Raw genomic sequence first — 129578 nt, 5'->3', positions numbered from 1 at the left:
CAATTTCAATTTTGGAACTGCTCTTTATATCTCTGGTGACCATTTGAACTGTGGCGAATGCACGGTTGACATACAGCGGGAGTGACTGCACTGTGCACATGCCCAGAGTAAATAACGTCACATTTTTTCTTTTCCTTTACACTGTCAGAAAGCTCTCTTTGTTTCTGGGAGAACATTTAGCCACATCTTTTCAAACCACGCTGTCCGGACAAATGCATCTTGTGATTGGAGCAGGCCCAGTGCTAAAGGGTGCGATTAGTTTGGGTTGGACGCTGGGCGAAGGTTAGGGTTAAAACAAGGTTAAGTCTGAGTAATGACAGGGGGAAACCGTTTGGGAGCGGGTAAAAAATTAGGATTACAAGTCCTATCCATTGAAGAAAAGTTTGACATGTGTACAGTGCAGCAGCTACATGGGGAAAAAAGATGGTGAAGTGAGAGATTTATTGTGTGGATTTATTATCAATAGCAATTAGCAGCAATTTGTGGGTTTGCGCATTGTACCAAATTGTTAAAATTGTCTGTTTACATGACTCAATTGGAGTAATGGGTTCCTAAATATAAACCTAAAGGGCAAGTTGGTTCCAAATGTAAATATTATGATTGCGAGGGCTTATAATGTAATAAAATAGTGCAGTGAATTCAAATGGCGTTCTGTCATCAAGTGTTTCCACAAAGTAGTATTATTTATAATGTCTTCTAAACTTGATTTCTAAACTAATGCTGACTTCACCTTCAATGATCACGGGTTTGTGAGTTGGTCCAGTCTATGATTTGAACCCACAGTTTTCCAGGAGGGTTTAGAGCTCGGGATTGTGCCTTCAAATGTGCTTTCAGGGATTTCTGGTATATTCCATAATACCAAACAACATACTTTAAAATGTAAAATACTGAAGTTCTTGTTCACATAAGAGTGTAAGTGTAAATGTCATCGTGACCTGGTAACTATGGAGTTGCTCTACGGCATTTTAATGACTTTTTCCTATTTTATTTTGTGAATTTAGGACTTAGTTAGCTGAACCAAAATGGCGGATTTCTATCTCTAATTTGAACCCTATAATCAGCGATTCCCATAAGAGTGGCTCCACGATTGATTAGTTTAGTTTCACTTTTAATTTGGTGACTTGGACATAGTAAATGCTAGTCACACACTTGGAAATACTGAATTATCCTGAATTATATAATGAATAAGTCATTCTAGCTTTCTGGGTAAGGATGCGGCGCACATATATGCTATAGCGTTCTCAACATACAGTAGCGTGTGTTTCCACTGGCAGGCCCTAGACCCAGCACAGTGCCTGGTCTACCCTGTTAGACCGGCGTCCCCATTGCCCAGGCCAGAGCCAATCCGGGCTGACCAGGCATGAGTTTTGGGACCGACCTCGGGCCGTGGCCAAAGCTGCTGAACTGATACTAACGTGACGTCACACATTGATCAGAGGAGAGAGGACGGCCCTTACTAAAACAGGCAGGTCATCCGAGATATAAGATTTCAAAACATCATATCACTGTTGAAACAGTCCTGTTTACTGATGATAGTCTTTAGCCACTGGCACAACTTTAACTGCTGTTAGCATAACATTAGCACGTATGCTTACCTTCATAGTTCGTCTTTAGCTACATTGTACTGATCGCGGCTCACAAAGGTTTTCTGTTATTCCTTCAGTAACGTGTATTCCAGCGTGCGCGTCTGGGGAAAACCGCCCACAACGACTGCGGTCCTTTTGCTATGGAAATCCTACATGTTGAAAACCGTATTGTGTCGAGTACAGTGGGCAGACAGTGTAAAGCGTACTTCTGAGGAGACTGGGCTTTGATGGAAACTTCTCCATTTTGCAAGAAAACAATGCAACACCGTGTTTCAACAATAAATTCTATAACATCACTCTGTCATTATCACAATGTCTCTTTTTTGTCCCTCTGCCTGTCTGTTTCTCTCTGCCTCTCTTTCAGGTGAAGGATGGATCAGTGGAGGTGCTGCTGAGGTCCTCAGCTTTTGGGGTATTAACTGGATCTGGTGCTGTCCATGCCTTATGCTAACCTACGTCCCGAGCTAAACTAACACACACTCTGCCGCTCTGCCCAGGGACAATGGGCCTGGGCTGCTGTTGGTTTAACTGGTCTGGGTGTCTGTTCAGGGGCATTGGGGAGGCCTGCTCTGAAGTCCAAGAGGCGCAGGGAGGGGCAAAGGTTGGGGTCACACCGGGACGTTTACATATTCGATAGCATTTGGGACAAAGGAATGTTTTGAAGTTATTACTGTACAACAACAATTTGGTCATATTATTCCAACCTCTCATGTTTTTGGTGGACCGATTGCCAACTTTTAAAAATCTATTTGTAATAATCACTTTAACTGGCTGTATACCTGTCTGCAAAGTGTGTTTGAACCAGTCGAGAGTGCCTCTCTGAACCTGGCCCCTAATGCTCTCCCATAGTTAGTCTATGTGACTGACAGAGGGCAGGAAAAAGGTGGAGTCTGTTTTCATTCCTCAGTGAAACAGAGAGGAAGAGGAAATGTTTTGGTTGCTTTGATAAAACCAGTAACACCTACGCTCGCAGAATCAAGTGAAAGGAAAATGTTTGAACGTTCAACATCATCACCATAAGGTTAACATGGAGGCAAGGCACACCACTCCGGGTCTAGCTCTCCCGCGAAACATGAGCAGCTTTCCAGAGCCTCAAAAGTCAAGATGAAATTGACTTTTTCAAAGAACCAGTCTGGTGTAGTCCCAAAACCAAGCACTCAAGTATGGTCCGCTCACAGTCTCATAATAAATAAAGTACAGGTTCTGGGAAGTTGAAAAGTGTATTTGACAGACAGATGACCCAGCCTTGCTTATATGCTATTTTAGGCTTTTTCACATGAAGTCCTAATAATTTAGTACATGGAATGCACTGTGTGGTGTGGGTTTTCCATTTTTAAATTCTTATCTAGGCTTGGGAAGCTGTAGCACTCTACAGGGATGCACAGACTTCCATCGCTCCACTTCCTTCATGGTAATCTCTAAGTGGCAAGTCAACGGAGAAACATTGCCCACCACGTCCATGTGGACTTTCTATGGCACTTATTGGAGACATCTGATGGTCTCAGTTGCTCCTCACCATGTGAAGGAACTGCGGTTCTATTCCGAGCTCCCTCGTAACTCATCTTTCTAAACATTCTACTAAGGAGGAATTTCTACTGCTACTCGTTCCAGGATGAAGTAATAATGCTGTATTTTGCAGCATTATTGGTAAGCACCTCCAACCACCATTCATTTACTCACACTAACACAGGTGGGTGAAGACATAGCGACAGTCTGAATGACCCAGAGTTCTTTCTGTCCAATGGAGCTCCTGGACATAGGTGGAAGTATTTACAGTGGTTCTCAACTTAATGTTCGGGACCCCTAAGGAGGTCGCGAGATTACAAGGGACACATGTTCTGCGTATTTTTAACGGAAAACATGACCTTTGGAGGTTTGGACAGCGATTGTGACTAAAAAGGTTGAGATCTGCTTTAGATTGAGAAATCTGCCTTTTTCCAACATAAGACTTAATCATATTTGGAATAAACTACTGCCAACACAGCTCTAATCTGCCTGTCAATCTAATTATCCATTCTTTCCTCACTTCCTATCAGTTTGGGAATTCAGAGCCAAGTTTCACTAGATTTAGGCCATAAACACAATCAAAATCAGTTGTGTCTTTGCTGCCCTGTCTTATCCATAACTTAATCATTCAGCCTTTGCAAACAATCCTTTCTTTGTAGTAGTCTCTCCCTTTTATGAGTATTTAGTCCATGATATAACACCAAAGCTTGCTCTTATCACTTCTAATGCAAAGTGAAAGCGCAATAATGTCCTTCTTACACTGCCATTCTCACTCACAGCAACCTCAGATCACGCAAATCTCTGCTACAAGAGGAACAATATGGAAAACGCCGCACGGATCAATACTGGACTTACATAAAGTGCCTTATAAAACACACAGGGAGCATCGGGCCTTATTACCGCTGATATACTGCATCAAGACTCTTTTCGTGTGCGGGACATTTGTATCGAGTTACCGCGGCTTTAACCGAGTTTTTAAGAACACAGATTTCCCATCAGCCGTTTCCCCGAGTCAGGCTGTTTTTAACCATGTGACTGGGGCCGGCCAAATAAACTCCAGATTGCACCTTTAAACTTCATTCGGTGAAAATGAGCGCTTGGCCCGCACCGCTCTGTCAGCCTTCATAAATTTAGCCTGGGAGAATGTTTCGTTGCATGCAGCCTAATACATTTAAGCCCTTGGAACATGTGCAAGCGAGTGCCTACTTGTACCCCCCAGGCCCCGCTCCACGCAGCCCCCACTTTGGGCTTATTAAGACAGGCAGATTTACGGCCGATGTTGGGCCATAATTGGTGGTTAGAGCAGGAGTGATAATGTATAGTGTCAAGCCAACGCTCTGTAATTAAACTGCAGTGATTGGGAGGTGGGGGCATGTGTGTGTGAAGAATGGCAAGCTGCTCATGGGATTTTGTTTTCCTAAACTTACTGCCTGTATTTTATTTAAGGTAGACTTTCTAATCTGGAGGAAGTAGTCCACAATTTACAAATCTCACACTGACTCACCACAGTGTTGTCCAGTCATACTCATGACAGATATGCGAGTAATTGTTTATTGTAATTTTACTCTCTCCGTGGAGGTATTGGACGAACAGCAATACTGGAGGCGTTGCCTAATGGGCATGTTTTGTTTTGATGGGATGAAACCATAGAAGGCCCACACAAACCAGGACCTATAGTTGCACCTTTATAATCTGTCCCCTTAGAATTCTAGACTATTCGCCTCTCTATCTATCTATCTATCTATCTATCTATCTATCTATCTATCTATCTATCTATCTATCTATCTATCTATCTATCTATCTATCTATCTATCTATCTATAATTGTATCTGTGTTCTGAGATTCAAAGTTTTGACCACTCTTAGAACAAAATGGAAATGGTTATGAAGACCACAAAAATTCACCAAAATCTCCAAAACAATTTTAACGAAAATGTCAGATTGAACTTTATAATTATAAGGGCACAAGCTATTAAAACATTCCGAAGAAACGTTTGTCCTTAAGCATAATGTCAGTTTGAAGGAGGACAGAGCAGTCACTCTTACGTTCAATTTGTTTTGTCAATGAAGAATGTCACTGACAGCACCGAGCAAACCACCATCTGATTGGTTCATGGTTTGCACTCATCACTTCCCAAAACAGAACCAGTTGCACATTTTTATTCGGAATAGTTTTATGTAGGAAAAAAACAATGAGTGAACAGTGTTTTGTTTTTGTTGTGCCGTGTGTTATCTGCCACCACATAGTCTTTTTACAACAAAGTGTGCTTGACTCAGGAGATCAATGCCTTGTGTAGTTTAGTGAAATGTGAGCTATGTCTCAGGAACAGACTCTAAGACTATATCAACATGAAGACATAACGCCAATAATTTCAGAAACTTTCTCTGTAAACACGGAGCCAGCTCCGTAAATGTGTGCGTCCACATGAATTGACTCCAGTCCATGAAAATGCTGCGATTCAACTGCCAGGCCTGTATGAGGCGCTGTGGCGGTACCAAGGAAAAGAGAACAAGCTTCTCAATGGATTTACAATCTACGGAAGAGACGAGGAGGTGAATTTACGGGACTGAAGCAGAAAAACCTTTGTTGTCTGTCCAAAAACACAGACTGAATGGAGGAACTGTGGAGTTTTATTTCTCCTCGTCACCTGTGGCTTGCCGTGGGCCAGAGGAGTGGAGGATTGTGCTGTAAAAGTTACTATAATGGTGCCTTCCAGGCAACTGGTAACTGGTGTCTTTCCCACTTGAAAATTATGACTTATGACCTCAGAGCGTTCCAGGAGATTAAACTTGTGTAAACAAAATGGCTAATGCTACAACAGTTAGCTCATATGATGCTAACAATATGTAAACATCTTTCCAAATTAGATATGATTAAAAACATGCGACATAAAGTTCATGTCACTGGTACAGTTTTATCATCAGCTGCTCTCCTCCACTGGGGGCTGCCATTACTGTCTTCATCTTGTATCTGAACTCGTAGCAGTCTTGAGGTCTCCGAGTTTACAACTTCTAATTGCCACTTTGAGCGGCGTTCTTCCCCAAGTGGGAGATGGGAAATTTACCAGTTGCTTGGAACGCACCTTTAGATATGTAGATCATGGATAACATACGCTATGCTTGTGCTGTGATTTTTTTATAGTCTTACGAAAAGTCGCATAAACGCTGTAACAACGGAGCCACGTAAACGGCGTTTTGAGATCTTTCCACTCTGGAACCTGGTTTGGACAATGTTCATTTACAGACCCCCAAAACGCCTGGTTCGTATGGATGATACGCTGGATTGATAAAATATTTTTTCATTATGTCCATTGAAGAATTGAAGAAAGATTGTAATTTGTTTTTCCTGTAATGACACTGGAATACCTTTATTCACACAGGAGAAAGGAGCAACACCAATGAAAGCCATTTAATTTTACAGCCTGACCTTCTGCATGTGAATATAGTTAGAAATTAGTCTCTTTTTTTAGTCCCAAAACCAAGAACCTCTCTAACCAACACAACCAGCCACAATAACAACCCCCCTGGTCCCTGGAAGGAGTGATGTCAGCCCTTACGCTCCCCCATTACCTCCCGGTGCCCCCCTGGACTGCTCACTTCAGACACTGGACCGGCCCGCACCAGACACACCCCTCTCTCGCTCACGGTTTCCTGCTCTCCACTCCTCTCAATAGCTACATTCATAGCCGCTCCGTCTGCGGCGAAAACATGAAACAGCCTTAATAAAACCGCATAGGCCTCGCTGAGTGACACCTGCCCGGCCCGGCCAACGTACACTGTGCACAAGTGTTATCGTAGTATGCCCTCTGGAAGGTGTCATAAAAACTTACATTGGGTTAAAAATAAATGGGGGAAAAATATAGTGGCTGGAGGGTGATTTGTGTGCGGCTAAGGGCTACGAGGCCGGTGCAGGTGTGAAGACTGTAAACACCATGAATTGAACATCGGGGGGGTGATAGCCAGGTTTTATATAGGCCACAGAAGTATGGTGTTATATGAAGAGCCAATGGAATAAGGCTGGCGGCGTTAGCGTGGTGTGGCCAATGAAAATAAAGCAGTGCCATTGTAGCGCCAGATAGAGCAGAGGGCATATAACCATATAACAAAAGCACATGTTTATGCAGCAAACTTTTCTAAATGACCAAAAGGCACAATAGAAGCTCCTGTGTGTAGCAGCAATATGGTGTTTTCCAATCTATGCCAGAAGGTTCTATTGAAGCAGAATTCCTTCATTCACACAATTTTAAGTACTCCTGTTCACTTTTGACACGTTTCTTTCATAGAGGGAACATAAAACTATCTTGCACACATGCAACCTCTTAACCCTCCCCTTTACCGAGCACAATTTCTCCACTTCGACTAAAACCCATATCTAAAACCTTGTGTTTTCGTCATATTTTTGTCACTTTTTCATTGCTTTTTTTTGTAATTTTTTGCTTTTTTCCCACTTTTTAGTTGTGTTTTTTCATCACATTTTTGTTTGTTTGTGTTATTGGTGTTTTTCTCACTATTTTGATGCTTTTTTTCAGGAAGCTTTTAAGTTTTTGGTTAAGCCAAAGAAAATGCACTGGGTTCAGATGGGTGCTAGAGGTTAAAGTAAAACAGGAATAAAGGAACAAGAATAAAACATTAATAATTGTGTTCATCATGATCATAGATATAATTTTATGAAGATGATCGGGTCTCATTCAGCCGCATTCATTGTAGAGGTTCCTGAGTCCTGTGTGAACCTTAATGGCCGCTCTGTCTCCTCCTACGCAGCCTGTTCCTGAAAAGGGCAAAAAGGCGGGAAGCCCTGCACTTTAGGAGCGGGCGGGGCCTCCACAGAGTTCCAGAGCTTGATTGACAGGCTCTGGAGCCAGTCAATGCACTGAAAATGCTTCCAAATTTCGGGCCGATAAACAAAAACTGTGGTGACATGGGTCATAGCGATTTTTAGAAAAAGAAAAACTCTTTGGAGCCAGACTTTTAAGCTGTTCTTGGGACGTTTGAAGTCCCATTAGAATAAATGCTCCCAAGTGTCTCTTGGAGTCGCTCCTGGCCCGCTAGGAGGTGGTATTACAGCAATGTCAGCTCCCCGCCATATGGGCCATAGAGAAATGCTTTCCTCGCCCATTGATCACGATGCCATTGACTTGCTTGCATACCGATAGGTCAAATTAAGTGAAAGTTGGACTTCATTGTTGTATCATCTGTCATTCCAACTACTGCCTTCAGAGGGCGCCTAGATCAATTTGAAATCCTGACTAGCCTAGCTCTCACTGTATACTGTCTTAAGCATAATAACTCATTTTAAAACTCACACTGTTTGGTGATAGGATGTTTTGTAAGCTCAGGCCATTATTGTATATAGTAAACAACAAAAGAAAGGAAATTGGAAAAACAGCTGGGTTTGATTATACAGTCCTACCCATTTAGACAGCAACCCATTTGTTCAGTTGGATAGAGACTTTGTTATCAGATGGCAAACATAACAATATCTTGATCTTATTTAATTTGAGGCGTGTTGTTTCTCCAGTACAGTGACATGTTTACGTTGCCTCTTGGACCATTCACACTCAGAGGGACAGACATGCTGCAGGACAAGTCTAAACATGGTCGATTGTTTGAGGTGCAGCGTGACGCAGGTCTCTCTGGATGTATTTATTAAACCATAAACAGGTCCTGATGAGGCTCTGACATCGACATAAAAGGTAGAAATGTCAGCCTCGTTTTGTGCTTTCTTGTCCTGCCAATCCTCACTGCTAGAAAACACTGGCGAAGAGTTCTTGTGACTTCAAGTTTTTTGTTTTTCTTTCATCTGTGCCTTTCCTTGCAAGGAGACACATGTGGGGCATCGTGTAACTGATCGTATTAGTATTCCTGAACCTTAACATATGTTGGTCAATGAGAGTTCAGAAAATATGATTAAATCACTTCACCTGATTTTGTGGAGGATCCAACCAAATATTGCTTTTGTGTCCATGGGCAAGACACTTCACTTGCCTTGGCTTTGAGTACATGGTGCAGTGGCACTAGCACTCTTGCCTCACAGCGTGAAAATCCCAGGTTTGAGCTGAGGCCGGGTCAGATTTTTTGTGCTGTGTGGAGCTTACTTCTTGATATTTTACTTATTCAATAATATTAGTCATCCTTAGTTCATTTACATGGATTTCACTTTGACAGTAACATTTCCCTGGCTGTATTCATTAGGGCTGGGACCATACACTTTTGTTACGATTCGATACATATCACGATGCTCACGGGCTGATCCAATATGTGTCGCGATACAGTAAGTTATTACGATATGTAATGTTTACCCCCTCAGGCCCGGCTAGAATCCTCCTCCACCTGCAGGAGGAGCCATGGGGGCAGGTGCAATGTGATTTGGGCAAGTGAAAGAAAATGGATGGATGAATGTGTTTACCTTTAATGTAAAAAGAAAACGTGTCCAAAGTTTATAAACCAAAATGACCGTCATTGAAGTGTTAAGTTTGAAAAGTGCAGCCAGGGCCGGCCCTAGCCAATCTGGCACCTTAGGCAAGAATGAACTTTGGCGCCCCCCCAAAGTGCTGTGTAACTGTTACTTGAAAACAAAGGAGTGCAGGATAAAAACGCCTCCAAACACAAGTTTTGCAAATATTGTGATAAAGTATTGCTACTTGGTATTGCAGCAAAAAGTATTGCAATCCGATAGTTTGTCCCAGCTTTAGTACGTATTATCATATATCAACAGCTAAAAACAGTAAGCAAAGGTGTGTACAGGCTAATGTAAAATGTTGATTATACACACACTTTCTCCCCTAATCTGTAAAACCTTCATGAAACATCCCACTGCGTTTTATTTTACCCAACTCCCTAAAATACAGTCCGCCCAGATGACCAGATTAACATTTTTTACAGAGACGTATGATGTTTCCACATTCTACAGCTCTTTGTCCATCAACATAAATCTCTCATTGCGTGGGCCGTTTTCTTTGCCAGACCTGAGGCAGCACCTGTAAGTCCACTTGCCTCTCGGTCTGTAACCACAAGCAATGAGCAGAGGCAGGGGTGGGGGGGGGGGCGGCCGTGGAGTTTTTCCCATGCTTCTGGCCCGTTGGAGAATAAAGGCCGCACTGTTTTTGGACCTATGGCATCTCCAGCTCCATCTCTTTGAACTGATGTCAGCGGCCCCCAGCCCCCACAGCGCCTTCATGTGTCCGGGGGGAGCGATAGCCGGGCGCCGACAGATCGCTCCAACAACCAGGACTAATGCGCTCACACACACGCACAGAAACATACAGTATAAGGATAGGCTTTTTAGGCTATTAGAGACTATTGGAGGCATATGCGCTATACTGGCCTAAGGCTGGAGTGCTGCGTTTATTTACCTACTTGGAAATTCAAATCAGGCCTGGTGCTCATTAGACAACAATATGCGGGTCAGTTTCAAAAGGGGTCATTATTTATAAAATGAAAAAAAAAAAAAACTCGATAACTTCCTCTGCATGAACTCTGGACCGTATTATAAAACAATTTTATCAGATAATAAGGGTCTGAACAAAAGGGATGTGCAGAGGATTTTGCAAGAGCTAGAAAAACATGGGTCCATGACCAACTGTTTAAATTCAACCTCCTCTCTGCACTGGCTACAGGAAAAAAAATGGCAGACTGCTTCAGAGTTTCAAAGGGGTGTAAAGAGAGATTGTTTTAAAGTAACTGCACCATTTTGCGCCGCTGTAGGTCCGGGCCTGTCTTTTCTGTTGCTGTTTGGGAATGGGTGATTCCTTTATTTTTGATGCATTTTCCTTCACAAAGATTTTCTGAAAGGATGTAGAAAAGTCAAATACACAATAAAAGTAGTGGTGGTTGCTTGACTTTAGCCATGAGCCAAAAATGCTGCTGATGCATGCTCCACCTGCTGTTCCCAAACCTGGATGAAAAAGAAAAGCCATTTGATTTCATGTGATACACACTTGCAGGTGATTTGCTGTTTGAATCCATGCTCTTGATCCACCTCCTACTTCACACTATGGTCTATGAAATTGCTGCACCGTCACCTTTACATGAGAAAGTGACTGATGGACAGAGAGATTGCAACTGTTTTACAGCGTGTGAAATACAAACTCAGCTTTCTTTATCTTTCTTGGCCTATAATACAATGTTTAAACATTACCGACAGGCTGAATGGGAAACTTCAACACAAACACAAAGACCACGTTCATTGAATTAATGTACTGTATTCTTTAGCAGCACATTTATTTAATCAAGCCCAATCTGGCTCTAGGTAAAAGATGAAATGTTACAATGTTGACAAATTCACACACACTATAAACTTTACAAATACTAAACTAGAGGACCGTTTTGCATTCTTATACTAGACACCATAAAATGAGGGAAACATACAACACAAATGCGTTGGACAACCCCACTCCAGGAACATTCATTCAAAAATGTATTGCAGCACCTTCTATACTTTATTTCATGGCTCTGGAAGAACATTATAGTGAAAATGAAAACACTATACAAAAACATAATAGAACATAAACAATAACTCCTGCTTTTATCCCTATTCAAAAACAATGTATTCACTAAACTGTGATGCCTTTATCATACAAATGATTGTTTATTTCCCTCTCTGAAGTATGAAAGGTCATAGAAAATATAGCAGCTAAAGTGAATTCCCTTCACAAGCAGAACAAACTTCCCAATACAAAGGCACATTCATATAGCATTCATTCATGAACTGCAATACCCCCTCCTTATGCAAATCCTATGCCATTTCTTTACATAGTTATAAAAGCAACATAACATTGAATTGGCTGAAATGTTTAAACTCATCAGGCCATTTCCTTTCCTTCCTGGGCTCTGTTGACTGTACAGGTAGAGCGCACAATCGCTCTGGCATGGCTTCAGTCGCGGCTTCCTCTCCCAAAGGTCATCGCTGTTATTTTTACCACACCAATGAGTCACTGTGTAATTGTCAAAGAGCAAAACAGGCACAATGGATGGCATTATAAATCATACGGCCACAACAAGAGCTGGGTTTAAGATTAATGAAATGCACCTGCCTCGTGCCAAAATGAAGATTACAAGGCCTGTCGTAGCAACAAAACAGACAAACAGAAGAGATGTGAGACTAGAGGGGGGCAAAGTGTTTATACACTGAAGTCGGCACCTGGATTTAACTAACTTATGATCTGGGGTTGCAGTTAGTCAGGTCTAGGTTCAGCAACTCTATGTGCCCAAAGAATTAGATCAGCTGACAGCCTGTACATCCATCAATGGATTTCTTCTTCCCTGATGGCACAGGCATAGTCCAAGATGGCAACGCCAGGATTCATCAGACTCACATTGTGAATGTGTGCTTTATACTTGTCGTAATCTAAGAAAACTTGACTCCTTCCTTTATTGCACAAAATTAAACAATCCAGTACACTTCACAAGCTCTATAATGTAATACTGTGCCCACTCCTCAGTGTCAGGACTGCCATCACATGACTTCTTCTTTATTTACTCTAAGAACAGTCTCACCAAGTAAAATAGACTTTGCTCTGCACTGGAGACTCTGCACTGGAGCAAGAGACTTATTAGGTCTGTTTTGTTTAGCGGAGGGTGGACAAGTAGTGCCCAAGCCCTACCACAGTTCAGGGTAAGTTTGAGCTTTTTCTCTAGGCCTCACTGTCATCAAAAGTGTGGTTAGCGGCTTTATGAAGGAGTCGCTGCTGACTTTGACCCACCGCTGCTCTCTCCGCATCTTCTTTAAGTGAAGATGAGAGGACAAAGAATTGGGTGAAGAATGTTCCCATATTTTGCTTCTGAAATTCTGCCTCGTTATTTGATATTACATTTTTATTCCAATCATCGTTCGACCTCCACAACCTAAAACAATTTACAACCTCATACTCATTGCTACCCCAGCGTTCCCCGTCTTTCAAACTCAATCCACTTCTGCACATCGCCCACATAAACATACTGCATAACCTTTTGTACAATCAGCCAATGAGGAGCAGCCAAGACGACCACTGTCAGATGCTTATAAAAACATTAGCTCTAACAGTATATAAAAGCCTGATTTCTCTCCGATGACTTTAGCCAAACATGGCCAACAATCCGACTTGGCCGGGGACGTTTCAGGAAGGACTCTTTTGGCTCATCTTCCTTCTCAACGCTTGCATAAATCAAAATGTCTCGCAAATCTCCAGCCATTATTTGTGACAAGTATCTGGATGGCTATTGTAGAGGATGTGGTCTAGGTACCGGCCAAGATCCCGGGCCAAATGTGGAGGGGTGGAGAAGGTTTTAGGATATGAACACAATCACTGGATCATTGAAGAATACTCCCTTTGCTGTAAACTTCATGAATGCTGAGGACATTAAGGCTGGACGAAAGAGGAACAGAGTTGGGTGGACTTGCCAAAAGATGATTTACATTTTTGTGATTTCAAAGACCACACAAAAGAAAAACAAAATGGATTTAACTAACTGTTATGATCTGGGGGTGCTGCAGTCGGTCAGCTATAGGTTCAGCAACACTATGTGGTCAAAGAATGAGATCTGCTGCCCACATGAACATCCTGAAGGACCAGGTTATTCTATCGATGGGTTGCTTCTTACCTGATTGCACGGGAATATTCCAAATTGTCAACGCCAGGATTCCCCGGGGGGCTCATATTGTGAAAGAGTGGGTCAGGGAGCATGAGCAGTTCAGATGGGATTGGCCGCCACAGAGTGAATGGTGTCAGTAGGACCCAACATGTAGTAGGACCCAACATCTCAATAGGACCCAACATCTCACTATGACCCAACATGTCAGTAGGACGAAACATCTCACTATGACCCAGCATCTCAGTAGGACCCAACATGTCAGTAGGACGAAACATCTCACTATGACCCAACATGTCAATGGGACAAAACACATCTCATACGACCCAACATCTCACTATGACCCAACATGTCAGTAGGCCGAAACATCTCACTATGACCCAACATCTCAGTAGGACCCAACTTGATGTCAGTAGGACGAAACATCTCACTATGACCCAACATCTCAATAGGACCCAACATCTCACTATGACCCAACATCTCAGTAGGACCAAACATGTCAGTAGGACGAAACATCTCACTATGACCCAACATGTCAATGGGACAAAACACATCTCATATGACCCAACATCTCACTATGACCCAACATGTCAGTAGGACGAAACATCTCACTATGACCCAGCATCTCAATAGGACGAAACATCTCACAATGACCCAACATCTCAATAGGACGAAACATCTCACTATGACCCAACATCTCAATAGGACGAAACATCTCACTATGACCCAACATCTCAATAGGACGAAACATCTCACTATGACCCAACATCTCAATAGGACGAAACATCTCACAATGACCCAACATCTCAATAGCACGAAACATCTCACTATGACCCAACATCTCAATAGGACGAAACATCTCACAATTACCCAACATCTCAATAGGACCCAGTATCTCACTAGGACCAAACATCTCAATAGGACGAAACATCTCACTATGACCCAACATCTCAATAGGACAAAACATCTCACTATGACCCAACATCTCACTATGACGAAACATCTCACAATGACCCAACATCTCACTATGACCCAACATCTCACTAGGACCAAACATCTCACTATGACCCAACATCTCACTAGGACCAAACATCTGACTATGACCCAGCATCTCAATAGAATCCAACATCTCAATAGAACCCAACATCTCAATAGGACAAAACTATGACCCAATTCCATATCTTAACCTCATTGAGAAACACTGAGATGTGCTGGATAAGGCTTTGCATAGTTATCTCTCTCACCCATCATCAATACAAGATCTTGGTGAAAAGTTAATGTCAGAATGGATGGAAACAAAATACTACACAAGACCTTTTTTTGTGGATTTTTCTTTTTTTTTTGTGTACACAGAAAGAGATTTCTGATTGGTCTTCATTTTAGTCAACACAGCTTTAGAAATGAATACATGGGGAGAGTTAAAAAAAAAAAAAAAAAAAAAAGTAAAACAATTTTTCCTTTAAAACAATACAGTTTGAGAAGAGAAAACATTCAAATTGAGGAAATTGCAAGCCCAATTCATTGAGTTATTATTATTTTTTACAAGCTATTGAAGTAGCTTATTGCTACCGCATTAGAGGAAGATGCACGGGATTCGTAATAGGCTTTAGAGCTTTCCTGGCTGGAACCTGGGACGTGGATGTTGCAGAGGTTTGTTGTAACATTTAAGAGTCAGTTTCCTGGATGTGACAGAAGGAAACGAGAGCGTCCAACGAGCCTCACTCACAAAGGCCCTCAGTGTGTGCTTTAGGTCACACCGCCACATGAGAAGATCCCGGCTTTAGAATCAATTAAGGTGGATCTCCAATTTTCATTCATACGCATTAAGACTGAAATCGTATATTTATAGTTTTAGCATTGGTTTGTTAAGGTTACCAGGTTCAAGGCGTTCACCCTGCTGGCTCTTTGTGAGACCACTGCTGCCCATGGGAAAAAAAATTGTAAAGTGCTTCATTTTTCATTATACTACACAACAGAATCAGTTAGTGAGTGGTGGTCTGAGGGGCCAATGGCACAGACTGGTTGCCTCATTTTCGCCAGTCTACCCCACGGCAGCTGTGGCGTGAATGAATAATGACTACAGTGTAGCGCTTTGAGAAACTTGATAATACAGGCTTGTAAAACGCAATTGAAGTGTAAGCCATTATTACGCAGACACGGGGAGAACATCCCAGAGAAAGGTCTTGCATTTCCTGGGATTTGGACCAAGAAGATGCAACCACTCATGCCACTGTGCTACAAAGATGTGCCATACCACTACAACAGCTTCAACATACAACTGGTTAACTATAAATGTGCTTACATCAACATAAGTATTCCCCTCACTGAGAAGGAAGCATCTCACCCAAACATACTGAAGACATTGGGAACTGAACCGCAAACCTCTCAGCTTGTTAGCTGCCTATGGTGAGCTGCACTAAACTTTAAAGATCTGGTGCATTTACAGACTGTACAAATTCCATAATAGGGCAGAAAGCAATAATTAGCCTCAAAATGTACAAACGTTAGCTATACTCAGAGCGAAGGAGGGTATAGGGAGAGAGGAAAACAAAATGTCAAAGTAGCAATGTTGCAAAATCAGAGGATAGGTTTTTTGGAACAGCTTAAATGAGCTTGAATGTTCAAATAAAACATTTTTGGGAAAGATTTAAAAACATGATTTTTTTGACATTACAAAAAATAATAAAAATGAGTTGGTTTAGCTGGAAATTATATGTTTATTATATGTTTAATGTACGAAGATAAAAGTACTTTAAGAAAGTGGATAAAACCAAGGGAATGCATTTGTATTAGGACTTTGAAAGACGGGACGGGAATTATTAAGTGTTAAACTTCATTCCACTCCTTTTTGAGCAGCGGTGATTTGTCTGTGTTTGACTATCACTGTTCTTTGGATTATTGTTTTATTTTGTACATGTTGTACATACTTTCATTGTCTACTTGAAATAAATAAAACTAAACACAGTTTTACAGTTAAATGTGGTCACATTAGACACAATTCTATACAATATTACAATGTATTTATTTTTCTTTGTAAGTAAAAAGGCCCTTTTTCCCCCTCCCCAAGTTGAACAGTGGCAGCAACTGTACAGCGATGTGTAAAAGTAACAGGCCGGCAGTAACGGCTTTACTGGGAGCAGGGCATGCCCAGCTCGTCTCCATGGAGATACTGCATCTTAATTTACTTCTGGTAATCAAACATCAGGTTTACTACACTAAGTGCCCTTCCAAAGTCTTTATTTTCAAAATCCATTACAAAAATAGACCTGTCTGTGTCTGGCAACATACTGTAAAGCCTGAAATGCTTCTGCAGTGCGGATCTAACATCACCAAGTTTGTGAGTGGACTTTGCTGAATGGTTTCTGTTGGATGTAAACTTTAATTCAGTTTTTAAAAGGTGCAGGGAGGACATCCAGCTCCTCACATACACCTTTTAAAAGCACTTTTGTTAAGTGCATCTGGCGGCTGGGCATGTTATACAATGTTCATAAAAGCTGGAGACCTGTGGAAGTTTCCAGCTGCCACCTGCTTCACCACTCGCTTTTCATTGCCCCAAAACACGAGCCAAATTTACTGCCATGTCCATTTAGTCCATTTATTTTTACTGTCCTGAAAACCTGACAAAGCAAATATGGAAATATGGAAAATGGCTAACACTTGACCCTCTTGCTCGGTGTAAAGTTATTTCAAAGTTGGTTTAAGCTACGGTTGCCTACGGACAGTAATGCCGTGTCATCATGTGAAGTAAGGAAAATTCAATGCAGTTTGGCTTTGGCACATCACACAGTCAATCCATCAAATTCATCAACCATTGCGTTATATAAAATGCTAGCCAAGCCCTCCTACTTTGCAACCTATAGATCTTCAGCACACCTTCTCATGCTGTTAGAAAGTTGGAGAATATGGGACAGGTGTTAATGCAATCCAGTCGGTGCCGTTTATTTGTAACGCATCCCTCTAATGCAGCAGACTCTCACAAATATCTTATATCATTTTAACTTTTCTCATCTTTGATCAGCGTTTAGAGCTTTGCCTTTGAGTCTGCACAGGTCTGCACTATTTCTCACTCCTCTGTGTAGTTAATCTACTTGTCAGTCATTGGAATTCAAGAAGGCAAGAGATGGTTGTTCTTGGCTGGGCAGGTTACAGTAAAAGATACTGGCAACAATATGAACCTTGGTGTCAACAGCTTTAGCTAGTTTGCAACACAGTATTACCAATAAGATGGGCAGATTGCATTAGACTGAATGCATTGAATGTGTTATGAAATGCTTTGTGCTGTAAGTAATAGATCTGTCTAAACAATAAAGCCAATGTGAGTCCAGAGTAGTCGTTTTAAGACAATTGCAAAACCTCTTTGCTAATTTGGTGTCGAGAGCTTTAATGTTTCTGCTCATTGAACATGAAGACCAGGCTCTGACATGTGTGAGTAAACACATGAGGTCATTTCACATAAAGACTCTGAATACATCAACCAATTCAGAGGACGCTCAGAGGCTCAGGCGGAGCATGACTTGGCTCGTCCGCTGTTTCAACAAAAGTGAAAAGGAGGAATGTTTTTACTCAAACACTGCTCAAACATCGTCGAGCATTTCTATGGTTCGGAAAAATCTTGACTTCAGTTTGGGACCCTGCAGTGCACATTAACACTATAACAGTATCTTTTATGCTGCTCTTCTTCCAGATTCATGATCACTTAAAGGAACAGGCCACCGAGATATGTTCTTAACTGAGCTTAGACGAGTTGATACGTACCTGTCTGGTCTTTGTGCGTGCCCATGGAAAATCTTGGTCGCTTCTAACTTCACCCAATTTGGAGCTATAGGAATACATTGGCCGTTTTGCGTGACTGAGGGCACACAGTTTTTCCATACTGTGATATGTTCTTACCTGAGCTTAGACGAGTTGATACGTTGATACTGGTCTTTGTGTGCTCCCTGTTTGGAGCTATAGGAATACATTGGGAGAGGCTAAATGCTAAAAACATCTTTGGTCGTTTTGCGTGATTTAGTGCTTGCACAAAGACCAGACAGGTACGCATCAACTCGTCTAAGCTCAGGTAAGAACATATCTCAGTATGGAAACGGTGGCCTGTTCCTTTAAAGTAAATTATTATGCTTTCCTCACTTTGCACCCATGAATTCATCTTAAATAGACAGAAATAGTCTCTTAAAGATGTCAATTTGTCTTGGAAGGAACGCATATAGTACATGTTCTATGAAGTAACATGAAAGAAATATGTTGTATAGAAACTCCCATACTACAGAACAAGCCAGTCTTTAAGTCTTACAAAGGGAGTACAGTCTTGGAACGTTTGACAAAGCTTCACCTTGGACGTTTTTTGGCTTTGGCGCTGCGGTGCTCTGCCCCTGGCTCTGTTTGAACCTCGGTGCGCTCCGGCTCCACTCTCCCACACTCCGCTGATGATGATTAAGTGTGAGAGACATCCAAAAAGCCTTATACCTTGAAAAGAAAAGGGTTCCCAAATATGTAAATGGCACATCTGGGAATTCTCTAAATCGGACGTCCCCCCCCCCCTTAAAATATACACATTTGCTTCCCAGGAAGAACCGGAGCATAATGAGCTTGCCTGGAACAAAACATTATCTCCCCTTTCCTCCAATGCTGACAGCCTCGACTTTTGACCTACACTTTGCTGTACATCCAGGCACGATGATATCACTTCCTGGCACAGATGCGGCAGCTACTCGATCACTAAAAGGCTTCAGGCTTGTGAAAAAAATAACAATGATGATAATAATTATGGTTTCACACTTATTGAGTGGGACCCACAGGTCACAGAACATGGCAGTCAGGCCGGGAAACTGTCACTGAGGAATATAAGAATAAGAAACAAAATTGTATGTGCGATTAGAGATTTAAAATTGTGTTTTAAGATTAGGACTGGGTATCGTTAAACAAAACCATTATGGTATATTAAAAGAAAGTTTAGGTACTACTGCTATAGAATTATTATTTTTTTAATCTATCTTCAGAGACCAGGTTCAGTTGCCTGTTTGTCCAGGGACAGCATTATAGGAATGAAACAAATTGAAAAAGATGGAATAAATCTATATTATTGTTATGTTTTATTGTTCTAGATGACAAATATTTTAGTATAGGTATCGAAAACCAAGTATCGTTAAAGTACAAGAAAGAAAATAAAATAAAAGTAAAGGCACTCAGCCTTATATGATGAATGTGCTGTGCAGCAAACAGTAATTTATGTGAGAATCGACTTTTTTACCCTGCTACGCTAATTGGTGAGTATTTTTCTACGACTGGCACTCTGCAATTGGCAATAACTTTTCATAAAGCCTACGATTATCTCCCTTTGACAGCGAATGTTTTCTCAGACATCACAGAGAGACAAAACTTCCACAGTGCTACAGGGCAAACCAAATAGTGCATCAAGAGTCTAGTAGGGCCACAGGAGCAGGATCCCAATCACTGACAGTTCAGGGGAGTGAGAGGGCGGAGAGTGTCAGAACTGCAGCTTGCCTTATCCAACAGCGACCCCTAGAGATAGATTAGCAGAATAGTACTGATTATGGCTACAAACATTGTATATAGATATTATTCTGTGCAAGTGGAATTTTGTGATTCTGGTCAAGTGCAATAAATGTCAATTATACCCATTGTCTTGCCTTAACTTAGTTTCATGTTTATATAAGGAACAGATGTACAAAGACAAGTGATGTGCTGCACCAGATTTGAGCTAATTTGCTAATTTCCATCCACGATCCCTGGTCACAGAAAGTAAATTACTGGTAGACTGATGGAAGAGTGGCCTATTAGTTTACTGGGTAAAACTGGCTTGTGAGGAGACAATCATACAGGTTTAGCTCAGAAAGAGGAGCCTGAAGTTAGGGCAACTTTGTCACTGAAAAAAGTATCTTTCCTGCTCAGCTAGATGCAAAGATGAAAAATAGAGAAAACCACAACTACATGTGAATGTTCTGCACCAGCACACACAGTGTAATCGACACAACAAAAAAGGGCATTCAGCAGATGAAACTTACCTTTTTTGCAGGTCCATTGTTTGCTGTCAAACCTGATCGTGCTGCTTATATTATCTTTTAGCCCCCTCTAGTGTTTTAGATGTGCATTACTACTGCGAATGCCTTGTTGCCTATCTAACCATATTATTTTAGATCCATGCTTGTAGCTTGTATGTCCTATAGCAGGGGTCTTTGTATGTCCTACAGCAGGGGTCTTTGTATGTCCTACAGCAGAGGTCTCCAAGTAAATTTCCCTGGGGGCCAAACTATCTCGGGAGTATATTGCCGGGGTCCATAAACAAAAGCTCCAGTAAAATGCGTTTTGATTGGGAAAATACTATTGAGGAAACTTTTTTCAATAAATAGATAATAATGAGCCTGACAGCACTGTAACGTCGGCTTACACTTGTATAACACAAGACAAGCCTGTGTCACAAGTTTCTGCTACACTGTAGTCATTATTCATTCACTCAGCACTTGGTGGTGGTAATAAGCTACCACAGCTGCCCAGGATAATGTGTTGTTTATATCCTGATCTCTTATTACTAGCTGAGACCCGGCCTTCGGCCGGGCCTCGCTAGTCTCCACATTTGATATTCTGAGATTGTGAGTGATTACAAAGAAATGTCCAACCCGTCACACAGTTCAGCTGTAGACCAGTGGTTCCCAACCCATTCCAAAAACTATGGCCACTACAAATGTGTAAAAGAATGAAGGCAAACATTTTTTTCAAACAAACTGCAATTGGAGTGTTTGATGCACCCGTGCTCCTTTGTTATAAACTACAACGACAATATTTTCGCTAAACTCGGGGAACAGGATTCAAGAGACAGTGGGATAATTATGGATAAATATTAGGGGTTCAGCTCTAACGGTTTGGTTCACAGTGCAGGACCCGTGGTTTGGTGCATCACGGTAGTGTACAATCAAAAAAGTAATAAGTTGGTTTTGAACTGAAATAGGCTAATGATCGTTGTTAGACAGTATTTATAACCTTACAATAAAATTGGCAATGCTTTCAAAGCTGCTTTAGAATAAAATGTACCTCTGGGCTCACAATACGTGAAAGCAAAATAGAAAACAAATGGTACAGCAGCAAAGTAAAAAAAAAAGAAAAAAAACTACGCAGTGCAGGCCATGCACTCGTTAACTGGTAGTTTCATTTTCGCTTTTACGCACACGGAGGATAAATCAGTCGGAGCAGCGCGTTTGATTAGAGGCTCGTGTTTGAGCAGGTTTTGGGCACGCACGCACACGCACACACACACACGCACACATCGCCCTGTTTGGATGCGCGCGCACACATACACACGTACGCACACACACGCACACATCGCCCTGTTTGGATGCGCGCGCACACATACATACACACACGCACGAACACACACACACACTCGCGCGCACACACACACACACATCGCCCTGTTTGGATGCGCGCACACGCACGGCAGTCAGATCTCGTGCACTCGCGTTTTTGTGACAGCGGGTTGTCCTCGGACAGGCTTCCTGGTCTTCCCAAACGGTCTCCCATCCCAGTCCTAACCAGGCCCTTCCCTGCGTAGCTTCCGAGGAACGGTCTCCCATCCCAGTTCTAACCAGGCACTTCCCATGGTGCACTTCCCTGCTTAGCTTCAAAGTCGGTATGGGAAATAAACATGGTGGCGCCCAGGCGGCGGCCATTGAGATTGCGTTTTCTATAATAGATAATAGATGTCAATGCCCTCTGCTGGACACGTGTGTAATTCTTTCCTCTCTTTCTTTAAACTGCCCCCTAGTGGCTGGGGTGAGCATTCTGCTTATATCTAGGCTAGGGACTCTTTTTTGATATAGTCAGGAATGTGTGCTTTACAAGTCAGGGGCCGGATTGAATCATCCCGCGGGCCGCCTGTTGGAGACTCCTGTCCTATAACACTGTATGCAAATTCAGAGTGCATAATAGCCTACACGCAAATGTAATCATTGGCAATGGTGTAAATCAATGCAGCAAGATTTGAACGATTATTTGTATACTTTGATTTGAGTTGTCATGAGGTTTGACTGACTTCCAGTATACAGTCATGGATCTATAATAACATCGGATACAGAGTGTCAGACCTACTCTGACCAGGAACTGTTTTTTTTTTTTTTAACACTCAAAATTGTAACCCCTCGAGGACATTTTCTCCTGTTTGGCTTTACCCAAATCTTAAAAATCAACAACAACAAAAAATCTGACAAAAATGCAACAACAAAAAGGCGACAAAAGAGCAACAAAAAAGTGACAAATGAGGCGTTACTCTGTTGCTCTCCAGTCGAGAAGCTTTTAGATTTGGGTGAAGCCGAATTGTAAAAAAAAAAAAAAATGCGCTCGGTTCAGGTGGGGGTCACGAGGTCAACACTAAAAGTCTGCGCGCTGTGAACCGCTGCACAGATTTAAGGTAGCGACAAAACGTGCTAATGCAACTGTTTACGAAGCTCCTCATCTGACCACCGGTGCCACCTTAAATCTCCATGGACCCGCTCACTTCTGAGATTTAACCTGCCAGAACAACTTCACTCACAATTTAGAAAACTTGGCAACGCCACCAAACACTGACTGGACATTAGTGCGTGCGTGCCGTTACATGCGCAAAGAAAAAAAATGAAGAAAAGAAACGTGAGGAGAGACGAACCGCCTCAGAAACCAGCTAAAGCACAGCTGCAAAAGAAGGAAAAGACGTGAGTGATTAGGCGTGGGCATTGTATTCAGTTTTGGAAGGTTTTCTCCACAGCAAAGTGATTGTGGTTTAAAATGATTTTCAAACTATGAAGCTTATTCATAATTTGAATGAATTGGAAGGTAACATGCATCATTTTTAAAGATTGCACAAACATGTCTGCAGATTCTACTCAAATTGACCAGCATTGACCTATAACACAATAGCCAACAAGTTAATCTGTGTGGTGTGATTGCAACCTCAGGGTTTAAGTCAGAAATGAGAAGCTTTGAGTTTCCAGAGTCGTTTTAATTGCATAAACTGGTAGTATAGTATAGGAATTATCCAGGGTAAACTTTAAAGTGGGGTCAAATGTGATCCTCTTACCAATTTCTGTTTGCACTCAGGGTTAATGCAGAAATGGCTCATATTTTCATTCTGGTTACCACCATACTCCACATAAAACTCTCCATAAATTCTCAGTGGGTTATTCACTATAATATTCAGTGTGGTCTCCAATGGGAAAGGTTGGAAACACCTGACCCGCAGTTTACACATTGAAAAAAAGGGCCAAAACTATGCTAGATTGTACAAGGGTTAGACCGTATATATTTCTATGGGTTAGACAAGTTAGCAAGTATGAGTTCTGGAGGTTTTCCAGACACACCCCACTGCCCAAGTTAGACAGTAAAGTTACAGAAGTACCTCTTATAATATATAAACTTACCCTCCAATGATTCTTAAGATTCTATAATGGGCCTATATACCTGGGTTGTTACTTACACATTTATAATTTGCCTAACAAAGGGAAACCTCATGTTCATTTGTGATACTTTTATCTGTCGACAGGTCAAAATCATGGAAGAAAATCATCCTCTTGTCGCTTGCTGCAGCAGCCATGTTGGGTTTCTCTGTGAAAATACTCCCTGAATTAATCCAACAGTTTGCTCTCATGAACAGAAGTAAGGTATTGTTCATGTAGTTTGAATAATAATGAATTATAATTAAAGTATGAATGTTATTTTTGTAGTCAGGTTGCCGTTCTTTCTCGACTTGAGCCAACCTGCCGCCGACTTCTCCCTCAATCCCACGGTCAACATGTACATGACATCAGAGGAGGGCATCTCTCTGGGAGTTTGGTGAGTTAAACTTTTAACATTTTAAGCTTGTTGTAGCTGTAGAAAATGTTCACAAATTCTTCTTTCTAATTTTGTAATGACTTATTATATAAAGCAATAACGTGTGGTAACAATGTATGATGACTGCACACTATTAATGCATCTTTAAATACTTATTTTTTCCATTTCTAAAACATTTACAAAGCTTTTCCTGCAGCTAAATAGTGATTATCTTTATTGTTCAGTCAATGAGTAAGTCTAGACTCTGTCATAAACATGTCCAAACCATTTTACTAAACTTAACCATTTCTGACCCAGACCTGCCCCTGACCTTAACCAGACTGACGGATGGTTATGCTATCTGCTTAGATACTCATTAACAATGGTTAGTAAACGGAGTAACCTTATCTAACCTTACCTTAGTTGCTAACACTGCATTATAGCTGGGCGATTTGTTCCATTTAACACAAAATAACTTCTTACTACAGTATATTGTTTTTAGTTAAAGTGCATCAATAAACTAAAAAAAGGCAATCACTGTAAAAAAAAAAAAAAAAAGAAAAAAAACTGAAATCACAGCTCAGTGTGCAGTTTGTCACAAAGATTTTTAAACATACGGAAAAAAAATAGGAATAAATTTGACTTACCAACTCCATTTTTAATTCAAATGGATTTTCTGCCCAGGCCTACACTGCACCACTAATGGGAAGAGATAACGTGGGGTCACTGTGCATATAGCCCATGGTGTAAATCAATGCAGCAAGATTTGAACGATTATTTGTATACTTTGATTTGAGTTGTCATGAGTTTGACTGACTTCCAGTATACAGTCATGGATTATAACATCGGATACAGAGTGTCAGACCTACTACTACGACCAGGAACTGTTTTTTTGTGTGTGTGTTTTTTTTACACTGAAAATTTTAACCCCTCGAGGACATTTTCTCCTGTTTGGCTTTACCCAAATCTTAAAAATCAACAACAACAAAAAACCTGACAAAAATGCAACAAAAAGGCGACAAAAGAGCAACAAAAAAGTGACAGAAAATGTAATGAAACATCAGGATCAGATTTATAGTTCTTAGCTTTCAAATGAGGCGTTACTCTGTTGCTCTCCAGTCGAGAAGCTTTTAGATTTGGGTGAAGCCGAAGTGTAAAAAAAAAAAAATGCGCTCGGTTCAAGCGGGGGTCACGAGGTTAACACTAAAAGTCTGCGCGCTGTGAAGGCTGTGAACCGCTGCACAGATTTAAGGTAGCGACAAAAAGTGCTAATGCAACTGTTTACAAAGCTCCTCGTCTGACCGGTGCCACCTTAAATCTCCAGGAACCCGCCCACTTCTGAGATTTAACCTGGACTTTGCTCAAACTTTTGAAACAACTTCACTCACAATTTAGAAAACTTTGTCAACGCCACCAAACACTGACTGGACATAATTGTCGTGCGTGCCGTTACATGCGCAAAGAAAAAAAATGAAGAAAAGAAACGTGAGGAGAGATGAATCGCCTCAGAAACCAGCTAAAGCACAGCTGCAAAAGAAGGAAAAGACGTGAGTGAATCGAAACACGTCCACAATGATTAGGCGTGGGCATTGTATTCAGTTTAGGAAGGCTTTCTCCACAGCAAAGTGATTGTGGTTTAAAATGAATTTCAAACTATGAAGCTTATTCATAATTTGATTGAATTGGAAGTTAACATGCATAATTTTTAAAGATTGCACAAACATGTCTGCAGATTATAATCAAATTGACCAGCATTGACCTATAACACAATAGAGTTCGGGAATGTGAGGTCATATCGCTAAGCATCATGGGATTAGCAGCAATTGTAAACTAATGTAGATTTTAAAAGTTAAAATACTGGAGTTATTGTTCACATTAAAACACTTGGACATCACAGTGTGTTAGATGAATTTACCAGCAGTAACTCTGCAGCTTTTTTCTCCACTTTTTATACTGTTTTTAGCTAATGTTAGTCTATGGAAATGTATGCTAACAGCTGCAAAGATGGCGGATCTCCATGGTAACTGCGGACTTTCCTTTCCCGAACTCTATAGCGCACAAGTTAATCTGTGTGGTGTGATTGCAACCTCAGGGTTTAAGTCAGAAATGAAAGGTAAGCTTTGAGTTTCCAGAGTCGTTTTAATTGCATAAACTGGTAGTATGGTATAGAAATTATCCAGGGTAAACTTTAAAGTGGGGTCAAATGTGATCCTCTTACCAATTTCTGTTTGCACTCAGGGTTAGTGCAGAAATGGCTCATATTTTCATTCTTGTTACCACCATACTCCACATAAAACCTGCTAAATACTCTCCATAAGTTCTCAATGAGTTATACACTATAATATTCAGTATGGTCTCCAATGGGAAAGGTTGGACACACCTGACCTGCAGTTTACACATTGGAAAAAAAGGGCCAAAACTATGCTAGAGTGTACAAGGGTTAGACAAGTTAGCAAGTATGAGTTCTGGAGGTTTTCCAGACACACCCCACAGCCCAAGTTAGACAGTAAAGTTACAGAAGTACCTCTTATAATATATAAACTTACCCTCCAATAATTCTTAAGATTCTATAATGGGCCTGTATACCTGGGTTGTTACTTACACATTTATAATTTGCCTAACAAAGGGAAACCTCATGTTCATTTGTGATACTTGTATCTGTCGACAGGTCAAAATCATGGAAGAAAATCATCCTCTTGTCGCTTGCTGCAGCAGCCATGTTGGGTTTCTCTGTGAAAATACTCCCTGAATTAATCCAACAGTTTGCTCTCATGAACAGAAGTAAGGTATTGTTCATGTAGTTTGAATAATAATGAATTATAATTAAAGTATGAATGTTATTTTTGTAGTCAGGTTGCCGTTCTTTCTCGACTTGAGCCAACCTGCCGCCGACTTCTCCCTCAATCACACGGTCAACATGTACATGACATCAGAGGAGGGCATCTCTCTGGGAGTTTGGTGAGTAAAACGTTAACATTTTAAGCTTGTTGTAGCTGTAGAAAATGTTCACAAATTCTTCTTTCTAATTCTGTAATGACTTATTATATAAAGCAATAACTTGTGGTAACAATGTATGATGACTGCACACTATTAATGCATCTTTAAATACTTATTTTTTCCATTTCTAAAACATTTACAAAGCTTTTCCAGCAGCTAAATAGTGATTATCTTTATTGTTCAGTCAATGAGTAAGTCTAGACTCTGTCATAAACATGTCCAAACCGTTTTACTAAACTTAACCATTTCTGACCTGTCCCTGACCTTAACCAGACTGACGGATGGTTCACATTGTCTATATGCTATCTGCTTAGATACTCATTAACAATGGTTAGTAAACGGAGTAACCTTATCTAACCTTACCTTAGTTGCTAACACTGCATTATAGCTGGGCGATTTGTTCCATTTAACACAAAATAACTTCTTACTACAGTATATTGTTTTTAGTTAAAGTGCATCAATAAACTAAAAAATAGCAAAGGCAATCACTGTAAAAAAATAAAAAAATAAAAAAACTGAAATCACTGCTCAGTGCATTTTTAAACATACGGAAAAAAAATATGAATCAATTTGACTTACCAACTCGATTTTTAATTCAAATGGATTTTCTGCCCAGGCCTACACTGCATCACTAACTGCTTGACGGTGTGATAGTTTTATTACACAATGAAGTAAAAGATTGTATTACGTTTTTATTACATAATGAGGTGTTATTATATAATGTGGTTTAACAAGCTCCAAGCACCAAAAGGTGAAAATACCCTGTGGAGTCTCACATCTTCAAGAGCATAAATTGGATCTGAGGTTTGAACAAATGATGGTCCACATTGAGGACAGCATTTTAATATGTCTTAAAACACTTTATTTTCAAATAAATGTGGAGATCATGTTATGTTATGGCCAATACCTTCTTCACCTTTCAGTGGTCGGCCCTACACCAGACATTTGTGATTTAAGAATCCTTTGTGTAAAGCTCCTCAAATCAGGTATGGGGTGGGGCATTTAATTACATGCCCCACCAGGCCTCTTCAGTTTTGGAAAAAATATATAATGTCGAATATTTTTAATTCTTGTCGAAATGAAATCTTATTCATAATTTTCATTTGTAAAACAATCCAAAACATTATACTTGAAGCAATTTTGACTTCCTTGGACCCACTTCCCTTTCGTTGCTTCTGTCAATGGTGGTTATTGTACAACCCTCCATTAGGGAACATACGTGCAAGTGTTAATTTAAGCCTTAACCTTTCACCAATCCCTCCTCTACCAGGCAAACTGTTCCCGAAAGTCGGTGGAAAGAGGCACAAGGAAAAGGCTTGGACTGGTACCAGAAAGCTCTGAGTGATGGAAGCCCAGTTTTCATTTACTTTCATGGAAACACAAACAGCAGGTACGAACTCGGGTGAATCACTTTCAACCAACAAACAAAACAGTCAGGCTATAAATCTAATGTTGATTCGCTCAAACAGGGCAGCCCCGCATCGTATCGGAGTTTCAAAAGTGAGCTATGGTTATGATGATCAAGTTTTAATGGTGCATTATTTTGTTTTAACACTTGAATTCTCTGTCACAGTTACTGAGTGAACTTGGATATCATGTGTTAGTGCCCGACTACAGAGGTTAGTGAATGCATTACTCCTGTTAATGCCACACCTAGATCAAGAGATAATGTAGTTTGCATGAAAAACACCACAGCCTTACAGGAAGAAATAATGAATACATCTGACAGTACAATGCAGGTTAAGAATGCAGGGTTTGTGCTTGTTCAGGGTTTGGAGACTCCACTGGAGAGCCGACAGAGGAAGGTCTCACCACTGACGCCCTCTACATCTACGACTGGGTCAAAGCACGAAGTGGCAAAAGCCTGGTGGTTCTGTGGGGCCACTCCCTCGGCACTGGGTATGTACAACAAGTGTATGCCGTAAGAATTTACTTAAAAACTACTACATTGTTGTATGAGATTTAAAGCCAACATTTCTACATTTCACCTTGTGGGAACCAGGCATAGATAGTTTTCATGCGTATTGCTTGCTTAGAAGGCTAACAGTTTCCTTCACTGTCTGAAGCACCGTTTTCCTCAAGTTAAGCAAAAGTCTGTACCCCGAAATATGACAAGTGAGCGGATGTACTGATTTGTATAAACCCCCCTGAAATAGCACTTTTATGTTGAAAAAATAAAGCAAGATCAGAGCCAAACATGAATATCAGCTCCTGCCCAAAAATGTATTGTTTGTTCCATAATCTGTTTTTCTGTTGTTAGTGTCTATTTATCAGATAGTTATTAAGTGGCTATTATATTTACAGTGTATCGCCATGGTTACTGCCCTCCAAGTGATATAAATGAAACCTATCTATAGACCGTAAACACATGATTATCTTGTTGACAAATTCTACAGAGGTGAGACTGTGAAATATATAATCCAATCACATACAGTACATGCTTAATCTTATTACGGCGTTAGGATGGTGTGTTGCAAGTCACACGACATTCTTAAAATGAAATAAAGTTTTGCTTTGTTCGTATGTTTTTGTGCTTATTTCTGTTAAGGGTTTCGACAAATCTCGCTGTGAAGCTTCTGGAAAAAGGTACGTATAAACTTGTACACATAGATGTTTTATTTTACAAAGCTCTTTTCTAAATGAAAAAGATCTTTCCAGGTGTGGTTCTGGATGGTGTTATCCTCGAAGGTACATTTAACAGCGCCGGACAGAAATTTTCCATGAATCCTTTTCTTTGGGTAACCACAAGCTATACATTCTTAGTATAAAAACCCACATTGACTGTTCTTTCATTCATAATGTTGTTTTCTCTTTTTCTTCAGTTTTACTTCAGTCTTCCTGGACTTAGATATGTATTCTCAGGAGTAGAGAACCCAGTTTTTCCAACTGAAGAAAAGTATGTTCAAATGAGCAATACTGGTTATTTGATTTAAGCTGAGGCTGATGTCGCATTTCTTTAGCCTCCAGGATGAAAAAGCATTTGATGATTTTGATCGTATATATACTGTAAACAATATTTTGCATTTGCAGTGTGAAGAAAATGAAAAGCCCAATACTATTTCTCCACTCAGAGGACGACCACTTAGTTCCTATTAAGATCGTTGAGAGGGTATGATATTAAGTAGTGGTGTGCAGGCTAAAAAGTGAAAACGTTGGTGTTTTACCTTTTTGTTCCTCTCTCCTTCAGCTCCATGAAGTGGCAGCGAGTGCCCAAAACAAAGATCGAGTCAAGTTTGAAAAGTTTGACGGGAGCAAAGGCTATCTCCACAACGGGTTATACAGAGACGCCAAACTGCCTGGTGTATTAAAGTAATTAAAGACTATTTATTTCTGTGATATTTTCCACCTGTTTTACCTTCATTTTAATTGGTGACTTTTTTGTCTCTTTTTGCATAGGCATTTTGTGGAGTCTTTATAGTATGTGAAGAAAGAATCTATCATATGAGAAGGACGGTCTAAAATGAAATGGTGATTGAGGTGAATACGTTTGTTGATCGAAGCCACATAAAGCCAAATTTGGGAAGGTTTTTACTTCTTTTTCCCTTCCTGGCAGCTATAGCATTTTAATGCACACAAAATACTTGTCTGGGTGCCTCAGCTGACCACTGTGTTTTGTTATCTAATTAAAAATGCACTGAATAACCTGTAATTGAAATGTTTTAGCAGCACAAGACATGCAGTTGAATGTTGATGATGTAATATGATTTCTTTAGACAATATGTGTTGAGATTAAGATTATGCTTCAATAAATCATGCTTCTGCAATCATTTTTGCACAATATCTCCCTCATGAGAATGTTCAGCGTGGAATGCTTCTTTGCCACAAGATGGCACCAAAAACATGCCAACTTTTATGCGTAATGAGACAGAAGCTTGATCATCTTTACATTAAGATGAAGTTTGTAATACTTGTGTTTTCTCTAAAGGAATTAGGCTAGTCATCTATTTATAGAATGGAATGGGTTTTATTGCTATTATCAGTGAAGGTACATTCACACACAGCACCCCCACCCTCGTGCATTGTGCAACATGAAACACAAAGTTATAAAATATAAATATAACTCGGACATGGAAGATAAAAGTTATGTATTTTTCCAAAGACAATTTTTCACATTAAGTTATGTTTAGTGACTCAGTGAGTATTTGTATTTTCACTACTAGTTTACTAGATGAATAATGCTTTAAATTCATTCCAAAGCAAGAACTCTAGTTACATATAGTAATTGTAATTTACCCTTTCTTTAATAAATATTTTTGGCTTCTTTACCCATATTTGGTAGTTTACATTGTTGAGATGGGTAAATGTCTGTGTGCTTGCTCCAGAAAGATTCAAGATGTGCAGGAGAAAAGGGGACATGGTGAGATGGTGCTTCATACTCAAAAGGTGAAGTCTTTTGGAAGTCTTTGGAAGTCGGATGACGTGGCTGAAGGTTGCGGGTGATCCGGCTCCGGGACTGAAAGCGTCGCTACACTCACCGCTCGGGCCTGCGATTGGTCAGACGCGGCCACGTGCCTCGATCCGTCCAATCCCGAGCGAGTGCGACGAGCGGCCATATGCGCACGAGAGAGCATCCCAAAACCTGCCTCTGTCACACAACCAGGAAGAAGGTGGGATAGCCTTCCGAAGCTAACCTCCCCGATCTTCTCTGCACACTTTCTCCGACAAAACGATGGGCCCGTCCAGGTTGAAGTCGGCCCTGGTGGCGTTTCTGGTCGCAGTGGGATGTTTGTTACCGGCGGGCGCGGACGAGCACGAGCACACGGTGAGGCGGCGTTGACAACACTGAGGCCGATTGAAAAAGAAGGGAAGGCAGCCGTGAAAATAATGGACGTTTGTGCTATGTGCTGTCTGCTAACTGTGGCTCTGTACGTGCAGTCGGGGACATGACACATCGCATGGCTTAGAGCGTTACTTATCCGTGCCAGTTTGTTCATATTTTACGTAGAAATCGCCACAAATGGGGACGAAACATGCCCGCACGTATCGGCCTTTATAATAGGTGCTGCTTGCTTGTTGCTAGCGGCAGTTGCTACGTAGCCTGTTAGCATGTCTCCCATACAGAATAGCAACTGACACATAAACGGAAATTCAAGTTGGGTATCCAAAAGTACAAATAACTACTAATTCCTCTTCCATAATAAATGTGCATTACCCTGCTGTCGTATCAAAACAAATCAATACCAGAAGCGAGCAACCTGGAAGTCCAAATTAGCCTAAAGCTGAAACACCGGTCCATAAGCAAGGCCTGTCTTTATCATAGTCTTTATTATCCCATCTCCTGCCCCTACCTGTTGTTAATACGTTTATAACACTGTGCTATGCTCTTAGTAGACTCTTGGCACGTCTGTTGTTTTTGCAATGGCTGACATGGTTTGAGTGGCCAAGTGATGAGTTGTGCCTTGAACTATTGCACACAAGCCCTGATAGCTTTACGAGAGGAAATGACATGATGAAATGGTTGTAATCAAATTAGTAGTTTTGATTCAGTGCTTGAACAGACGGTCAGTTGCTTCTATCAATTGAAAGATCCTGTTCTTTTGTGATAGACGAAGAGTTTTGCATTAAATATCATTGCATTCGTGGATGTTCTCAGTCTAACAATGGCTGGTAGTTTTATTTAGTCAGTAACGTGCTGTTGTTTGTGTGTGGCACTTCTCATCCAGTGACTATTATGACTTTCATCTCTGTATGTTTACTATACAAGCTACATTTCATTACCAAACGGAGAAAGTGTAAAATAAAATGAAACAGAATTTGATTAAATCAAGCACCCTGAACCCTGTTACACAGGAAGTGCGTGTAACCTACATGGCAGGCATAGTGACTGCATTGCTCTTTCTTCTTATTTTTCCCATCCAACCATCTTTACATAACTTTGAATATCACTAGGCGCTTCTATCATTAGCACCAGAAAGACAATAGCTTGCCTTATTTCAAATGTTATAATCAAAAAGGTATCAAATGCAGAGAATATGCAACTTGCCAGACTCGTCAAACTCGAGACGCATTCCTTCACTTCACAATAAAAGCCTCTCTTCTTGCTTCTTTTCAGTACGTAGATAAGGAAGAAGTGGTTCTATGGATGAACACAGTGGGGCCTTACCACAACCGACAGGAGACGTACAAGTATTTCTCTTTGCCGTTCTGCGTCGGCAACAAGAAGACCATCAGCCACTACCATGAAACCCTGGGAGAGGCTCTGCAGGGAGTGGAGCTGGAGTTCAGCGGCTTGGACATAAAGTTCAAAGGTATTTGTTTGATTTAAACATCAGCTTTCACAAGGGGTGGGCCATATCATTATATCGCATATTGTTATTAGCGATATAGTTTTTTGATATTGTTTTAATTTTGATATCATGGACACAATATCATTTTTGTTGTGCTCAGCTCCATCAGAGCAGGGGCAAGTGCTTAAAAAGTAAAATGAAATGAAGGATGTAAACTGATTGAGTTGATCATATTTGTGAGGAAATGAGTATGCCGTTAAAAAAAAGAAAGAATGAAATATCACTGAATTAATCTTCCTAATAGGCGTATGGCTGGGATTTTTAAGAAATGTGTCAATTATATCGTCAACTATATCGTTATCATGGTATTTCTTTTTTATATCGTGATATAGATTTTATAGAAATACAATGGGGAAAAAAATAGAAATTCTATAGGGAACTGACCACATGCTTTTTTTTCCCCACTATGGATGCTCTAGCTTTTTTAAGGAATGCTGTCTGTCTTGTTAGATCAGTTCTATACACTAGAGTCCTATATGTACAACCCTATGTCAATGCAATGATCAGGGCTGCACAATATGAGAAGAGCAAAATTCAATAACTGTCTTATATAAGTGATCATGTGTATGAAAAGTAGTCCATTACAATTTTATGACATTCTTACTCATGGTTCCTTGACATTTGCTCTGTGGTGCTTGCTTTTTTGTTTTGCAACACAGTTTGTGTGATAATAATTTAGCAGCTTTAATCTGACCTCAGATATTTATGTGGAAGTGGCTCAGTTTCTTGCTAAAAATGTTGTAGATCATTGCAATGACGTGATGACTTTTTGATCGAGAGTATTCCATTGACTTGTCAGTTTGTCTGCAACTTGTATTTTTCTCATATCAATCCTATCATCATCTGATGCTTTCAGATGAGGTGATGCAGACGACATATTGTGAAATCGACCTGGACAAGGCCAAGAGGGACGCCTTTGTGTATGCCATAAAGAACCACTACTGGTACCAAATGTACATCGACGACCTTCCTATCTGGGGTGAGTGATTGGACCGAACAGTTTTAGAAGTAAAGTAACTGCAGTTTTTCTGGCAAGATTTGTGATTTCTTGTGATTCTTGTGAGTATTTTTTAAGTCAAGCTGTAGTTTGATTTAAAGCTGTAGTTTGTGATGCACATTTTGACCATGTCCAGGAGCATTTACTGAATTAGACTGAAATATGAACTGCTAGACTAATACGTGTCTAACGCGTGTCTAAATGACAGGAATAGCCGGGTGCATGTAATGGGACTCGATGAAGACTGAATGTTTGTGTTTCGAGGGTTTTGTATTGATTATATAATTGCTTTTTTCTGATTTGTTACATATGACAGTGACAAAAGACTGTAGCCTATTAGATAACATAGTGTTGCATCTATCACAAAAAAGGTGTGAAATGAGTTTGCCTTTCTATGATCAATATCATTTTCTTGCAGTGTTGTCTGCAACGCTTGCATATTATGTTTATCTTGTAACACAGATTTGGAGTGAAACCAGTTCTCTCCTTATGTTTTGACCTAGAGAGAAACAAAACACAGATATCCTATGACCTGCTGAATGGGATGTGTGGCTAAATGCACAGCGGATGATGCGTTGTTGTAGGTGGATACTTAGGTTGTGGGATCATTGGGATTCAAGTGAAAGAAGAGGCCAATGTTAACAATAGCTGTCTAGGTTTTTTGATGATTTGTTACATTTGAGAGAAGCCTGAAATATGAAAAAAAAGAGGTCTTGTAGAGGTGTGGACATCATAATAACCCATGGAGACAGGACATTGTGACATTTGCAAAAGATATTGCACCGCCTAAATAACTGCAGGGTTTGCAGTTTTCTAATTGCCATCTTTGAATCTGTGTGAATCATCCTGCATCCCCAGTACGCGTGTGTTCATTTAAAGACAATTAGTGCATGATGAGCGTGCGGCGTGGAAAAATCAACCAATCAATCAAAATATATGCCAGACGCCAGAGCTATTAAATAATTTGCCATTGCATTAAGTTATTTTCTGCACACTGATCACTCTTGAGGGCACTGTTTCAACTTCTCTTAAATCAACAAACAAATGCTTGTACTGTGTCACTTTTGCATGTGGCTAACCATAAAGAATAGACGTAGACTTTGGCCTCAAATCCGGTTAAGAGTGAAATCTCTCTACCGTCTGCAGAACTAAAGCTGATTCATGTTTGCTGATGACTATTCACTCAAACAACACTCTGAATTATTTAACAATGGCGTGTTACTGAGTCCACGCCTGTTTGTGGAACCTATTTATGCATATTGCTTTGTTAGTATAAGCAATATGCATCGCTTGATTGACAATGTGTCTCAATGTACAGTGGGATTTTGACTGTTTCATAATTAATACTACATGGAGTATTTACCATAGAAATCAGAGCTGCAAAGCCTATTCCTGTCATCAAATGGCCACATTAAATCAGCAAGAACATAAAGTTAATGATTGTAAAGGTATCTTATTAAGCCATTCGTTGTTGCTTGTTCAGGGATTGTTGGCGAGGCTGATGAGAACGGAGAGGACCACTATCTGTGGACGTACAAGAAGCTGGAGATCGGTTTCAACGGCAACAGGATTGTGGATGTGAACCTGACCAGCGAAGGCAAAGTCCGACTTATACCAAACACAAAAATCGCAATGTCCTACTCTGTAAGTACTGACTGACAACCACACCCCATGTTGCATATCATTTATTGGCTGCTTATGAAAGCTACTGGTTTCCGTTCTCAGGTGAAATGGAAGAAGTCTGATGTGAAGTTTGAAGACAGATTTGACAAGTATCTGGACCCGTCCTTCTTCCAGCACCGAGTGAGTACATACATGCTGTCATTGTTGTTATTAGTGTTGTCCAACTGAAATCTTTAGGAACTTTGAACTTTTATTCCAGACTGGGGGGAAAAGCTCATGTTTATTACTGCCCCAGATGTTTTACGATCAATATTTGTGCAACAATTTTCAGGAAATAATACACATTTGATTAGTCCGGACCAGAGCCAGTCACATATTTGATCATTGTATCTCTTAATAAAACTAAACTGATCGGAACTTGCACTGTACCAAGGATAATTTCCAAATGGCATTGATCATATCTTTGCCACAGTTCCGCATGCGGCTTCAGAGAGTCCAGTTTATCTGCTCTTTGTCATGTGTCAGACTTAATCCTGACCTTCACAGGGACATGGTCATGAAACACAGACGATGGCACATATCAGCCAGACGATACACACTGCAACCCCGTCATTCTGCTTTCTATTTGTGAGTTAAAGTGCAAACCAGCTGTCAGACCACATTAACTTGTTAGATGTTAGTTTTGTTGCAGTATAAGAGACGTAGAGTATATTAAAGCAGTGATGATGATGACTAGTGTTGCTTTGCTTATTTGATTCAAAATTAATTGGTGTATTTTAATTGATATTTACATCAGTAATTATTAAGGCTGCTCTCTGAGTTGCTGTTTCGCTCGATTGTGTCTCTGTTCGACTGTTCTGTTCATCAAATGTTCAACAAATTCTGATCAATCATCGGATATCAGTTTTTCAGCAGGGGCTTTTATATTGACTTGTCAACATTTGGATGTGAAGTCATAGTGCAAGGGGACCTGAAAACCTTACTTTTAAAGGTCTATCTTGTCTACTACTATGTCAGTGGGTCATATTAGTAAAGGCTATACTATATACTATATAGTGTTCTTTTCTTGCCATAAATCCCCATATTGCAGAACGATATCCAAAGATAAATCTACAGTTTGTGAACGTTATTGTTGTTTACTGCACAACCTGTCAAAAGTTAGACCAAATATATTTCAGCTTCTTCCTGTTTTAGAAAAAGATTTGATTGTTGTCCAAATATCATCTTCCTAATTTCAGTAGAAGTCTTGTATGGACTTGGTGATCGGATTTCGTTCGTCAGTTTTCAATAGTTATCAAGTGAGGGATTTTAATCATTTTGAAATTATTGCGGCCCAGACCTGTCTTTATGATTTACTGTTGTAGCATATTTCAGTTGTTCTGCACGGGCTTGAACCTGCTACATTTGGGTCACATCTGAATCCCGAAATATTTTCAGAGTATCAGTATTCAATTGCTGCCTGAACATAACCAGAGTGTTACAGTTTATTATAACTACGCTGTGGCAGTGAGTTGGCCCTTAAATAATAACCCTGACTGTAATACTGAAGGATAAGCCTCATGGGACATGGAACATGTGCTCTGCCCTGTCTTTGCTCGTCTTATATTTGATTACTCGTATGCTTACGACTTTTTTTTTGTTCCTATGTAGATTCACTGGTTCTCTATCTTCAACTCCTTCATGATGGTCATCTTCCTGGTTGGTCTGGTGTCCATGATTTTGATGAGAACGCTGAGAAAGGATTACGCCCGATACAGCAAAGAGGAGGAAATGGACGACATGGTAAAATTCATCCTGACCTTTCTACGGAACCTGGGGAAATAGGGGTACATTTTGTGACAGTTCCAGGCATAAATAAATGGAATGTTTTTAGGTTTTTGGAAATTCATTTCATTAGGTTTTACTTGGTGCAAATTTAGTCTTTCAGGACAAAGGAGGACTGAGTGGTATATCAAAGTTGCTTGCAAATGTCATTGTGATAATATCATCTAAAATATTGTGGCTCAAGTATGATAAAGCAACTGCCTGTCCTTCATGAAAAGCACACTACTTATGGTTTCTTATTATTGTAAAAACATAGTTTAACTTTTACCCAAATCCCCACACTATCTTTAACACTTACATTTCCGTTTGGTTCTTCCAAGTATTGATTCTATGATTATTGGTCAACAGGACAGAGACCTGGGGGATGAGTACGGCTGGAAGCAGGTCCACGGAGACGTGTTTCGACCCTCCAGTCACCCGCTGATCTTCTCCTCACTCATCGGCTCGGGTTGCCAGATCTTCTCCGTGTCCCTCATTGTCATCATCGTGGCCATGGTCGAGGATCTGTACACAGAGTGAGTGCTGACTTCCTTGTCCCTCAGTGAGAAAGATTTGCATTGTGTTGTAAATTGTGCAAACAGAGAAGTGCAGAGAAGCTGTCACTGTTTAGACAGAAATATTTAAAATGTTGATCAACTCGTATTGCGCATTTACATAGTACGTGATGGAGGCGGGAAAGTCGCATAAAACGCCATGTGTTTACCGCTTGAATATTTGGGGGTCACACGCTTCTATCGTGCGGATTACTCGCCCCTGTCACCAGAGTAAATTCACCTCCATTGCTTTCCCTGTGCAGTTCAGTGACCAGTTATTTTTTTCCCCCACACTCGAGGCCAGGTTGTGAACAGACAGCTCTCGCTTATTATTTTGTTCTGATTATTATTTAAAGCTCGTTGATCTAGCAGTAGAAAAGTTGTGTAGCTGATATATATGATGCAGACTTTAACTGTTCATCCAGCCATGTTAATAAATAAGTCCAATAGTGCTTTAATCCCAGTCTTTAAGTTTTATCTGGTTTACATACATTTAACAAAGCATGGCTAAAGCAGTGGTGTCCCAGTCACCAATTGCGTTTTCCCTCTATCAGAATCTGGGTATTTTGAGGAAACATTTGTGTGTTTATAAAGTAGGAACGGTCGAGTGTCAGAGGGCTGTAGCGTAGTTCATACAGATAGAAGAGTGGAGCCCATAGATGATATCCCCGTCTCGGGTCTTTTCTCCTCAACCTCCTGCTCCCTGGCCGCTCTGTGACTGGCATGTTGTGCTCACGTCACAAAAGAGCTCCGTCTTCTCAGTGGTCAACACGCAGCAAATTGACCAAAAAGTTCAGATTTTTCAACTTTAGTGAGGAGGGCGGTGGAGGCGGTGGAGGCGGAATCGCTGAATCGCTTTACCTTTTCGCTCCAGACACTGCCACCACATTCGTTCGCACTGCCGGGCTTTCGTTCCCTCCTGAGTGCACCCTGGCGCCTTCATCGCGTTAGGTCTTGCTTTTTATTTTTATTATTTAGATACCCCTCTGAACTGCTAGAAGTGAATTTGGTAGCACTTTATTTTACGCTACCCTTGATCACATTGTACCTAGCTAAATTTAGTGCGGTGTAATGAGCTTTGTAACAATGTGTAATAAGTTGTACCTTTGGGTTAGATACACAATGGAATAATATGTGTTTGTAGTTTGTATGTACATAATGTAATAAGACATAATTCTACCTTTTAACTCTAAGTTATTCCATTGAATACGTAGAACATAGGTACAAGTTACTGCAGATTGTAACAGAGCGCATTACATTGTACTAAATTTAGTTGGGTACAATGTATCAAGGTAGTGTAGAACAAATTGATACTGTGAAGTCAATGTACAGTACTGTATCATCACCGTAACATTGAACTTGGTGAGTGTAAATATAATGTATACATTTGTTAGAAAATACTGCTTCTACCACAGGTTTCCCTGCAATGTGAACATCAGCATGTGCTTGTCCTAATTGCTAATGTGCCAGTTTGGTATTTACAGCAAGCTTAGTGGTATTTTCAATGTTACAAAATGGGAGTATAGTCACCTCCTACAGCTGCAATAGCTGGCTTGTTCTTTGTGCTTACGAAACTATACCTCGTGTCTGCAGGAGAGGATCCATGCTGAGCACTGCTATCTTTGTGTACGCCGCCACTTCACCCGTCAACGGCTACTTTGGTGGAAGCTTGTACGCCAAACAAGGAGGTATTTTAACTGCTGGATCAATGTGGTCTCAGGAGCGATCTGTGACTCGACGTGTCCCTGTGCCAATGCTGTTTGTCGTCTTTGCATCACAGGGAGGAGATGGATAAAACAAATGTTCATTGGGGCGTTCATGATCCCGGCCATGGTGTGTGGGACTGCCTTCTTTATCAACTTTATTGCGATTTACTACCACGCCTCCAGAGCCATCCCCTTTGGGACTATGGTAGGTCCAACACCACAGCGCCTCCCTGGAAACCACCGAATATGAGAAGCATGCTGTGACCCAATAGATAATCTGAGTATGTGGGCTGAGCAATTCTAGATAATAATCAAGATGAAAGCATGGTTTATTTCGGAGTGCAGTAATCTTTTGACACAGTTGGTCCCAAACCTGTTCCCCTTTTTCTTTACTAGTGCATAGATGTTTAATTCTTGGGAGAATATTTGAAACGTGTAAAACAATACTTGCCTCTCCCTGTGAAGGTGGCTGTGTGCTGTATCTGCTTCTTTGTGATCCTGCCTCTGAACCTCGTCGGAACAATTTTGGGGAGAAATCTTTCGGGGCAGCCCAACTTCCCCTGCAGAGTAAACGCTGTGCCACGACCAATTCCTGAGAAGAAATGGTATGGATACATTCTGCATTTGGCCATGTTGTTTCAGATTGATTTGCATGGTAGGAGTTTAGATTTGCTTGTCTCTTGAGGACAATAACCATTTTCTTTTAGTCTTTGTATCAGAGCAGTGGTTCTGAGCCTTTTTTTCATTTTTAACTAGTATTGAAAATGAAACACAAAGGGTTATTACACTGTGACCATTCATTCACTCCACACTGTGGTGATAAGCAAGGCAAGGCAAGTTTATTTGTAGAGCACAATTTAAAGTGCTCAAAGTTGCATAAAATTACAAGAAAGCAGATCAAATCAATCCATAAAACATCAGCATACAGATTAATTACGGTGAAGAGCAAGAGTGCAGATAAAATACTTTCAGTTGTCATATGCACAGGTAGAAGAACTGTTTTCAGCCTGGATTTGAACATCAGAGTTAGAAGAATATCAGAGTTGAGGCCTGTCTCACATCCTCATGAAGACTGTTCATGAAGCCAGGATTTTAGAAACAATGTGTTATATTTGGAGCTTACTCTCCCACATCACATCGTCTGAAATGTAGCTCCAAAAAAGAATAAGTTACATTAAGCTTGAGCTGCACAATGATAAGCCTGGGTGTGATAATGTTCTCACATTTCTGCTAAATTCCAGAGGCCTATTGCCAAAAACCAAATGTTTGCTGTTTACAAGCCCACAACAATCTTCTTACTTCAAACTAATCCTAACTGTACATTACCATTTAGACTTAAAAAAGGGTGATAATTGTAATAATTTATATAGATAACATCCCAGTCTTGTGATATTCAATTGATGTCGGGGCAATTTTTAAAACTATCCTACGCTGACTTTGTAGAGTGGCTGAATGAATACAGGAAAGATTTTTTGTTACTCGTAGAATTGAATTTTCCTTTCAGAAGTTTCTCATTCATTCCTAATTCAACATTTTATTTCATTTTGTTTTAGGTTCATGGAGCCAGCTGTCATCGTATGTCTGGGAGGAATCCTTCCATTTGGATCTATTTTCATTGAAATGTACGTTGATAAAATGACATAAATGTACTTCTCTGTTGTTGATATTAATACCTGCCCTTTTTGTGCAGGTACTTTATCTTCACGTCGTTCTGGGCTTATAAAATCTACTACGTGTACGGCTTCATGATGCTGGTGCTGGTGATCCTGTGTATCGTCACAGTCTGCGTCACTATTGTGTGCACGTACTTCCTGCTAAACGCCGAGGACTACAGATGGTGAGCACATATAGCACTGATGTTATTATGCAAGATCATTTTTTGTCTTCTTCTGTTCATGCTTGCTTAGAGACATTTAACATGTTATGACCTGTTAATTTTAAAACCTTTTTTTTTTCCCCTCCAGGCAATGGACCAGCTTCCTGTCTGCAGCGTCCACAGCAGTCTATGTTTACATGTACTCCTTTTACTACTATTTCTTCAAAACCAAGTGAGTACACACTGGTCACACACAGCAATCTGAGTGAATGAGGCCTGGTCTGACTGGTTTTCTCTCTCCCTCTTCAGGATGTACGGGCTCTTCCAGACGTCCTTCTACTTCGGCTACATGGCAGTTTTCAGCACTGCTCTGGGAATCATGTGTGGTGAGTGTCGCTCAGAAAGTAAATGGATTCTTGTAAAAAGTATAAATACTTAGAAAAACATACAATCCTAAGTAATCATAGTTTTACACCAGTGACGTGCCAATTTTACATATGTTAACCTCTTATACAATTGTTTATGTTTAGTTGAAACGGCCATTGAGAAATGACTTGGGAGGATATACATTTACATTTTTGTCTCTTGGTGGAGTAATTAGGTGTCTGTCTATGCCACAAAATAATTACAATTTGGCGTCACATTCCTTGTGAAGCTATTAAAATAATAAAATATACAGATGAATTCTGTCTGTCAATGAGACAAAACTGAGATCTTTAAAACATGTTAAAGATTTTGACGTAGACCATGAAAAACAGGTATTTTATGCAAATGAAGCAAGACAATTGTGGTTTGTGATCAATGGGAGAACATCCCTTGGTGGTGTTTTACATTGAGACTAAATCCTATACAAGTGGATCGATATGGCTTGTAATTGTGACCCTGGATTGATTTTCTCCTTATGTTATAACAATGTAATGTCTCCTGCCTGTTCTGCAGGTGCTGTGGGGTACATGGGGACAAGTGCCTTTGTGAGGAAGATCTACACAAATGTGAAAATCGACTAAAGAAGTGAAACCACAAAGACAGGGATATGAACGGATTTGCCTCCAAAGTATCTGGAAAGACGGCGGCACAAGTCATTCTTTATTACTTTTCTTTCTTGCAAAGAGATTGTGAGAATCTCACTTTATACTATGTAGTTTTTTCCATTTCTTTCTGAATGAATTTCTGCGCCGCTAAACTAAAAGAGCAAATCTGTGAGAGCGCAAGAGAAGAGAAGGTTTGGTTTTAATCTAAAGCTTTCAAACACAACAAAGTCGGGGCAAGCGTTGAAGGTTGCAATGGCTCCTTATTGGTTTCCTCCGACCCAGTCCCACCTGAGACCAGTGAACATAAGTGTATTGATGGAAATAGTGTAGCTCTCTTCAGTGAAGAGGCCTAAGTGTATTGAACGCCTTTGTTTATTGTGTCAGAAAATGTTGGAGAGTTGGGTCTGTGCCCGTTTTTCTGACGTCGTTTCTATTTTGTATTCTTGAAGTCACATAGAGTTATTACCACCGTGCAGTACTTTGTTCGAATTTACTTTACACTGCAACAAACCTATAAAAATACTTTCATCACGAACCATTCTCCGATTTGCCATTTTACACCTCTTTGATTCCCTGTTACAGTAGCAGTCCATGCCGTCTATTCATTTTATTGTTGCGGTTTCTTTGTACAGTGGGACAGCCAAGGTACTGTCACTCAAAACTGATTTTTTTTATTTTATAAAGACGACGTCTGGTTTGTATGGTCCCGTTTTCCCCCATTTGATCTCATTTTCTTAATGTTTGGGTTTGAATGAAGTCTACTTGTAAAGATAATATATGAATGAGGGGGGGAGTGTATATAACCCTATAATGTACCTTTAGATGTAGATCCCAGATGTATTTTTGTTGTACAGGTTTACTGCAGGGTGTTTTTCTTTTCTTTTTTTATTAATCAGTCAGTTCAAAACAAAAGATTTTTAAATTTTATTTCTGTTTTGGTTTGTTTGTCTGTTCGGTGCTTGCGGTGGGGCTGGTGGCGCTGTTACATCTTGCCTGAATTTGCATGACGTTTTCACCAAATCATTATCTGATTCATAGTGCATTCTGGCGTGGGTTTTTTGAAGTAGACCTGTTTATTTTAATGTAACGACGCCAAGTGAAAACATCTACCCCCGCCTGGCCTGCAGCTCCCCTACTTGGCTCCGTCCAGCAAAGTAAAAAGTCGGTACAAGCACTATTTACATTTCATATTCATTACTTAGAGCTTTGCACATTTGATTGGTTCGCTTTGAGGCAGCTTTTATGTTCGAGTCCGGCCAGATCAAATTAATTTAATTCTTTCAATAAGTGACGCACAACATATTTAGCTGTAGGCTACAATAATGCTTACTGACTTGATATTTCTGTTTTCACTCTAGTTGCAAAAGGTAAGAGGGACGTACAATATGCAAGGTTTCATTCACTGTGTTAGTGTTGAGAGATGAGTAGGTTTACAGAGTATGCGGGATAGGATTTGATGAAGCAAGTAGATCTGCGCTTTCGGCTCTGGTGGAAATTGAGAAAGAAATCTGCAATGTAATAAGAAGCAGATTGATTTCAAGTCATGCGAGTGCAGCGGTTTAGTACAGCCCTTTCCAAGCGGCTCCTCGAAGGCATTTTACACAAGCACGATGAGTCCAATTTTATTACAGTTGTGTCTTCGTGCACCAAATTATTGAGTTATATGAACATGTTGATCACAATCTGCAAACATTTAATTAAATAAGGTATGATATGAAAAGAAAACTGAATTCATTTTTTTTTTTGTTAAATATCTTGGCTGCGCACTGTCCAGGGTCTACTGCATTTTAATCCCATAAGAACCCTCAAAGCATAAGAAGCTTTCTGATGTTTTTACTCCCCCAAAAGAAGGATGGAGACCACTTTTCCTCGTGAATATGTAAAACACGACAGCTTTGCCTATGCTCGTGAATTGACCTTTCCACACACTTCTCATCTAGTGTACGCCTAGAGTACACGGCCCTACTTCAAAAAACCCGCGCTGAAATCGGCACCTGGATCCCATTGTAACGACGCATTCACTGACCTCTCATATTCCTGGTTTGATCCATTATTGAAAGCTTTAAGGCTCTACATCTGCGGGTAAGCCATGATCTCCCTCTTGTTTTGTTTTTTTGTTTGTTTGTTTCCAAACCCCTGAAACATCTCGTGAATGTCAGAGAGGAATGAGGCAGTGCGCTTTATTTCTACAAACATACTGTACAAAGTTTATGGACACTTCGATGTTTTCATAGCCACACAACATGCAGTGCTGCGGAGAGTTTCAGATGATGCTTTGTTCCCACTTTGTGTAAATACCGTATGTACCCTAAATGTATGGGAAGTGGCGATGCCTTTTTTTTCCCCCCTTCCCCAATAATTTTACAGTTCTCCCCCCACTGAAGTTGATTTTGGCACCTCATGTTGTGTACCGATGTCTGATCATTATTGGACATTTTGAACCTGCATATTAACTTGCTGTAAAAAGAGAAAATAAACATGTTTATGTACAGGGGTTACACAGCGCGGTCTATACTTGCACTTTTAAAATGAGTGTTTAATGTCAAGTCAAGTGCAATGATGCAAAAGGGTAGTTGTAAATGAGGTGTAACAACATTAAAAGGTAAACATCTGGGTTGATATTTCACCTTATTGATGATACATGTGTACACTTTGAAGGTGATGGCGATATGCAGTCAGATGTTGATACAGCATAGCAGTGTCCCCACACTCGGTCCAGAACGTTGAGGGTTCTATTTTGTATGAGACTTACGTAAGGGCATACCCTTTATTCCAATGTTTTAGCTTCTAATATCAAAATTCCGATATAAGTGTCCTAAAAACATTCACATTTGCGAGAAGACTGAGAAAAACTAAGTCCTGTGCATTTCAGAGCATGTTTGCAGAAGTTTTAACAGCGTTAGCAGAGTTTAAAGGTGCATTATGCAACTTTTTATGGGGGGAAAAAAAGTTGTGTGTGTATTTGGCCTTGTAGTGACCCAGCAGCTGTATGTATGGTCACCATGGCACCTTTACTTTCAATCAGTGGCCTCAACAACGCTCCATGATCAATTGTTTTGTTGGTTTTCTGGTGAGAGGCTCCAACAGCAATGAAAACCTTCCAAGCAACTGATCCTGGAGTGTTGTAGAGGCCACTGTGATGGAAGGTAAAGGTGCTTTGCTGCCGACTCATACAGCCACTGGGTCACAAGGTCAAATGTGCACAAATAAACCCTTTTTTTCTACATAAAGTTACATAATGCAACTTTAAACAATATCCTATGGAGACAGTCAGATATTGTTAGCAAAGGATGTAGTGCCCAAATAAATGCATTTGCAGCCATTCAAATTTACCAAAATGAATTGCGCAACCTTGGTTATATGCGACGGCACATTGGCTAAAGCTACCAGTTCTTGTAGAGCAATAACTCTTTATTTCCTGTTCCCAAAGCCTACCCAGCTTTTCACTGACCAACAGTTCTGTCTTTCAACGTTATCAAAGTACATTTTCAATAATTGTGGAACACTTAAATAAAAAAGGTCAACAAAATCATAATAAAGAATATATTTATTCCACTCTGCAATGGACAAACACAGCTGTAAACTAAATGATAAATTATTGATTATTATTGTATTTGTATCGCTGTTCACTGTAGAAGTTGTAAAATGACTGCATAATTTCTTAGTCATTGACTTTCTCAAAGTACTCCTTCGATCCTTCTGGAGTTGGTTTAATCTGAGAAGAAAAAGTGACATTAGGATACAATTTTCAGTTTAGATAAAATGTTATATCTTGTAAAACAGGTAATAAGTCAAGTTGAAAAATATCAAGTCTAAAGAAAAAAAACTAGTATTTCTTAAAAGATTTCTGATTGTGATATTCATAATATGACTACAATCTAGATTTTGCTTTGATTTAAAAGAGCAAAATACATTCAATTTCAGCTTCTTTTCCACTCTGTCAAGATGCCATTGCACACACACAGGTTTAGAAAGTCTCACCGTGGGGGAGTCGGGGGTCCAGGAGGCGGGGCACACTTCTCCGTGAGTTTCCACAAACTGAAAAGCTTTGACCAAACGCAGCGTCTCCTCCACACAGCGTCCCACTGGCAGATCATTCACGCTCATGTGCTTCACCACGCCGTTCGGGTCAATGAGGAACAGGCCCCTGATGAAAGAATGCACAAGTACAAAGTTACAATGATATATTCAGTTAGAAACGCTCTGAATGAGCTGACAGTACAGAAGAAGCCCGTACGGTGTTGTAACTAATCAATCTACTTTAAATAAGATGTGATTAAACATTCATAAATAAAGCAATAGTGTAATTACAGACAGCAAAAAAGCTGCCATGAACAGATAAGCGCCAACTTGCTACGATGCTCATGAAGTGATTCCACAGTAGTTTTTTGTCAAACTTCAAGTGCAACTGATAAGCACTCATTTGTTACACCCATTTTGCAACAGAAAAGTTCAAATACATAATACGGTTACATGTTATGTCAAAAAGAAAAGCGTTTTTGCCTCTGGAATAAATTTTAAAAACACTATAATGCACATTTTTGTATAGCCAAGTGCAACATCATTACTTATAAGGGGCTAGATCAGGGGTGCCCAAACTTTTTGTCTCCGAGGGCCAAAATGAAAAAGTGCCTGTGAGTCGCGGGCCAAACACGGCGATCTCAAGTGTGAAACACACAACTGCAAATAATAAAAGTTACTTTATTTTCTTTTTTGGTATACCTTTGCATTTAATTCAATCTATGCAATTAACCTCTTAACTCCCACCTGAACCGAGAGGATCTTTTTCCTCACGTCATCAGATTTTTTTTCCATCATTTTTTTGTTGGATATTTAACTCATTTTTGTAACTTTTTTGTCATTTTTTGGTCAATTTGTCATCAAATTTTTGTCATTTTTTGTCAATTTTTTATCATATTTTTGTTATTTTTTGTCACATTTTTGTCATTTTTTTGTCCATTTCTTGTGACATTTTAGTGACATTTTGGGCACTTTTTCATCAATTTTTTGTCACTTTTTTGTCACATTTCCATCATTGTTTTCGTCTCAGTTTTGTTGCTATTTTCACAGCTTTTTTCCAGAAGCTTTTGGATTGGGGTAAAGCCAAACTGGAGAAAATGTGCTCGGTTCAGGTGGGAGTTAAGGGGTTAACATGCAACAAAAGCCTAGTTTTAGTAGAACAAAATCAATTATTGTAGCAATATAGAGCAAAATGGAAACAACAGCACCACCTGAACCTGCAGTACCTACAGTGACTTTAGCTCATTCATTTCTTTAAGTCAAAGAAAATGCCATATTACATCATTTTGAAAGTGTCAGTTCAGCATAAATTCTTTTATAAGTCATAGATGTCAACGATTTTTGTTTCCTTAACTTTGTGAAAGGAGTGAAACAGCGCCCCCAATTTGACGCTGGTGGACAAAAAAGTGAACTGCATCTATATTTGCCATTGAGAATGAGCGGGAGAGAGAGTTATTGACCAGATGCGGCGCAAAAGTAGGTCACCCTCTGGCGGGCCAACCTAATTGTTCCGGCGGGCCAAATTTGGCCCGCGGGCCCCACTTTGGGCACCCCTGGGCTAGATGCAAGACATTTTATACTCACTACTGCCACCTCCGGTCATACGTGTAACTGCATCTTCTATATTAAACACTTCGACTGAAGTAACAACTTTTTGAGTGACAGTGCAGGATTTTAGAGGCAGTGGTGAACAGGTCTGGGCTCATTCTACACCTTAGGACATATTAGGACACATTCCTTCCCCTACATGTAGGAGAAGGAATATACATAATTTTTACATTTTTAGACTCTGTATAGTCCCTTTAAAGTTGCCAACACTTGCAAAATGTGGCATCTTCAATTAACTTAACATTTCAGCTATCTGTTCTTTGCGAGTGTGGCCAAAATAACGGTCTTTTAATCTTCATCTAATCATCATTTCAGTTGTGGTACCGGAGTGCGATGCCAGGCCCCTCCAGCAGCACCCCATAGTCGCGGGAGATCTGTTTGTTCAGGTCTGCGAGCAGGGGAATGTGGATGTGTCCGAGACCTCCAGCCTGAATAGATCATAAAAATCACATGTTAAGAACTGGAGAAACAGCTAAATATCTATAATAGTAAATGTTTGTTTTCCATGATTCAATAGTGTTAAAAGGTTTGCCTTGCGTGGCGTGTTGATCCAGGCGAGGTGGGTGAAATGGGAGTCCACGGACACACCGACCACCTCACAGTTCACATCATGAAACTCACTGGCCTTATCACTGAACGAGATGATCTCCGTCGGACACACGAACGTGCTGAGAAAAGGCAAGGCGAGGAAAAACTATTAGAAATAACACTCTGTGGATACTTATAAGTGTAGCCGCCCCGTGTTAGTAGAGTTTAGCGCACAATCTATAGGTGTACTTACAAATCTAGTGGGTAGAAGAACAGGACCAGATATTTTCCCTTAAAATCGTCGAGGCTCATCTCCTTGAACTCTCCATTTTGGACCGCAGTGGCTTTGAATGAAGGAGCGGGCTGAGTGACGGCCACTCCCCATCTGGATAAACCTGGCAGGATACTCATTTTTTTAAATATATAATCTTGTTTATATAAGTTCTTAATAAATATAAAACATACTGGTGGAGAAGCAGGCTTTGTGAAGAGCTGGGGAAGTGAGGACTTTAGCAGCATGTTGACAAGAGACTGCTGTTCTGAGTCCCCCAGCAGCAAATCTCACCTAAAACAGACACATTCTAATTTAAACCCTGCATGTCCAATGTCCATTCAATTCATGGAGGGGGGGGACATACAGCTTACTGAAATATGTAAACATTTTAAACACACATTTTTTCAATTTAGATCAATGTGTGAGAATACTGTTTGTTCTAATTCATATCTCACGGATCAAAACGACAGTCCTATAAGTGAGAGTTGTTTAATATAATCACGCTTGCACCCCAAGGTTATTCCAGGTGATTAATTTTGCAGTTGTAGGCAAAGAAGAACAGGACAGATAGCTTTTTACCTTGGCCTTTCACCTTCATTCATGCTTCATTAAAAATAATGACTAGTGAAATGTTGTAAATGTTCTCTTCTCTGTATGTGCACCACTTTGGTAACCTTATCTAACTTACAGGTTCAACGCACTACCATCGCACATGACACAGACGGTCCATAAACAGGAATAAACACGTGGTGCAATACAAACTGTTAAACATGAAAGTGATTCGGGATTAACCTGTGCCCCATATTGAGTTCAAAATAAAGCCCAAAAGCAGAGATAAAAGGCATGTTTGGGACTTGCACTTACACTTGTCCCGAGCAGTCTTCCAATGGTGGCCGCCATCTTGGTTGTGTTGTGACAGAAGAAGGGGGGGATCTGACTTCGAACGGCTTTACATTTATTGGTTTTATTTGTTTTTATTGTTTTGTACTAGTATAATAATAATAGTATAATATAGTAATAGCATAATATAATTTGTATTAGGAAACAAAAAAAAGATTTTAAAAATATAGATATTAGCAATAAATAGTAAAGCTTTTTTACGCATTGGCAACTTTTTTTTTAATCGCACAAACCGAGTAGACAACCTCATAATATTACACGTTTGGTTTGGTCTACTGCTTCAGTGCTACTTACCCTGAACTTATGATCTATTTTTCCTCACGCTCAGTGAACTCAACACGCTGGCTAACGCTGACCACGTGACTGAAGGCGGAACTAGAGGCACACACAAGCATGATTTGACCTCATGAGGATAATAATGCCTTTTTACAACCTAAAATTGCTTCTACTGTAGTTCAATTTAATTTATATGAAGTATATCTTTTCGTGCTTGTGATGGATCCTAATCTTATATTCTGGAAAAGTCATGGGCAGGTAAATCTGCATGAAATACAAGATGTCATTCATACTGTGGTTACAATTAACTTGAATGACTGAACTATGTTTTTTTCTTAGTCTTTCTTCAGTCGAGTTAAGATCTGGTTTGACCTCCTCGATCCATCTGTACTTTTTTATACTCATGTAAGTTTAATATGGCCAATAAAGCCTACTACAGATTTCAATTTTATGTGGAGTCGAATAAATAAAACAAAACTTGCACTGCAATTTAAAGATATCTTGAAGTATCATGCAACCACTCTTAATGTTTGTACTGAACATGCAGCTCAGTTTTACCTCACCAGAGAAATAATAACCATGTGTTATTTTGTACAGTCTGATATCCAAAACGCCCACAGTCTCCTGGGAAGTGACAAGAATCAAAGTGCTAAGGTGAGATTTTGATTTAAAGCATTTACTTACTTCACTGGTTATAGCATAGGGCTGTACAATATGATAATAATACAAAAACTGTCTTCAATATTGCAGTACAGTTGTAAAAGGGTCGCATCATTAAACTTTTTATAAGCTCCATAAATTCAGCGGAAATAGGCTCTTTAACACAAATCAAACTTAATCATCAAACTTAGCATTGATACTGCATAAAATAATCCAATGATTTAAGGTTAATTGAATATGTATGTGCTATCAAATGCATACAAAGCCCTGGGGAGATTGAAATAAGCACAATCCCATTATACCGCGGGCCACATGCAGCCCAAGATGATTTAATGTGGCCCTTTGTAGAGCATGAATTTCTGAATGTGTAAAAAAAAAAAGTAAGTCTATAGCTTATTCCTGTGCAGAGTTATATTTTTAAAGAAATAGCCAGAATGCTCACTCCAGCCAGCTTATATTTGAAAAGGAAAGTATTCCACACGTGTCCAGCAGAGGGCGCTGACAGAGATCAGGATATAAACAACATATTAAAGCCATGTGGTAAATGGTCAGTCTGCCCCAGGGCATCGAGTGTGGAGTGAATGAATAATGACTATATGTAGCATGTGTGACACAGGCTGATAAGGTGCAATAAGTGCAAGCCGTTGTTATTTATTCGGCCGCAGTCCTTTATAATATATGCAGCCCGTTAAAATACCAGTTCGGCACCCCTGCTTTATACTGTGAATGAGGCTGTATTTCTAATGGACACAGAAGGACAGTGGTGACGTTGAGCCAACGATAACGTTAACTTGACATTGAAAACCTGTTGAGCAGCCTTAATCTCTTAACTCCCACCTGAACCAAGCACATTTTCTCCAGTTCGACTTTACCTAAATCTAAAAGCTTCTTGAAGAAAGCATCAAAATAGTGACAAAAAAGAGACTAAACAATGATGAAAATGCAAAAAAAAAATACAAAAACTTGACCAAAATAGTGACAGAAAAACCACAAAAGAACAATAGAAAGAAAAGTAAAAAAAAGTGACAACACGAGGAAAAAGATCAGTTTAGATTAGTTTTATAAGTCTTGGCCTTCGAATGAGACGTTACACTGGCCTATAGGCTGTAAACTTAGAAAAAAAAATGCACTTGGTGAGGGCTGGGGGTTAAGAGGTTATTAAAACTGCATGCAATAACTAATTTAATGTGCAATCACTTCTTTTTTTTCTTTTTATCCACAGTATGGACACGAAGCTGCCATAGCTGCTCTGGTGAGTCATGGAGTAAATTAAGATATTGATACAGTATAACAATTCGCCAACATAGAGATGGAAACTTGTACATTTAACATATTTTTAAATAATTATTTAGTTAATTCCTGCATCATGTTTTATGATGCTGTGTTTGCAGTCATCGGTCCAGGCAGACACTGGGGAAGTTCTTCCAATCATTTTCCGTCCTCCAGGTTTGTCTTTTACCGCTAGTCTCCCGTAAAACCTGCCATTAAGTATAATTTAAACAAATACTGTATATATTTATTATTTTCTTGCAGCCCTGTTGCCGTTGTCGTCTCCTATAGTAGGTCTTCAAACCTCTGTTATGCGCACATTTATTACAAGTTTATTTGCTGTGAGTGTAGTAAAATATAACTTGTTGTTTCCAGGTTTATGCCGCGTTTATGCCTCACTCCACTGTCCCATCTGCTCTACTCTGCCATGTAACACGCTGACAATCTGATGCAGGTTTCATATTAAAACATTATCACTAAATACTAAAATGGCCTCTTTTCCCCCCACAGTTTATGTTGCAGAGCTACTATTCAGGGTTCAACTTTGTAAACAGAAATGCGTCATTGAAGCAGGTAAATAGAAGATGTCCTAGTTTATAAGAATATCAGGTCACACTTAACTTTTCATATTTTGAAGCCTTTTTTCTATATTATTACCAAAAAGATACTAACCATGTGTATTTATACTGTCAGTTTGGGGGTAAGGGGTTTGATCAATAAATTTGGTATGTGCACTGTTTGGTAATGACAATGAATAGCATGTTATTATGTTTTTAAGTACCATGCTAAATTCATTCTATTACCGGTGCCATTACTGTCCCATAAAGTGCTACTGAGAAATACATTTTAACATAGACTTCTAGAATTACTCACATTTCAGTGCTATGTACTTATTCCTTATTTACCTCTGTGCCCAGGAAAAGGAAGCGTCTTTAAAGCAGATAGTTATAAACCTTGGGGCAGTTTCTTATGCAACGGTTGCTGGGGTTGGTATAGACACACATGTTGCATTACTTCATTCAGTAAAATTACAGCTTACAGAATCTTCTTTCTCTTTTCAAAGGCTCTTCCTCAAATAATTATCAGACAATTTGGATTGAGAACCCCTTCTGTGCTGAATTTTTTTCGGACAGTCTTACCAGTCCCCCTTGCTGGTAAGATTTCACGCTTAAATACCCTTTCACACACTTGCATTGCTAAATGAAGATTTATTTATCCCTTTCTGTCTTAAAGCCCTCTTGGCTTACTTCAATGTGACCGCTGTCCGAAGTGAAGAGGCTGAAAATGGAATCCAAGTGTTTGACTCTGAGGGGAATGCAGTGGGACTGTCCAAATCAGCAGGAGAGAAGGTCAGACATCTTTCTTTATTAGTTCATTTGACAGGGACAGTACACATTACTGAATATTTCTGTACATGTGTCAGTATTAGCTGCAGAGCTAGTTTTTAACTGTTATTCCTGGGCAAGGTGTATAATGCCAACAACGATTATGTCTCTCCAGCTGCATGTTCATGATTGTACATGTGAAAAATACCTTATTTCCTTCAGGCCGTGAGAGAAACTGCATTGTCCAGAGCCGCACTTCTCGGTACAACAGCTGCTGTCCCAAATCTTATGCTTGCACTTCTACAACGGTAAGTTCCAATGACACAGTAACTGCCACTGGATAGCACCCACGCCTCATTGCAAGAAGATCCCGGGTTTGATTACCAGGCCTTTCTGTGTGTGAGGTTTGCATGTGCTCCCCATATCTGGGTGTTGCCCCCATCAAACCAAAACTACGCAAAGAATCAGCATCTGTGCACCCGAAGTCTAACCCCGGCTCAGGATTAGGAGATTGTCAACTGCTCCCGACATACTGGACAAATTTCCCCTCATGAAAAGTCTATAAATTCAAAATGTAAATTCAAGTAATGAGTATTTATTGTATGCATTTCACAAAGTGCATTATTCATTAGGCTTTTAAATCATGTGCAGTATCAGCTTTGGTGTTGCACATACTGTAGATACATTTTAAATAAAACAAGTCAAATCACTTCCCTTATAAAATATACACAGCACAAACAGAGACTGGCAGGTCAAGTCTGTATGTTTTTATTACCAACATGTATTTCAACAAAACACTAACCGATATGTTTTTGTAGAACTAGACTTTTCCAGAGGCGATCGGTGCTGCTGGGTCCGCTCCGTCCCTTCAGCACGGTGTTGATCCTCGGACTCATGGTCCCAGTGTCCTTCAGTCTATTTCCACAGCTTGGAACGGTAACACACCATGACCTTCCACCTCTGACCTGTTCATTATGTTCACTCGAAATGACCTCCATCTTGGTTTACAGATAAAGAAGGAAAGGCTGGAAGAGGAGCTACAGACTGCAGCGGTGGATGGCCATTTGTATTACAACAGAGGACTGTAGAGATTCTTTAAAGATGGATTGGATTGGATAACAGACATTTCTTCAAACAAAATGTTGGAAATAGCACTGGTCACTATGCTCATATAGTAAAATATGTTGGTACGAGTCTATTTGTTTTAACTTAATCATGTTATAAAGCTAATTGTACTACGATGACAATATTAGCAAGTATTTTGTATACTATCTATATGACAAGCTTTACCACAAAAAGCTCAAACCATAGCACTCTGTAAGTTATAAGCTTGATAGGGCCAGAGTTACTGGATATGACTAATTCTACCAAAAGATATCTTGTGTAAATGTACATATTGTGTAGATCAAGAGTAAAACTGTTAAAAACGGGTGGCATAAAGTGTCGCCTAAACCCCGGAGCAACCGGATGTGGAGGATTTTTATACAGTGGTTTTATGAAATATTTTTTTATTAATAGAAATATCAAATGAATTTATTAAAATGCATTTAGCTGCTTCAGTATTTCAATGCATCCCCAAAAATGTAATACTGAGCTAACATTCATTCAACATTGTGACATTATAAATGGTAAAAACAAAGGCACACACAAATAAACATGATCATTCACTGCGCAACATTTCACCCGATTAATAGAATCAAATCAAAGCATTTCATTTTATTACTGACATTTGTAACTTTACTGGGAGCAGGACGTCATCAGCTCGTTTCCATGGAGATGTCGACTAGTGGCTAAAGGCTGCCAGATTTTAATATGTTAGGTCCTCATCCAAATCTATTCTTTTGATTCCCCACAAAAGCTTTAATAGCGTCAAGCTGGTCATTCTGAGCATGTTTTGTATTGGCAACAGTAGTTACGCAGCGTGTCTTTAAATTTTGATTAAATTATCCAATAGTCTGATTTTTATAGAAAGGTTTTACATGGAATGACACAGTTATCGATGTACCATACTTGATAGGTAAAAAGTGGAATTAAATGGCATTACTAGTAAAATACAAAATTTGTTATAAAAATAATGCTCGGGCAACGTGATGACTTAATAAATGCCTGTCACATCCTCTTCTCTCTTTGAAAATGTACCCTTTCCTCAGAGTGTGAAATGCCACCATTGTATGGCACTGAAAATGTTTGGAGTTTTAATTAATTTACACATTACTGAGGTATTTCTAGCAGTGGGAAATAAATCCATCCTATGTCTGTGGATGGAACAAAGTCTGTTTGATAGAAGAAGAAGAAAGTATAAAGATTTGAGTTTGACGATCGGCTACTGTGTGATAGTTGAATGACTCCAATCAGGTTCCTGCAGGTCACACTATTTTAAAATCTGCAATAATGAACTAAAACTGGAACCCACTTCTGCTTTTTCACATTTAGTAACTGTTAAACCTGTACCTACTTGTATTAGAAAACATTAACTTATTAGTACAAAGTCTAGCTGCAAATATATGAGAAGATTTTGTCATATGGTTTCCTGTTCAAAAACAAAAAGGCAGAATGGCAATAGTTTGAAGTTTCTGTGTTCTCATTGTTAAACAAGAGCATATAAAGTAAGGTTCATATCCGTAAAAGTTGTTCGGCCGCTGCCAGATGAAAGAGGAAGTTTTCTGTGGCTGGAGGGAAATGGTGCTCTTTTAAACTCTCCAAAGTGAGTTTGGAGTCTTCACACTGTTCGGCCAACGCTACCAGGTTTGTGAGGATCTCTTTTGTCTTCACAGAAATGTCCTGCAATGAAAGTATAACAATTAGGCCCTCCAGGATTTTTCAAACTTTTAATGAGAATAACAAAAGGGACAACATATTTAAAGGAGGAAAGCAAACATAAAATACAACACTAAACAACAAAATCTATACTCTTCTTCGGGCCACACTTAACAGCACAGTAATAATATTGCAATACGTTGGAAATGGAATGGAAACTAGGGACCGCAATGGTTAATGAATGTCCAAAATAACTTTACGACATGAAAACTTACCTTTATAACTTGGCTATCTGACTTCTCTGCATCTTCAGCCGACTGGAGTATAAGACGGCCAACCTCTTTGTGCAACTTCCCCATTGACATAGACTCTACCGGGATATAATCACGTTTTTATTTCATTATGGCAAAGAAATAAAGCAAAAGCTGGCCACATGACTTATTGTAGTTGTTACGAAATTAATCATCATTACGTATCATCGATAAATGACTGGTCTGGCCCTTTTACCTTTTGCGCTTGGGGATACTGTGATGACGCTCTCTGGTAGATTCACGTACACATCGAAAAGGTCTGCTCTATTGCTCACCTCTGGGTCCACAAAGCCTGCCACGTATCCTGCAGAAGATACATTATATACCAATAAATTCCAGAGCAGAAGTGACGTGAAAAAAAAGCTTAAAGGAACAGGCCACCGTTTTTCCATACTGAGATATGTTCTTACCTGAGCTTAGACAAATTGATGCGTACTAGTCTGGTCAGTCACGCACAATGACCAAAGATGTTGTTAGCATTTGGCCTCTCCCAGTATATTCCTATAGCTCCAAAACAGGGGTGAAGTTGGAAGCTACCACGCTCTTTCACGGGCACAAAGACCAGACAGGTACGTATCAACTCGTCTAAGCTCAGGTAAGAACTTATCTCAGTATGTAAAAATTGTGTGCCCTCAGTTACGCAAAAAGATCAAAAATGTTGTTAGCATTTGGCCTCTCCCAGTATATTCCTATAGCTCCAAAGTGGGGGAAGTTTGAAGCTACCACGCTCTTCCAAGGGCACGCACAAAGACCAGACAGGTACGGATCAACTCGTCTAAGCTCAGGTAAGAACATATCTCAGTATGTAAAAACAGCGACCTGTTCGTTTAAACAGAGGGCCATCAGTGAACCCACAAACTAACCAGAGCATTTCTTTAAATCCTCCAGTTCGCTGTCTGTCAGATGCACATACGGATGTAAAATGGACCAGTCTTTTCTGTGCCAGGCCAAAGCTGGTAAAACTCTACAACACAAGGAAACTTTGTTAACGATAAAGCCGTACTATACCTGAAATTCTAAACATAAATCAACAATAAATCAATACGAATCATCAAATTTCATTAACCTGAGAGTAATGTGTCTGTTTTGAGCTGTTCTTACCTAGTAAACTCTAACAGTGCTTCAATTCGAGGATGATGGACGACTATTCTCTTTTTCAGCATTAGAGCTGTATATAAGATGATAGTTTCCATACCAAACTGTGCAACAATATCTGAAACAAAGTAGAAAGCTCATTACAGGCCACTTTTAAACACATTATCTGTGCGACATTATAGTCTTTGAAAGCCTCACCTTTAATCGAACCAGCTAAATACGCCTTCCTCACGTCATAGTCTTTGATTAGAAATGATCCGTTCTCGTCGCTTTGACATACTCCTTTGGTGAAGACGGTGATGTACGCCTCCAGCATTTTCACTGGAGTGCCGTATTTAACATATGTCCTGAGAAAAAGAAATACAATTAATGAATGGCTACTTTAATAAAGAATAGATCACAATAGAGCTTTTATGTCTCCTATTCAAATGGAGGTGTCTTTGGCAGGTCATTCACATACACACAGCAGTAAGCTGTTATTATGTTAAATGCAGTAAGTGGAACGGAGAATTGTATTATCATTAGCTCCACCCTGCTAGTACCCCAAACCTAATTTTGTTTTGTTAAATATCCTCTTGCCCTGACATGGGAAACATCTCAGGGTCTGTCTATGTATAGAGTTTGACTGAAATTTAACAGTACAAAGTCACTATCAGTTTATATCGTTATTACATTTTAATAACGCATATATACATTCAGTAAACCGCTCTATATTTGACTTGCATAATAATACCCATTAAATTCTATACTTATTTAATATAGTTGTATTAATATAGTATTGAATGCTCAGGGGGAAGGTGTGACTGTCCTGTGGGTATTTTACAGGATTTCACTGGTGATGGAAATCTCACATTTACATGTCCAATGTTCTTCAATATATTGTCCCATTATGAATAATACAAATACACACAAAACGTTTACCTGCAGAGTATCCTACTGAGAGCAGCATACTTCTCTGGATTAAAATCTTTTGCTGTAACTACGATGGAAAAATGGGTGACCTAGAAATCATAGGGAAACAATTAGTGAAAACATTAAGTTCTCATAATTCTGATATCAAATGGTTAATACCTTTACCTTTTTGAGTGCAGTGGGCTCCTGTACCTCCGCAGTGCTGATGTAGTACCAGGTGCGGTTGAACTGTCCGAATAAAAACGTGTGGAAGTCCTTTTTGTCGCGGGACAGGCAGCATTTAGAGAGCAGCACCTGCCTCAGCTCAGGGTCCACCGAGGGGTAACACCAAACCCACAATGTGTCTCCATTCACATCTTTCTCTGAGGGGGCAGACAGTGACAACAATTTAGTAAGTTTGTTTACTTCTAACATTTGTAGAATGTAGTATGTTATGTGCTATATGTTTATGTTTGTATATATGTGCTTCTGTCTTCAGGTGGTGAGAGGAATTGAGGCACATGCAGATTTAACCTGTTTATTTGTTATGACAACATACATCCATCATGTAATAAAAAAAATGCACATAAAAACATTCTAATTAACGTCTTACTTTATGCTGTGTCTCATTATAAAAATAAAATTATGGACATTTTTACTTTTACTACTTCATGGAGGAAAATATGTTATATGAGGACATATGATCAAATTAATTTACAATTAAATTACTGAACACAATTGGCTAGCAAGCAATAATTATCAGTAGTGTGTCATTGTCATATGTTATTCCATCTTGCTATCCACGTTTCCTGCTATTGCTAGTTCATGTCCATAATTTGACATATTTTGAATCCCTGCCCACGGGATCACACTGGTGTCATGTGATGCCTCTTCTCCCACAGCAAGATCTCAGGCATCTCGGCTGAATAACAAAATCACGACTTATTAATGGTTGACAAAGTAAACCTACACTTACCAATGAGTCCGATGCTGATCATGAGCTGGTGTTCAGAAGCTGCCATGTTCCATACCTGTAGAGCTCCCAAGATAGAGGTAAAAAATGGGTAATAAACGCCCTGTGTTGGACGGAGCAGCCGGTGAAAGGTGGTCTAAGGTCGGCCAGTTCTTTGCACCTTGATCCGTCGCGTTTATGGAGCGGTGAAATGAGTGAAAATGTTAATATGGGAACTGAAAGGACTGCTGTCAAAGATTTACCCCAAAAAGAGACAATTTTCTTCCTTCTTCCGGGAAAGGCGGGGAAACCTGGAAGCTAACCAATCACCGCAGGCGCATCTCTTAATGCCTTAGCGGTAAAGTTACAAAAATAAATAAATAATAAATGCTACGTCTATTGTTTATTTGTCTCACTAGGTTCAATTTCGTCGTTTCGTGTTGACGAAAAAGAAGGTGGATAAAAAGGGGATAAAAAGATAAGGAACACTAGTTGGTTGCCAGATTGGGGACGAATACCCGCAATAATCTAATTTGTTCGGGAACTGCTTTCCTTCTCGATTACTAACATGCATGAAAAGCAGAAAAATATGCTGTTTTAAGCTGTAAACAGTATTCAAGTAAATAGAGCGGGATAAAAAACGAACCACTACTCTCCAATTTGGCAAATAATGGGACATGCCTATATGAAATAGAAAGTAGACGATGTGAAATGAAAATGTACAGAGAGTGGGCTGTTGATTTATTAAATGACCTGATACAACACTCTTATCGACTTGAAATAAAGAGGTAAGCGACGGTGTTGCTTATCTACAAAAAGTATGGGTTGAAATCTCGCGATATTTACACTATCTGGCAACCCTTGCTGTGCTGCTCACGAGGTCCCTTTTCAGTAGCGCCGCTGCGGTTCGCGAGTGCGTGGCTTTGATGGACTGGTGAAAATCGCAAGATTTACTTCAACTCTGCCAGTCGAGTTTCTTTAAAAAGCCGCCGAGATGCCGGCCTATTTTCAGCGGCCTGAGAATGCTCTCAAACGAGCTAACGGTGAGTGGAAATGTAGTTGTGGTGTGACGTTACTGACCTGATGCTAACAGGCTAACCGGCTAGCTCAGGCAGATGGGGGGGCTGCTAGCTGAGGCTAATGGCGGGGAAGCCATGTCGCTTTGCTCTTTACAACGCAAACACAAGGTCTGTTAACAAATCCGTTATTATACAATATTCAGTATTCTTTGATCGTTTTGTAAATGGCCAAAGTTGTTGCAACACTTGTCTGATAGTGTTGTAATAGCTTTATAACAGCTGTCAGATCCGCGTCTTTTCAGCTGGTGATGACGCTAAAGTCATACTCGCCCAGCCCTGCACGAGGCCTAGACACGCCAGGAACACTGTGCCCACATATGTGTTCCCTTTTGTTCTGAGATTCCACCACTCTTTTGTGCATATGGATTCTGTTAAATTAAAAAGCGTTACGCCTTTATTATGTGCTGTTTCCAATTGTTCATTCATTATCCGTTTTTTTTACAATACGTGAGAACTTTGATGTATCTGAATGGTGTCAAGACAAGAAAAACAAAATTCAACATGTGTGTACATACATACATACATACATACATACATACATACATACATACATACATACATACATACATACATACATCTGTTGCGTATGAGAAAGTCTGAGAGTAATATTTGTGTTGACATGCATTGAACTATTCCTGTCTTTGATGTATAGAGTTTCTGGAGGTTGGCAAGAAGCAGCCTGCCTTGGATGTCCTGTACGATGTCATCAAGAGCAAGAAGCACCGAACATGGCAGAAGATCCACGAGCCCATCATGCTCAAATACCTGGAGCTTTGCGTGGACCTGCGCAAAAGCCACCTGGCCAAGGAGGGTCTCTACCAGTACAAAAACATCTGTCAGCAGGTGCGAAATGACAGGGCTGCACTGTGCACTCTCATTATGCTCAAGGCAAAAATGTTTGGATTGAAGAATAGTTCTTATTGTAAAACCAATTAGAGACATGAAACAGAAATGTATTCCGTTCCATGCCTTTTTTCTAAACGTTAATGATAGATTTCTGAGAAGAACATTATTTCCGAATTAGAAAGTGCTACATGCCCACAATTATTTAATTTAGTCTTACTGAGATAGTTGTGTCATGTTATGCCAAACTGTTAATAATGGTGTTGCAAAGAGCATTACAATGTTTTTGCACATCGCATTCAAAAGCATCAGAAAAATTCGCACAGACCTAATATAATGATGACTGCGAAATTGTTCAGTAAAAATACTCTGAGTCCTGGGGTATGACGGTCTTTCTTTGTTTTTAGGTGAACATCAAGTCCCTGGAGGATGTTGTGAGGGCCTATCTGAAGCTGGCGGAGGATAAAACTGAAACGGCCAAAGGGGAGTCTCAACAGATGGTACTGGACATCGAGGATCTGGACAACATCCAGACTCCTGAGAGGTGCTTAAAATTATATGGCAACTACTATTGGTGCATTACTACTTCTATTGGAATTAGTCGTTGGAGCAGTTGTTTAAAAACACACACTCACTGGTGGTAAGCTTCTATTGTGCCACAGATGCCCTCGGGTATGCTGCTACTATGCACCTCTCTGACAAACACCAACCGCTCACTCACACCACATTCATACATATGCATGAAGGATAAAGTGTCTTGCCCAAGGATACAAACAACATTTTAATGTGTTCAAGCAAGCTAAAACATGCAGGAGTGCTGCTTGGATATCCTTGTTTTTTTCAAAAATCTATCTTTGGACTTTTGAACACCTTAAAAGCGTTTGGTATAGATCACATCCCTGAGCCATTAAGAGGAGGCGATTGACTTAAAAGTCTCCTACAGAGGGAGTCCTTCTGGATCTACACTCTTAAAGCAACAGAGTATCCAGGTCTCAATGGGGAACTGGACTTTACCCCTTTTCTTTAATGCTTCTTCTATAGAAGATGTTTGTATATATGACGGTAAATAATTTGTAGATATTTGTATATCATCCTGATATGTATTTTTGTGTTCCTTGTATTCTGAAATCCTGCTCATAGGATGTACTGCATCAGATGACTGAGTTCCAGTCCCTATGGGTCATGTGACCACTTCATACAGTTTAAAAGCTGCATGCTCACACATCACTCGAGTACTGCCCTGACGAAGGCCTACACGGCTGAAACGCGTAGGCAATGTTTTAATCTAATGGCCATGCTGCAATAAAGGCCTTTTACCAACACTTTTTCTTTGAGTGCCTCAGTTTTGTATCTTTTCAACATTTTAATTTGTGACTTGTGTTTTTGGCAGTGTGTTGCTGAGTGCTGTGAGCGGGGAGGACACTCAGGACCGCACAGACCGACTGCTGTTGACTCCATGGGTCAAGTTTCTGTGGGAGTCGTACCGTCAGTGTTTGGATCTGCTTCGTAACAACTCCAAAGTTGAGCGTCTGTACCATGACATCGCTCAGCAAGGTGGGAAAGCCTTCACGACGAAATCAATGCATGTGCAGGGTTTACAGCTCTTTGAACTAGGAGCTCCCAAACTTTTCAGGTTGTGAGCTCCAAAATATTGATACAAGCAATTGGGGGAAGTCTTGTGAATTTAAACTCTGGAACCAGAGCTTGTTACAAGGATGGTGGAACTGTTGAAATCATGACTTAATAACTGTACTGATTATTTACTGTTTTGTAAGTTTAGGCGTCCAGGTCCTCGAGATAGTCATATACTAAGAATGTCTCTTTTTGTGCACAGCTTTCAAGTTCTGCCTGCAGTACACCCGTAAGGCAGAGTTCCGTAAGCTCTGTGATAACCTGAGGATGCATTTGGGGCAGATCCAGCGTCACCACAACCAGAGCACAGCCATCAATCTGAACAACCCTGAGTCTCAGTCTATGCACCTGGAGACCCGCCTGGTGCAGCTCGACAGCGCCATCAGCATGGAGCTGTGGCAGGTCTGTGTATTTACAACTCACTACATGAAACGGCAATGTAACAGATCATGTTATTTCAACTTTCTTTTGTCTTGGTCAGTGCAACTGCAGTAGAATTGAACAAATAAATACTTAATTGTAACTATGTAAGTAATTTGTTTTGTGTGTTTTTTTGTTTGCAGGAAGCGTTCAAAGCCGTTGAGGACATCCATGGCCTGTTTGCTCTCTCCAAGAAGCCCCCGAAGCCTCAGTTGATGGCCAACTACTACAACAAGGTCTCCACTGTGTTCTGGAAGTCTGGGAACGCGCTCTTCCACGCCTGCACCCTGCACCGCCTTTACCATCTGTCCCGGGAGATGCGCAAGAACCTCACCCAAGAGGAGATGCAGAGGTGGGTTTTAAGTTGCACCTCAATACATCATGATTTTAAATGGTGGGATTCAAACCATAGTAATTACCAAAACACACAGACAAAAAACACAGATTTGGCTTATTTTGTGAATGCAGCTGTTTATGGGGAGCAAAAAGACAAAAGACAATGGAATTTAAATTAAATTGCCGTGTGTTTTGTATTAGGGCTGCACAATATATCGCAAAAAATATCGTATCGCGATATTAGCTGATGCAATATCCGTATCGCGAGAAGCCACAATATATCGCAACAAGATCCACCCATTTTTTTTTTGCAAACTCAAACTCATGCATTGAAGTCATGTGTAAAAGTTCAGTTTTAGTTTAACATTTACTAGCTTTGTTAACCCCTTAAATCCTACCTGAACCGAGCACATTTTCTCCAGTTTGGCTTCACCCCAGTCCAAAAGCTTTTGGAAAAAAGCTGTGAAAAAGCAACAAAACTGAGACGAAAACAATGATGGAAATGTGACAAAATGTGACAAAAAAAATACAAAAATGTGATTAAAATTTGACCAAAAAAATGACAAAAATTTGACAAAAAAATGACTAAAAAAAAAAAAAATGGACAAAAAAGTTACAAAAATGAGTTGAATACCCAACAAAAAAATGATGGGAAAAAATCTGATTACGTGAGGAAAAAGATCCTCTCGGTTCAGGCGGGAGTTAAGAGGTTAAATTCTACCCTTGTTTTGGTCCTGATAGGGTGTTTTTTAAGTCTTCTTTTGACACAATTTGCTGAAAAAAATGGAACATATCGTGTTTGGTGAAATATCGTAATAATATCGTTATCGCGATATGCACAGCCCTATCGCATATCGCAAGTCACTTCAATATCGTTCAGCCCTATTTTGTATAACCGTCTGCCCTGCTTCACTTCTCAGTCTCTCTATAAAATCAGCCAAATGGTAACAGCGTAATGTCATTTGTGTCCAGGATGTCGACTCGCGTGCTCCTGGCCACTCTGTCCATCCCAATCACCCCTGAGCGCACGGACATCGCTCGCCTGCTGGACATGGACGGGATCATTGTGGAGAAGCACCGCAGACTGGCCACTCTCCTGGGCCTGCAGTCGCCCCCCACCCGCCAGAGTCTCATCAACGACATGGTAAATGGGTTTAATGATAAGAAATGTATAAAGAATGAGGAAATTCAATTATGTGCATTTCTCTCGCCATTTATCACAGTTAAAGTTGGCAACTAGCCTTTGGTGTTGTCCTCGTTGTCTTGTTCTATTCCTAAAGGCAATACTGTTAGTGATGATATGGTGATAATTACTGATGCATGTTTGTTTTGTAGGTGAGGTTTAACCTGCTCCAGTACGTTGTTCTTGACGTGAAGGAGCTGTACAACTGGCTCGAGGTCGACTTTCACCCCCTGAAGCTCAGCGGCAGAGTCACAAAGGTATTGTAGTTACTGCACAGAAAAAGTACTCTTTTCACTACAAGTATTTGACACAATACCCATCTCCCCAAATCACCAAGGCCTTCAATCCGACTGAGATCTACATGTTTTTAGCAACACAGGTCTAAAACAAAGAAACATGTTGACTTACAATATGTGCTAAAGTCCATTTTCAGTCATGACTTTCCTCATTTGGTTCCATTTTTTGTTATTGTGCAGCCTAGGGCTGTGCAATTAATTCGATTACGATTTCGATATTACACTACACGATTACAATAATAGCATAATCGAGAACAAACGATTATTAAGGATGCCCTCCCGCTCGTCCATCCAAAGCGTAAAAAGTCCGTCCTGCGCGGTTTGTGTGAGGCGTCTGATCAGCTGAAACACCAGCGCAGCGTGACAGAACTGTAAATAATGTTGTACTAATATTTTGGAAAGGAGAACAGCTGTTCAGAAGCCTCGATATCCTTTGCTCAGGCACTGGTTTTGTTTAGTAGAAAAGTCTAAAACTCTTCTTCAGGAGCAGATCAACGGAGCTCAAACAAACTCTTATTATTTCATGCCACTGAGATGATTGTTTCTGTTCCCTTCGCATTTCACGAGCTAAAGGCTCAGGCTTTGGTTTGACATAAAAACATTAGCGCTGTGGGATGATGTCATCAGGCCGCACGGCTCTGTTGGACAGGTGTGAGGGCTGGCCAGCAGGGGGCAGGTATCCCTAGGATTAGTTTAGAAACGTGTTAAAATTGTCCAAAGAAAATGTAGTTCATAGTTGTTGTTTTTTAAATAATAATAAAAATGAATAAATAAAATAAAGATTTTTTTTTAAGGCAATAAATAATCGTTTGAATAATCGTGATTTCAATTATTACTAAAATAATCGTGATTATTATTTTTTCTATAATCGAGCAGCCCTTGTACCGCCCACTTTAAGTGAATTGCCTAGTGAGCATAATACTGTTGACTATAGTAAACAGCTACACAACACACTGAATATTTATTTTGCAAATAGTTGGAAATTGTTTACTATTTGTTTTGCATGTGTATCTCTGTAGGTGTTGGAATGGGTGAAAGACCAGAATGAGAAAGAGCCCGATCTGCAGCAGTACGTCCCACATCTCCAAAACAACACCATCCTCAGGCTCCTGCAGCAGGTAACCATCCTTTTATCAAAGCACTCTGTTTTTAACTTGATTTCACTTGTCCTGGTAACTAATGTTTTGTCTACCTTTTGTCATTGCTTTTAGGTGGCCCAGATCTATCAGAGCATTGAGTTCAGTCGCCTGTCCTCGCTGGTTCCTTTCGTGGATGCTTTCCAGTTGGAGCGCTCCATTGTGGACGCTGCTCGCCACTGTGACCTACAGGTAAATGAGGCCAATGGAATGATGTATGATGTAACCAATTATCCATGACAGAAGTAATGATTGGGAAAAGGTCTGAACAGTCAAGTACAGTAAGACTCTGCGACATGGGAATAAAAATTGGATTGTTTTCACAACCCTAAAAAAGCAGTACTTCGAACATTAGTAATTGTAACATGATGTGATGAGTGTATATTGTCTTGTCTTGTTTCCCTGTAGGTTCGTATCGACCACAGTTCCCGGACTCTGAGTTTTGGCTCTGACCTGAACTATTCCACCAAAGAGGACGCTCCGGTCGGGCCCTTCCTGCAGAACATGCCTTCAGAGCAGATCCGGAACCAGCTGACGGCCATGTCGGCGTCTATGGCCAAGGCGATCCAAATCATCAAGCCCACGTCCATCCTGGTGAGTCCAAACAGCAGAATCATATCTACTAGACTTGACTGCTGTTCGGTTAAGTGTAATAAGAAATGTATATTCTATGATGGCAAATGATTTTACTTTAGTATTTACCTGGCTCTTCATACTAAGTGAGAAGCTTGACTGCAAAGTTCATGTTTTTATTTTTCTGTTTAATGAGGAATCATTTGGGGTGTAATGGCTATAGCAGTGTCATTAATAATCATATTTATTTTCATTGTTGTGAAGCATATAGTTTCACCTTTGACCACTCAATGAGCTTCAAAAGGTTGTCACTTGAAATGATCACAGTTTACCATGCATACCCAGACCTGTGAGACAACAATGGCACATTTCAAATGGAAAGGCAAATATGGCTTTACTATTGAGATTCATGTCTTACAATATAGACCTTTCACACAAGCTTCAGCTCAAACACAAAATTTGTATTTCCCTCCAATATCATTTATACAAAAATATTCCATTGTTCTCCAGCTAACCAGGTGCAGTTACTGTTTCAGAATTGCCGGTAGATGTCATACTTAGAAAACCCAATGACAATGATTGAAAGTAGAATTTGCAATTTCAATTAAATTTGAATTCAGTCCTTGAAAAGCTAACCGTTCTCTATTCTCTATATCTGTTATTTAAATGGTTATATTTCACTTTTATTTATTTTTGTGCAACTGCAGCAAGAACGGGAGGAGCACGCGCAACAGGCCATCGCTGCCTATCTGAAAAACGCCCGCAAGGACCATCAACGCATCCTGGCTCGAAGGCAGACCATCGAGGAGCGGAAGGAGCGACTGGAGAGCCTCAACATCCAGAGGGAGAAGGAGGAGCTGGAGCAGAGGGAGGCTGAGCTGCAGAAGGTCCGAAAGGCCGAGGAGGAGCGGCTGAGGCAGGAGGCCAAGGAGCGCGAGAAGGAGAGGATCATGCAAGAGCACGAGCAAATCAAGAAGAAGACTGTGAGGGAGCGGCTGGAGCAGATCAAGAAAACTGAACTGGGAGCCAAGGCGTTTAAGGACATCGATATTGAGGTGGGTTTACTGACAGAATTCTGTAAGTCAGCATGCCTCATGTCAAATATGAATAACAAGAAGTGTTTTCTGATAGGACCTGGAGGAGTTAGACCCAGACTTCATCATGGCCAAACAGGTGGAGCAGCTCGAGAAGGAGAAGAAAGAGCTTCAGGAGCGGCTCAAGAACCAAGAGAAGAAGGTAAAATATGATTATTGTACATCCTTTTACAGCCTTTATTCTGCCTGGCCAGTCTCCTCCTACGTGACTTGAATTTGCTGCGCTCTTTCAGTTTTAAATAAGTATGTTCACTTTTTTTTCTCCCTCCAGATTGATTACTTTGAGAGAGCCAAACGTCTTGAGGAAATCCCTCTGATCAAAAAGGCCTACGAGGAGCAGCGCGTGAAAGACATGGAACTGTGGGAGCTTCAGGAGGAGGAGAGGGTACGGACTGTTCGACATCATTTACCTAAGCTTTACTGCTGAACACGCTGTAACCCTGTTTTATGTTTTATTTTTAGATCAGCAACATGAAAGTGGAGAGGGAAAAGGCCCTGGAGCACAAGAAGCGCATGTCCAGAATGATCGAGGACAAGGAGAGCTTTTTGTCTAAAATCACAGCGGCTCGTAGCTGCATTTATGAGGTGAGCCCAATTTGAAAACCAAAGTTCTTTATTTCAATAATTGTCCTCTACAATCTTACTCAAAGGGGCTTCCACACAAACCACATTGTGAAAACAAGTTGTTAATTTCAGATAGATCGGGCGTTACTTGTATTTTCTATTATAGGAAAAACTGAAGACATTCGAGGTTCGTCTGGTGGAGGAGAGGAAAAAGCGTCTGGAAGAGCGAAAGAGGAAACGCAAAGAGGACAGACGCAACGAGTTCTACCGCATGAAGGAGGAGGAGGCTCAGCGCATCCACGAGGAGGCGCTCAAGAAGGGTGAGGGTTACAGACAGGGCAGCTGCACTCATTTACTGTACATGACACTATTATGTAGCGAAATGTGGTCAATAAAGTTGGCTATCTTGGTCCAAAGTGTCTACGAATTTATGAAAGGCCTGTTTATTTAATTACAGATCTATTAATGATACTGCTAAAAAGAGTGCATGTGCCCTTTGGGAAAGACTGATGGATCATGTGTTTTTCCCCTGCAGAGCGTGAGGAGGCGGAGCGTCTGGAGCAGGAGCAGCGCGAGGAGGAGGAGCGCGAGTACCAGGAGCGTCTGAGGAAACTGGAGGAGCAGGAGAGGAAGCAGAGGGCCAGACAGCAGGAGATCGAGGAGCGAGAGCGCAAACGAGAGGAGGAGCGCAGTGCCCCAGTGGAGAAAGAGAAGACCAAGGTCTGTTCCAAACCTGGACTTAGATATACAATGATTCAAAAACTTAAGTACTAAGGTGTTTCTCCATAATCATAATAGTGCTATTGTGTGTTAAGGATCAAGTCTGTGCTGCTCTTCTAGGATGACATTTTAGATACAAACAACAATGTCCCTTAAGTTAAGGCACTTTGAGGGGAAACTAAGGGTCTCACTTAGTTTTTGCTATGGATTTGTGTGATTGATTTTTGTTTTCCTCAGGAACCTGGTGAAAAGGAGGAGGGTGGCTGGAGGAAGCGCACCGAGGGAGGAGACTCTGAATGGCGGCGTAATGTGCCCGATCGGTGAGTGAGATTCCACCACGTTGGTTATAGGGTTGTCCAAATGAATGGGTCTCAATTTGTTATTTAGGAATAGATTGTTTTTAACAGGTATCTGATATCGGAGCAGATACTGGAAAAAGTACGGTATCGGCTACAAATATCTGATACTGAACCGATGCCAGTTTTGGCTCTCAACACCCTAAAAACACAATATTTACCACCTAAATCTAAGGGCAAACTATCACTGTAAAGCTGGGAACCAGGGGAATCCAACCGCTGAGTTCGTTTTAACCTTCGCAAATGTAGTCTTGATCACTGCGCAAAATTCTGCGGTTAGCGATAGCAAGCTAAAGCTAGCGGGTGCATGCTAAGGCTAACAAAAACTAATCAAGGCTGGGTCAGAAACTATTATAGAAATACCTAAATTAGCCTAATAAAATAAAATAGGTGTTTGTATTTTAGTTTAAGAAATAACTGATCTAACATACTTGTAATGATCAGATCACTTCATGTGAGTTGTTTATATTAATGTAACCTAAGGATATATTAGTGTAGAAAAGTCATCCTTGTTAAATGTTTATCAATAGATGTAATTAATCTGTAACATGATAATAAAATATGACTTTATTGATCTTACAGCGGAGAAGAGTCAATACAATGTTTCACTCAGAGAAAGTCACTTTTAAGAAAGTCTCTTGGTATCAGCAGGTACTCAAACCTTAGCCTGGAGCCCTGGTGTATAGTTTTGTTTTGGAAAAATGAAATTATGCCAATGTCAACTGTATAGTTACATGTTTCCTGTCTGACTTGAATACTTGACTCATGGATATATTTAGAGTAATTTTAAAGGCCAGTTTTAACATTGTGCTTTGCATAAATGCACTGTTCTGCTCCTAAATGTGACCGCATTGACTGTTCATGAAGACAGAAACAGTGTAGAACATGATGGTCATGGGCCTAATCCGGTCTGCAAGTAGCTTATATTGTAGGTTAAATCGACAAGTACTGTATAAACACTGAATATCGCAGCTGAAAATACAAAAGGGTTGATTGACAAGAACAAATTGGACCTTTTATTACAATTGTTTCTCAAGAACATGGTCTGATCTGAATAAAGTAATATCTTGAGTGTTCTATAATCTGACTCTTGCCCCGTCAACAGGGAATGGAGGCAGGAGGGCCGTGATGAGGACAAAGAAGAGGGCTCATTCAGACGGGACGGCCCACGCAGAGATGACAGGGGGGGTCTGAGGAGGGGCTTCGACGACGACCGCTTCTCGAGGCGAGGAGCCGACGACGATGACCGCGGCCCAAGGCGAGGGGGAGATGACGACCGCCCCATTCGCAGAGGGATGGATGAAGACCGTGGACCCAGGAGAGGCTTCGACGACGACAGAGGTGAGGCTGAATGTTTGTCACTTGAAGCAATGCACCAGTTAGAGCTGGGATTATGTATTAAACCTGTTAAAATCCTGTAGTTGAGATCAGTGTCCAAGTTAAAGTGAACTAAGGCATATTAAGCTTGGTTAAATCAGATTTATTAATTGTTTTGCTCGTATTTAGTTGGCCTATGTTTTGCAAATCAGATCATCTCAGTGATTGAACATCAAGGAGAAACTGCAAAAATGTGTTGATATTAATATTATTTGGGTCACAACTTGTTAGGACATGTTGAAGGAAGCTATAAGAGTTCAAAACCATTGGTCTAAAGAAAAATCTCTAAATATTTTCCCCAGACCGTGCTCCCAGGCGCGCAGGGGACGATGACAGGGGTCCGAGGAGAGGCTTCGATGAGGATCGTGCCCCTAGGCGAGGGTTTGACGATGACAGGGGTCCTCCACGCCGGGCCCTGGACGACAGAGGGCCCAGGAGGGACGATGACTGGGGTCCTAGACGGGGAGGAGAAGACAGGGACAGCCGCGGGCCAAGAGGAGGCATTGATGACAAACCATGGAAGCCGCTCGTACGCCCAGGTCAGAGCTTTTTCAGATTCAGATTCAGATTCAGATTCAGATTCAGATTCATTTATTGGCCATTTGCAGTTAGAAAAACCACATTGGAAAAAAATGTGCAAAGAGCTCAAAGTGCGATATGTAAAACAAGTAAAAAGACACAATATAAAAAACAGAACAAACAAACAATGCCACATTAAAAGCCTAAGGGCAAAACATTGTACAATAAAAGTCCACACCGATAAATATAATAGAAGTGCCTGTTTAAAGTGCCTTGTTTAAAGTGATCACAGCTTGAGGAAAGAAACTGTTCATATGTCGATCAGTAGAACATATGATGGAGCGATACCTTCTCCCTGAAGGAAGCATCTCAAAAAAAGCTCTAGCAGGGTGGCCTGAGGCATCATTTGCTAGTTTTAAAGCTGTTTTGTTTGGTTTACTCGCATAGAGCCACAATGTTCCACAAACTTACATCAACCAAACACTATCAGTCATTGTTAAGATGATTCAATATTCCTGGACTAAAAGTCATTTGGATCTAGCAGGAGGAGGCTGGCGTGAGCGGGAGAAGGCCCGTGAGGATAGTTGGGGCCCTCCGCGTAGTGGAGATCGGGAAGATGAGGACGATGAAGGAGAGTCTGAGCGCTTCAGAGAGCGCCGCCCTGTCAGGTGTGTTTTTATATTCCATCATGGCATTTTCACTGAAGTCACAGCACACAATTTTGTTATGCTAAACCTTTATTTAATTTACGGAACTACAAGGTATTGTAAAGAGTTGCATTGGATTTTTCTTGAATTTGGACCAGATATTTGATATTGAATTTAACCTAACTTTCCTTTACAACCTTGTTATTTGGCTTTTGGCTGCACTATGTTTGTTGGACTTCCTCAAATGCCTCCAGAGAGTGAGCTGTTAATTCTTTTGTGTTGACAGGGAGGAGAACAACTGGCGCAGAGGAGGCGATGATGGCGGCAGCGGAGGCGGTGGTGGCGGAGGCGTTGTTGGCGGTGGTGGCGGCGGTGGCGGAGGCGTTGGCGGAGGCGTTGGCGGTGGCGTTGGCGGTGGCGGCGGCGGCGGCGGCGGCTGGAGAGAGTCACGCAGAGATGAGCCAGAGCGGGACAGAGACATGGGCCGTGTTGGTGATGATCGCCGTGTAGACCGCAGGGAAAGGGATCGCCGTGACGACAGAGAGACCAGACCTCCTCCACCCCGAGATCTGGACGATGGTGAGCGAAAATTGCTTAAGTCACAGAATATTAGCGATCGCTGTTGTTGTTTTTACTTCCGAGGTTTTTGCCTGATGTTTTGGTGAATGGTTGGCAACAGCTGATGCATCCAGGCCTCTTTATTTAGAGGCCTGGATGACAAGAGAGCGGTCTGTTACAGCACAAGGGAAGCAATGCCCTGTTTGGGAACCTTGTTTTTTGGAACTATTATGATTTATTTGAATTATTAAATTGCTATCGCTCATAAACAAACAAGCCATTTAAAACATGTATACATTTAGTAGTTAATATTACTTTTTAATCTGTGGGAGAGGCCTTTATCCTTGTTTCTTTTAAGTTCACTGCTTAATATTTCTTCCTATTTTTACTATATGTATTGTACAATTTTAAACAGTGCATTTAAATGATGTCCTTGTGCAACAAGCCCCTAATGTTAGTAAAAGTATTTGAGATGTGTTGCTATGTTCCAAAATTAAATCTGGCAAAGACTCTTCCAAACGTTTCTGTGTCTGGTTAAGTGTAAATTTTAAAACTGCATAAGATGTTTTGTTTCTATCAATTATAATTGATAGAAGCAAAACATGTTATGCATTTGTATGGTCCGCCAGCAGATGGCACTGTTTACCAATTTAACCCATGTTCATTTCTGGTAAAAGAAAAAGGCTTGGGTTTCCTTTTGAACTTTTCAATTTTCATTTGTGCTTTTTCCGTAAGTTTGGCCGTTCTATAGAACAGACTTAGCTTTCAGCGCGAAATGCGGCTCTTTGGCTGTAGAAAGTAAACACACAAATTGGTTGCAGCTCTTTATAGATAACAATTTTGGATTTTTGTGAAGAATCCAGTCCAAGATGTTTGTAGACCCTGATATGGACGGGTGACAATGTACAGCTTCACGGTTTCCTCATTATTCAGGCACACCGTGTGACTCAGTATATTGTTTTGGGTCAAAGCCCATTCAGAATTGCTTCTCAAATGTGCACATACGTGTCACTTAAACATGAACACTGACGTTTCTCTCCTTGTAGGTGGCTCTTGGCGTCGTGGCGGTGATGATAAGCGCGAGGAGAGAGAGCGCCCCAGGGAGCGGGACGTAGAGCGGGATCAAGAGGCGGACAAGGAAGCCCCGCGCCGCATCAAAAACGAAACAGACGATGACGGATGGACCACTGTGCGTCGCTAAGTCCCGGGAGCCATTCATTCACAGTGACGAAATATTAACTAATTCTTAATGATGAAATATTTACTATAACCTCATCTGCTTCAATGGTGAATTAAAGGCGAGCAGCTTCTGATATCTGTGCATTTCCTCTTTGAATGAAATATTTGTAGACTGTAGTTTTTCCCTTGAGTTTCTATTATTGAAAAGTATAAAGAAGAAGCTATCCTCAGACTCTCCATCTATTAATTTGTGTGCTCTCGTGTGGATCTGTGGCTGCAAACGATCAGAACACGCCTTTAATAATAAATAAAACATGGTTGCTCAACGTTTTGTTGTTTTGTTGTTACATTTCTATATTTAACATGTTTTGACACAACATAAACTAGGGGTGGGTAACATGACCAAAAACATTTGCTTTTCCTTCTTGAACAATTACAAAGGTGGCAGCTGGTCAAACAGGACGAGCTCTGAACATTTTGATATTACATCAGATGAGTGACTTTTGCCATACAACAAAACATTCAGTATTAAAACTATGGGTCAGTAAGAAACAACGTAATGTATAGAATAAGTGGACTGTTGAGCCTTAGTTTTACCTCGTGGAGACATCCAGACCGGGGCCACTGCACAGTCATAATCCACAGATAAAAGCTTGAATAACTCTATTGTAGAGGACTTGAAGTTTATCTCTGAAGTTGTTGGTTTATTTTATTTTCATTTTGGTTGAGGTGTTGTTCCTGTTTCGGCCGCTAGGGATCAGTGGAGATCCGCGTAAAGGCCCCATTGAGACGCAGCTTGTTTTTGGTGTTTGTAGGAAGCGCAGCCAGTAGCACACAACACTCTGGAAAAGCCACTTAATGGAAAATAAAATATAAAATGTACACAGTCTGTTGAAAATGACGGTAAAGTAGGCCTATATTTATTATTGTTTATGGATTTGCTTATAGCTATTGAGATAATTGATTATTGGCTGATTTTGACTAAGGGTTAGTCTGCAGAAAGAGTCAAACGATGTAGGCGCTTTGAAGAAAAAAAAAATCAACTTTAGAACAATTTAGGCAAGAAGGTAAAGTCTGCAGTCTGCAAATAGTCTGTGATGTTCAAAAGTGAAAAGGCTTGAGCTCATACGCTGTGGTTTGTGGAAACGCACCATTTCCCCCCCCTATCCAATTTATTATTATTATTATTATTATTATTATTATTATTATTATTATTGTTATTATTATTTACACCCTAGGCCTAATGTAGCTGTCAACATAAATCAATCAACATAGTAATACGGCTAGAAGGTGTATAAGCTTTGCGTTCATAAAGTGGAAATCTAAATAGGCTGGATGTGAACTATGGTGTAATAAATTGCCTAACCTTCTCGTGAGGTTATACATTTGTCTTACAACGCGCTCACCTTCACTTCCTTCACGTGCCCCGCGCTGCGCCCTGCGTGTTTAAAGCCACTGCAAAAAGAGGCCGCGCAGAGACGAGCTGGAAGCCTAATGCATAGGCTCCCTCAATCTCCTATAGGCCTATCAAGTGGTGTAGATAAAAAAAATTAAAAAAGACTGAAATCGACTCATTTTCAAAATAGGTTGAATAATGTCATATTTTGGATAAGCTTTTTTAAAATAAAATGTTTTTAAAGATAGAAGAACTGGCCCAGTAAGCCGGAGTGGAGCAAGCCATTTGATGCAGCAAAAACAATGCCGCTATAAATGGAGGTCATTGTCGCTAAATACTCCCCGCACAGGGCCAAACACACTCTTAATGGAGCCGATTTGCAAACCACGTCGTGCGTAATTTGGCGCGATTCTAACGCGGCTGAAGCTAAACCTTTAAGGAGGAGAGGCCAAGTAGGAGTGCACCTGGAGCTCGCGCTGCTTCAGACGAGTGCGTTAAATGTCCTGGAGATATGTATGCGCGTGCCCGTTTTTCCCCCGCGCGAGTGTGTGCGGACGCGCACGCGGGGACTCTCTGGACGAATCCGTTCCGTGTTGCGCGCTCGAGTCCGCCTCTCCGCGCCCCTGCTTCCCATTGACGCACTTTTAAGCGTCTCTCCCAGTTCTCCACCTCAAGGCGAGCAGCGAGCGAGCGAGCGAGCGAGCGGCGGAGGCGACCAATCACCATGCTATTACAGTCTTCAGAGGAAGCTGTTTATGGGGCTGCAGCGCTAATTAGGCTCATGAACTAACAAGTCTGCCGTGCGAACCTGGCGAGGACACGTCCATGGATGTACTGTGGGAGTAGCGCTTTTTTACCAGGCTTTTCTCTCCAGCTCCGCCGCCTTTACAAACTTCAGCGCACTAACTTTCACTTCTTTTTCTTCTTCTTCTTCTTCTTCTCGCTGTGGAGTATTTTCTGAGCGACTCTCCAACTCGCATTTAAACTGGGGAACCTGGACTATCATCAGACCATGTTCCAGCCAACACCCAAGCGGTGTTTCACGATAGAGTCCCTCGTGGCGAAGGACAGTCCGGTGCCGGCGTCCCGGTCCGAGGAGCCCATCCGGCCCGCGGCGCTCAGCTACACCAACACGGGCCAAATGAACCCTTTCCTGAACGGCTTTCACCCCTCGTCCAGAGGCGTCTACTCCAATCCGGACTTGGTGTTCGCCGAGGCGGTGTCTCATCCGCCCACCTCGGCCGTCCCGGTGCACCAAGTGGCCCCTCCACACGCGCTGGCCGCTCACCCGCTGTCCTCCTCACACAGTCCGCATCCGCTGTTCAGTCAGCAGCGGGACCCTTCCACCTTCTACCCCTGGCTCTTACACAGATACAGATACTTGGGCCACCGGTTTCAAGGTGAGTGCGTCTGGACCATTTTTACGCACTACATGTGCCAAGACAGCGCGTAAAGTACTAGGACTTTTTTTTTTCTATTTAGGAGCCTCGGATTTATTTGTATTTTATTTGTAGGAATTAAAGAATGAGAGAAGATGTTGTGTTATTTTCAGTTAGGCTATAATTTAAATGAGCATAATAATAATAAAAGCATTCGATGGAGCAATTGGTAGAATCGTGAAATTGTAAAATCCAACAGCCCTGAAAATCTAATTATTGACATTATGTTTATTATTATTTTTGCACTGAAAAGAAATACATTAGGCTATTTTAAGAATAGTTGGAATCCATCTTTATTTTTTCTAGATTTGTTTAGATCTAAATGGACTCCTACATTTTTTTTTTTACGTTTACGTTTTGGGTTGATTGTATTTATTTTTTTCCTGACCCAATGCTAGTCGCGTTAATTTTGTTAAATTGACGCACCAGTACATTTTTCAAAAAAAAATTATTCACTGGGAACAATTGTACGTCTTTGAGCCCGCGTGCTGCTTGCCTCATATTTAGTCTGAAGTGGACATTTGAAAGGATAATGAGATTAGGCTCGTCCCCGGCGCGGTTTGGTTTGAATGGTGTTTTGTTTTGTTTTTGTTTTGTTTTTTTCCTGCTGATTTGAATTCACCTGTGCATGATTGGGATTACTTGAGTTTAATTTAATTAGGCCCTGGATTTTACACGCCGTTTACGTCTGCACGACACTATTCAAGAAATGCGTAAAATGCACGGGCACTGTTTTTTTTTTTTTTACGCACCGTTTTCGTAATTGGCACAGTTATACTTAGTCCTATAATTCAAAATCATGTTGTGTGGCCTGGTTATGCAAAAGATGCTACAAAAAAAATTGACTTTGTGTGTGTGTGTGTTTTTTTTTTTTTAGGAAATGAAACGAGTCCGGAGAGTTTTCTTTTGCACAACGCGCTCGCCAGGAAACCCAAACGGATCCGAACGGCGTTCTCCCCGTCGCAGCTGCTGAGGCTCGAGCACGCCTTTGAGAAAAACCATTACGTGGTGGGAGCCGAGAGGAAACAGCTCGCGCACAGCCTTAGCCTCACAGAAACTCAGGTAAGACGCGCTACCACCATAAACATAACCTTTAAAAAAAAAAAAAAAGAAAAGAAAAGAAAACGCACCTGGACGAGTTTTATTATTATCGCTGTTTTGGCTTTTGGAGTGAGTTGGCTGCGCGTTGGACTTCACGCATGGGGCCCTGGTTCTTCTTCTTTTTTTTTCTTTCTTTTACTATTGTTTACTGGCTGTGGTCGCGTTTGCAGTGTCAACTTCAATTTTATAACCTGCCACTGTGCACGTATAAATCACCTAAACGACAACAGATCGCTAACTATTTGTTCTGTGTTCCTGCGCGTAAAAAAAAAAAAAAAAAAAAGCTTGAACATATTTTACGCTTCTAGGCTACGCTTGTTCACACCGCTCTCACTGATGGAGTATTCTCACAGCTGAAAGTGACTAATGCTTGTAATGTCATCATTGACATACATTTTTTCTATGGACAATTTAACCGTTCCTTTAACCGTTCCTTCCGTCCCAATTCTTTCCTTTTGTTTCTTGTAGCTTTATTTTTTTTTGGACGCACATTCAACGGCAGTATTTACGTCAACCCTGAAATTAATCATCAAACAAATATCTATTATTCTGAGTTTGACTTCATAACGTTGCCAGGCTGATTATTAAGTTGTGCATGCGTTTTTATAAGTACACGAAGTAGCTCACTGAATCACATTTCACTCTCTGTTCCGCTGCGCATTTTCCTGTTTTGTTGGTGGTCTGTCTTACTCCATGTTTGCGTTTGGTTTGCCCCATTATATAAAAACGTGAAAGATGACTGCATTTGACTAAGATTTACGTGTGTGTGTGTGTGTGTGTGTGTGTGTGTGTGTGTGTGTACGTGTGTGTGTGTGATTGGATGTGGTGCTTGGCTGCGCAGTGCTGTGATGCTGGAGGCGCAAGTGAAAGGTCGAAAGTTTAGGGTTAGGTCAGACACTGGTCCTTATTATCGTGCCCTTCCTGCTAAAGTTCACGTCAGCTTTTTTTTTTTCTTCCTCTTTTCTTTTCTTTCTCCTCCCAGCCAGCACTGCTAGTTTATTTATTGTGACGCGCTCCGTGGAAATATGGCACGCACAATCTCATTAATCTCGATATGTTTTTCTTCTTATTGCGCGCGCGGTGCCATAAAAATGCCTAACCCGGCTTTAAGTTAACCCTGACCGAATCTGCCCATAGACCGTGTCAGCGGGAGACAGGGGGGCTTTCTGTTGGACTAAATCCACCGTCATTGTATAGGCCTAACCTCATTCCGGGAGGGGTTGAATTACTTTATTTTGAGGGGAGATTGTTGGCTTTCAAAACGGAGGCCCAAATTATCTAGTTAACCATATTATCGGGCGGGCGGGAGGCACAATGCGTGAATGAAAAAAAAAAAAAAAGAGGGCGATGGTGCCATTTTTTTTAAGACGCCGTCTGATTGATGTCGCTGTCTTTTGTCCGCACGCCGGGGCCCCTTTTCGGAGGAGCTGGAGTAGAAATGAAGCGTCCCCTCCGTCCAATTAGGCGGAATTAAACGCATCTCGGCGTTGTTTAAACCCTGTTAGGGCCGTGTATCGATGTAGATGTCATTATATCCGGGCCAGAGCAAGTTAACACCGGACAAAGCGAGTCGATTTAGACGAGCGTGCAATTGATGTTAAATGGCTGCCACGAAAGGCTATAATTTATTTCCATTTGCGTGGTTTCCAAGCGCCCTATAGCCTGCTTTATTGTCGTTTATGAGGCTGCATGAAGGCATATTTATTTCATTCATGCGCATTTGTAATATGGGGCATTTATTTGTGTAGTTATTAGTCGTCACAATAGAAATAATGACACACAAACATGCTTTTGACTCCACTTATACATCACGGACGAGTGTAAGATAGAAATCGCATTCCTGCTTTATAAAGGGCTTTTTATTCTTTGTTATTCCTGCTAATAAAACATGGTTTCAAGTTGCGATCGAGCGTTTTATTTTCCTCAGCTGTCTGTCTGTCACTGCGCCCTGCTCCGAACAAAGCGTTCCTTTTTTACGCGCGGCTTGTGGGTTTATCTTCTGACACTGATCCACTCCGCTGTCCCTCTTTATTCTCCCCCCCCCCCTTCCAGGTAAAAGTTTGGTTTCAGAACCGAAGGACGAAGTTCAAGCGGCAGAAGTTGGAAGAGGAGGGCTCCGAGTCGCAGCAGAAAAAGAAAGGCTCGCATCACATAAACCGGTGGAGGATGGCCACGAAGCAGTCGAGCCCGGAGGAAATAGACGTCACGTCGGACGATTGAAATAACGACACCCGGGCACAGAGACTGACGCTGGATACGGGACACTGAGGGGGTAACACAAGCCAATGACACATTTCAGACCTGCGGCAGCTGAGAGGTCGCCCCGAGCGGGCCTGGACCCCCATGGACCCGCAAAATACCCCACTAAACTACCACTTCACTCCGGACGTTTGCACTTCAGAAATTTTATAAACAAAACCAAAACAACTGCTTTTGTAAAACTTGAACTGCATGGTCTATTTTTCTCCCGATAGTTGTTTTTAATTTGACAAACAAAGAAGAAAAAGGTCAATTTTTGGTTTGAACTTATTTTCCACCAGAGAGATGTCGTGCTTCTTTTTACAAAGTGTGCAGTCTTTAATTCTCGTGTAAAAGTGATGTGAAACCAGTAGCGGTGCTGCGTTATAGTGTTTTTTTTTTTTTTTTTTTCTCAAGAAAAAGAGAAAAGAGTTCTGGGAGAGCTTTATTCAAAACGAGCCCACTGAATCAAAGGGAAGGTACAGGACATTTTTCTCTCATAAAGCTTTACCAATGTGGCGCTGCGGCCTCGCGCGCTCACACCGGGACGTGACCCTTCAGTGAAAGTTGCCACGAAGGAAGGACTTAAAACTCCAAGCACTGAGCGTATTCCATGTACAGAAACGAACAACCCTCTTTTACAGAATGTACATAATTTTTGTGTTTGTGTTAAGTTTGCTACAATTTTAACACAAAGTATACTTCCAAGAAGTATGTAATTGTCAATATTTTGTCAATAAAGTTTTATCAATATGTCGCGCGCATTAGACGTTTAGACCCTTGATTTCCATATTGATAAGAGTGTATGTTAATTAACATGCACTGAACAAAGATGCACAAATAAAGAAAATAACACATAATTGGGCCAACATTTCTCTCCACTCAAAAACATAATGAGCTTCAAACCTTGTAAAAGCCAGTTTGTAATATAAAGTGTGCGGTGAGTGTATGGCCTGGTCCCTCTGACAGTCCGGGGCAGACCAGTCAGCAGAATAAACGGGAGAAGAGAGTTGGCACTTCGCTTTTGCCTCGTGCGCTCCGCAGGTGAACCACGAGGCGCTGCGTTCAGGTGCTTTTGTTTTGGCACAGAGGGGTTCGGTGCTCCCTGGTCCGGCCCTGTCCCGTGTCTCTGTCCCAGCCCAGTGTCAGTTCGAGCTGTGTGTGTCTGTGCGCTCTGTACAAAGAGCTCCAGTGCTTTTGTGAAAGTGCAAATCAGTTTGGGCAATTATCATGCGGCTAATGTGCACTGCCCAGTGGTCCTCTTTAATCTCTTAATCCACGGTTCCAAGGGGCTCGCTTGGACATAATTTAGTACAATCTGACTACCCCTCGCGACGCGATAAGGGAAGGTTGCAGCGCGCCTCAAAATGGGATCTTTGTTTCAAATCTTGTCTTGCTTTGGACTGAAGCAGTTCGGGCTCAACCAAAGGATGTTATTTACACAAAACAAAGCAGCTGCATTTTAAAACCATACATTTGAACTGGATTATCATTTTATTATAATGCAGCACGAGGCCAGCCTCTGTGTTCAGTGGCTGGAGGTGCACGTGTTGGTTTAATTGTTTTAAAAAGCTGTTTTTGTGGTTTGGGCAAATTGGGAATTTTAATCGGCCCATAGATTATAACTGCAATAAAATCTTTAGAGAATACCATTAGCTTTGAAAAAACCTAAAAGCTTTATTACAGACCCAGCTTTGAAACGGGGGGATTAGAGGCCTGAAAGGGTCCCACAATAGTCAGAAGAAAAGGTTTCATGCTAATGAGGTTAATGCCCTTTGTATCTCCGGACTCCACAACTTCATTACTCCTATCTCGGGCAACACGGAGCCTCACAATCCACTCGAGCTGTTCCCCAGCCTGCCTCCAAAGAAGGATTTGATAGCAGTCCTGTTCAAACCAGATAATTATATCTTTTCAAGTCGGCATTAAGATAAAGAAAAGTGCAGTGGAGGCGGCGGGCCTTGATCCGCCGCAAAAAAACAAATTTGGCGCACTCCGCGGACGCACAGGAGACGCACAAGCTCATTAGTGCATTCAGCTCAGATGTTTGATATTAGACACAATATGATCCTCTTTACAAATCTACATTACTGGGACGTTCCCACAAAGGTGCCACAGACGAGCTTTTCGTTTAATCCAACAAACAAACAAAACATAAATTCACGACTCTTCATTGTTACCATGGAAACTTTCGAGTGAGTTTAACTATTACTAATAAAAACAAATATCCTAAAAGTATTGCTATGTTTAATGCTTGTCCGTGTAGCCTATAGTAGCAGAGTGTGGATACACTGATCTGACATAATAATAGTGTTTTTATAGTTTTGTTGAATAGTCAACCTAAAGCACTGTTTCAATTTGAGCAGCCTAATATTTATCTAAAGGCCACTGACTTTGTCCCTGTACCGCCAGAGTGGAACTTCCAAATCACAGCGTAAACACGAATTGCACTGTTCGATTATAAGCATAGAATAGGCTTTACAAGATGTTTTTTATTTATTTATAGATTGTATTGTGTGTCCCCTTTTTTTTCCCCTTAAGGAATTAATGAATAGGCTACATCATGTGTCTATCCTGAAAATGTCTTCCTCTCCTCTTGAACAAAGCTGTAGGACTATACCTTACAAGACGAGAAAGACGCTCATTTTAATTACCTCGTCTATCTCATCCAGATAGTGACAGCTCAAATTAGCAGGGGGAGGAATTAGGCCTACTAACATTTCACATTGTCTGAAATATTTGGGCACTTTTTTTTTTGGACACGTTCGCATTAAACATTTAGCTCGAGACGTCGTGAAATGATTATCCGTGACTGAAAAGAAGTAGGAGCTCCTATCGAGTGACCTCACTGACCCAAAACCTCTAATCTGCAATTAGTAGCTATAATTACGTCCGCTGACACCGCTAATGTGGATGGTTCGGCTCGGGGAGGGGACAGTGCGCGGGGCAGGAAGCAACACGGCCCTGTATCAGCGCGCGCCCAAAGTCAATAATTGATCGAAAGGTGGGTGGGGGGGGGGACTCACTTAAGTTGGTTTGAAGTGGCCCTTGAGACACCGGCTTTTGGATAGTTTGTCAACATAATGTGCGTAAAAGGAGACCCGGTCGCGCACACGGGGCCACCTATCCATTTACGCACATGTCGACTCTATAGAAAGGCCTCTCTTTTTTTTAGGGGATGGCACCTGTCGACCGCAGTGCAGCCCCGGCCTATGGTCGGTCTGTCACAGGGCGGCGCGACGTCAGGCCTAACTTGATCCCACGTCCTGTCTCCCAAATTGCCTCTGAAATGGATCCCTTGAAACGAGAGACAATTCCCTTGGCCTTGACATAAGGTGCAGCGATAAATATACAAGACTAATGAGCAATTACTATACAATCACCCTTCAAATGGCTTACATAATAATAAATTAAACATCCCCCCCACCCCACCCACCCTCCCTCCCTCCCTCTCCCTCGCCTCAGATGGAGTTTCTTTATTATTAATATAGAAAGAAGGGCGTGCGCGAGATGATTTGCTCACATGATTGTGTTTTTTTTTTTTTTTTCCCCAAAGCGCAGCGATTTCCCAACGTCGCGCCATCGGCTGCCGTCAGCACTTAGTGACGCGCGAGCGCCGGACTTTCCACGGCGTAAAAACGAAAAAAACGAAACGAAATTAATTAATCCCTTTTATTGTGAACGTTTCAAATTCGGTTCAATAGATTTCAAAGCAGATGAAGGTGCGTCATTAAGCGCGCTCTATAGGCCCGCTGCGCGCAAACCCCCTTTACGCAAAGAAGAAAAAAAACAAAAGAAAAAAAATCATCAGCAGTTCTTGATACAAATGTCTGTTTTTTTGTTTGTAGTTTTGCTAAATATCCCTGCCTTTATTTCTTCATCCCAATTAATGTATTCGGGAGGAGGTCACAGCTTGTAAACACGGGGCGCGCGCTAATGCCTGGCACCAAAAAGTGATTGTTAATGGATGGATGAAGCCAAGTGGCTCATTACAAGCTGCCCTCGCCGCAGTTTCACGTTGCTGCTGCTGCTGCTGCTGCTGCCGAAGTCAAATAACAAGCCAGGAGTATATATCGCTTAAAATATTCACATCGTTTGATTTTTTAATTTTTTTTTCCCGAGCCCCGCCGGTTGCCAAATAGATCTGTCAAAAAATTGTGTGAAAGGTTCTGACAATGTTGCGCGTTTAGAGGGAAAGAACTGTCATACCTCGTTATTTGTTTGAAGAACATTTATTTTTGCTAAGGGAAATCATAGTAAGGTGTTTTGGGTAACATTGACACAGAAAGTATTTTTTTCCCCATTCAGTTACTGCAAATCTATAGGCCTAGCACCTATAGCAAGATGCAGGAATAAACTAATAATATGCTGAATTGTAAGTGGGAAAATAACAAGTAGAGGGGAAAAAAAGGGAAACTTGTATATTTGTCATTCAAGTGAAATTCGTATAATAATAAGGTTAGCCACAAGAGGTTTAACATATTTTTTTCTTCTTCTGGGCATTAATAACTATTAGCCTACGTTTGAGTTTGATGTATTAATTGATCATTCATAATAGGGCTGCACTGTCCAAATGAGAAACAAACTCAAATTCCTTCAGAGCACATCTGTTATTGATCAGTTCTTGTAGTTGAGTAGACAGTGATATCAGTGATTTATTTTATAGCCTATCAGACGTCGTCTCGGTCCATCCAAAGAGAGAGCCCGAAACACAGAGAGTCTGTGTTCTCAGGGTCTAAGCAGCAGAGCAGGTGGAGGCGGCACAAACGTGTGTCCGACTCAACAGTATCCGATGTTTTGTTGTTGTTTTTTAGGCTCCATTGTTGCACAAACAAGTCTTGGTGAGAAGTAAAAAGAAAAAAACAAACAAACAACAACAACAACAACAGACAAAGTACAGAGTATTCTAATTAGATAGGCCAGATAAACCGTATGTTTACTTCAATCACTGTTTAGGGTATGATTTTTAAATACTTTTACAATATGCTCTATTATTAGGTTGTGTTGCCTAATGAAAAGAGCATTTACCCCTGAACTAAAAGAGCTGATTCCACTATTATTGCTTTTCAATCTGACTTTTAGCCATCATCCATATTAACCAGAATCCTTATCCATTACTGTGCTTAACAGTGCTTATTACTGCAGGATATGAGAAACAATGCAATATTCGATAATTGCCTTGGATACTGAGACAATATCACTATGGTAATTTACAAACTATATCAGGGCAAAGCAAAAAAACAAACAAAAAAAAACTAAATCAGGACTAAAGTGAAACTAAAATCATGACCCTTTGACTTCTTGCTCTCTGGATATTGACAATAACTTATTCGTGCTGCACCGACACAAAGTTTTTTCCTAAACACTTGAGTCCGCTTCGTTCCTCACAGTTTGTTTTTCCCACCTGCTTCGCCGTGGCTCACTTCCCATCATGCTCAGCGCCGACACCATCCAGTCGTCATGCGCCCCCAAAATGGCTCTGCTGCTGTTTTGATCTTTTCTCCCCTTATAAAGAAAAAAAAAACTCAGCCCCTCCACCTCTCCCTCCCTCCCCTCCCTCTCGTTTTCGCCTGTATCATTTGCATGTAAGTGGCATGTTTCCCCGCATATTTCCGGCACCGCGGAGGAGACCACGCACGCGGGACGACCCCCTTGTCCCGTCTGAAGACATTTTATGGGGCTGTATGTGTGCAGCGAGCGCTCCCCTCTGACTGCTAATGCCTAACATATGGTCCACTGTACACCTGATCAAATACCTCTGGGGCCCGCGCAGTTTGGAAAATCCTCAATTCGCTCCCTAAATAAAACAAACAATGGCTTCACTAAATATATCGCATGTGCCTGCTGAACTATTGGATGTCTCTTGACCCCCGGGTACCCTCCGACGTCATTAGCATCGGCGGCTAACGGCATGGGAGCTAATGTGGAAAGAAGCATTTAGCCCAGAAATAGAACATTAATAACTTTGAAGCATATAAGGTCATTGTGAGCCTTTGGATGATGAATATTTTGTATTTTGTAGTTAAGGTATTACTACAGGACAGGCCAGTGGACACTTAAAGGCCCTATCCCTGATTCATTTGTTTTGCCCTCCAGGCAGACCTTTGTGAAAAAAAGACACATTTGATCGACCGTGAACTTGCACCTAGTTGTTGTTTTGTACATTACACTGACAGTTTTGCTCTTTGAAAGTTGTGAAACATGCTTATAACTTCATCTCTGTGAAGGACTGGGGTATTAGAAAGGTGTTAGGAAAGCTAGGAGTGAGTTTGTACTATGATATACAACTGAAAATCAGGTATAGGGCCTTTATGTAGACACAGACAAGTGAGAAACACGGTATGAACTTCTTGAACAGCCAGATAAAGCTGACACACTGGTGGTGGTGGTGAAGAGTGGATGAAGTGGGTGTTGATTTTGCTGCTGCGGAGGAGAAAAGACATAATAATGATAGTGACTTGAGAGGTGATTGTGAAGTTTGTGCTTCAGCTTGGTGAGATTCAATGTGTCTGATATGGGAACGTTTCACTGTCCTGTAACTGTCTTCTGCAGTAAAAGTTTCCCAGTTTATATTTGTGTTTCCATTAAGCAGTCATTCCCGGAGCATCGCGAAAATATCAGTCTTTTCAAAAGATTTGGTCATGTTACGGCTTAAACTAATGACATTGTGGGCAGAATACTGATTTAAAGGTGCGCTATGCAACTTTTTATGTGGAAAAAAACCCTATACCTATTGCAATTTTATGCATATTTTACCTTTTAGTGACTCAGTGGCGTTATGGGTGCATCGTGGCACCTTTGCTTTCCCTCACAGAGGCCTCTATGATACTCCAGAATCACTTGTTTTTAGGTTAGTTTCTAGCTTTTGGGTTTCTGGTCAGTTTCTGGTACGAACACTCTAAAAACAATTGATTCTGGAGCATCACTGAGGCCACTGTGAGGGAAGCCAACGGTGCCAGGCTGCACCCATAACGCCACCAGTCACTAAAAGGTTAAATATGTACAAATATGAGTTTTTTTCCCCCACCTACAAAGTTATGTAGTGTGCCTTTAAACTATATATGTTACCAAATATAAACATTATCAATGGGCTAAAAAGTCGACAATGAAAAGGCTTAATAAAAAAGAACAAATGTGTCGGTACAAGCGGATGACCCTTGACCTGCCCGTACCCACAGATCATCATTAGCCTTGGCGGCTAACACCGTGACAGCTAGCATACCGGATTTCATAATAGCGCCGCCCGCAATACAAAGTGGATACAAATGACTGAGGCCATATTTTACTTACAAGGCTAATTCTCGAGGCCGTATTTTTGCAGATAATGAGGACGTGTAAAATGAAACATCTGTGTCCAGCGCTGCGTTCATTGAGTTTCACAGAGAGATGTTTTTCCAAGTCGGACATGGGGGGGGGAATGGACGCACACCTGCTCGACTTATATCAACAACATTTACATTGGGATTCACTGCCCTACTTTCCGACTTGACGCCATATGTGGAAACTTGCCGACCCAAACCGGCCCATTTAGCTTTAATCTACATAGAATTAGCATTATCTCGAGCAAGGAGAGTGTAGCACAAGGTCCCCTCGCTCTGCCATTTACAACAATAGCAGTTAAGAGTTAATCAGAAATACGTGCAGGTTATGTTTTCTTTAAGTGTTGTCGCAGCAAACCTATTAGCCAGGTGCCTTTACTGTCTAGCCCAATGCTTCTTAAATCGTCAACTACCACCATGTCTTTTTGGATCAAATCAGAACTAAACTGGTTTTGAATAGACTTGGCTTGGACTGAATTATGTTGTAGTGATAGTTTATTTGATCAAACACAGATTCAAACCAATTTGAGTTCGTGTATTTTGGTAATACCCAACATCCTTACTTGTTACTGAAGGTTTTTAGGCTGAAATTAAACTTATTTTGCCAAACCTTGTAGCCAGCAATAGAAAATGACCTCCTGATGACCATCTCGACATAGAAAATGCCATATTTTGGACCTGCCCTGTTTAAATCTCATATCTGGCTGCCTCTGGGGGCGACGTGGTTGTTGTGTCCTTGGGCAAGACACTTCACCGCCTCAGTGTCTGCGTACATCGGTGCATGAACGAGAGTGTGAACGGGTGAGCGGTTCCTTGCCGTAAAGTGCCTAACGTAGGTGGAAAAGCGTCGTACAAGTTGAGACCATGTATTTGACACTATTAGTTAACATCTCCATGGAGACGAGCCAGAGACGTCCCACTCCCAGTAGTTCTACATGACATCAGATCTTCAGAGATGAGGCGCTCAACAGCAAACGCACGTCTGTTTGGTCAGATTTTAAATAGATTTTTCAACAATTGAAATATCTGGAATAACATAAATGCTTGTGTTTTAGTCTATCTCCTGGATGAAATGGTACATGGTCTGTCCTTGAGTAAAGCTTCTACAATTAGTCAACAAAACCCTTTCAAAAGGAAATAAAAGAGAAAACATTAAATACAGCATACAGGGAGACACTACAGGCAGAACTAAATTTTTTTCCAGATTTTGGGGGCGAAATCGGTCTCTGAACATATAAGCTTTCACCTGGAAACAAAAAATATACCTAATCTTCACAATAACATGTTTAAATATTGCACGGATTCAATGTTTCCCCATAGATTTATATGGGACAATGCAATTTCAAGGGCATTTTTCTCAAAACACATTTTTCTCTCATTGTGACGACACTATCTCCACGTCAGAACCACCTAAAGACTTCCAATTTTCCAGCCTGGGACTGAACAATATTTTAAAGATTTTTTTAGACGGATATTTCTTATTATCTTTCTTATAATCTAATTCCTAGCCGGATTTACTGAGTTTTGAATGTCAAAAAATAAGGCGAAAAAATTCAATTTTTACTGATTTTTCCACTAAAAAACAAGATATCCAAAATCCCCTCTGAAAAAGTTTGTGTAACCCATTTATCAATAAAGTAAAACTGAATTTGAATGTAGCTCAATCCGTTATTCATGTTTTAATATGAAAACATAAAATGACCGAAAACTTGCAATGTATTTTTTCCCTCATTTTTATGCCAGTAATCTACAGCAAAAGTTTCAAATTGATATCTTTTAACATGTTTCCCTATTCACCTGCAGTGTCTCATTTCAATACATTAAGTTTAGAATTGACCCTCGACACCATCTGAAGTTTATCCGCCATGTTCTTTTGTCCATCCAGCCTTTCACTTGTTAAAACATCCATTGGTTTAGCGTGACACAAAATGAGACTTCGATGTGGCACAGTCCCAATCTATTCAAACAACACACTATGTTCATTGTGCTCCGATATTTTTAAGTGGACAACCAAACCTGGTAGCTCGACCGCTCTCGAGAACTCACATGTCAAACAGCTTACCATCTGCATTTCTCGCAGAACAAGATCACTTCCAACACTGAAAAACCATCCAAACCCCGGTGTCTCCAGCCCTCTTAAATTTTCCACCCTGCCCCTTCATCTCGGCGCTGTCCAAAAACGTGGCTACAATTAGACTGTAATGTAATCTGCCGGCGGGACGGACAGGTGAAATTATGGACACCTGTTTCCCCCGTCCCCTCTCTCGCTGTCTCCCCCTCTTGGTCGCTGAGGAGGGAGGAAGGGAGGGAGCAAAAGTCCACCCCCACTTCTAAAAAAAAAAAAAGAAAGAGGAAAGAAACCCTAAAATGGATCCAGTTTCTGTTTGGCCCGGGCTGAAGACTGGAGTGTCTGCAGAGACGAGCAGAGGAGTGTTCTGGACACGCAGAATAATGGCCTATTCTTCTTTTTTTTTTTGCAGCCGCTGATCGAGATTGTAATGTATTTTCTTGTTGTTTTTGAGTGTGATTTGGACATTTTAGCTTGTAATTCTCTTGGCTCAGTGGTTCACATTCAACAAGACTAGTTAGTATACAGTTCTATACATTCGTTTATATGTTTTGCTAATTTTGGTTCACTGATTTCTGTTGAAGCTAATGTCAGTATAAACTGACCCATGCCCAAATACATCTGCCAAAGGTAGATAACATTTTTACTCTGGTTATTGTTTATCTGTCCAAACTACAAACCTTTTGAAGTAATTGTACTTTTCAGTAGGTTTTCTCTACAGCACTTTTCCCACATTTTCATGTAAGTTTCAATAATCTTTACTTGAACAAAACGGTTTCTCATGATCTTAAATACAAGTGAGAAAAGCTTTGAGTTGACCACATCAAGTTCACTTTGTACGTAACACATTTTCTCAAGTTTGGCTTTACCCAAATCTAAAAGATTCTTTACTGGAGCTAACAGCCTATGGGCCAGTGTAACACCTCATTTGAAAGCTAAGACCTACAAAAGAGAGCTCAGACTTTTCCTTGTGCTGTTGCCACATTGTTGAGTGTGTTATTGTTTTCACAACTTTTTTTTTGCTTTTTATGTTGCTTTTTTTGTAAGTTTTTGGTTGTGTTATTGTCGCTTATTTGTTTTTTTGTTGTTGTTTTACACCCTTGGGTAATACTTTATTTTACGCTACCCTTGATACATTGTGCACACCAAATTTAGTGCAATGTAATGTGCTCATTGAAACATTGTGTAATAACTTGTACCTATGGGTTAGATACACAATGGAATAATATGTATTAGTAGTTTGTAGGTACATAATGAAAAAATGCATAACCCTAACCATAACCTTAAGCCTAAAAGTACTAATACAAGTTTTTCCATTGTGTATGTAAACCATAGGTACAGGTTATTACAGATTGTTTCAGAGCACATTACATTTAGTTAGGTACAATGTATTATGGTAGTGTAAAATAAAGTGACATCCACCCTTGTTTATGTCTCATTTCGCCGATGTTTTGACTCTTTCTTTTGAGAAACTTTAAGATTTGGTAATACCGAACTGGAGAAAACGTAAGGTGGAGGTTAAGAGGTTATTTCATTGGATACATCTTGTTCTTTTATATTTTGTCCTTGAGTAATTCTTTGTTCAGTACTTTTTTACTTCAGACGTTACTCTTTCTCGAGTAAATATTGTGCCGACTCTCCCCGCCTCTGCTGAGTGGTAACTCTGATGACGAGCATTACTGCACATTATTTGTTTGACATTGCTTAGTTAAAGCCAAACATATCACAAACTAAAACCCGTCTAAAAACACCAATAGAAAACATATTTGTTAATTTATGAGTGGGACTTCACTCATAACGGCTTCACTTGTGCGTCTGCGTATCATTTCTCACTCGCCCCGACATAACATGCGCTGGCCGCCGTCCATTTCAAACCGGGCCGTGTGCTTTGCTTGGAACTCTGTGTGAACTTTAGACGCGCTCGAGACATTGAGTAACCCTCTGTCTCCTAAGAAGCTCCTTATTGATGCTACCGGGTCAAACTGTAACTTTATTAGCAAGGGAGCTGCTGTTAAAATGCTACAACGTCTCGGCATGTTAACCATCTTTCAAAATGTGTGTGGACTTTAGATGCTGCTGCCGCCGAAAGGCACACTCATGTTGCAGACTGGATTTTCATCCCCCCGAGGAGTGAAGCCTGTAACAAGGGTCTATTCTAGCACAAAGAAGTTATTCACCACTTGTGTTTTTATAATTCTGCTTAAGGATGCAAAAATGTAACGCCGGTCAAACTCGTATGCCAAAAGTCATTACCTTTTCTCCCAACACTAAACCTATTTGAGACATGAGGCTGTAATTGTGCCAGTGCTCTGTCACAAATCGGCTTCTTTAAAGTGATTGACTAATGTTCACAAAGAGAATTTTAAAATATGTGCTCAAGTAACACAAGTAAGTGTCTTTTACATTACAACTACTACAACTTTTTTTTTATAACACATTCATTGACATATGAAGTTCAAGATGTACCTCTTTGAGTGGGTAAAAAAAATATCATGCAGTTGGCCCGTAGTTCACAAACACTTTCACTACAAGTGCTACACTTTATACGATATTTGATCAACCAGGTCGCCACTCAATTCAATTCATTTCAATTCAGGGGTTTCTGAAATGGGTCTAAATTATTTATAAATTTTACCGAAACTATGTCTAAACTGGGTGCTGGCTGTAAATGAAGATTGAGCTTAAAGGAACAGGCCACCGTTTTTCCATACTGAGATATGTTCTCACCTGAGACGAGTTGATACGTACCTGTCTGGGTCTTTGTACCAGTGGAAGAGCGTGGTGGCTTCCAGCTTCACCCCCGTGTGGAGCCATAGGAAAACATTGGGAGAGGCCAAATGCTAACACCATCTTTGGTTGTTTTGCGGGACTGAGGGCACGCACAAAGACCAGACAGGTAAGCATCAACTCGTCCAAGCTCAGGTAAGAACATATCTCAGTATGGAAAAATGGTGGCCTGTTCCTTTAAGGAGGCGTGGCTTTCCCCCATAGAGTTCAGTGCAGGCTAACAAAAGCTCATTCATGCTAGCTGTTTGCTTGGTATTATTTAGAATAAATGAAAATAAAAATAGTAACAGAAAAAATGCGACGTGTTAAAACAAACAGGTAAGAATGATGTCCAATGATGTCCAATAATGATTTAAAGAGAGGCATAAAAGTTTCAAAGGAAAGTCTATTAGAGCAAGGGACTTCCGGTGCCTGGGCCAACTTCCTTTGGGCTTCAGGAAAAAGGAGGTCACGCTAAGTTCATTCTTCATTTACAGTCTCTGGTCTAAACCTGAAAAACACAACGTAAAGGGGGTTTATTTTGTTGTTCTCTCATTTTGAGCCACTCACCTATCTTTGAGTAATCTTTAGATCTTCCTCAGTGGTTCTTATCGGCTCCAGAGAAGCTCCTCCTGAGGTCCTACATGTCTAGGAAATGCTTTCCTCACCTCTCGATCTCTTGCAAAGCTTAATCTTCTCTCAAACTCTCAAAACAGCTGTGCAGCGAAGGGGAGCAAGAAAAGGGAGGGGCTTATGGTAGCTCACTGGGAGGATCAGGAAGTGTTTTAGCTCAAATTGCATTTTCTAACCCATTGTATTTAACACTATTACAAAGATCCTGCAAAAAAGCAAATACCCACTTTTTAAATCCACAGCTAAACCACAAATTAAACGATCTCCAATTACAATGGATAAAGTCTAACATTTGACCCTGAGTCCATGTACTGTTAGCCTTCTACTTCTACTGCAAACCTGAAATATACATAAACATGTTTAACAAGTATAACTAAACCATGCCATTATAATATTTAACAGTGGGGTTTGGGAGTGAGCTTGGTCTGAATATGAATTTGCGGCGGCAGCTTGTGGTCGTATGTGTTTCTTGGAAGGAGAAATGCACTCGTTAAAAAAAGGAGAAAAAAAAGAAAAGTGGAACAATGTCGTCTGCGGCTTCTCTCTCAGAAATCCCGTGCCTTGGCTCGTGGCGGCGGCGGCTGCTTTTTGACTGTAAACTCAGCTCCAGCACTCAAACCGAGCACTCGAACACACAGACGCAGTGGCCTTGTCTCCCAAAGTCCCGGAGCGCTGGAGCACATGTTGAGAGGCTAAAAACAAGGAAGTTAGACGGAGATGAGAGCCGTGTGCTGTAACTTCTCGGAGCGCGGCAGATGTTTCTGGATTCCTGCTAGACGTAGAAACGGAGCTGCCACGTGTTGAAAATATGGCACAAAGGGAAAAGGACAGTGCGGTGGAGTGTCTGACGTTTAGACCACAAAAGGTTTAGAGCAACAGTGCGGATTTCATTTGCACAGAAAACAAACAAATCGTATGTTCTTATTTAGGTGGGTGAGTGAGCATCATCGTCTTGCAATAGTGAATGAAATGCATGTTTATAAAGTTCAGCAAATGTATTCAAGTAGGATTTCTTGGGTATAAATTGTACAACATAAAATTGTAATACAAATGTGCCATTGTGAGAGGAAAACGATGAATGAAATGTAATGATCTACTGGAGAGAGATCAGTAAATGTCTGTAACACCTGGCTCTTCTTTTAACAATTATTATGTAAATATTGTATGAAATGCAAATCATTGCATATTTAAATTTTGAAAAGTAGCACCTATTTTCTAATATATATTCTTATTTGTATCGATGCATCAAATCCTGAATTTGGTTTTCATGACTTGGACTCAAACAAGTATCAGCAATCAACTACAACTCAGTAGCTTCAAAATCAATGCAATTCACCTACAGATAAAACATTAGCGGGATTTATTAAAATGCTAATTGAACTTAGTGCTGGCACATAGTTAGATTGGGCTGGGACGATCCACTTTTGTCACGATCCGATACGTATCACAACACTCAGGGGCCGATCCGATACGTATTGCAATATTATGACAAGTAATATGTTTTTACCTTAAAATATGTAGCAAGTCATGTGTCCAATGTTTATAAACCAAATGCCTTTTGACATTTATTGAAGTGTTAAGATTGAAAAGTGCATTAACACAAAATGTGACAAAGTGCTATGTAAGGTAAAAATTCCTCCAAACGCAAGCATTGAAAGTATTGCAATACTTGCTTAAGTATCAATACTTTGCATTGCAGCAGAAAGCATTGCAATGTGACCGTTTGTCCCAGCCCTAATAGTTACTATCGCACTTGTAAGAACTCATTCACTCATGACTTGGTCCTTTAAAGGGATATTTCAGGATTTTTGACACAGGGCCTCACTTCCTAGTTATCCAGAGTGTTGTTGATTTCTGGAGATTTTTTTAAATTTTTTTTAATTCATGCAGTCCTTATATTTGAAGAGTTTAGTGGTGCTAGGCTAGAGCTAGGTCAGTGCATGTCTGGTAACTAGTAGCCTGCATTAAAAGCAGTCACAGCACAGTGCACCTGAGGCAAATCACTTATAATACCAGACTACCCATATAAATGTCTGTGTTGACTTTTTTTTTTTATATAACCATTTTGCATTTAAAATAACTTCCTGGTTGTAAGCTACGCAGCAGCGGAGTGATCTGTTAGGTTACCGGATCTACAGTAGTTTGTTTACCTGCGGCTGACATTACTACATGTGGAATTCACAAAGGAGCTTTCTACAAATCAGATATGGCAACGTTTTGGAGGACTATCCGATGATTTTGAAGAGGTTTTAATGCAGGCTACTCGTTACCATAGACATGCACTGGCCTAGCACCACTAAACTCTTCTAATATAAGGACTGCATGAATATATCTCCAGAAATCAACAACACTTTGGATAACTAGGGAATGAGGCCCTATATCAAAAATGTTATGGTTTCTTCATTCAACAATGTATCCTCTGCTGTGATGTGCTTTCGTACCCCTAATGGTCCTCATACTCCAGGTTGGGAAACACCTCTGTAGCAGACTGCTCTGTTTGCTTGTCTTTCAGTTTTTTGGCACAACTCGTCCGCTGTTAGCCAATGCAAATAGTGTTATTATGAAAGTGTCATGTGCCATGGTTCACTTTATTTTGGACTTCACTTTCAGCCGTACAACAGAACCGTGTTTATTTGTCCTACATCCGAGTCCAGCACTTGGAGAGATGCTTGACCGACTGTCAATGATTGCCGCTGGTAATTCAGGTTGTGACATCCATTATGAGCCAGCGAACACCTTAGCACCTCCACTGTAGCACTAACCCACATTATACTTGCTAATCATTCACCTCCATTCACTCATAATGTCCCAGCGCAGCTCAGGCCAGTGAAACCGACACGCTAGCCAACTTCAGTGGGTTCAGGAAGCGTTCGGATCACTTTTAATAACTAAATTTTATTATGTGGGAGTCTTATACTGAAGTTTATTTTCTTAAGGTGACAAACATAACATTTAAAAATACAAACACAAAACATGGTAGTGCTTTACAAAACGTATTTAATGGTGATTCACTCAAGACTCAACGTATGGTTTTGTATAGCCCAATATCACAATAGGCGTTGCCTCACAGGGCTGCACCTTAAAGCAATAAAACAAAACAATAAACAAGACAATGTAAAGTTCAGGCAAATGAAGTATCCAGGCAAACATATTGTCCAAATAAACGTCAGCAGCAGGTGGTGACGTGTGGGTATCCAAAACCAGGAAAACATTGTTAGCCTCTTGGTTTTAATATGCATAGAACAAGGCTGATAAATAATGTCTTGTTATTCCTAATGACCAAGATATTTCCAATTTACCATGTTTTTTTTAATTTTTACTGTAAAAAAGAAGAAAACAAAAAGTATTCAGACACAATACAACAACTGAAGACTATATATAAAAGTATATAAATGATGATGTTTCAATATGAGGCATAAACATTAAAGGGACGAATGTATACTGTATGTCCCAATGCGCAAAACTTAATTTGCACAATCAGCGTTTTCATATAAAGCAATCAAAGACTGGAATAATCTCCCAAATGAATTTTAAAAAAAATCAAACAAGTTATTGTACTTTTACCAGGGAATTGAAAATGTGGCTGCTGAGAGGCCAAACCTGCAGGTTCTGACAGGGGCTGGTTTTAGGTCCTTCATTATTCTATGACAAAATGTAGCGTTTTCTTTTTCATTGTGAACCACTGGGGGCAGCACTGAATTATTTCAATGTATTTTAATATGTCTGTAAATAGGAATGGCGATTGGACTTATGCTGAATGAAATGTAGTGTGATTGGTAAAGTGTTGACTGTTAGAATAATGGATGGTCATGCTGTATAGAGTTATTCATTTTGATGTAACCAGGGATTACGCATGGAAACTAGCTATTTAGCTCTAATCTGGTGCAATACATCTCTGTCTCTTTGATCTTAATGTCTCTGTACATTGTCCCTTCAATAAAGATTAAAGTAAAGGCATGTTTGAGTATTTTCCTCCCCGTACATGTTCCAGCCATGTCCTGTAGAATGAGCTCAGACCTGTTCACCACAACTGCCTCTAAAATCCTGCACCGTCACTCAAAAAGTTGTTACTTCGGGTCTGAAGTCCCGTCATGCACGAACTTAATGTAGAACCTGTAGTTACGCGTAAGACCTGAGGTGGCAGTAGTGAGCATAAAATGATCAACTTGCATCTAGTGTCTTTAAAATTAACGGAATAAACGGAGGGATTTCAATCAGTTAGGTCTACATAGCAATGAAAAATCCTGGATGACCGAGACCCGACACAAACATAATAAGTTTGTGAGGTATATTTCTAATGATTTATGACTCATGAACTCTAAATAACCTGTTGCCTGCACTTTGCACTGATATATCTGCACAATGTGGTTATTGTTATTCACCTTTACATCTGCTGCCTATTGTACATTTGTAGAATTGTGTCTTTGTATTCATTTATTTTCCTACATGCCTTTAAAGTTATATTGCACGGAAAAACAATGGCAATGAAAAAACAATTCTATTTCTGACGCAGCCTCTATACACAGTAAGCCTGAAAATGAACACTTCCTGAATCGTTATTTCAAGTGAACTTTTTTTTCTTTTTTTTTATTCTAATGAACAAGTTCTCTGGAAAGTTTAAGTTCGAATAATGACTTGTCGGGAGTGCGTGCAGACACTTTGAAGTTGAAGAAGTAGCCGAGGTTATAAGGCCTCTCTCTGTAAAGCGGCGACTGAGAAGCACCTTCCACTGACGCTGCTACGACGCGGCGGCTAAAGGGCTAACCACCATATAATTGCATGCAGTGTGAAGATGCGCGCCGTGAGAGCACGCAACCCCAAGTAATGACAGGCAGCCGAGTCTGATGGAGTCTGAGAGAGCGGAAATTATGCAGGTTTTTAAGGTTAGATTGACAGTAATTCGGAAAATGTACAAGTTAAATATTTTTTTTTTAGCTAAGAAAGAAAGGTAACGCGCACAAAATACTGTGAGAAAGGTGCAGATGTTGGTTGCAAAAGTCTAGCAGACGTTCAAAGTTATCTTCTTGTTGTTGAGCTTTGAACATTTATTTTTTCTAATAAGTCTCTGTTTGTAAAATTATCCTAGATTCTTAACCTCTTAATCCCCGAGCGCATTTCCTCCAGTTCGGCTTTACCTAAATCTAAAAGCATCTCGACCTGAGCTTACAGCCTATAGGCCGGTGTAAGGCCTCATTTGAAAGCTACAAAATGGATCGAAACTGATGTTTTGCCTTGCTTTGTTGCCGTGTTGCTCACACTATTTTGTTGCATTTCCTTCACATTTTTCTTCACTTTTTTGTTGCTGTTTTGTCACTTTACTGTTGCTTTTTTTGTTTCACTTTCTTGTCTCTTTTTCATAGATTTTTTAAATCACATTTTAGTTGCTCTTTTGTCACTTTATTGTCGTTGTTTTGACTCTTTTTTGAAGAAGCTTTTCGCTTAGGGATTAAAAATGCAGAAACATAAATAACCAAAGTAGACTAGACTCCAAACCATTTACCAAGTGTTTGCTCATGTGCTAAACGAATAGCACGTGCAAAAGTGGATCAGCTCATTTGCACAGTTTTTAGCTACGAGGCTTTCCCTCATTCACATATCAGATTTGGGGTCCTAATACTTGTAGCAAGACGAGCGGTAGTGGCGATTTATAAACAAATATCTCCGCCCAAAATAAACTACGTTTAACATAAATATTGACAACGCCACCGGAGAGAAGGCTCCGGACCTTAAGGCACGCAGGTTCGTTTATGATAGACACAGGCAGAGTCCAAGCGTAGCAAAAATACATGTTTTTATTTACTATATATATATTCTGTTTCAATAAGTTACTTTGTTTCTCTTTCGTTGGTAAAACGTTCGGTTGATACACAGATTTACATTTGCACATTTCATACACTACCACAAACTGGCAGCAAACTGCAAAGTCCCTTATTTGGCAGTATTAAAACAAAAGTACAGTCCGTGAGTTGAACCGATTAAAAGACAAGGCAACAACATATAGGACAGCGCCGTCATCGCACCAGCGCGGCCAGATCACCTGTAAATTAATTAAAACCGTTAACATCTAGCCTTACTGGTAGAATAGTGGAACTCTGCCCCAAACGTACCATCTAACGCAGGGCACAACACACAGGTGTGGGGCCATGACAGCAGACGCACACCATCCCTGCCCATGGAACATCTGGGGCTACATCGTGGAACCGTTACCACGCGGAGCTAGACCACAAAACCTCCAGTTAGGGCCAGTAATTAGTTACATTAAATTCGAGAACCTAGAGCAAACGCTACCTGTCCTTCGGAAGAGCGAGGAACGCACCGACACCGGCGGGATCAGGAAGTGAGTGACGTCAGAGAACGAAGGAGTGAGTGCATTGCGTTTATATACCCGCGGCGCCACCAGCTTGCGGGAGGAGGTGCAACAGGCGCCATGCCACATTCCACCCGGCCAACTGTATCGTCGCCCCGACGATAAACCAAAACATTCACACGATTCCCCCCACGACTAACCAGACTCATTCATTCACACAGCGAGAGAGGAGTTACCAAACACTGCTCTCCCAGAAATAAAAGATGAAGCACTAACGCAACCAACTACCAGGACTGCATATCTCCAAGTCGTACAACCCCGTGCACATGGGCTAGACTAGGTGCCGTGAAGGCCGCAGAAGGGCGTGTTGAGTACGGATAGCGCAAAAACAAATACATACTAGAGGCTCCATAGCTTTCTTACAACGGCTGCTTGACGCAAATGGGTCATTGAGGCATCCTTCCTCCCAATGCACCCACCGCTGCCCAGGTATGAGCAACTACACACGATAAAATAATCCTGAGCTCCCTAAAGGCTATATTGGGCTACCTCTGACCATCTCAGTGGTAACAGCGGCTGCGCGCCTGTGCGCCATTTAGTAATCGAGGAACTCACATCTCGCCTTACCTACACCGCTACTCGGGGGTTTGAGCCACCCACTAGAGGCCACCAAATACGGGACTATAGGACCGGGCATCAGGATGCTGTGACCTCACCCACTACAGTCCTGCAAGTTCCTCTCAGCTAAACTGGACTCCTCTGCTGTTGCCTTGTCTTTAAAAACACAGAAAACAGACATCGTTACATATTGAAATCAGATAATTTAGCTATTGTATGGCGTAGCACAAGCGTTTGGATCAACAGTAGCATTAACACAATTTTCACGTAGGTTTGCAAGTCACATGACCACCATAAACTTAACTGTACATGCAGAAAACATGAAATCACGCTCTTAACAAAAGCACAACATGCAAAAAATTGTGTACAACAAAACAAAAACAAATGGCAGGTCAGGAGAGGCTTTGGCCTACTATGAAATCAGGGCTACTGCTACACTGACAATTTAGCTTTAGCATTGCCTGACACAAACAGTAGGCCATGGAACACATGCCTGTGTTGGGAATCAATCCGGCCGACGACAACGCCAAATGTAGCAAGACGAGCGGTTATGGCGATTTATAAACAAATATCTCCGCCCAAAATAAACTACGTTTAACATAAATATTGACAACGCCACCGGAGAGAAGGCTCCGGACCTTAAGGCACGCAGGTTTGTTTATGATAGACACAGGCAGAGTCCAAGCGTAGCAAAAATACATGTTTTTATTTACTATATATATATTCTGTTTCAATAAGTTACTTTGTTTCTCTTTCGTTGGTAAAACGTTCGGTTGATACACAGATTTACATTTGCACATTTCATACACTACCACAAACTGGCAGCAAACTGCAAAGTCCCTTATTTGGCAGTATTAAAACAAAAGTACAGTCCGTGAGTTGAACCGATTAAAAGACAAGGCAACAACATATAGGACAGCGCCGTCATCGCACCAGCGCGGCCAGATCACCTGTAAATTAATTAAAACCGTTAACATCTAGCCTTACTGGTAGAATAGTGGAACTCTGCCCCAAACGTACCATCTAACGCAGGGCACAACACACAGGTGTGGGGCCATGACAGCAGACGCACACCATCCCTGCCCATGGAACATCTGGGGCTACATCGTGGAACCGTTACCACGCGGAGCTAGACCACAAAACCTCCAGTTAGGGCCAGTAATTAGTTACATTAAATTCGAGAACCTAGAGCAAACGCTACCTGTCCTTCGGAAGAGCGAGGAACGCACCGACACCGGCGGGATCAGGAAGTGAGTGACGTCAGAGAACGAAGGAGTGAGTGCATTGCGTTTATATACCCGCGGCGCCACCAGCTGGCGGGAGGAGGTGCAACAGGCGCCATGCCACATACTGTAATAACTGTCATTTCAAATGGTAAATAAGGTGCAACACAGATTATAGTTATAGCTTTATGCTATTTTCTAGCTTGCTGTTGTTGCCCCCTCGAAATCACCAGGGAGAATCAGTTGGCTTTTCAAAGTTTATTTCGAGCTCAAATAGTACAGAAAAGAAAAGGGTAAACATAGGTCCCCTGTGAACAAAGAATAAAATAGTTTAGCGTACTATGGATTAAGTTAAAATGGACAAACAGATAAAGCGACACTTACACGTCCCAGATGTAACAAGGCTTAGGCCACGGCCCGACTACTGCGCCACAGCTTCTGCCCTGAGGCTGTGGGCCTAGCTCTTTTAAACTAGAATAAACAGGTCACGTGATGGACGCGCTTCCGGTTTCAATTATAAAAAGGCAGTGTTTAATTTAGCGAAAAGATTAATAAATACTGTTATTTACAGTGAACCATTTACCAACAATAAGAAAGCGCTTAAATACTTTGTCGAAAATGGGCTGACAACACCCTCCCCCACTAAAAATAATGTTAAACCAACATTCCCTTAATCCTACTGGGGGGTCTTACTTGACTTAAACCATAAATTGTAGCAAATAAACACCTTGAAACACAACAATACTTCACAAAAGAGTCCAGGCTAAATGAATAGTGTCCGTTATCCAAGAGTCCTTTGGCACGGCGGTACACACAGGTTTAAAGGTCCATTTCCGTATTTGGGTAGATAGTCCGTTGAAGCATTGGTGGGCCCCAGAATCTTCAGAATTGACTCAAGGAAAATATCTTTTACCCCAGATTTTGTAGCAGCATAGTAAACCAACTAAACAAATGGCATGTCCTACTTAAACAATAATTACAGTACATTTACTACTATTGCACATATCTCTATTGCACACAAGGCACATACTTTAAAGTGCAAAGTGCAAAGTGCAACTCAATTAGCAGGTACATAAAGTGCATGTTACTACTGCATTACGACTGGGAATTAAAAAGGATATAGGTTGGCCGAGGTGCTGAAGAAGCCGTCTCGGACCCTCGCTGGTTTGGACACACCGACAGGACAGGTCTGCACTTCCAGGACCGTGGGCTCACCAAGCTGGTCGTAGGTGTACAAGCGCCTGGGCCGTCTGGTTCTGACAGGTCTTGCAGATCCCTCCGAGGAGTCTGGGGAGGATGCCTCTCGCTCAGATGAATCCGCTTCCTGCACTGGCTCTGGCTCCGGCTCAGGGTCAACCTCTGGGATCAGGATCACCACTTCAGCTCTCTCCTCAGCAGGTGCAGCTCCCTGTTCCGGCTGTCTTGGAGTGGGGACTCTAGGTTGGAACTCTCTGGCAGTTGGATTGAGCGGCTGAAGAGCGGGTTGGGGTGGCAGGACGAGATGGTAGTCTTCCTCACTAGAGCTCTCTGTACCTGCAGGCTGGATGTTGCACTTAACACTTGTCCCTCTTCCTGGCGACGTTCTGGTTCTCCTGCTTCTCCTTTTAGGGTTGGGGACGACAGGCGCTGGTTCAACCAGGTAAGGACAAGGTAAGAGCAAGTTTCTGTGCAGCACCCGTCTTCTCCCTACAGCATTCAGAGGCTCAACCACATAGACAGGGCTTCCAGGGCCTTTGCTCTCCCTCACCACATGGACAGTGTCCTCCCAGTGACTGCGGAGCTTCCCCGGACCGCCTCGAGGCGTGAGATTTCTCACCAATACATGGTCACCCGGGTTCAGCGTGGAGCTCCAGGCGCGCTGATTGTAATAATCTTGGCCCTTTTTTGCAGACTTCCTCATGTTCGTCAGGGCAATGGCATAGGCTTCCTGCATTGCCTCTCTCCACTTCTCCGCATAGCCAGCAGGGGTCTGTTTCTCTGCGTCACCGCGCTTCTTGGGAAACAAGAGGTCAACTGGGAGGGTTGGTTCACGTCCAAAAAGCAAGAAGAAAGGGGAGTACCCTGTCGCCTCGTGGATGGTGGAGTTGTAGGCATGAACTACTTTGTTGAGGTGCTCCTTCCATCTGGCCTTTTGTGTCTCCTCCAGTGTCCGCAGCATACTCAACAGAGTCCTGTTAAAACGTTCGGCAGGGTTAGCTTGGGGGTGGTAAGGTGTAGTGCGAGAGTGTTGAATACCACCATATTCCTGGAGCTTCCGAAACAGCTGGTTCTCAAACTCTCTCCCTTGGTCGTGGTGGATCCTGGATGGAAACCCAAAGCGTGGGATAAATTCGTCAAACAGCTTTCTGGCAGCAGTTTTCCCGGCCTTGTCTTTGGTTGCGTAGGCCTGAGCGTATTTAGTGAAATGGTCCACTAAAACCAGGATATACTCTTCCCCTCCGTTGCTTTTCTCCAGATGTAAAAAGTCTATTGAGACCATCTCGAATGGTGCAGAAGTTTCAATGCTTTGGAGTGGCGTCCTTGTGACTCTGTTGGGCCTTTTGTTTTTGATGCAGCTGCAGACACGTGTAACGTAGTGCTCCATCTCCTGCCTCATTTTTGGCCAAAAGAAGCGCTCTCGGGCCAGGGCCACCATCCGGTCAGCACCCAAGTGTCCCATCTCCTCATGGAGGTACTTGTACACCAGGGGCTTCAAGGGCTCTGGCACCACCAGTTGCAGCCTGTTGTTGGTCTTCCTCCACAGGAGTCCATCTTCACCCAGCTGCAGCTTTGGCCATTCTCTCAGGAGAACCCGGACTTGCTCACTCTCTGCAGCTTTGTCTCTGTACTTCAGGTAAGTGTTTTCTCTTTTCAGGTTGGAGACCCTCTGGATGGCTGGATCTGCATTCTGCTGGGCCTGGATGTCTTGGATGGAGAAGGGCTGAAGGGGTGGTACAGCACTGCCATCTGGTGGTAGGACATCCACATTACAGGTGACAGCAGAAATCCAGTTGATCTCACCTGTTTGGCTGCTTTTGACTGCTTTACAGATGCTGTCCATGACCTCCGGCTCACACTCTTCCGTGCACTCCTGCATGATAGTTTTGATGGGCTTAGGTCTGCGAGAGAGAAAGTCAGCATCTGTGTGAGCTGTTCCAGGTCTGTACTTGAGTGTAAATCTATAGTCTGCCAGCTCTGCAACCCAGCGGTGACCCGTGGCGTTGAGTTTTGCCGACTTGGTAACGTAAGTGAGTGGGTTATTGTCACTGTAGACTGTGAAGTGTGGCGCGTGGAACAGGTAGTCACGGAAACGCTCTGTGATGGCCCATTTCAGTGCGAGGAATTCCAGTTTTCCTGAGTGCAGCTTGTAGTTCTTCTCTGCAGGCGTCAGGGTTCTGGATCCGTAGCCAATCACTCTCAGTGCGCCATCTTGTCGCTGGTACAGCACAGCACCGAGCCCTTGCTCTGAGGCGTCAACATGGAGAATGAAAGGCTGCTCGAGGTCTGGATATGCCATAACAGGTGGATTTGTAAGTTGGTTCACAAGCGTCTCTAAAACTGCTCTGTGTATTTCTGTCCACTGAACCGGAGAGGAGGGTGGGAGCTGAGCACCTGAATGTTTTGTCCCCTTTTTGTGGCAGTGTTTTGGCTCACCTTTGGGCTTTGCCAGCAGCTCATACAGTGGCTTTGCAGTCCTGGAGAAGTCCTGGATGTAAGCTCTGTAGTAGCTCAAGAATCCCAGGAGCTTCCTCACCTCTCTCACTGTAGCTGGGGTCTGGTACGTGAGCGCCTTTACTGCCTCCACCTCTCTTGGGTTCATCCTGTATCCTTCTGCAGAGATCACACGACCAACATACGTTACTTGTGGCTTAAACAACTCACATTTTTCGGCTCTCAGCTTCATCCCACAGGCTCTCTGTCGCCGCAGGACTTGTCTGACGTTTTCCACATGTTGGTCAAATGTGCGGCTGAAAACAAGGACATCATCCAGATAGGGCACACAGACTTCATCCCTCAGATCTCCCAGGCATCCCTCCATGTGGCGTTGAAAAGCAGCCGGGGCATTTGAGAGGCCAAATGGGATCCTGGTCCACTCATAGAGTCCCCATGGTGTAATAAAGGCTGTGTATGGTCTGCTCTTCTCGCTCATGAAGCCTTGGTGGTATGCTTTGCCCTGGTCCAGGACGGTGAACCAGGAGTTTCCACCCAAGTTTTCCAGGATTTCTTGGATCCTGGGGATGGGATGACGGTCTGGCCAGGTCTTCTCATTCAGCAGCCTGTAATCAATGCATAACCGGAGAGTGCCGTCCTTTTTCCTGACGCAGACTACCGGTGAAGAGTAAGAGGAATAGGACTTTTGAACCCAACCTCTACTCAACAAATCCTGAATGTGAGCCTTGACTTCCTGATACAGGTGTCGGGGTATGGCATTGTATGTTCTCTGGACAGGAACAGAGTCTTTCAAATTAATGTCCATTTGCAAACCAGTGACACAACCAGCATCCCACTCATCTCTGGCAAACACGTCACCCTCCTCCACCAGCATCTGACGAACTCTGTGCTGCTGCTCTGCCGAGAGGTGACTCAGATCTACAGGCGGGACCCAGGGCTCCCTCTGTGGTGCTTGACTGGGCTGCTCCGGTGAGGATGTGGCACTGCCCTCTGGTGACTTGGGCTCTAGTGGATAAACAGCATCAACACTGTGTAACCAGCCAAGCGTTGTGCGGCCACAAAGTTTAATATCACTGTCTGTTGTATTTTCAACAGTTACCTTAATCCTTGTATTCTCTTGATGTTGAATGAGCTGTTCTCTTACTTTGAGTCCTGTGGGCCACGGTGTCTCCGGGTTAGGCTCCAACACGACGTGAGTTCCACAGAGCAACCCTTGCTGTAGATAGTTGCATTGCACTTGGATGACGTTCCTCTTTGGGACAGTAACTGGCATTCTTCCCAGACGAGCAATGTGGGGGTTGTTTGCAGGTGACGGCTTCTGTAAAACAGTTAGAACAGCCCTCGCAGTTTCCTGACCAACATCAAGTGCTGAACAAAATCTCCTTACCATGTGACCAGAAGGAAAACAGCTTCCAAGACCCTCATTTGCCAAAGCCAGCTCCTCAATTACATTAAATCCAATAATAGGACGTTCCAGATCTGTAGAGGCAACTAAGATGGGAACAACTACTGGTTCATCACTCATCCCAGCAACAGCATCTTGTGACAGTGCAAACTTCACTTCAATCCAGCCCTGGTATGGAATCTTTGTCCCATTTGCTGCGGACAGATCCAGCCCTCCTTCTTCCAGTAACTCTTCCACAGGCCTCACAGTAACATGGGGTAAGTGTCTCTGCTTCCACTCATCCCCAATAATGGACACTTGTGAGCCAGTGTCCCACAGCACTTTGGTGTCAACATTGTTCATTGTGGCTCGAACAAGGCACCTCCTCCCCACTAGCTTAGCAGTTTGATGTTGTTTACCAGTGAGGGGCGCTGTGGTGCAGAATATGTCTGTGTTCTTACCAAGATGTACGCTGGTTTCGATCTTGTTGGTGGAGGCTGTGGTGTTCCTAGGCGCTCTGCGGCAACCAATGGCCCAGTGGTCTATGCTCCCACACTTGTAGCAGTGGTCGCATTTCCCCCCTGGATTGGTCCGCTGGCACTGGTGACACTGCCGGTTGGGGCGTGTCCTTGGTGGTGGTCTGTTGTAGCTGTGGCTGGCTTGTCCCCATGGTGGTGGTTGTCCGGGTGGCTGGTGTAGGCTTGACAGCTGAGTGGTGAGATTCTGAATGGCTTCACAGATGGCTTTGTTCCCCTGGTCTACTTTCTCCATCAATGCGTCACGTTTTTCAAACTTTTGCTTTTTATAACTAGTAGAGTTACTGTCATAACTGCTGCTCTCTGAATCAGTGAAATGTGGATCATGACTCACCGCTAACACCTTGGCTCTGGATTTGCTTGACAGCTTGCCCTTCCTCTCCATTTCCAGGTTGTAGGCGGCAGTCATTTTCTCCAGCAGAACTTCATCAGTTACTCTCGGTTTTTGCAAATATGGCTTTAAGTCAATACGGATGGTGTCATCTTGGAGTCCGGTAAGTATGGTTTGCAAAAACTGATTTTGGATGAGCTCTGGGCTGTACTTCAAGCCAGTGTCTGCTCTCTCTGAAGCAAAGAGTATCTGTTGCCTCAAGTCCATAGCTCGAACTAAAAACTGGACTGGAGTCTCTCCGTGATCTTGTGCAGCACGAGTTAAGGTGTGGTACAGCTCATTAGCATCTTTTTCTACAAAATGAGTCCGCAATATTTGTTTCAGAGCTTTCAATGACAAATCATCTCTACTTTCCAGATAACTTCGCAGTTTTGTTCCTGGAATAATAGCTTGAAGGACTGCATCAATAATTTCGCATTCATCATATCCCTTCTTTAATGCTTTTGTAATTTGTCTTTCTAAACTCGCATATCCCAGCTTATCCGTTTGATTATGTTCACCAATTTGTCCATTAATTTTCAAGTCTTTTCTATACATTGGGTGAACAACAGTTTGAGTTCTTTCAGACAAATTATTAGCGGCAGTAAGCGTGGTGGCAGAGGTGCGTGGTCTTACCACAGGTTCCGTGTTGCTGGGCGCAGTACCGGCTGTGTCCGCCAGAGGGCGGCGTGGCGACGTGGGACCAGACGTAGACAGCGTTTTTCTCAGTTCATCAATTCTGTCATTTATTTTCAATAACAATGACATTCCTCCATCTTCAAGCGACGTGACATCCTCACACTCCAAATGCTGCAGAATTAGCCTTCTCAATTTGCGAGGTGAGTTTTTTTCTTCATCTTCAACATTGATTTCAAGTGTAGTGCATATTTTAAGAAGTTCCGAAGCAGGTAAGGCAATTTGCTTTCCCTCGATTTCTTCCACCATATTTTCCCATTCAGACACTTGTTCGTTAAAGTCTGGCATGATTGGAAAGTCTTTTACCTTGGCTTTGATCGTGACTTGCGGTGGGTTGTGTCGTCTTCCTTGACCTCGCTCCCGTTAGCATTAGCTCCGTGATAGCTTCGTGTTGGCGTCTCTCGTAGCGTATTCCACTCACGAATATAGTCCACACACGCGCTCCGGTAGCCACAATCCACGGTAGCGGTCCAGGTCATCCACAAACTTAATCCGACCGGGCAGAAACACCAAGATTTTGTTGCCCCCTCGAAATCACCAGGGAGAATCAGTTGGCTTTTCAAAGTTTATTTCGAGCTCAAATAGTACAGAAAAGAAAAGGGTAAACATAGGTCCCCTGTGAACAAAGAATAAAATAGTTTAGCGTACTATGGATTAAGTTAAAATGGACAAACAGATAAAGCGACACTTACACGTCCCAGATGTAACAAGGCTTAGGCCACGGCCCGACTACTGCGCCACAGCTTCTGCCCTGAGGCTGTGGGCCTAGCTCTTTTAAACTAGAATAAACAGGTCACGTGATGGACGCGCTTCCGGTTTCAATTATAAAAAGGCAGTGTTTAATTTAGCGAAAAGATTAATAAATACTGTTATTTACAGTGAACCATTTACCAACAATAAGAAAGCGCTTAAATACTTTGTCGAAAATGGGCTGACAACACTGTCACTATTTAACACCTTTATAAATGACCCGTCCTGGTTTTTTTTATTTAATCTGGAATCTGATGACTGATTTTCGATATCTGCGTACGGTCATGTGACACAGTCTCAGAATAGATGAAGAGTCACCACCTGGTTTAAACCAAGTGCTTTGATCTGATGTTGCTGCAGTCGGTCATGTCTTGGTTCAACAAAACTATGGGGGATCATTTATCAAGGCAGGTGCTAAATAGCGAGTGCAAGCTGAAATATAAACTATTCTATTTTGTGGGCATGTTGCATCAAATTTTCCATTTGATATCACCAGTATCACAGCACTAAGGCTCCAAATCTGATATGTGAATGAGAGTCTGCTGCGTGAGTAAAACATGTACAAATGACTGCGCTGCTGATCCACTTTTGCGCATGAGCAAATGCTTGGCAAATAACCCCTTTTGTGCCCAAAGAATGAGATCAGCTTAACATCCTTTATGACCAGGTTATTCCATCATCTTCTTCCCTGATGGAACAGGCATATTCCAAGCTGCCAGGATTCATCGGACTCTCAGTGTGAAAGAGTGATTCAGGGAGTGCGAGACATCATTTTTACACACGGATAGGCCGCCACAGAGTCCAGATTTTGAGCCCACTGAGAATCTTTGGGATGTGCTGGAGAAGGCTTTGCACAATGGTCGCACTCTCCCATCACCAACACTATCTTGGTGAAATGTTAATGCAACACTGGATCTTCAGTCATTGCAGAAGCTTATTGAAACAAAGTCAAATGCGCGCTGTTGTTAAAACTAAAGGCTCTCTAGAGAAATATTCTAGCTTCTTTTTGTTGTGACTTTTTTCGGTCAGGCAGTATACAGTATGTATGTACATTAGCAATACATAGACTTGTATATTGGTGTTTATAATACTATTCTAGCACATTATGTTGCAAAAGTAAAGGCTAATACTGTTTAAAAGCCATAATTACCCAATGTACTTTTTTGTCATCATCAGCTCTAATAAGTTCCTCCAAAATGTCTTTCAAGTTTTCTTCTAATTTTTGCAATACTTGTTCATACCACATATAACAATAAATAATGCGCAATGGCGGACAGTAAATCTGAATAATCTATATATTAACAAGGACGCTCCCTTTCATCCTTCCTCATGCTAATTGTCCGCTTAAATGTCCATATTAGCTTGCATCTTGGCTGTCCTTTTGGGGGGGGGGGGGGGGGGGACTCAGGAGGCTAGTTAAAGGCATTCTCACTTAGTCCTCATTAGATCTGTGGCCGAAGTCTTATAGCATTTGCCGGCAACAGAAAAAAGAAAAAAAACACTGCACGAGTAGGAAAAAGGTGCCACTGCCCTCCGCGCTCTTTGGCCCGTCCGCTCCCCTGCTGCCTCCTCCAGCGCAGAAAAACAAAGTGCGGAGGGATAATGAAGTTGGTAATTAGGCCGATAGTGTGTGGCTGAATGGGCGATTAGAACAGGCTCTCTCAGGGGTGTTAATGGTGGACCAGCGCAAAGGAGCGAGAGGCCAAAGACAGTGGGGCTTTTAGACGGCACCAGGCAACGGCAAAGCGCTGTGTGGAAGATCGAACACAGGCGGCTACTCTGAGATTGTAGAGGTTGGGTTGTATTTAGAAGTAGCAACGCGCATTTAGGAAAGAATCTTTGGATTCCTGGAAATCCTTGCAGCATGTAAACTCTCATTCTGTTAATCATTACACGGTAACGCGCAAATGATGAAAATGCTGTTTTTTACTCTTGGTATTACAACATAGCAATAACACGAATGAATGGAACAATTCAAATACCCTCTTTGTTTCTGCCAGGCGAAAAATGGTACAAATTAAACCAAGCATTTTATATTTGTAAAGAATGTTTAAAACCAGCCGTTGATCACCACAACATTTTACAGCAAAACACAGATACATATAGTGAAGATAAAAGATTTTGCGAACTGTATGAGTCTGAGCTTTTAAAAAAAAATATATATATATATATATATTTCAGCACAGGGGAGGCGTCACAAGAGGTACAACCAGAAACAAAAAAGGGACAAACGAGGAGGTACCCGGGCAAGACTCAAAGCTAAGCTCTTCCCAGAGGATGGTGAAAGACTGTTGGAGTGGAGGGAGCTGCAAGGGAGGAAGAGGATGAAGGAGGTGGAGCTGACCAGTGCAGGACACCATGCTCTGAAACAGGGACAAACACAGTCGCAGGATCAGAGGAGACTGAAGGCAGCCAGCCAGGTTTCCTCCTGGTGTTATGGTTTCCCCTTCCTCCAAAGTCATGCTGGTCAGGTTGACCCACAGTGGCGGCGCGGCTCAGGACTAACACCTGAACAGTATTTCGTTGTACAGTTGTACAGCACTTACTTACTTACTTACTTACTTACTTACTTTATTAAGCACAAACAGTTACAATAAAACAAGTGTTAAGTTACAAATTGAGATTCCATTGTCGCAAAACTGTTGGAAGAGTTAAAAAAAGAGATGTACTCTAGCAAAATGGTAAATTTACAGTTTGTTTATGAAATTGTTGTATTGTATTGTACCCCTTAAATCCCCCATAGACCCATGTTGAGTGACACAACTATAGTCCATGATATTAAGCATTTGTGTAGCCAAAACAAAACACGACCGCAGCACTACACCTGCCACAGGCAGCGTCCCATCAGGAAACATACAGTCCTCTCCGTGGACATTACAAGGCAGTGTCCCTTTTCTGCGGGACGGTATTGGTCCAAAGCTTTGGCTGAAAGCCCGTGATACACCTCATAAGCAAAGTATGACAGCGCAAAATTACATCTGGTTTGCAGTGTGGTCAAACCCAGCCTTCTGTAGTGCTCAGGTGCTATTTCTGCACAGTTTGGCAGCACTGAGATCTGATGTGGGCCTTGTACATGGGCTGCAGTAGCTCGTTGTGCTGCTTTGCAAATCTCGTCGATATGACACTTAAGTTTTAGGTGACTCGTGAATATCACCCCCAGGGCTTTGTCTTTTTAGTACTGGAAAAGGTTCAGTTGTTTTTAGACATGGATGAGCTATAAGTTTAAGAGTCAATCCTTTGAGCAGTAAATGGAAGTTGCAACTTTATTTATACCGGGCATTTCGTACACAAGGCAACTCAATGCGCCTACAAACTCCTGCCTCACAGAAGCCTCAGCATGTTCTTTATGATTTTAATGCACACATCAATTCCTTGCTTGTTTGAAGAGCCAACAAAGCCAGACATTATTTTATATTTCTGAGGACTTCGTTTTAAACAATAATCTTCAGTATGTTTCAGCCATGTCTTTGTCTCTTTTACACTATTCGCCTCCGTCTCTGCTGCACATTACTTGCACATTACCTGCATAATTGTGTGTATGTTTGTGATGTGTAAAATCAGATATAATCCCTTTAAAAATGGCTGAAGGACAGGAGCCGGCTCTGTTCTCGGAGCAGACATCTCGATTCTAATTATCACGTTTTTCTTCAGATTGCTTGACTGCGCGGCTGATAAAGAAAGTTCACCTGGCCTCAATTAACTATATTTATCTGAGATTATCCCTGCACCAGATTTCTGCTCCGGAGGAAGATTAGCATTATTAAGAGTTGCCCACGCGGGATGAAGACGCGGACGTTCAAAGTGACATCTCCTAACGACCAGAAATTAAATCAAGGACGGTGGATTTACAAAAGGCGGCGCTTGTATTTTCGCCGGAGTCTCTCTAAATGACCTGTGTGAATTGTAATAGGGTTCATTTTATTTGGACAACAAACTGGTAATCGACATTGGCAAATGCCCATATCAGCAATTAAGACAATTACACAATATAGAAGGCCTTTTAGGACTCCATGTTTGTTCCTGAATATAGCGCGTATAGTTTATTTTTACAATACGGTAAAGAGTGTAATGTTTTAGAATGACAGTTTTCAATATTGCTTAAAGTGATAGTCTGTAAGTTTGCAAAGTGAGAGATAGAGAAAGTAAATTCCTCCCCTCTTGTTCCAGAAAGCCCTTCTTAGTTTGCAAATTGAGGAGAGCAAGAACAGAACTTTCAAAAGTAAACGATCAAGCTCCTCCCCCTCCCTCCTGATTGGACCTGACAGGCTGGTTCACAGGAAAAGCTTGTCTCATTGGTCAACGCGGGAGGATACTAGACTCTGATTAGCTGCTGAGATCTGGGAAGGGTAACCTGTGAAAACTTTACCAAAAAAATGATATATGTCTATTAGTACTTACCTTACAACAAAATGCAAAACCACATGGTCCGTTTTGCACATTTTATAAAAATGGTAAAACATTTAGACTTCCAGACTATTACTTTAAAGAATAGATTCCACTTGTAGGAGCCTAAATTATGTTTTGTTCTGTAAATAGTTTCAATCAGTTTAAGACATAATTATTTTTGTTTGGTAACTTTATGGTTATTTTGGTTTATTTACTTTTCTTCATTTTGGTATTTGGTAATTGATTTTTTGTCATATTTTGTTTGGTTAGGCTATAGGTGTCACTATATCATGACGCCGCACAGTGTCGCATTGGTGGGGATGGCACAGAATGGAGCCAAACAGTTTTTAGACCACTGCTACCCCTTTTTTGTAATCCCCTGTCAGTCTGTCATGTAATGTATGTTTTTTCTCACTAAAGAGTTTTTAACTGCACTTCTTGACTCCATGGATTTTATTATTGACGGTGTTTTTGGATTACTTTACGACATGCTAAGGGCGCAGCGAGTCATGCTGGCTTCATATAATTTTAGAACCTACACCACTGTCTAGATTCCTGCTCGACTGGTGCAGCCAATTGTCGAGTCCTTTGGCAAGACACTTCACCCACCGGCTGTGTGACTGTGGCGTATGAGTGAGCGGTCGGATGGATTGGGAGCTTTGTTTCCTTAAGTCGACAACAGCAGGGCAGTTCAATCCAACTTTATAAACAACTGATAACATAATATAATGCATAAAACAAATGACATTAGTGTAAGACCCTCAGGCGTAGCCAAGAATACATTTTAATCTTTGAGTCTTCCCAAAAAGCTCCTCCCGAGATCCTACGTATCCGGGAAATGCTTTACTTACCTTTCAATCTTTCGCTAAACCTAAAGCGACATTATTTTTTTCTCTTTATTGAAACAGTTGGACAACGAAAGGGAGACAGGAAGAGGGGGGGCGGGAGGAGCTCGGAAATCTCTTGAAAATCAGGAACTGAAATATTTTGTTTCCCCTGATTTAGATCAATATTGTATTTTCTAACCAACAAAGGGTAAGATGGTGATAATGATGTGTTTGAGATTATTACCAAACACCTGCAAAAAAGTATAACCTCTTTGTAATGATGGTTTACACTTGCTGAAAGCTAACAAGTGTAATAGATTAGCAGGCAGAGTCTTTGAGCGTGAATAGTGCTCTACAAATAAACTTACCTTTGCTGCAAATGATTCGTAAGGTAAACTTTATTCCCTTCTCATGTTAAAACGGTTATACAGAATGAAAAAAAGCTATTTGCAATATGAACCCAGTACATCCAGGTCTCGTCTCCAGGTAAGTCGCTGTTTGTCAGGCTGATGCTGTGATGCTGTACCTGTCTGTGTTTGTGTCTCTGATCCCGCTGTTTAACCTCTGCATTCTCCAAAGTCACTGACACTGTTTGGACTAAAGTGTCCTGCTTCGAGGCAGAGCACCTGGGCTTTGAACCCTCGACCTCACCCCCCCTCTGCCCGCCCCGGCCCTGCTCCAGGATCAGCCCGGACAGACAAGCACAAAACTCTTCATTTCCTGTTTGGACCAAAACGGAGGAGAAGCCACCTGCGTTTGAGGTCACAGGCTGCAGACGGAGGACACGACCTCGCGAGGACAAGGCTTTTACTACGAGCCAGGAACCGGTTTGGGAACAACAGAGCGAATGCTACACAACTGGATGAGCACTGTAAGTCAGCAGTGGCAGTAAATACCAAGACATTTGATTACACATAGTTTCACAGTTTCATTATTGTTTAAAGGATAATGCGTGAAAAATAACTTGTGATTTCCAAAACATCTCAGGGGGTTATTCATCAAAACAAGGTGCTAAATAGCGGTGCAAGCTGAAAAATAAAACATGCTAATTTGTGGACATGTTGCACCTAATTTACTGTTTGAAATTGCCTTGGGGCAGACTGAAGGAAGGGAGGCTACCAATCTGTGCCATCGGCCCTTCCAACCACCACCAAGTTTGTAATGAGAAGAACAAATGTAAGCCATTATCATTATAGATACAGACTGTGTCTCGTCATAGAAGGGGGCGTGGCATCGCCAAGGGGGGAAACAGAATATTCTGGGAAACAGTTTTTTACTCTTTTTAGGCATTTTCCAGTGAAGTATAAACTTATTTATCACATACAAATAAAGTCATGTCTAAATATGGTCCATGTGGAAGTTTATTCACAGCAGATTGTTTAATAGAAGCGAAAAAACGGCAGTCATAGCAAGCGCTAGCTAGCGTTAGCATTAGCGCGCTGCTAACATGTGGCATCATGTTAGCATTCTCCGTTTATGTGTTTTTATGTTATAGTCGTTTTTGAATAATTAGAGAAAGTTTAGATTTTTCTAGATGTGCACAACTTCAACTCAAATCAAACAACGCCGCCCAAGAAATCATTTCCTGGTTCGATCCAGCACGCCAAAATAAAAGCACACAGGTTGTCTCATTGGTTAGTTCAGCAGGTACGTGCAACATTATTACAAGAATATAATTAAATAAATGTTTTGTCTGTTAATAATTAGGCAGAAAGAAAGTTGAACTAATGAACTGCTGAACTAATGAATAAGATGGTGCTTTTATTTTGGTGTAACGGATCGAAACAGGAAGTAACTTCTTGGGCGGCAGTTAGTTATGCACTGAGTCAATTGTTGTACCCCTTAACTGTTTTCAAACATGACCATATATGGACGATTCCAGAGTTGCCGCCTGTAATGAAATAAGACACAAATCTGACCGTGACACCCGACAACAGTTTAAAACTTCAAAAACATGCTTCAGAAAGTTGAGGCAAGTATTTAGTTTCGACTCCGGTCAAAGTGCTCAACAGGTCAAGTCTCAAACCAGTTAGAAACTAATTATTATTAAGATTTACGAGGGGTCGGCTATAGGTCATCACTTAATTATCTTGTAACATAGTACTTCAGTGAGTGCACAAAGACATGGCGACATACACAGCATTTAAAGGAGAATTAAAGAAATGTTTTATGTTTTATATTTACATATAGATGGATGCTTGTGTGGCTGAGCTGTGAGTCTTGCCCGGATACCTTCTCATCTGCCCCTTCCTTGTTTCCTGTAGTGCCTCTTGTGACGCCTCTATGTCAAATGTCTTTAGCTCAAAAGCTAGCTGTTTGTTTACTTTTAAAATGCTGCTTTCTTCAGGAGCATTATGACTCTTTACAGTGCTGAACCTTACAAAAACACAGCAAAGATACAAAAGTATGCAGTAACACAATGTGGAACACAGAAACCACAAATGCAGTTCACAGAAAAAGGCAAAGGCAGCTGTACCAAGAGAGAGGGAGGTTGCTGCTTGTTTACACGTCGGCATCGTTACATTACATTAGCAATACAATATTAATAACTTAAAGAATAACTTTATCAGCTGATATAGTCGCTACTGGCAAACACATATATTTCATTTATTTATTTATTTGAATAAGGGCAATGGAAATTAAATCAACATGTCAGCAGAAATCATCAATGCAAATCTGTCGGAGTTAGCACAGTGGATAAGTTTCATCCGTTTTCCAAAGCCAGGTAAGAACAATATTGACATTCAACAAGACAAAACACAGAAGGAAATACCATATTTACTCAGACATTTCCCCTTAACAACATCTACAGTAGTCACATATGTAGGGTCTAAATTGATTAACAATAACTCCAGTATTTAAGATTTGAAATCTCTGTTGTTTTATTATTGTGGAATTGAAATCACAGAAATGGTTCACACTTTTCAGCAGTAGTGACTGCAGTAGTATATATATTTTCTAAACTAATGTAATTGCAATTGACTATTTCCCTCGTAGTAATGAACTAGGGTAAATCTTCAGTGCTCTTGCCATTTCCTGACCTCTCGGCCCGCACTAAACTCTCCCTCTCCCGCCTCATTAAGCTCAGTTTTACAGGTGTCTGGTCTCTTCGGGGAAGACCTCCAGGACGTGACATTCTCATATCCTCTGCTTCCTCGCGCATTCGTCTAAATACAGGCCCGGTCCATCCTTCACGATCCCCTCTGAACTCTCACCTCTCCTCTCCTCTCTCTCTCTCCCCTTCGAGCTGTGGGGGAAATCGGAGATAAAAAGAGAAGACGTTGAAAAACGGCCAGAGGAATGCCAAATATTAGTGGTAGTAAATCAGCCCCCAGTGACCTATGAATAGCAATTATCCTTTTGGTGCTAATAAATCCCCCTTTAGTCGCTGATAAGACGGCTTTTCCTCCTAACCTGCAGCAAAAACAGTACGGGGCAAGTGAATGCGCAGGTAAACTTAAATTAATATGCGGATAGTTAAACATCTTTTATGAATAACCAGAAGAGTTGCCGTTTCTTTCTCAAATGCATGTTGTTGTGTCTATACGTCTCCTCTCAAGTCACAGGATATGTCTGATAATAGTTGGACATCTGGCCTCCATACCGACTCACTATGCAGCTCTATGCAAAGGATAAGGGAGTAGCAAATCATAAAGTTGTCCACTGTGCATAGTCATTTTGGTGCCCCCTGTTGAGCGAGTGTGGGGCATCTGAACTTGCATCTGCTGATCAGTTTATTATGATTTGTCTGTTGAATGATATCGGGGAGAGTGATGCCTGTGCGTGAAGTCTCCCGGGTCACTGGCTTTATTTTACTCCTCAATCTCATTGAATATTATGCAGTTGTTGTTTTTTGTGTGTCAATTGCATTAAAAACCTGAAGTGTTGCCTTGGCACATTCACATATTTTTGAGTAATCTGTAAAAACTCTAATGGCAGCCATTTTAGGGATAGGTTTGCCTGATTCCCCCTAGGAACGCCCCCATCTCCTGGAGACGCCTCCGAGCTTTCGTCACCAGCCGAGTAAACAACCACTGCTCCTCAGCAGAACCCCCTCCCCACTGATGCCACAGACAGCGTGTGGAGGGGGCGTGTCGGAAAGTTTCAAAGGTTCTTAAAGAGACAGAAGCCTATTTCAAGACATTCGCTACAGCCATTTTGAGAGAGCAATTTTATACAAGGCAGTTATTCTAATTTACTGCATTTACAGACCAACAGAAGGTTTCATCATCATTGTAGTGTGCTATAGACTGGTGCTATGTGATTGAAAAAAGCATAATACCCCCTCTTTAATAAAACAGCAGTGCAAATACTGTACTATGCCATTCAATCACACTGGCCTCAATGTGGAGCCCCTCGAAGCACTTGACGCCCCTTGTGCATTATGAGTGTCTAGCGGCGGTACTGCCACTGTGACGGTCTGTGGAAAACCTTCAGAAATCAAGAAGTCTGGTTCGGAAGGGCCTCTGGTACTGGCACAGCATCCAACAGAGGCGTGAGATGATTCCTTTAACAGCCGCCCTAAACTGAGCGCTTTTTCTCCAGTTCAGCTTTACCCAAATCTCAAACCTTCTTGACTGGAGTTTATAGCCTATTGGCCAGAGTAATGCCTCATTTAAAATACCTAGACGACTTATCTGAACTGATCTTTTTCCCTGCGTACTCGTCACAGTTTACTTTTTCTCCCCATACTTTTTTGTTGCGTTTTCATCACATTTTTGCCCCATTCTCACTTTTTGGTCACTTTTCCGTTACTCTTTTGTTGCTTTTTTGTAGCATTTTTGTCACTCATTTTCGTCACGTTTGTGTCGCTCTTTTGCTACATTGTCTTTGTCGTCTCATTTTTGTTGGTATTTTGATGCTTTTTTCAAGAAAATGTGCTCGATTCAGGTTGAGGGTTAAGAGGTTAAAGGGATAATTCAGGATTTTTGACATAGGTCCTCATTTCCTAGTTATCCAGAGTGTTGCTGATTTCTGGAGATATTTTTTTTTGTAATTCATGCAGTTCTTATGTTTGAAGAGTTACGTTACGTTTCTAGGATATCAGCAAGCCTGCATTAAAAACAGTCTGACCCGCTCCACAGTGCACCTGCGCCAAATCTCTTAAAACACCAGACTAAAATTTTCGATAGAAACATTTTAACCATTTTGCATTTAGAATAACTTATATTTGAGCGGGTTTTGAATGCAGGCTAGCTGATTCCATAGAAATGCGCTAGCCTAGCACAAGCTTAGCGCCACGTAACTCTTCAAATATAAGAACTGCATGAATTGCAAAAAAAATATCTCCAGAAATCAGCAACACTCTGGATAACTAGGAAATGAGGCCCTATGTCAAATATCCTGAAATATCCCTTTAACCTGATATCTGCCAGTTTAGGGTTTTGTTTAGGGTTAGAGTTCACAATTATACATATCCATATCTCAAAGCGTATTGACTGGAGAACCTCACTTGACCAGAAATGCGTCTACAAATGTGTAAAAATCGATAGTGAAGTTTGCTCAACCCTCATGTTAAGCAGAACCCTATGCGTTTTCTTTGGTGTACTATTTGACCGTACATGAAGGATATTTTTGATCTGGCTTTCAAACCACATCCCAGTCCACTTTTCGAAATCTTAACTCACTATTTGGAAAGCACTCGCCCTGACCGTGTACTTAGTCTTGTTTAAGAGCTAAATGCCGCATGATCACAGAACTTTGTGAAACTTTGATGATATGGATAAGCTTTTTACAGATACCCAGGCAAACACGACTTGCCCCATTGACTCTGAAACCAACAGTATATAGTGCACACGATTGTTGAAAATGTCAAAGTTTCAGGGGAGGAGAGATAAGCAGGTTGCGTCGATCTGATAGGAGCATTCTTTGATAGTTATCAGGAGCGGGTCAGAGAAGGTAACACGCTTTAGCTGCTGTAACGCGCCGCTCACAACCTGTTAAAACCTCCATCCTTCAAAAAACGAGACACTTCAGAGAGAGTTCATCCGGGTCCACGGGGGAGACGGGGAGAGACCGTTCATTTTCAAGTGTCAGAAAGGAAACACAACACGCTGCAAATACTTCAAACCATTAGTCAAGTATTTGTTTTGGGTTGTTGACCTGACAATAGATCATTTAATCCTTGCAACTAGAGCACATCAAAACATGGACAATACTGCTGATGCTGATCAACCACTAAGGACTGATCTCAGCTACTACAGCAACTAATAACTGACATTAGCTGTTAAGATCTATTATTTCTGGACACCCCAGGACAACATAACTATCATACAATCCATCCATTATCATACATGACAAGGAAAACTGTATCATTCCCAAACTGCCTTAAGATGCAGTTCTTGCGCCTTGCCCTTACTACTATTACTTCTGCAAATTATTCAATGCCAAATGCCCTCACTGATACAACTATGTTCATTTATACACATTTGGAGAAGTGGCTGATGACTTGCTTTTGTCAATCTCAGAGCTTTCCATATTTTGTATAGCACCTTGTGGGGAAGCTGGCCACAGAGTAGTTGAAATGGGCAGGCAGACTCAACAAAGAATAAAGTTCTTGCCAAGCAAAATGTATTTATCCACACAAAAGGAAGTTATGAGTAACACATGTCACACAAAATGGACAAAATGGCTCCCCTTCGTCGTCTTCTTCTTCGTCTTCTTCTTGTTTTACGCCGGTTGGCAACCAGTTTAAAGGAGCATTACCGCCTCCTACTGTTCCGGAGTATGGGTCAGACAATGAGCAGACATACTACATCCTTTGTACCTGAACAAAGCAAAAATAAAATACAAATACAAATGTCTCCCCTTAGTGAGTACAGCAGTCAGCTTTTATGCCTCGCCGAATGGGAAGGACCTCCCACAGGTGAGTACCATTAGCTTGATGGGTAAATTCCAAATACATTAAGTTTTAACATTTAACTTAAAACAAGTGGTTTAGTCCAAAATTATAACTGTTCAATTAAATTAATAAAGACAATACAAATTAAAATATACAAGGAAATTCAGTGAAATGTTTAGACCAGTTCCCCCCCTGCCACATGGTTCAGCCTTCAGATTTTAAAATGGCCGAGAAAGACCACGCCTTCCCTTTGTTCCCACCATGTGGTACAGGTAAGTTTATATACTGACAAAATTAACAAAAAAACAAAGTTTTAACGGACAATGTGAAGTGTAATCATTAACTTAAACAAATGAATGAATCCGGTGGGTTGTTGTTAGCTGATGGATATTGCAAATGAAAGAGTCCAAAATAAATAATGGGACAAACCCACTTTGTCACACACCTGCTCGCTTTTCTTTTTTTAGTATCGGTTTCGGTCATGGTTCATAAACTTGTCAGCAATCCAGAATCCATCTTGTGTTGCATGGGGGGCGGGAAAACATGAACATCGGCTGCTACATACTTTACAAAGACAAAACTAAACATGAAATGGATTTGCGATGAGCTTGGGGCGGAGCAATTTTAGATTGATATCAGTGCTAATGTTATTGGCACTTTGCCGTTGCCAGGTTACATGGTTCACTGTACATAACAATATTTATCCATTCATTTTGCCAATGTTAATTACGCTGCCATTTTTAGAATCTTTTTTATTATTGTACAAACCATAAATACCAGGCACATGGGCCTCCTGAACCTCCCACATGTCAACAGTTTGGCTTTACCAAAAATCTAAAAGCTTCTTAGAATAAAGAGTCAAACAAGGTCAACAACGATGTGGATGAAAAAGTGACAAATGTGTGTGACGAAAACGCAACAAAAAAGCCGAAAAAAGAACAACAAAAAAGTGACAAAAAGCAATGACAATGTGGCAAAAATGTGATGAAAACCCAACAAAAGAGCAATGGGGAAAAAAATGTCCAAAAAGTGAAGACAAAGTGAGGAAACAAATCCATTTAGATGAGTTTTGTAGGTCTTAGCTTTCAAATGAGGCATTACACTGGCCTATAGGCTGTGACTTTATGGATTTGGGTAAAGCTGAACTGGATAAAAATGCCCTTGGTTCAGGCGGGGGTTAAGCGGCTAAAGCCAGGCCCACAGCCTTTCAATGAAACAGTCTTGGGGCAGCAGTAACCAGGCGGTGGCCTTTTAAGCTTTCACCTGCATGGAACATAAGATCTGAACATCTTTGGAGCTCATTTCAAGATTCCTTACCCCCCTTTCACAATGTGAGGATGGCCACATACAACTCAACGACACAATTCTGGCTTGTGAAATCTTCAAAACAAGCTCCGAGCACAGTCCAGACGCTTCCAAACATACAGTTGGTCAAATAATTGCCCTTCCCTCGGCTCTTATGGGAGTAAACTTGAGTGTCCCCCCCCTCCTCCTGCATTGTCTTGTACAGACTTGTGCTGACCTCATTAATGGTTCACACACACATTCATAATCATCCCTGAGGACACGTGCGCGGAGAGGATGGACTGAACTCCTCTAATGGCTCCGATAATGAGGCTGGACACCACTTTCCCTCAGCCTCCCTCCACCATTAACCAGCGTTAGATCAGTGTTTACAACCAAAACAAGAACTATATCATGAGATTATCTATAAATGTTTGAGTCCAGTCATTGAAAAGTGTGATGCTGCGTATTGTTTTGTTTTGTTTACAGAGATCATTGTGAACATACCTCGCACAGGTGTTGGAGGCTTTACTGCTGCATTATGGGAATTCCTCCGCGCCTGTCCGTCGGCCACGCCCCCTCAATGCACTCAACGCTTCCAACCCGCACGCACTCTGCCTCTGGGCGCTCACGAAGCCTCAATCTAAAACCACAATTAACCTGTGAAGTGCGCTGTGCTGCCGGAGCTCTGAGCTGGAGCCGGTTTAGAGGCCGGTGGACCCGGAGCTACTTCAAACAGACGCCTCCTCCTCCTCCTCCTCCAGCCACAGGAAACATGCTCAGCCCCACAGCTTCACCCCAACGGGAGCAATAAATCTGAGTCGCTGCGGCATTCCTCCAAAGATGATGTGATATCTGCAGGTCGGCCCTTTTGTGGAAGAGCTTTGGATGTTTGGATGAGACTTGAAAACTCTTATTGCGGAGATTGTATCAATCAAAACAATCAAAACATTTAATTTGGCATCTACTCCTGATTTGTTTGAATGGTAACCCTCGGACAAAAAGTGCTGAGCTTACTGAAATAAACTCGGGTTCAGCTATAATGTCAAGAAATGTGTGAAAAATGGGGAATAATTTTTGGGGGGAATGGGGGAAAATTGGGCAAAATGGTGGCAAAAATAAGGAAAAATTATGTAAAAAAAAAAAAAATTGGGTTTAAAAAAAAAGATGGGGGAAATAAGGTTAAAAAATGAGCAAAAATTGGGAAAATAAAAAAAAATGTGTAAAAAAAATTGAAAAAATGGGATAAACATTGGGCATAAAATTTGATAAAAGGAAGAAAAATAATAATACTAATTTATTTGAGCTGAATTAACTAAAACACTCCCTTTAATCCTGTTCCTGGACCAACAGCACTAAAAATTGGATCTAAATATATATGATTTTTTTCAGTTCTTGCTTTCAATACTTTCATTTTTTGATACTGGTCAACTTTATTTCCGATACCAGACTGGTATGGTTTAACGGTTCCATCCCTATCAGTATACTTTACTACATTTACTAATACTTTTGAGTAACTGTATTCCGGTACAGTTACTTTTTATTTGAGAGTATTTATTTACAGTTACTTCCTTAATGCACTTGCACATCAGATTGTTGTCGGTTTTTCTATTTCATTTTATTTTAATCTGTTCTATGCATGCCCTTACAGTTTTAAAGTTGTTGTCGTTTATTATTTGTCTTTACTAAGTGTTATTGATTGATTGATAGTCTTTTTTGTCCCCATTGCCTGAATCTGCCACACATTCAACCGTTCATATTCAAATTCACACAATACAACGGTCTCACAGCACATAAACCATTCAGTTACTCCCAGCACATCATGTATGTTTTATGTTTCATGTGGTGTGATTACACCAGAGACCATTCCTAGTTTGTGGACCTGTTCACTGACAATAGCAATAAAACCTATTCTGATTTGGATTAAAATCAAAGTAATACATTGCAGTGTTCATTGCACATAAATAATAAAGAAACGAGATAAACAATCAGGGAAATGTTCAGTTTTGTAATGCCTCACTTTAAGTAGTCAATGATCTCTCCTCCCAAATAACAAATAAAGATTTAAAACTCCTTTTGTCACAGTTCGTGCAAACACATGTGCGTCATGTGATCTGCTGCTCCGGGTTCATTTGCAAAGCGCTTTGTTTGCGATCCTGAGTTTACAACAGGCAATTCAACGAACTTAATAAACCTGTTTTTAATCATACACTGCATTTACACATAATTATAATACAAATAAATGTATGCTAAGTATACAGGACACAGTACTCTGACTAGACACAGTTACAAAATACACATTAATTTGAGTATACAGCAGGAGTCTCCAAGTAAATTTCCCTAGGGGGCAAAATGTATCGGAAGTGTAAAAAAAGCTCCAGTAAAATATGTTTTGATTGGGAAAATATACTATTGAGGAAATCTTTTTCAATAAATGAATAATAATGAGCCGGGCAGGACTGTGGCCTCGGCCTACACTTGTTTTGCACTTAAGCCATTATTCATTCACTCAGAACTTGGTGGTGGTAAGCTGCTATTGTAGCCACAGCTGCCCAGACTGTCCATTTATCATGTGGCTATAAGGTGTTGTTTATATCCTGATCTCTTCTTATGTCAGCACCCTCTGCTGGACATGTGTGGAATTCTTTCCATTTTGTATTTAAGCTGCCCCTAGTGGCCGGAGTGAGCATTCTGGTAATTTTTTAAAAAAATTCATAACTCTGCACAGGAATGGGCTAGAGACTCGGGAATTTGTGCTCTTCAGATTGAATCATCTCGTGGGCCGGATTTGGCCCGCGGGCCGCCTGTTGGAGACCCCGGTATACAGTATTTCAGGGGTAGGCAAGTTTGCGTCACAGAGGCCCGATTTTAATCATTGCCAAAACACCGAGGGCCAAACCTCAGTAGCCTAAAATTAAGAACCATTTTCTACAAATGCCAATGTTTTACATCTGTGGTTCTAAAGTGGACCGGCTCCGAGACCCGCCATTACCTTAATGACAAGCTGCGATCCAAATTAAACTATAATTTGTCATATATTGTATAAAATATTGTATCTGCCACACATTTTTTATTGAACAAGCTGTAGATTTGCTTTGAAGACTGAAATTACAATAAAAACAACCCAAAAATTTTCATTTTAACAGCCTCCAGTGTGTTTCCGTGCAGTTTCAGGTGGAAAATATTGAAAAAAATGTTCCCTATAGACTTGCGACCCACCAGTTGAGAATCACTGTTTTACATTATATATGAGCAAGGATGTTCTGCAAGGACATTTAAAACATGTAAAAAATACACTATAAAAGATATTTGAGCCCATATTTGCATCATAATATTTCTCAAAATCATATTGGGGGCCAGAGATTCTGTGCTGGAGGGCCGGATTTGGCCCCTGGGCCTGACGTTGCCTACCCCTGCAGTATTCTGTAACTACATATAATTTCAAAATATCCTCCCCAACACTGCTTAACTTGGTGTAGTGCACTAGACTAGACTATATATCGGCACATGCAGCTTGTTCTGTAATAAAGTGAGAAAACATCACCAAGTTTGAGATGTATCGTCGAGGTAGCAAATTGTGGGGCCCAGTTGTTCCCACACACAACAGTTGCTTTAAAACGTGCATAATTCGAAAGGCACCACCGTCGACCGTTCTTGCTCCGACGCTGCCTTGATGTGACCGAGGCCTGTTTGCTGGTCCAAATTGAACAGTGTATCTCCATGTGTGTCCTACACTTAAAAACAGATTTCACTCTCCAGTCTCTGTTCACCACAAGCTGTTCAGCCCCGGCCTCTGCAGCGTCACGATTAGATCAGGCCTGGACTTTAGTTTGAAAATATGTCAGAAGAAAAAGATAAGTGCTCACAGCTGGATGCATTTTGCTGCAATTGGCTTTGTGTCTTTAGAGCGCCGTGTGCGGAGGGGCTGAGCGAAAACGCCGCTGCGACCGACCGACCGCCCCAAACACTTTAGTTTAAGAAAGACATTGGTGATTTTTAGGATTTAGGTTTTAGCCGCGCCGAGCCAAAAACTTTTGTGTTTTGCGGAGAGTTTGTTGGTTCTGTGCCAGCGCTGCCTTTAAATAAGTATTTATGGAGTCCTCACAAAGTACAACTATTACCATCACTTTTTACCATTGGAAAACGTGGTTATTTCTTGATAAAGCTCTTGATAAAGTTCTCAAAGTATAGTTGGATTGCTGTGCAGTAGAAATTGTAATAATTACTTGGGCTGATACGATACGCTTTTATTACGATACTTAGGAGCCGATACTATACGTATTGCGATACAGGAAGTGTAGGTTTAACAAAGTGGTATGTCATTGTTAGTGAAATAATAATGACATTAAAAGGGTAAGATGAAAATGTTTAGAGATGGACACATTTTTTCAGATGTCGGTACTTTAATGATGCTTGTTTTTTATTTCAATTAATGGTGGGACTCGGTAAAAAATGGAATCAAGTTAATTATGGCCTTTGTAATTAATTAATCGCAATTAATCGCAATTAATCGCAATTAATCGCAATTAATCGTATTCAAGCATAATTAATTTAGGTTTGTGTTTATTTTGTTAAGGTATATTTTCAACGCTTCTTTGTATTTTCCTACATTTATTTTAAGTGCACATGTGAGGCCTGTGTGATCATTTCCAACACTTCAAAGACAACAGCAGTTTGATTTATTTTGGAGAATGATCTGTTTAAATAAGTTAATGTGGTTTAAGTGTGTGAATAAAATCATTTTTGGCTTCACGCGGTGTTCGTCTGTAAGCAACGTCTGCAGGAAAAATGAACCTAAAAAAGTGTTTGTGCCCCTAAAATAATGTGTGATTAATTTCGATTAATATGTTTAATCGCACTAAACTTTCGTAATTAATAAATTGTAATGAATCAAAAAAGCCCAACTATTATTACATTTGCCATCTAGAACCATAAAACAGACCAATAATGTTAATTTATCCCATAAAAGACAATTAATTTTAAATTTGTATCATTTATTTGAGCTAAAACAACCAAGTAAGTTCCTTTAATGCTGTCTCTGAAGCAAGAGGCCACTGGATACTTTTATTGTTTCTATACCTACTGTATAGAACCTAAACACATTATTTTCTATACCATACTGGTATTGTTTAATGGTACCCAACCTTATTCATGTTACACAAAATGATAAATATTTTTGGTATTGTGGCAAATATCGATACTCGCAACAAATTTGCGATATACTGCAAAATGATTTATTGTCCCAGCATTATTAATCACAGAAACAGAAGCATCTGAAGATGATGATTGCTGTGTCAGAAGTTCTTTCAAATACTGCACGTTTCTATTAGATTAAATAAATACAGTACAACCTACTACTACTACTACTACTATTACTACTACCACCACCAATACTACCATGGCTTTATACACAATCCAAATAATTTCTACTGATGATCCAAGAGCATTGACATGAAATAAGCCACCAGTTTTTTAGTCTTATCTTAAATATTCATTTATATTTTTTTCCTAGACATCTTTGCAGGAGGTTTTTCAACTCTGCTCTTAATGTTATTCCACAGTAGAAGTAGAGATTTTGGTTGTTGGTCGTGTGCCAGCGCGGCCTGCTGTGGCTTCACGGATAACAAACCCGCGTGTACTCCGCTCCGAGCATTGACTTAAGAGGGACACTTCTTTCCATTGGCTTTAGCAAAACAAGCCTGTGAGTGTTTGGATAGAGGCGGTAAGCAGCCCACTGACCTGAGCAATGGGTCAGATTAATCCGGGACACCCCCTGCTACATGCCCCCCCCCCCTCCACACTCCTCACCAAAGCCCTCCCATCCCATCACCATCGTCCCGTGGCAGGGCGAGGGGGAAGAGAAAGTGGTCTTCGGGATCGGCAGCAGGTCAGAGGGAGTAGCTGAGAGAAAACAGGAAACTGACAACACAGACAAATGACAGGTCAGAGCAGACCACAGAGAGGCTTTGAGCTGAGTGGACACAGAGGAGAGAGGGGTATAATTTAGATGAGAGGGATTTAAGATGGTAATGGGGCGACTGCGGGGCACGAAATGAGTGCGGCCAGAGCGCTGTAGAAAGAAGACACTTGAGCCTAGATTTACAAGTAAGAAATTGGGTTTCCTTCAGGTGACACTCAGGTTCATCTGCAGTTTTTGGTGTTATTCATTCATAATGTAATTTAGGCTGTATTTAGTTTTTTTTTCTGAGGTTAGACAGAGTTTACACCCTGTTTAGACAAGATTTTGTTCTATATAGACACTTTTTTAGAACCGGTTTAATCCTGATTTGACCTTAACCTCTTAACCCCCGCACATGTTCTCCAGTTCAACTTTAACCAAATCTAAAAGCTTCTTGCAACCTTATAGGCCAGTGCCTCATGTGAAAGAGATGAGAAAAAACTGATCAAAATGTATCTTTTTCCTATGTTGTTGCTTTTTCGTTGCATTTTTTTCTTCTTTTTTTCCCCTCTCTTTTATGATTTTTTCCCCCACTTCGTTTTCATCTCATTTTTGCCGCTTGTTTGATTCCTTTTTTTTCAGGATGCTTTTATTTGGGTTTTGCCAAACTGCAGAAAATCTGCTCAGTTAAGAGGTTACTCTAAGCCTGGCACTAGAACTACTGTCCTAGACTTTCCGATTTGTTCTAAAGGAATTTGGACCTAAAATACTGTGATACAAAGTGAGCATCTTACAAATATCAATGTTATGAAGAAAAAGTGCAAACAAATTGGAATTAATATGATAAATAGTTGGAAATGTCTTGATGACGGGAGAGTGAGACCACTGTGCAAAGCCTTCACCAGCACAACCCAAAGATCCTCAATGGGGTTAAGGCTTGGACTCGCCTGTTATGCTCCCTGAACCACTCTTTCAAAATGTGAGCTGGATAAATCCTGGCATTGTCATCTTGGGAAATTCCCGTGAAATCAGGGAAGAAGAAATCAATTGATGGAATAACCTGGTCATTCAGGATATTCAGGTGATCTCCTTCTTTGGACACATTGTTGCTAAACCTAGAACTGACCAACAGTTCACCAGAGCAGTTAGTCCAATTCTTGAAAGAAAGAAAGTCATTTGTAAAACTGAATCATCTGAAATACA

At 41.1% G+C, this 129578-nt stretch overlaps 7 protein-coding genes and 2 long non-coding RNA genes across 10 annotated transcripts; 7 read left to right on the top strand and 2 right to left on the bottom strand.

Annotated features, from left to right (window-relative positions):
• Window positions 1–23314: 23314 nt before the first annotated feature.
• LOC306965663 lies at window positions 23315–24414 on the top strand. The gene is made up of 3 exons (XR_013793043.1): window positions 23315–23355; window positions 24183–24295; window positions 24364–24414. It is a non-coding gene; the product is annotated as an uncharacterized lncRNA (long non-coding RNA).
• A 1483-nt stretch (window positions 24415–25897) lies between these two features.
• Window positions 25898–30980, top strand: LOC306965561 (lysophosphatidylserine lipase ABHD12). The gene is made up of 13 exons (XM_079560042.1): window positions 25898–25998; window positions 27120–27232; window positions 27301–27409; window positions 28719–28838; window positions 28918–28948; window positions 29022–29067; window positions 29218–29347; window positions 29997–30034; window positions 30107–30186; window positions 30271–30344; window positions 30479–30557; window positions 30636–30757; window positions 30845–30980. Exons 1-13 carry the CDS (start codon window positions 25922–25924, stop codon window positions 30864–30866), a joined length of 1041 nt encoding a protein of 346 aa, XP_079416168.1. The 5' UTR covers window positions 25898–25921; the 3' UTR covers window positions 30867–30980.
• Window positions 30981–32014: 1034 nt separating this feature from the next.
• Window positions 32015–45975, top strand: tm9sf3 (transmembrane 9 superfamily member 3). Its single transcript, XM_079560651.1, has 15 exons — window positions 32015–32210; window positions 33501–33696; window positions 34592–34714; window positions 36216–36376; window positions 36458–36535; window positions 38006–38137; window positions 38528–38694; window positions 40306–40400; window positions 40493–40623; window positions 40884–41023; window positions 41972–42040; window positions 42109–42255; window positions 42383–42466; window positions 42544–42620; window positions 43174–45975. The coding sequence occupies exons 1-15, from the start codon at window positions 32118–32120 to the stop codon at window positions 43239–43241; spliced, it is 1761 nt and encodes a 586-aa protein (XP_079416777.1). The 5' UTR covers window positions 32015–32117; the 3' UTR covers window positions 43242–45975.
• An 825-nt stretch (window positions 45976–46800) lies between these two features.
• On the bottom strand, window positions 46801–50618 carry prdx3 (peroxiredoxin 3). Its single transcript, XM_079560639.1, has 7 exons — window positions 50560–50618; window positions 49887–49986; window positions 49675–49816; window positions 49426–49561; window positions 49218–49321; window positions 47247–47412; window positions 46801–46980 (listed from the first exon to the last, which is right to left on the bottom strand). The coding sequence occupies exons 1-7, from the start codon at window positions 50593–50595 to the stop codon at window positions 46927–46929; spliced, it is 738 nt and encodes a 245-aa protein (XP_079416765.1). The 5' UTR covers window positions 50596–50618; the 3' UTR covers window positions 46801–46926.
• A 353-nt stretch (window positions 50619–50971) lies between these two features.
• LOC306965743 lies at window positions 50972–51603 on the top strand. The gene is made up of 3 exons (XR_013793061.1): window positions 50972–51129; window positions 51211–51276; window positions 51469–51603. It is a non-coding gene; the product is annotated as an uncharacterized lncRNA (long non-coding RNA).
• Window positions 51604–52927: 1324 nt separating this feature from the next.
• sfxn4 (sideroflexin 4) lies at window positions 52928–55287 on the top strand. The gene is made up of 10 exons (XM_079560194.1): window positions 52928–52977; window positions 53065–53090; window positions 53176–53229; window positions 53311–53373; window positions 53718–53786; window positions 53864–53954; window positions 54034–54149; window positions 54348–54433; window positions 54944–55061; window positions 55136–55287. Exons 3-10 carry the CDS (start codon window positions 53191–53193, stop codon window positions 55211–55213), a joined length of 660 nt encoding a protein of 219 aa, XP_079416320.1. The 5' UTR covers window positions 52928–52977; window positions 53065–53090; window positions 53176–53190; the 3' UTR covers window positions 55214–55287.
• A 1380-nt stretch (window positions 55288–56667) lies between these two features.
• Window positions 56668–60430, bottom strand: dennd10 (DENN domain containing 10). Its single transcript, XM_079560603.1, has 9 exons — window positions 60156–60430; window positions 59366–59562; window positions 59210–59289; window positions 58487–58635; window positions 58295–58406; window positions 58057–58157; window positions 57390–57497; window positions 57158–57252; window positions 56668–56906 (listed from the first exon to the last, which is right to left on the bottom strand). Exons 1-9 carry the CDS (start codon window positions 60199–60201, stop codon window positions 56739–56741), a joined length of 1056 nt encoding a protein of 351 aa, XP_079416729.1. The 5' UTR covers window positions 60202–60430; the 3' UTR covers window positions 56668–56738.
• A 578-nt stretch (window positions 60431–61008) lies between these two features.
• eif3s10 (eukaryotic translation initiation factor 3, subunit 10 (theta)) lies at window positions 61009–74969 on the top strand. 2 transcript variants are annotated; one of them, XM_079560648.1, is made up of 23 exons: window positions 61009–61174; window positions 61863–62053; window positions 62461–62597; window positions 63444–63607; window positions 63888–64087; window positions 64249–64457; window positions 65414–65585; window positions 65777–65881; window positions 66940–67038; window positions 67132–67248; window positions 67465–67650; window positions 68337–68684; window positions 68761–68865; window positions 68995–69108; window positions 69186–69308; window positions 69454–69607; window positions 69823–70007; window positions 70245–70327; window positions 71469–71549; window positions 72080–72279; window positions 72807–72927; window positions 73193–73485; window positions 74511–74969. In XM_079560648.1, exons 1-23 carry the CDS (start codon window positions 61126–61128, stop codon window positions 74663–74665), a joined length of 3591 nt encoding a protein of 1196 aa, XP_079416774.1. In that variant the 5' UTR covers window positions 61009–61125; the 3' UTR covers window positions 74666–74969. The 2 variants fall into 2 exon arrangements, with proteins under 2 accessions (XP_079416774.1, XP_079416773.1); XM_079560647.1 differs by having other exon boundaries at window positions 71469–71704; window positions 72043–72279.
• A 1705-nt stretch (window positions 74970–76674) lies between these two features.
• Window positions 76675–81225, top strand: emx2 (empty spiracles homeobox 2). The gene is made up of 3 exons (XM_079559484.1): window positions 76675–77439; window positions 78356–78540; window positions 80632–81225. The coding sequence occupies exons 1-3, from the start codon at window positions 77052–77054 to the stop codon at window positions 80797–80799; spliced, it is 741 nt and encodes a 246-aa protein (XP_079415610.1). The 5' UTR covers window positions 76675–77051; the 3' UTR covers window positions 80800–81225.
• The last annotated feature ends 48353 nt before the right edge of the window (window positions 81226–129578 follow it).

The sequence above is a fragment of the Gobius niger genome, assembly GCF_951799975.1.
Source record: "Gobius niger genome assembly, chromosome: 7".
Lineage (NCBI taxonomy): Eukaryota > Metazoa > Chordata > Actinopteri > Gobiiformes > Gobiidae > Gobius > Gobius niger.
The sequence above is the reverse complement of the archived record's forward strand: the minus strand, read 5'-3'. Positions and strand labels throughout refer to the sequence as shown.

Bases quoted from the DNA above. Each gene is read 5' to 3' on its own strand.
- prdx3 (XM_079560639.1), bottom strand. From the start codon at position 50,595: ATGGCGGCCACCATTGGAAGACTGCTCGGGACAAGT. The intron at 49,817-49,886 runs GTATGTTTTATA...GTATCCTGCCAG, and splicing joins CAAAGCCTGCTTCTCCACCA to GTTTATCCAGATGGGGAGTG. The intron at 46,981-47,246 runs GTGAGACTTTCT...TTTTCTTCTCAG, and splicing joins GGACCCCCGACTCCCCCACG to ATTAAACCAACTCCAGAAGG.
- LOC306965561 (XM_079560042.1), top strand. From the start codon at position 25,922: ATGAAGAAAAGAAACGTGAGGAGAGATGAATCGCCTCAGAAACCAGCT. The intron at 25,999-27,119 runs GTGAGTGAATCG...ATCTGTCGACAG, and splicing joins CTGCAAAAGAAGGAAAAGAC to GTCAAAATCATGGAAGAAAA. The intron at 30,345-30,478 runs GTATGTTCAAAT...TTGCATTTGCAG, and splicing joins GTTTTTCCAACTGAAGAAAA to TGTGAAGAAAATGAAAAGCC.
- dennd10 (XM_079560603.1), bottom strand. From the start codon at position 60,201: ATGGCAGCTTCTGAACACCAGCTCATGATCAGCATCGGACTCATTG. The intron at 57,498-58,056 runs GTTAGTTTGTGG...TATCTTCTGCAG, and splicing joins GGATTTAAAGAAATGCTCTG to GATACGTGGCAGGCTTTGTG. The intron at 57,253-57,389 runs GTAAAAGGGCCA...ATATCCCGGTAG, and splicing joins AGTATCCCCAAGCGCAAAAG to AGTCTATGTCAATGGGGAAG.
- sfxn4 (XM_079560194.1), top strand. From the start codon at position 53,191: ATGCCTCACTCCACTGTCCCATCTGCTCTACTCTGCCAT. The intron at 53,230-53,310 runs GTAACACGCTGA...TTCCCCCCACAG, and splicing joins CATCTGCTCTACTCTGCCAT to TTTATGTTGCAGAGCTACTA. The intron at 54,434-54,943 runs GTAAGTTCCAAT...ATGTTTTTGTAG, and splicing joins ATGCTTGCACTTCTACAACG to AACTAGACTTTTCCAGAGGC.
- tm9sf3 (XM_079560651.1), top strand. From the start codon at position 32,118: ATGGGCCCGTCCAGGTTGAAGTCGGCCCTGGTGGCGTTTCTGGTCGCA. The intron at 34,715-36,215 runs GTGAGTGATTGG...TTGCTTGTTCAG, and splicing joins CGACGACCTTCCTATCTGGG to GGATTGTTGGCGAGGCTGAT. The intron at 42,041-42,108 runs GTACGTTGATAA...CTTTTTGTGCAG, and splicing joins GGATCTATTTTCATTGAAAT to GTACTTTATCTTCACGTCGT.
- eif3s10 (XM_079560647.1), top strand. From the start codon at position 61,126: ATGCCGGCCTATTTTCAGCGGCCTGAGAATGCTCTCAAACGAGCTAAC. The intron at 62,598-63,443 runs GTGCTTAAAATT...TGTTTTTGGCAG, and splicing joins AACATCCAGACTCCTGAGAG to TGTGTTGCTGAGTGCTGTGA. The intron at 67,249-67,464 runs GTAAATGAGGCC...GTTTCCCTGTAG, and splicing joins CTCGCCACTGTGACCTACAG to GTTCGTATCGACCACAGTTC.
- emx2 (XM_079559484.1), top strand. From the start codon at position 77,052: ATGTTCCAGCCAACACCCAAGCGGTGTTTCACGATAGAGTCCCTCGTG. The intron at 77,440-78,355 runs GTGAGTGCGTCT...TTTTTTTTTTAG, and splicing joins CTTGGGCCACCGGTTTCAAG to GAAATGAAACGAGTCCGGAG. The intron at 78,541-80,631 runs GTAAGACGCGCT...CCCCCCTTCCAG, and splicing joins TTAGCCTCACAGAAACTCAG to GTAAAAGTTTGGTTTCAGAA.